The sequence below is a fragment of the Polyodon spathula genome, chromosome 3 (assembly GCF_017654505.1).
Source record: "Polyodon spathula isolate WHYD16114869_AA chromosome 3, ASM1765450v1, whole genome shotgun sequence".
NCBI classification, from domain to species: Eukaryota; Metazoa; Chordata; class Actinopteri; order Acipenseriformes; family Polyodontidae; genus Polyodon; species Polyodon spathula.
Genome location: NC_054536.1, coordinates 16,442,371 through 16,564,266, shown reverse-complemented (window position 1 = coordinate 16,564,266; position 121,896 = coordinate 16,442,371). Strand labels below are relative to the sequence as shown.

Sequence of the window (121,896 nt, the reverse complement as noted above, 5' to 3'; positions counted from 1 at the left end):
AGCATTAGAATATATAAACAAAGGACTTATATTTTGAATATATTTATTTATAGAGAGCTATTTTTCTATGTAGCCAGAGTCCTCTGATTATGGTGGAGCTTTAATAGGGTGGAGAGTAATGGAAAACTCATTGGATCAGTAATAGCTCTTCACTTGACTGCAGCCTGCAAAAAACAGCAGGAGCAGCCTCAAACTGAGATAAGGGGGAAGCGAGAGAGAGAGGGAGAGAGAGAGAGGGAGAGCGGATGAAAGCACACGCCAAAGCTAACTACATTTTACCTCGGTCTCTTGCTTATTCTAGGATCCAATGATTACTGGACAGTTCAGTAAGCCCTTGCTGTCTCTCCGGAGTGAGATGAACGCGGAGTTGAGAGGTGAGGACAAAGCGGACACTTCAGACAATGAGCTGAATGAGTCTCTGCTTGCGCCCGCAGAACCAAATGACAGCGAGGACACTCCCAGCAAGCTCTTTGGTAAGTCAGTGGAGATGTTTAATCTAAATGTATATTTTACTAGATTGATAGCAGTAGCTGTAGAAACCAGTTTAGGATTAAGGAAAAGTTATGGCGATCTGTAAAAAAAAAAAAAAAAAGAAATATATCAAACTGTAAAAATGTGTGTGTGGGGGTATCAAAGGTTTTCAAGCAAGTTTAATTTATATGGCTCCGTTAGAAGGTAAATTAATTATGTGAATAAGAAGCCTGCTTTTAAGAAAAGAAGCAGCTGTTTAAAACACTTTGCAATGTATTTGGCTTTTATTAGCACCAGACATTGATGGATGGTGACACCTCTACAATAAAAGACACAGCTTCAATTTACAAGAAATTATTTTATAGCCTTGCACTTGAACCTGAGTATGGACATCATCTACCTATAATTCCTTTAGCTTGTTAAAGTATCTGTGGCGATGGAGGAAGTTATTTGAAAGTTAATAGCAGACACTATTTCAAACTGAATGCACAAATTCTCTAGTACTGTAAATAAGACTGTTGTAATCTGATTCACTGTAATGCTGGAAGGCTGTTGATAAATGAGATTAACATGTGTAGTTAAATAAGGTATTTGTGTGTGTGTTTTATATATTGTGTTTTGTAAAATTATTTTCATACGTTGTTTATTAATTAGAACTTTTGGTAAAAATCATTTAGGCCTGGCAAATTCAAATGACTGAATTGATATTTTACTTAAACACAGGTGTTGTGTGATTGTTGACACAAATTGTGAAATTTTATTGTCATGGAGAGGAACCAGATTTAAAAACATAGGGTGAACGGTGGAATTATATGTTTTCAGACCAGATGGGCATGTGTATTTTGTTACTTTGTGAAACATGCTGAGAGAGTGCTGTAGAAACTAGGACATGTTGGTTTCATGGGATACACAGAACCATCCATCACTGAATATGACATTTCTGAACATCTCAGCCTTTCTTTTCAGTAAATATGTTTATATGTTATGTGGAGGTTTTTCATATGCACTTGCAAGTAAATAATGACTTGTATGCTGGTGTGTTCGCAGTACAAAAACGCTCACATGCAAAATGTTTTGTGAAAGACTAAAAAGGCACCGTGCCCTTATTGTACTGTATTTGGATGAATATAGGCCCTAGAAAATAAAGTTAGTTAAAAAGAATAACAATAATGAATTACAGTGAACATTTTCTTGACTAATAAACAGTGTTTTGTTTGAATTGATACTGGTTGCTTGCAGTACAATTATGAAATGCATTCACTAGCATTGAGAAAGAACTGTCATATAATGGATAATCAGGACAGCAGAAAAAGCTGTTTGATTTAGTTGTATTAATTGGTTGTGTACAGTTGAATCATTCTATCAAAAACTGTCTTCAAAAACAGAAAACAATTACCAGTACATTCTTTTTCAGTGTTTCATATGTACGGTGGAAGTGAAATTGTAACTTTTATGGAATGATCCTCCATGGGTAGCCCCAGCATACCTTACTTTCAGTAAACCACGCTTTTTATTACATTTTAAAGAGATCATTTTGTGATATTTTCCTATTTCTGAATTAGGTGAATTGTGATCGATCTGTATTTAAAAAAAAAATCCTTTACTTTTGCTTAGTCTTGTGGTGCAGCTTAAATTATATAATGTATTTAAGCCTCACAGGAATAGATGAGAAGAACCATGACCCCTAACAACACTGAAAGAGCTTGAAAAGAGACATACAATGCAACAATGTAATACCTTATAATGTGTGTATTGAGACTGGTCCTATCTATTAAAAAGAAAATGTGTATTATCTACGTATATATTAAAAAGAAAATGTGTATTACGTCACGTCTGTATATTTCCAGTGCTTTTTGTTATATTTCTGTGTTAATTTTGTAAATAATATTCATAATCTGACATTTTATTTTATGGTAGGAAGAGACCAAACAAAAAAAAAAAAAAGCCAGTGAAAAGATGAGAAACAAACTTTTTTTTTTTTTTTAAATAGATATTTGTTTAATTAAAGAGATTTTTCCCTGCCTTGCCAGAAATCTAATAGAAAAATGTGTAATAAGTTTTAAACACGGTCACACAAATGGGTACACATAGTTTTCTTCTGTTGGAGCACAGAAGTAGCACACAATTTAAGAGGAGTAGACTACAGTACCTACAGTGCAGGGCAGTGCTTGCTGCAGGTGGCGGAGTACTGTCAGGTAGGGCAGTAGCAAAGCAGACCGGTGATGTCGGATTCTGTTTTTAAAATAACAGTTTTGCACAGTTTGTAATTGTGTAAGAATAGTAAGAGAAACTGCTCACTGGTTAGCTTCGATTGTTTTTGTTTGTTTGTTTTTTGTTTATTTAAATTTGTAAAAACAGTACAAAAAAAAACATATTTTATATTCTTGTTAAGTTTAGCACACACTTGCAGCTGACCCAGTTAGTTTTAAAATAAGCTTCTATTTATTGTCTTAAGTTAAACTAAAAGTAAATCTCTACCAAATAATTGATATATGTCATGATATGTATGCATCTATGTACAGAGTGTATTCCAGTTACTTCTCATTGCTAATATTCAACACTCAAACACTAGTACCATTATACATAGTATTGTTTAAGTGTGCTGAGACAACTCTTAGTACATCTTTATAAACATACCTGTGTTTCTATTTGCATACGTCTATATCAGAATATATATATATATATATATATATATATTATATATATATATATGATATAATATATATATATATATATACGGTGTATCTCTTTACTAGAACATGACGATTTACAAAATATAAAATAGTGAAGGCACCCCCCCAACTACCAACTACGAGAAGACAGGCATTACTCACCATTTGGTGCTGATTTGATGGAGATCTACTGAAACTAATTGTGAAAAACAGACTGTGGACATTCATTTTCATCTCTCCAGAGACTTTTTTTCCTTTGATGGGGGGAGGAGGTATGCATCTCACAGTGCAGCTGCAAACCTTAGCAAATGACCCCTGTGTTTTTACTACAATGGACCTGCAGAGGCCATCACTGTAACTTCATAATTTCATTAACTGACACAGTGTCTATTGAGGAACTTTTGCCGATAGATTAATGGTGTCTAAGGACACCTTCCTGTCAGCAACCAGTAAACATAGTTAATTTGAAACTGTCAAAAACTAAAGCCGGCTTTGATTAAAAAACCCTGCTGGTTGGTGTTTTGAGATTAATAATACATCAGACAACCACACATAGAGCACAAATAGATGAGACTAACAAAGGCGAGCTGGGAACAAACGAGAACAAGAAAACCCCTTTTTAGGTTACAAATTTAACAAATTTACCTGTTTTTACTTGGAGATCGGAGTCAGCACAGAGTGTGAAGCCCTGTTACAGGTTTACATTGTGACTGTGTCTCCACTTGATGCTTCCCCACTGATTTGTATACAGGAAGAGACTGCCTCCGTCAGGGAGTGATCTGTGTAAAGTTTCCCACTGTCAGACTAATACATTTTTAAGAATGTCCCCAGGAAAGAATCACTAAAGAAAGCTCACAGTAACAGTTTTATATCAGCAGTGTAATAATTTTCTTTAATAACCATTGAGCATAGTTATTTTTTTATCTTTGTGTGTCAGATGTACAATTTCCCTTCTGATTATTTTTTGAATAATGTTTCTATAAGAATGCTGCTGTTTTCATCCGTGTTTCAGAACTCTCATCTTGTTTTGGTTCTTGAATCCTTCCATTTTTTTTTTTATTGGACCAACAAATAATGCATTACAATAGATTAATTTTATATCCATTGTCTTTGTGATATATTTAGTGGGGCTGTGCTTAGTTTATAAAATACATTTGAAACGTTATCACCAACGCACCTCCACTTTAACTTTATAATTACCGATCTCTCTGCTAGGTAGTTACATTGATACTAGTACCTCTACTATGTATGGAAATAATATGTTCTCTCTTTGATACATAACATGATTTTTGTAATACATAGAATCAACATTTTATAAGGTAAATGGTGTATATTAAAAAAAAAAAAAAAAAGAATAACTCTGGTTTTTTGTTTTTGTTTTTGTTTTTTTTTTTAAGCCACTGGCAGATTCAATGATTGATTGGCTGTATTCAGAGAGAGAGAGTTAAGGGCACCCTTTGATGCTGTATAAGAACTATCCCACTGGGTGACAACAGTCTTGGTGTCTCAGTTGTTTTATTGGTTTGACCCTGGGCTGGCACCTTGAATGAATGCATTGGTCACAACTAATTATATATAATAATTTTTTATTTATTTATTTATTTTTGGTATATAACAGTATGATCTTTACACATTCAAGATATTAAAATAACTTGATGGCAGAAGTCAGGCACACATCCTGACTTTTAAATATCGGTCTTTACAAAAGTACAGTTTCTTAGACATGCATATTATGGCTTAAACAGTAAACAAGCTTTTACTCATACATTTAAAAATAACAGGGTCTTAAAAAAAAACAGATTCCAAACAGCGCATATCTAACGGAATGTGTCTCTTCAGTATAATTCTGACAATAAAAATATTTAAGAAAAGCCAGAAGGGTCCCCTTTTAATTATCTGAAGTAAATGACAGTGGTATTAAAATGTACTATTTAGATCAATTCATAGTTTTAGAAATGTCTGTAAACATTTTACAATATTGTTGCAGAAGTCAAATATATGTATGTATTTTACTTTTTAAAGTGGCTGTAAAAAAAGATTAAAACATATAAACAGTAAATAAAAAGTTTAAATACTATTGATCCCCTGGTCCCCGGGGTTGCATTGCATCACTTTCCGGTTCCTGACTTGGGCGCAACGGAACCTGCTGTCCCTACGAGCGATGCTTCTTCCCGGAGTGGTGAGCTGGGCAGTTGGTGGAGCGCATTTGGGAACAGTTTGGGAAGGCACAGGTTGATCTCTTTGTCTCAGCGGAGACGGCACATTGCCCCCTGTAGTATTACCTCCATACGGACCCTAGGACAGCCCCTCTCGAGGCAGCGACTGTTGCATTGGAGAGGGGACAATGCTGGCTTACCCCCACCTGGGAGAGTAGCTGCACACTCTACTAGAGGGTTGGCTATATTTTGGGCCCTCTTCAGAGGGGCCTCACTGTCTGATATATGTATGTCAGCTAGCTGGGCTATGCCGCATACATCTCTAGGTTCTATCGCGTGGTAATGTGGTAGATCCTTCCTTGCCTTCAGTAGACACGAGGGTCCTTGAGGTTGCACGCTCGCATTGCTAACCTTGGGTTATACATTTATGATGTGTCTCTCGCATGCTGCCGTTCCTTCTCCCTTGAGGTGGCTCTGGTATATATTTCCCATATGTAATGTTGTTGGTGGTCGTCTTCGAATTGAAAGGGAACGTTAGGTTACTTACCGTAACCCTGGTTCAATGAAAGAGAAGACGACTACCAACCGCAGGACCGAGGGCATCATCCCAGGAAGGGGCCCATCAGACTATTGTACAGTTTCTACTTTTTCTTTCCAATGGACCACCTTTTTGCATCAGTAACCCTCATGGATTCCATGCAAAAAGAGAAATGGCTTCCACAGTGTGAAGGTTTTAATCCCTCGGTAGGCAGGTCCGAGGGCATCATCCCAGCTCAGAAAATACCTACCAATAGGCAGGCATATCCCATACGTAATGATTTTGGTGGTCGTCTTCTCTTTCAGGGAACCAGGGTTAAGGTAAGTAACCTAACTTTATAATTATACAGAACCCAGTGGAAAAGATACACCTAGCCATTATTGACAATGGCTAATAACAAGCCAGGTTGAGGACTTTCAGTAACACGTTTCCTAATCTACAGTATTGTGAGGCAAAGAACGCTCAATGACAGCCCCAGGCAGGCAATATTACAGCTTGGGGCTGTAGGAGCTGTGAGGGGATGCACTACCCAAATGGTGAAGAGTTTAAATTTTATTTCATCATTTCTTTTGAAGAATAATTAAAAAAATAAAAATAAAACATGTTTTAGAAAAGCCATTTTCACACATCTCTATTCATTTGTTTTAGAATTGTTGATTTGTGAATTGATTGCATAATGATGGTTTCCCTTTTCATAATGTAAAAGTTGTGTTTTAAAATGTACCTGCCCCTGTGTACTTTTAAAAAGAGAAACTGAGATAAAAAAGGTAGAGGTGGTAAAAAAATGGGTTCAGGAGTTTAGTAATGGTTTAATGGAGCTCTTGCTGGGCTCAGCAACTTCATTTAGCTAAGCTAATGCTTCATAGTCATTTGTGCTTTTAAAACAAACAGGAATGAACCAACAGTGTACATTCTGCACCTATTCGCTCTTTCATTTTTCAAAGTGGACGATTAGGACTCCAAATAGTTAATTATTGTGAATTGCTGAGTGCGTCAGTTTTTTCTTCAGTCAGATGGAATGATGCCTGCGCTACTGATGTCCTTTATATTCCAGAGACAATGCCTGTTCTCCTTCAATTTACAGAGAAGGTTCCATTGAAGTGGAAAGTTTACGTGTGTGTTTGTGTGTGCTTATGCGTAAGGCACCTGACAACAAGAACAGGTAATAACAGTAATTGTGTATAAGACACACACACACACACACCCACCACCACCACCACTACCACACACACACAACATTAAAAACATCTCTTATCGGTTGATGACATTTTATAAAAATTCTCATTTTGGGATATTTAAAATAATGTTCCACTTGAGCTACCAGAAACCATAAAGCTTGGCACATAAAGTAAATTGTTTGTCATCTCCTGCCGACCTGTCATATTTATTGTCAGGGAAAAATGGACATTAGTTGGAAAAGCACTTGTGAAAGGCCAAACAGTTTTTTTTAGATAGCGCGGATGTGTACAGTTTCTACTTTTTTTTTCCAATGGACCACCTCTTCAGACATCAAAAGACAAGATAATCAGACACATCAAGCACAATTCGGTATTATATTCAACATCTAAAGGCTCATCTCTTGTCAGTTTGCATTTACTCTCCCAAGGATGTGATGCTTCTATCATCATTCTGTCAAGGGGAGTCTGGCAGAAACGACAAGGGCACTTATTTCACACACTTAGCGTCTGCATTGAGTAGCCTGTACTTATTCTGATTCAGCCAATATGGAAGAATAATTTGAGAGAGGTCACAGGCAGTCACCAAAACGTTCATTGATTTGTCTGAAACCTGATGCCATTTGCAGCTTTATTTAAAAGTGTTTAGCTTATTTTGAGGTAAAAATATGTTTTCATTTTTTTCATGTGCAGGGTGTTGTGTGATGTCAAAATTGTTTGAATCGTTTCAGTGTTTTTTTTTTTTTCTTTCTTTCTATAATTGTGGTTTGTGTGATTTGCTCATCAAGTTTATCGCTGTGGTCTGGAATAATACAGTTAAATATTCAATTTATGAATTTCTGCTTTGGGTTTCTGTTTCTTCTAAAGAATCAGATATTTATTCCTCCAATACTTTGATGTAGTTCACAAAAAAAAAAAAAAAAAAAAAAGATTGTGACGTGTTTAGATGAAAAAGATGAAATGCTATACATATTTCATGTAAATATAAGACATTTAATATAAGTTTGTGTGAATAATAAAATAGAATACCCTTGAAACATGTTCAGACAGAAAACAACATGCCTGCAGTGTCACTTGCCTGCATCTCCAGCCCCTTATTAGAATTGCTTATTGTACTTGTATCTGAAAACATTTAATGCACTAGAAACAATGTGTGTTAGTTATTCCGTAATGCAATTTTGCCTGAGGCTACGTTTTTAAGTGGCTGTTAAAAATAAATATAACAAAAAAAAAAAAAAAAAAAACACATGAATATCTGAAGCCTTTGTTTGTTTTAAGAATAGCATAATGAATACATGGTGAGTATGATCAGTCCCAATACACCTTGTTTCATATATTTAGTATCTAAAATATCTATCATTAAACCATGTAACAATTTTTTTTTTTTTTGTTCCTGGGTAGTAAGTGTTATTTCCTAATTGCTTATGCCCAACATATGAATCCAAATTAACATGTATTTACAGTATAATCGTAAATCTCGAAAAACTACTCACTTCTAAATCTTTTGTAGTCATTTTTGTATTACTTTAGTATAAATACATGTTAATTTGGATTCATATGTTGTTTTTTTCTGACTTTATGTGAACGAGAAGACACACATTTGCCCATTTTCCCATTGGAAATAGTGATATTTTGAAATATCACTGTCCTGGTCACAAAAGCAAAGTTTGTGGGGAATAATAGCCATTTTCTATACTTTTGAGGCATAAGCAATTAGGAAATAACACTTACTACCCAGGAACAAAAATTTTGTTACATAGTGATTAATTATGTAGATTATATAGATACATTATTCAAGACCTGATTAGTTCTACATTCCAAGAGGTTGCATGTGCTGGGTTTTATGGAGACGCTAACCTAGTATTGTAATTAAAGTAATGTTGTTCAATATAAAGGTCGTGGCTGGGATTACTTTTGAATAATGGTTTTAAGGGCCAGAAAACAAAACTTGCAGCAATTGTGGTAGACGGTAGATGAGAAGCGGAAGTGTTATCCCGATTAGAAGTGGAAGTATTATCCAGCACCAAGAAGCTTCTGCATAGAAGGACTAAACTTGTGCTTTGTGGGCTGTCACAGAGAAAAAGCAAACGTGTAAACTTTTGAAAATGAAATATTGATGGCATACAGTATAGAGCAGCTAGTGCTTCCATGCAGTTTTCCATGACAGTACTCTTCTTTGGAGCTCTCATTCATGATTGCTGAAAGTCATTAATAAATGGGTGCCCAGCTGAGCTTGAAAATGTTCCCTGCAATCTGTTTTTCTGGGGAGAAACTTAATTACCCTGACCAAACCTGTTAAAGTGTTTCAGCATCAGCCCAGAGTCTCTGAGACTGAACAAACATAGATGAGTGAAATGTATGTTAAAAAGCTTGTGGAGAATGTTGTACAAAGAATGACGTTTAAGCCATTTGTCATTTGTTATGCTATCTGTAGGTGTTTTGGTTTGACCACAAGCAAAAGAAGCTGTGAAGTTGGTTTTAGTTTACAGCCACTTGTGCGCTATGGAGCATAGCCCTATCCACAGCATGGGCACCTGAGGAAATAATAATCCGCTAATGGACTTGTATTTGTCATGTACACATTTTCAGATATTCTGACCACTCTTTTTGACATGTTGAATTTTCATAGAATATTTGACATCTTTAATCTATTTCAAACAAACATGCTGTGGTATTTTGGATGAAGTATTTTTCAGTAACTGAAATTGTAACTTTGTTAGACTTAATATATACATTTTCCATAACCCTTAAAGTGCTCCTGAACAATACACTGAAAAGACCCGCCTCCTTCAGCACCTGCCTGGGCAGTCACCTCATGGAACTGCATCAAATCCTGGAAAGAGACTGGAATTGAAAATCAAAGTAGCTGTCTTCTTCAAAATATGGACTCTATCACAAAGGTGCTGCATAGCAGCACTGTTACTGGGTCTAGTTAAAGCCTATAAACAAAAACAGAATAGGATTTATTTGGTCTCCAATCTCAAACGTTGCCCAATTCAAGTGCAGTGGCAGACATGAGTTTGAAAGTGTAAGTGTAAAAAGATGCTGTATGTTTAGTTACAGTTCCCATTTCAATGTACATATATTCTCATGATGTGCTAGAATTAGAGAAAAACAATTACAAGAGTTTACTTTTCTTTTATAATATAATATAATATAAATACTATAATATGTACAAAAATGTCATATTGGTAGTTTTATTGAAATCCGTTGTATTTCATTGTGATAGAAATATAGTACTGTTGGACTTATGAAAATGCAGTCTTATTTTTTTTTTTTTCATTAGATGGTGCACTAGATTTGCGTTGATGAAAAAGATCAGGCCATACAGTAGATATGTTGGTATTGATGCAATGCACCAACGGACAGAGGCCTCAATCATGCACTGCGGCACCTGCTTCAGATGAAATCAGAAGCGGGTAGTTTGGGAAAACAATGGAAAGGTGTTATTAATACTTTTTATAGACGTGAGACTGGCTTTTTAATTCAGTCACCGGTTAGCCCTTTGAATCCAAAGACCTTCATAAATAGCAGTAGCAAGTAATAGGATCAACAGAAACGTTCTGTTTTTATAGCACTGGGGTCCCTTATGTTAAATTATTATTTGTGTATACAACTGATATCATAGTATAATAAACCTGTTTAGAAAATGGGTTAAAATAACTCCTCGGTGACATTATAGTATCATTTGGGTTTGGGTTTGGGTTTCTTAAAACATTCCAGACATCAAAATCAATGTAAGTGGTAAATAGTAATAAAAAAAAATAATACTGACTGACCTAAAAGCAGTGTGTGCAAACATTCAGTGTAATTATTGAAGAAAAGGAGAAAAGTCAATACTCACTTCTATTAATGTCCCTGAAAACCATTTTGGAGAAAATATGTACTGTGATTACAGTATTGTTGAGAGGAGTACAATGTAAACCTGCTCACCAAAGACACATTTCAATATGCCGGTAGAGTACTGGCAGAGGAAGCGCTGAATTAAACTTGAACCAGCCAGCTAATCATAGCAATAGCATAGTGGTGTTTTTGTTGAAATTAGATTCTCTTCTTTGATTGTTCTGCCGTGGTCCTGGAGTATATTTCAGTGCCCTCCATCCTCCTCTCTTTTATTATTTATAACACTCACTCTTTGAGCACTGACCAGTACTAATACATAACCTTTTGTCCTTCTGGCTGATTCACTTTCTTTTGAAACTGAAGATTGAACGAATAAAAAAAAAAAAAAAGAAAATGTGTGGAGTATCCAAGGAAGTTATTATGGCTTTCATATTTCAGAAGCTGAAATAAGATTGGGTTCTTTAATTCTTTTCCGGGAATAGAAATATTTGTTCAAAGCTTCACGGTATATCTTTAAGAAGACAGGCTCTCTCTATATATTCGTAGCTTTCATTGTATGATAACAACATTTTTTTTTGGTTTGTTTATTTATGTCCTCACATCAGAATGGTTCGCTTTTTTTTTTATTTAATTTTTTTTTTTTTTATTAGAGTGCCCATTGATTTTGTTTAACAATCTTCCTACAAAGATGAGTCTGGGAGAAATAATAAAACAAACTGTAAGAAAACTATTCACTGCTTTTTCAGTGCATCATAAAAAAAAGTGGGGCATGAAACTACATTAGTGGTAAATTCCCCTGAGGATAGGCCAGATTGACCGCATGGGGGTCTGGTCTTCTGAATGGTCTCTGTCACTTCCCAGTAGCTGATGACTGAAACACAATCCATAGCCACTGGGAGCTTTTTAATTTTTCTACATTGTACAGATTGTCTTGAAGCGATGCAAACTGACAGCTACCATTTGAACACATCTCATTAACAGCTTTGGGGACAAATGTTCTCATGTCTTGAAGCACAAATCCGCATTCACTAGCAATGCAACTTTTTTTCAGCCTTTAGACAGATAGGGTGCAGGCTGGGTTAGAAAAAGGATCACCCAACAGCCATGAAAACATTAAGTATGGTTAACTGGTTTGTTTTAAAAATGTGATTTTGATTTTTACTTATATAAAATCAATAAATCAAGACTATGAGATTATTTAATTATAAAGGAAGAGTTGAATATCAAATGACAGAGTTATATTAATAGACCATTAAGATGAAAAATAAGCAAAACTATACATGATCAGGAATACTGAATCAAGAATCACTGGTACTGTACATTACATTTTACAGATACAATAAAATAATTACACTAATTTAAGATTATACCAGGAATACACTACAGACAATTTGCTTTGTGTGTGTGTGTGTATATATATATATATATATATATATATATATATATATATATATATATATATATATATATATATATATATATATATATTTTTTTTTTTCAAACATGAATAAAAAGGTGCATCACTATTAAATGGGGTTACACTGAAAGGCTACTGTAGTCAACAACAATTAAAACTAGTTAAACTGAATTACTGTATGTGTAATGTTAGAAGTATTTGACCAATTATACAATTTATTGTCATGTAGCAACGACAGAACAAAATTACAAAAATTTAACAATTCACAAAATTAATTGATTCAATTCTTTTTTTTTTATAAAAGTGATTCTCCACCAAATTTAAGATAACTAATTATTAAATGTATTTAAAATGGATAAATGACAGCAAGAACCATACTGTAATTATATATTGCACTCTCGTGGAACTACATTCACAGTTTAGTTTGTGTGATTATTTGCCCTGTTCAATGTGGGTTGTTAAGACATGTTTTCATACATGTTCAGTAGTATACTTACATGTTTCTGTGTGTATTTATATCATGACTTTGTTTGATTTGTGCTGTTTTTGAACAAACTATTGGTTTTTCAAGCTTGGCGTTGAATAAATACATATATTTCTTATGTATAAATATAGATAGATTGATTTATTGAGTGAACCAAGTACTGTATCTGGTGCAGATTATTATTATTGTATATATATATATATATATATATATATATATATATATATATATATATATATATATATATATATATATATATATGAGACACACACACACACACACACACACAACATGTCTGGCTTCCACCGTTAACCAGAAACAATAAAGTATCTATTTCAATATGTGTAAAGTATAGGTTAAGTATATATTCTCTCACAGCACCTAGAACCGTTCCCCTGCCTCTCTTTGCATGAGCTGTAGATGCATGTGAACCAGGGGCTGTAGCACTTTCACAGTCCAGAAAGCATGACATTCCTTGTTACCAGTGGGAGGAAAGGTTAATTGAGAAGTGTGTTTAAAAGCTGTAATGAGTAGCATTTACATGTATTGACTAGATGCTGGGCCACCGGTTCTCATTTATCACCGCCAGCAGCTGTGACATTTTTCCCCACATCAATTGGCACAGCTCATATTCCCGCTTCCCTAGTTATTTATTGCTTTTTTTTCCTCCTTCTTCCAAACCAGAATTCTGATCCACCAGCTGGAATGGGCTGGTAATTGCTGCCACTACTTCAGCAGCTGCCTCAATCAGCAAACCGCTGGAGTGAAAAATTCCATCCTGCATTTCCAATCTTTTGCATTACGACTGCATAATCATATTTGACGAATAATTAACCTGGGTTAATACTTCAGGGAGCTGTTTGCAAGCAAATTGATAAGCCCTGCTGCTGCAAGACACTGACATGAGTCCAGAGCCTAAGGGGTGCCCACATACTCTGTTTGGAGAGACCTCTCTCTGTAGGCTGTATCCCTTGTTCCATTACAGTATACAGTAGTACAATTAATTATTAAGAGTGCTCTTAAACGGTCTCAAGTGATAGTGCAGATTAAGGTATATGAACCACTTGAATTGACTTGAGCTTAAAACTGAAATCAATGTTGACCGATAGCTAAGGAGAAATAAAAAAAATATGTGCGTTTCGGGTTATCCACCCGACTCTAAATATTTTTTGCTGATAACGGGCTAAACTTTGCTATCAATTTGAAAAAACCGTCCACTGTGCGCGGACACGTTTTCGCTCATGTGATTTTCCGGAAGCCGCGTAGCTAACAAGCTCTTCAGTTCATGTTTGGGTCTGAGCAGCACGGCTGCAGTGTATCGGGAAGTAGTTGTTTTGCACTATTGTTTGAAAAATGCGACCACATCCCAGAAAAAAATATATAACCAGTGTTAGACTCTGGGGTGAAATGCTGTTTTTCACACTCCATCTTCAATGTTATTTATCGTGAATAGTAGCCTGTTTTTATTTCTCACGAGTACTTCATTGTTTAATGTTCCCGAAGCATGTTTTCCTTGTACTGCGTCTGTGTGTGCTCGCTGGCAAAACAGTAGCCTACTGAAACTGACAAGCGGCATCGGGAACTGAATTGACGTGGCAACTGCTTTTTAAAGGGCAGTTTAGTTTTTTAAAAGAATGTTGTCACATTCCTTTTTTTTTATTGTATGTGTTTTATTGCTTGTTTTTTTATTTCTGTGAAGTCTATCGTTTTTATATATATATATATTTTTTTTATTGTAAAATAACTTTGGAATATTATATTGTATGTAAAAAGGGCACGTGTTAGGCTATTATTTTTTTATTTTTTTTAATGCTTTTGTTTTTGTTTGCGCTCTGCAGTTTCATGGTCCCTTTTTTTTTTTTTTTTTTTTTTTTACATCTTAGCATGCAGCAGTCATATTTATTCAATTGGACGCGTCCTATTAGTGTGTAGGCTATATTGTGGTCATTTTGAGGACTTGTCTTGTTTGACAGAACTGAAGTGGTTCCTTTTCTATTGTGAATGGCTGTGCTGCGTCAAAGGACAGTGTGTCATTTTGAGAGATGTCCTGCAGTGTTGATACCAAGCTTTTTCTATTTTGTGGATGGAGTATCCTCCAGTTTTTAAATAATCTAAACATTTTTAAAAATTATTCCAGACATTTAGTGTATTTAAAATGGCTGTTGTTTTTTTTTTTGTTTTTTTTTTCATTTTTGTAATGGTTTCAAGTTTGTACGTCCGGCATTAACATTTTTGAAAATCCAGTATTGCACAAAGTATAGCCTTGCAGCCAAGTAATATTTCTCAAGAACAGGCAAGGATAGCCCTGCTAGTAGTGAATCTCCTTTTCTTTATTCTGGGCTGGGAACCTTCCATAGAAAATCTGTCCTCATTCACTAAACAGTGGTAATTTGTTTTGCATGCATTAAGCCCCTAGGCAACCTAGCGCGTGAAAAAAAGCACATGGGGAAAAACTATCGCGTTGGAGTCATTTAAATATAATGAATGATGTTAATGTATGGAAAAGTATGCAAATCTCATCACAAAATATCATAAGTGAGATAGTTGATATGCAAACCATATTCACTTAAAGGGTAAATAAGGACCTTTTCATTTTATTGTGTTACATGTTCCCATGTGTTGCAACAACTGTTTTTTTTGGTTTTTTTGGTGGTGGCTATGGAGTCTACTGAAATTGGTTTTTACCTCAAGCTGGAACAGAACAAAAGTGTCCTTAATTAAAAAAAAAACAACACAAACTATACCGCAAATGAATAGGAATCACAGAGCTGATTTTGGGAATGTATCAAGTTAAAGCGGACGGACAATATAGCCTATAACCTATCGGAAGATTAAAAAAGAAAAATCTTGTGGTCTCACAAGGCATTTTTATTAAAGTGCTTGTGTTTATTCGACTTGTCAAATCCTTGTTCTTAAAAAGCTCCACATGGGGTGTGAGAATGCAGCGTTTGGAGCTTGGAACGACAAGTAAGAGAGTGAAACAGACCAATAAATGGAGCATCCTGACTAAGTATTGTGCTGGTATGCAAGTGCTGAATAATGAACGTGAGCGGCTTGAGTGCTTTTAGCCTGGCGATAGCCGACAGGAGTTTAGGAAGTGAAACAGAATAGGCTATACTGTGACGCTGGTTTCTCTCTCTCTGTCTCTATCTCAGTGTTCCCTGTGGTCCTGGATATATGAAGATTACGAGGCAGGTGTATATGCAACACTTTTGGCTGTGTTAATATATCACCATGATATAGTCACCATTTACTTGTGATATTTAAGAAGGCTCTGTTAAAATAGCTTTAAACTGTACAAAATAAACTGTAAATGTCCAATAAATAATTGTATACATAGTGTGAGCTGAGGTTCAGTTATACAGTAAATACAAGCAATCAAACAGCATCTAGTGGCAAAAAAGCAACATTTCGCCAAACACCTTTTAAAATATAAATAGTGAACTTTTAATTGACTGAGTGAGGGCTTTGCTGACTTTCAGTATTACAGAATAAATCAGAGGGAGATCAAGTTGAACAAACACATTTATTTGAGTTAAACATAAATGTATCAGGGGGCTCCCGAGTGACACATCCAGCAAAGCGCTCCACGTGAATGTGCCTTATAGCCTGGGGATCGCAGGTTCGAGTCAAGGCTATGTCACAGCCGACCATGACTGGGAGCTCCTACGGGGCAGCTCGGGTAGGGAGGGCTTAGGTCAGAAGGGGAATCCACGGCTCACCGCGCATCAGCGACCCCTGTGGCCAATAGGGCGCCTGTGTTTCTGCAGTGGAGTCTCCAGGTCTGTGTTGTCCTCCGGCACTGTATATCTGGTAGCCTCACTGTGGATCCGCAGTGCGAAAAATTAAAGCAAGAGAACAGATGGGTCTTGAGAGTTGATTTAAAGCGTGCGACAGTGGGAGCATCATGCACCAAAGCTGAGAGAGAGTTCCAAAGAGTTGGAGTCATGAAGCTAAACGAGCGTTCTCCAAGTGTGGTGCACTTTTGCAAGGACATAACAAGCAGGCCAGAGTCGGAGGACCTCCGCATGCGGACAAGGACATAGCGGATCAGCAAGTTGAGGAGGTACTCAGGACCTGTGTGATGAAGGGCATTGTAGGTGAGCAGGAGAGTTTTGAAAATAATGCTGAACTTTGCAGGTAGACAGTGCAAGTGGGCAAGGTGGGGGGGGGTTGGGGGGGGGTGGTGTGTGTGTGATTTTACATCTGGTAAGGATCTTGGCAGCGACATTCTGAACTAGCTGTTTATGGTGCGTGCCGGGAGACTACCATATAGAGAGTTGCAGTAGTCGAGTCGAGGAGATAAATGCATGACAAAGTATCTCAGCACCCGGGAAGGTAGGGACGAACTTTGGAGATGTTTTGACGTTGGTAGAAAGAAGCTTTGACAACGGAAGAGATGTGGGCATCAAAGGAGAGGTTGCTGTCAAGAAGTACACCAAGGCTTCGTACTGTGGGGGAAGGCAGCAGCAGACAGTTTCCGAGGTTCAGGGCAGCTATATTTAGAGTCTTAAGTTGAGTTTTAGATCCTACTAGAAGGAGTTCAGATTTGTTAGTGTTCAGTTGAAGAAAATTGGCTGACATCCAGGCCTCGATGTCTTGAATGCAAGACGAGAGCTGGACCATGACAGAGGGGCTTCCAGGGTCGAGTTTTAAACAGAGCTGAGTGTCGTCAGCGTAGGAGTGAAACATGTGTTGGCGGATGAAGTGACCCATGCAGATATTGAAGAGAAGGGTCCCAAGAACAGATAATTTGGGGACATCACAAGTGGCTGGGTTTGCAATGCCACTGCATCCAGCATAGAAAACAGACTGCATGCATCCAGATAGGTAAGAGGACACCCAGGAGAGACAGATTCCAGATATTCCAGCATACTTCTGAAGGCAGTCAAGAAGAATGCCATGATCTGTGGTGTCAAAAGAGGCTGTTAGGTCAAGGAGGACAAGCACAGCAGGAGCATCAGCATTGAACAGGAGATCATTCACAATCTGAAGCAGAGCAGTTTCAGTACTATTATGTGGCTGGAAACCAGACTAGAGACATTTTACAGCAGATGTAGAAAATAATTTATTGACAACCATTAAGCGCTGCAGTAATGTTGCTGCTATATTTTAGTCCCAGTGGTTTCACTCCGTAGAAATACCTGCCTATAGCATAAAACAAGGCAGAAGGACATTTTTTAATGAAGATGCACCCTCAAAATGAGACTGAGCCAGCTGTGAGGTTGCGAAAGAGGAGATGGTGGGAGAATGAAGCAAGATGACAAACTAATTAAAGTACAACAGGGGTTATTAACAATGTACTGTAAACTTGCGACTTTTACCATGCTCACATATTATTCTGGAAATAAAAAAATAAAATAAAATAAAGTCTTACCTACCTACCTACACACCCTGTTTATTTATTTTCAGGATAACCAGAACCATACATTTTTATTTGGCCTAATAGTCTGTCTTCCATTATCTTAAATGCTGCAATATTTTTCTACTGCAAAATTGGGTGAAGGGAATAGATTCCTTCTTTCTCCAACAGCACCCTGTATTATTGATGTTAAATACTAGTTTAGGCTTTTATTAAGGGCTTGGGTTGAATACAAAATAAGCAGGGTTTCACCAACAGGCTGCTGCCTTGACATTATTTGGTTTTACTAAACTTTCACTCCTCAGGAGACTGAAGCAGGCTAGCAAATAAATAAGTAAATAACATAAATTAACAACCTGTCTTTAGACTCTCTAGGAAAATTGATAGGTGCCTGGCTGAATGGATGGGGTGGTTAAAAAGGACGCAGAATGTGTGTGCTGTACACCTGCAACCTTTGCACATTTTGGTGTTGCATTGTATTTTCTTTCAATTTCAGTAGGGTTAACTGTTTCCTGCTTGGGTTCAACACTGAGCTGAAACCTCCTGGAAAATGCAGTAGCTTCCAGTATAATTATACATAGCTTTATATTTAATTACTAAGTGCCAGGTAATACCTTCAAAATAAACCAAGTAACACATTTAGACAAAATTATTTGATAAAACGTTTTTGTCAATATGATAACCTGAATAACATTGAGAAAGACATCATAAAAAAATGATCATCATCATATGCTTGGGATCTTTTGTCTAGAATACTATGTGTCAGGGTGACACCATACTGTACAATATTGACGTAGGGAATAGTCAGGTTAAAAAAAAAAAAAAAAAAACATTAGCATCTATCTGGAAGGTGGAAAACATAATATTGATATTCCAGTAGCAGAATCAGTTGCAGTAGTAGTAGTAATAAATAATAATAATATCGTACATGTACATTTTCATAGATATGAATATATGTTCAGGAAAAAAAATGCGGTGTGTTTGTGTGTGTATGTGTATGTTTAATATAAGGCATTAACAAAATACTTTATAAATACTTTAAAAAGGTATTTGTGTGAGGTTAAATTGAGTAAATGTACTGTGGGGATCCGCATTGTACAAACCCACACTAAAAAGTACCCTGGTCAACAGTTGTTGATGATGTTAATAAAAGTCATGCAGCAGTAGCTATCACTGAGCGAGCTCTACCTCTTTACTGGTAGTTTTTCTTTTTATTATGCATAAATAAGATGTACAGACCTGGTTCCAGTTAGTTTTGCCTCCCAGAGGAATCTTCAACATACTAAGTTGTAAACAGCAAACAAAAAATAATTACATAAATAAACAAAAACAAAACCTTCAATAAAATAAAAAACAAACCTGCTGTATTGAATGTTGAATTTATGTTAGAAGTATACAGTAAAAAAAAAAAAAAATCAATAATAATAATAACAATAATAATAATAATATTAAAGCAGCTTTTGTATATGTGGGCTACTTTTGTTCTAGTATGCATCTGTTCATGTTAAATTAACATTATACTAAAACAATCAACTTTCTATTTAATATGTGTTTGTACTGAATATGAGATGAAAGTGCAATAAATCCCATAACCATCAACTTATGCTAGCAATGTATAGTAATACAAACAGTTCTTCAATGTGAAATTTGTATTGCCTTCTTAGGATCATTGAGCGATTATTACAACATTGCTATAATGCTGTTACAGTGCAGAGCGAACTTACAATACCATTCCAGAGCATTTATATGGAAGAAAGAACACACACTCACTCACACACACACACACACACACACACACACACACACACACACACACACACACACACATATCTGTTTAGTTGAGAGCCTGACAGAATACTGTGTCTAGGCATTTGTCACTGTGTCTGGTAATTCCTTTCAGAGCTATACAGTAGCACTAAGTGAAATCAATGGCCAAACAATCTAACACAATTGGTCACATATTGATAGAATTAAACACTGCTGTTAACGTGACTTGTCATTGATCTGGCAAAAAATGGTTCATGTATACTATTGTACTGCCAGAGTTTAAAAAGGATTTCAGTGTTTACAGCAGTTTTACTTTATACTGAATATACAACATAAGAAAGAAAGGTTTATAGATTATTGCAGCACCCGTTTCAGCAAATGCTTCATTAACCCATTCATACCCCTTGCTGCACAGTTTCTGTCGAAAAGGACGCTGTCTTAGATTTGGCAATGAATAAACATCCCAGTACCTTCAGTCCTTAATGATCTTAACAGTGAACACGCCTCTACCTTCAGTGCTTCATGATCTTAACATATATTATGACATTTTTATGCCTTTGCTTTCCATTTAACAACCCTTTTTGGTAATTTCACAAACTTCTGTAGACATAAATCCTGTAATGTTTAATATTGCAACATTTCTGGTCTACATAATATCACCAGAGGGTCTGATTTGGTTATGCAAAAAAAAAAAAAAAAAAAAAACATTGGACACACAGTTCATCTGTGAAGAATGCTTAAAATACACAAGCAATGCTTTGGACTCGGTCAAAACAAAGATAAAATAAATACACCTAATGTGAAAGGAGCAACCTCAGATAATACCTTGGCTATCAAAGTGATTTAGATTGTGGCATGAACCTCTGTGATTTACATACTTTGTAATTGAAAAGGTGAACAAGTTGGTTGTAACCAAATGATGTGTTCTGGTTGTTGTTTGAACCCAATATAGATATGACATTTCTGTAGCACTAAGGGAAATTTCCCTGACCTTCGAATGGATAAACCTTTACTGGTGTCAAGCCTTGGTATCGAGTAATCCTTTCATTCTCTTTCATTTTCTGAAGCGTAGATATTTTGAAGCCATTATGATTGAAGGGTCCCCAGACTGCTGCATTATTAGTGTGGCTGAAAAAATGTCCAAATGGCTTAGTATTTGAACACCAGCTAACAAAACCAAATCTGCTTTCTTGATTCTTCTGATGATAATGCACGCTACCTTTTTACAGCAAGTTATTGTTCAGGAATCATCATAAATTGTGTTGTACATAGAACAGCCTTTCGCACTCAAGCAATATTATCTTTTCATAAACAAAATGCCTTCAACACTGGCCGTGGATGATACAGCAAACCCCTACACAGTACACATGAGTACACACGTTCTGCACCATTTGTAATTGTGAAACAGCTTGGAGCATTGGATCATTTTGATGCCAATAAAAGCCATTTGCTGTCATCAAATCGTTTTACGAATTGGCTAAAGTGTACAGAAATGGCACAAAACGGGACTCCCGTCACTGTACTGCCACTGTTGTGAGCCAGTAAATCCACTTTTAATAATGGAGAAAAAAAGCACAATGTGCCAGAATAGCACAGTTATAACCTATCTTTAGAAAGCTTTAGTGCTAACAGACAGTGTTGCATTGCTGACTCCTGTGGTGGGACAGGATAAGAGATACAAAGCTCTTAAACCACTCTTCCAAATAGATCTAATCCATGAGCACAGCTACCGCTCGCATAGCCTCCACCAGTTGCATGTGTAAATGTAACTGGATAAGACACAGAGATGAAGGTCCGAATTTATAAAGCACATTGAATTTACCAACGTGCCAACTCTCAGCTTTTCAGGGGTGTCCCAAGGCTGTCTGCTGAACACATTAAAACTGTATCAACTCTCCTATACAATACATTTTAAGTCCAAGCTTAATGATCCTGAAAATATCTCTCATGACATTACTTAATTGATTTGCACATTCGCACCGGCAGCGCACTTTTGTACTCCCAAAGCCGTCTGGTCCTGTAAGGTAGTCACAAATCAAATGCTTTTTTTCTGAGCAGCAGCAGGAACATTGGACACCATGTAAAAAATGCATAACTCAACTAGGAAAATAGAAGCCTTGAAAAGCTGATGCAAATAGCTTTCACATTACATTGCCTGTGTTATTGCAGAGAATGCTTATTGTGCCAGTCTTCAGGGACAACCCCTTTCAAAAGATTTCAATTTCAATAAACAGACTATGCACTTTCACATATACAATTAAGTCATATGTAATGAAATGAATGTAAACTCCCTGGACATTTCTTTGTTCTTTTTTAATTTTGTAAATAATATTAAGAGAGGTACTTGGGAAATGTGCTTATGCATTTATTTATTATTGATTTTTTTTTGGTTTGGTTTGTTTTTTATTTTACCTGTTATTGCAAAGCCAATCAAAGTGACTTTGAATTTCTTTCATAGTGATAAAGCACAGAGAGACTTTACTGCACACTCTCACATCCAGTTAGAAATATATTATTAATGGCACAGTTAAATAAAATATATTTACACATATTATTTCTAAAAGTTGTTGCTATGCATATAACAGAAAGGTATTAATTCCCTTATAAATATTTAGAAAGCATGTCTCTACAGAAGACAGCATAACGCACAGATTTTTGCAGTGCTGGCTTAGTTTTGACATTTCCTGACAATAAAATAAATAAATAAATAAAGCAATGTCCATGTCAACAGGGCACACGAAATATAAGCAATTACAGTGTTCTTTTTTATGTTTATAGGTGGCAGTCAAAATTTCAGACAGCCAATCGCAAGTGTTTCAAATTAAAGATATATGTTTCATTTATAGCATATACTGACTACAGACACAACAGTAAACTATTTTCTGTTTTGGCCGCTACTGTAGAACAGAATACTGTTGTATTTATATGCAGTCCTTGTGCAGTCTGGATGGTATGCAAATCCTACTTGGTTAAAAAATTATACTGGATAATAATACTAGTAAGATTACTACTACTACAACGCCATGCCCTCCACTGGTACAACCATATCAAGTCTCCCAGGAGTGAAGAAACCTCTTGGCATGTAGGGTCCCGCTGACATAGCGGACTCCACTGCAGTCTAAGGATGAAGATGATGATGATGATGACGACGACAATGTTGGTCTCTTTGGATGCAATGATGAAGAGGAGTCCACAGCTGCCAAAAGTTAAAGGAGGAGCGTGTGGCACAGTACGAAGCCAAGAAATCCAAAAAAAGCAGCTCCTATTGCGAAATCCTTCATCCTGCTTGACGTGAAGCCGTGGGACGACGAGACTGACATGGTGAAACTGGAAGCGCGTATCGGGACACGCAGATGGACAGCCTGCTCTGGGGGTCCTCCAAACTGATTTCAGTTGGCTGTGGCATCAAGAATCTGCAGATCCATTGTGTGCTTGAAGATGACAAAGGGTGTAGCCCAGCTGGAAGAACTGATCACTGCTTCCAAAGACCTTGTACAGTCCATAGATGCTGCTGCTTTCAACATGATCTAAACAAATTGAATGACATCATTGTCCGTTCAATAAAGTACTTTGAATTTGGGAAAAAAAAAATACTACTACTACTACTAATAATAATAATAATAATAATAATAATAATAATAATAATAATAATAATAAAAGAATATAGCTAGACTGTCACCAGAATCCCCAAATGTTAATATAGTCTTAAATCTACAGTATATTGTGTTGATGTTGAAAGCAGACAAATATTGCTATTAATAAATGTATTCATTTTCACCTTGGAAATTAGAGTTCATCGAATAAGGCCCTGCTGCCAAAAAGCCAACATCATTTATTGTAAATGAAAGGCCATGGTACAGCAGATGAAAGAAACATACAGTACTTTGGTTGTTAATAAAGGATGTTATGTCCGATCATGTCCTCTGAGGAATATGCAAAAAACATACTAAGCATGCTGTATAGCAGCAGTGTAACAACTTTCCACAATATTTAACAACAGGAAAAAGACAGTGAAAGAAAACCAGTAGATTAAGCTTTTAAATATATTGGAAGGAAATGTGAGTTACTGGTTTTATAGATCTGTTAGTGCCTGACATCACAATAAAGGCTTATTTATGTATATATAGAGGACGCAATTCCATTGAAACATCATTTTAACAGGGCTTTTATTTACTGCAAAATTATACATTCCAATATAAATCAGAGATAATCGATGAGGGGTGGTAAGTAAGAGTTACTTCTTATTTGCTCCAGGATTGCAGTGTCACCTGACAGAGAATGTTGAAAGAGCAGCAATGTGCTGTTAGTATTAATAACTTATATAAAGAGTTCACATAACTCTCCCATACACTAATTGTAATCCAATGGCTTTTAGCAAAAGCTTGAACACTCAAGACAGTTTTCATGTTATTCTGTTGGAGGAATATTCTGAAAGCCAAAGATTAGGATCCAGCTGGCTGTATTCAAGGTGTAATTGTTTTACATTTTTAGGAGTCAAATCATATTTAACCAGAAAGTGGACAAGGTCTGATCTGTTCATGGAACAAGCTAAGTCAAATATATTTTCTCAGACATTTTGTTTGAGGTATGACCCATTTCTTCCGAAGAATGTGTAACAAAAATTATAGGTCACATTCCCACTGGAATGTACTAGCAGCAACTACACTTATAATTTCGCTGAGAGTGTAGATTTCACACTCAGAATGTTAGTGACAAAGAATTTCAAACGTTTAAACCACAGCAGAATCTACATAAACAGATTAAATACGTGAGTATCGGGTTTTCGTCTGTTTTTTCATTTAAATTGAATTACTTATAATATGTTTATAAGTGTTCGGCAGCATCCTCTAATCAAGTTTAGAGTGTATTCTCTTGTGCACTCTTTTGTATGATAGACCCCCTGAAACAGCAAAAAGGGTTCAGGATAAACACACTCGATTAATCACTCACACTCGAAATCTTCTTGATTAAAGGTAGCCACTGAACACTTAGAAACTTGCTTGATATGTTCAATGAAAAGATATACTCCTGTTGCTAAGATGTAGCAACACAATCAAGGAACATGTTTATGCCTGTACCAATTACAATCCAATATTTCCTCCTTTTAACGTCAGGAATCAAAATAACAGCACCCTGACTTTATTATGTGCTTGTATTTGTAAGCTTTGGCTCTCTTGACCTCTATTGTCATATAAAAGTGCCTCATCTTAACTATCTGTCGCTATATGTTATGCGGTATAAGAGTTTGAACTTTCTAATGAAAATGTTTCTTTGTTGGGTGGAACTGATGTAACCCCTATAAAATTATACTTTACTTTGTGATGTTATTTTATTAACAAAAGATGTGAAATTATTGTGTCTTCTTAATGTAACATTATTTAGCGGGTTTCATTCGACTTTATGAAGCAGGATTAGTTAAGTATATAGGGTGATACAAAACTTTTGGCCATAGCTGTATATTTGAGTATACCCAAATCCCTCTCTTGGAACAGTAAAGACCAGGAAGAGACCATTACACTGGCATATGACTGTACCTCCAGTTCGCAAGTCTTTTGGAAGTGACATACCTCCTCAGGTGATACATATTTCACTGAACTTTTTTCTAGCTAGATAAATCTACTTTCCCTGGTGTTTCTAATAGACAGTGTTTATTTGGTCATGGCAGAACATTGCCACAAGGTGCTAATGGGAATGTAAGAAGCAAACAGCCATATTAAAGCATAGTTGGTACATTTATTCATAATAATCCTATTGTCTTTACCACTATCGGTATAGTCAATTTTAGAAACAAAGCATTTCTTTCAAAGGATCATTTATATTGGGACAGATACATTTTTTAAACTATTATTGTTCCTAGCTGAATTTTTCAAGCATATTTCGGTTTTATTATACTGTCAGACTCCAAGTAGAAGAGATGTATAATTTAGAGCAACCTTTGGCTCTGTGTAGCTAAGGGAGGGTTCAGCTGGTCAACATGTCATAATAATACTGTGGACAGTCCAGTTTTTAATAAGTGACCTTTATCACAGGGTTTTAAAGAGCTAACTGCAAACAAAGGGGATGAGATGTGTTATAAGAGATAGTGGTGCTGCTTGAGTGGATCCAGACACAAAGCAGTTTTGGATAGAGATGGAGAGGCACTTAAAGTAATAGTAGTTGTAACATAGTTAAGAAATTACATTTAAAAATTCAGTATTTTTAACATTGCTCTCAGACTCCAGATTTGTTTATATTACACAAATTCAAAGTAAGAGGCATACCTTTTCTTTTAATTTCCACATAGGTCTGCCTGATAAGTATTTGCTGATTTAAGTTTTACAGGTAATGTTTTTCAAGAGCAAAAAGTCCAATAGTCATTTGAAATGCTAACTTTATATTTTCAGTGTTTTGGAAAATCCTTGGACAACACCTAACAACAGAGGTTAAGACTGAAAATTTGGAGCCCTTGAAATCCTGTCTCTCAATCCCTAGATGTGTGTTGCTGTGCAACACCTTCAATGTGCTTTTCCATTGAAAGGCTATAAACAAACAGTATTAGTGGACAATTTTAATATTGTGAGAGAGATAAACTGTTCTGGATAAATCATATACAAATGCTGGCAACATTTCTTTTTTTCTTTTTATTCTTCCTTTTGGTCAATGCTGTTTGTAAGTTGGAATTGGAATGATAAACTATAAATAGAAAATTGTAGCTTTTCACAAGAATTTGAAGAAAATGAAATCTACCTTGTTTTAACTGGCATTTTCCTATTCAAGTAATGAAGTGAATAAAATGCTAGATAGAGACAAAATGGTGTTCCAAATACTTTCTCCCTTCAGCTCCATTCACTACAGCAGTTTCTGGATGTTTTAATTTTGATCGATCGTGGTTAATTTAAAATATTATGGTATTAGATTATTAATTTTGCCCCTAACGATTGTTTTATGCAGAGATGGTTCTAGTAAAATGCATGCGAACCATAACATGAGGTAAATCCCTTAGATTCTTAATTTGTTTTATGAAATGTCAGCAGGTTGAGCACTTTTATTAGTTGGCTTCAAATCAATTTACCTGTAGGCCTTTTGACAGAAAAAACAAACAAGCAAATATATTCCCAAAGCTGTGGCCACTGTCGAGTGCCTAAAGGGGACCATATTACAAATTAATCAGATTTCGTGATTTTCTGCATATCCACTCGGCAAATGTATTCTTTAATTGTTTTGTACAATGTTATTATGATTGACACCAGGCTACAAAAAGAGCAATGAAATGATTACTGTGTAGAAGTCAATCTTATTTGGACTTTTAATATGTGGAGATATTTTTATTTGTCCATTTGCATTATTTATAGTCCTTCCTCCACAGAGAGTTTATTTGGAATTGCCTTTTTTAACTAAGTAAAAACATGGCTTTCAAAATCATAACACAGTGGGTGAATTACAGTGTACAATATTTCAACCACTTGATGTGTCTAACTAGTGGATTTAGCGGGTTTAGTCCACTTGATTGGATTAAAATTAGAACACCTGCTAATCCCGATTACAGCGTACCAGAAGTTAATCATCACAAGTAGATCATCTGCTAAATCAGACTAAACAAGATCTTGATTGCAGCATCGTACCAAATCAGACTCGTGATGATCGTGTTCAACTGGATTAACTTAGTACTTGGAAGGATAAGACTAATTTAGTACGCTTGTTTGTCCTAACATTTATTGCTTAAAATGCCCTCTAAAATGACAAGTACATCTCAAAACTTTATTCTGTACATTTCTTATATCCGTCACGTTTGGGCAGTCAGATCCATGAGAATAAAGTCTCACACAGTCTATATAGGCCCTACATGTTAAATAAACTTTTTAATCCTGTACCTTTGATACCATTTCCAGTTTAACACAATACAATTTAAGTTACTGTGCTTTAACTATAAAGAACTAATGGTCCATTATCACGCAGCTAAACATTTCTGTGCTGTGCAGCAGTGTCGGCAGCTTACATGCAAGTACAGTCAGATCTGTTTGAAATGCGTATGAAAAAGACATGACATTTATTTTTACTTAAATATGTTTAATGTAAAAAAAAAGCATCTTTCTTTTTGTACAGGGATCCATTTATATATTTATCTGACACAGAATTACACATATCGGATTAGTAAAGAAGGGTTTATACAGCTATAATTCTAGAATTGAGATAAAAAAAAAAAATTCAACATCATGTAGTCAAAGAAACTGCAGAAGTCTATAACAGTGGTACAGAGTTTCATGTTAGATTTCGAAATGTCACATTTTTCATTTTGTCGGCTTTTTGTTAAGTATCTGGAAAACTACAAAGTGGTATGTAGTTTAATATACAGTATTAACATAGCATTATTTAACAGGTTTCATTTGACTTTATGAAGCAAAATGTGTTCATTCTATAAGGTGATGAAAAACTTTTGGCCATAGCAACAGTTAAACCAATTACCAGGATCATGTGTTTGGTACGCTGGAATCAGGATTAAGTTAGTACAGATATCTAGGATTTTCTAGTCTGCATTTTAGACAACTTGATATGGACACTAGTACACTGCAACTGACCCAGTAGGTTTACAGTAGGGCACTGTTGAAGCAGTGCTGTAACCAATTCAGTTGGACAGCTCGTTACTTCATCCACAAGTAGGGCATTATGAGCCATTCATTAGTTGGGCCATGAATCGCATACACCTGCCAGTTTCAATGAAACAAATCAAACCAAGCAAATAGTGGGCTGGACACAAGAGATGGAATTAATAGTAAAGCAATCGCCCTAGGCTATGACAGTTGGGCCTATGCTAATAGATTTTGAAACTTAGTATTTAAGTAAAGCATCCTGGATGTAACCAACTATCCAGATTATATGTAAAGAGATCACATAATAATACAAACCATTTGTCTGTATTGTCCTAGGGTCCATAGGGGCTTGGTCTACTGAGAATCGTTGGCGTGTGTAAATGCAAAATGTGTTTTGTTTGAGCAGTGCATTTGGGCAGTTTTAATACAAATTCAACACACATGAAACAGCAATTCTGGCTTGTGTTCTAAAAATCGCAGCCGAACACAAAAAGAACTGTTTTAAAATCAGCTTGCCTGGTATTAGTAACATAATTCCAAGACCTCTTATGTTTTTTAATACGCTGCTGTTGATTGCAGCAGCCGTACGGTTACAAAGGCAGTGTGTTTAGATTAAATATTAAAATGTAACTGTTTTACTGGTTTTATAACAGAGCCGTCCACTGTTTTTAAACTTTAATGTATAGACCTGATTGGATAAATGTTATTTGTTACATTTGTTTAAATAAATCATCCCTATAGAGCAGTGTCCTATGGAGGAGAGCAGCTGTAATTATTATTATTATTATTATTATTATTATTATTATTATTATTATTATTATTATTATTATTATTATTATTATTATTCATTTACACTGTGGTGGAAGTATATAGTAAACTATGTAGTATTACTTCCTCAAGTTTATACACTGATCAGTTAAGAAATACACTGTAATAGTATACCAAAATTACTAAATACTAAAGTGTAGTACTGTACACTGTTTACTCTTTGTATTTGTTTTAGACTTTCCCTCCTTTCCACTCATTTCAAGCCACTGTGTATTTATCTGTTCGTTGTGGTCTGTAAATTATGAAATCCTAGATATGCAGTTTGCTCATGTATTTTTGCTTTTAGCTTTTTTTTTTTGTTTTGTTTTTTTTTTAAATGAAATACATTTACACTTTAGCGCTGCACTGGGCTGTTTCTGTCAGTCCTGCTGAGTTCCAGGCTAGCCTGAAGTTCAGATGCATAACGTGCACTCCATTTAGAGCTCACTGGTCAAGTAGTAGTCTTATAATTATTATTATTATTATTATTATTATTATTATTATTATTATTATTATTATTATTATTATTTGAAAGTGCTAAGTAAATTGTGAACTGTGGTAGATTTAGCAAACAAGACTACTTTTTTACATCTCTAGCAAAGGATGGTTGCTATAACTGTATTTAGCCAGTTCAATACTTGCCAAACTGGATTTTTGTTGTCTTCCTGACCTATAGGCCCAGAAGTGTTGAATCAGCAAAGTACACATTCTGTTACACCAGCTATACATAAAAAAAAATCTATTTGTTTAAACACACATCATCAGTAAATTAACCTGCATATTCAAAACAAGGATTTACAGTGACCAGGACTCAGCTCATTCCTCATATCCTGCCAGCGACAGAAAAAAGTAAAGGACAAACTTTCAGGATCTTCATCTAATGCTGTTGGACACAGATATTGGTGAAGGTATACAAATGAACTGAAAAGTTAATTGGAACAGCACATTTTGTGTCCCTTCTTAATGTAGGTGCAGGTAGTGGAGGAACAGTGGCATCTCTTATACTTCATTTAAGGTTCAGGCATTTACAAAAGTGTAAATCCAATTTTAAGTATGAATCCCCAACACCATACAAAACTAGACATCCCAATTAAAAAACTACATCCCGCCAAATACAGAATAGAAAACATGTATGTACTTTAAAATGGGATAAATGCACACATTTAATCCACACAACATTATATATACACATACGTAAATGACCAGAGTGAAAAAGGTTACTTTGTCTGCATGTGAAATCTCCCAGGCGGATCCCTTGGGGCTGTGTTTTGTCGCACGCTCATTACTGTTTCAGTATTTAAGATATACGCTGTCATCCTTCACAGTATTGTAGGGTTAACAAATTTGAATAATTGTTGTTCATTATACCAGCCAGAGCTACTAGAGCCTTGCGCGCTGCGCACTCATGTATGTAAATTGATGTTTAATGTGCCCTGAATTTGTTCCGCTGATGTTATTCAGCTTTAGTTTCAGCTTTGTCACTTTGTCATATATCTCCCTCAATGAGCCGGACAGGCTGAATGAAGCAGTAATTTATGCATTTGATGAGTGATCTATGCGCTTGAGTTATTGATAAAGCACTTACGCATATCATTTGCAGCTTGATGTTATGTGACGTCACGCTGTGGTAATATGCTGGTTCCCCAGGCAGTGGTATTAAGCTGGAGCTTCCCTTTTCTTTCTCTTCAGGGGCCAGAGGGAACACAGTGCAGTTGGAAACTGGCAGCAGCGTAGCTGACCAGCATCAGCCAAGCCAATCACACCCAGCCTTTCCTGTCGGCCCACAGGTTGGTATACCTCACTTAAATAAGTAGAATAGGAGGGAGGTTAGTTGTTTTAATTGGGAATGTAGCTTGAGAACCCTGTCGTTGTTTAATTTTACTGAAGCTCATGCTCTACACCCTCTACAAGTTATACTTAGAATTATTTGAGCCTTTATTAATAGACTACATTATAGTAAAATTAATTGTGTCTACATAATTAACATATTTTGAAGTGCAAAGGCTAATTTTCTGAGAAGAATTAAACAATTTTAATTGTAAAGATTGTGAAAGATTGTGAAAGAAAAACTTACAGTAAGTAACAGATAAAGGATATATAAAAAAATATGAATTTAACTATAACTATAATCTGTTTAAAAGTTTTGTTTCCAGAAAGTAAAATAAACACAACACTACTTTCTTTTAATTAAATACAGTACTAAAAATAAGTATTTCAATTTTGAAAGATATGCTATTGTTAGAAATCTCTTTAAAAGTATAAATGCTGCTTGATATATTGTTTGTCTCAACAGTAAAATGCTGCAGAGAGAATGCCTTAATCTTTAAAGCTCATTGATTTTGAAGTTCAACACTCGAAGAATAAACATGTGGAAAACTGCATAATTAATTGGTCCTTTGTAGGCCTGAGAGAGTCATTTTGAACAAAATGTTAAACACAGTAGCACAAGTAATCTATATAACAGGCTAAGTTTAAGGGGAAAAGCTATTTATCAGCACAAGCTCGCCTTGAGTTTTGAAGGAAGCAAGTGACTCAGCATTGATGTTATTGGTAAACACCTAACTGGAGGAGGAGGCATGAGATAAAACTGCCGGGTTAGTGTAAATCCTGAAAATCAGAAGCTGTGGTTCTTCACACTGTGATTCAGGGACCACGTGATGTAAACATCTCTGCTATAAACTATTTCTACACACCCAAACCATGTATCTGTAGGACAGCAGTTAACACTGCATTTTAATAAACAAACTGCCTGTACCCCCTAGGAATATCCTGTTTGCAGTGTATCCCTTGAAGATTATGTAGGTGTTTTCTAAGATTGTAAGAGAGTAATATTTGTGTTAAGTTTGTATTATTTTGGGGGTCCCCCAGGTGGCTACCCTGGTATAAGCCTGACTGTGTGGTGTGCAGGGTGAGTCATACAATCAGGGGAGTGCAGGTTCGCATCCTGGCTGTGCAAAGTCATTAGTGAAGGGCCCATGCTGGTAATTTCTGCTAGAAAATACCCACTTTGGAAAATGTTTAGAACCACTGATCTAAAACATTTACCTACTGTAAATAAGATTATGTTTTTAAATAAATGCTTTCATTTAATGGTTAATAAATAGATCAAGTTTTTGTGCATTATTTGTCAAAAAAAGAAATTTTGGTTTTTGAAGGGCTCATCAAAACTTTTAAATCTGTAGTGCTCACCTTTTTTTATTTATTTATTATTATTATTATTATTATTATTATTATTATTATTATTATTATTATTATTATTATTATTATGTGGATTTATAAAGGATGATACAAATGGCACTTCACTAACAGCAAGTGTCTCTGGGCCACCTGGAAAGAGTGACAACAGCTGCTGGTTTGCAACATCTTTCCAAATGCAAAGCTGTGAACAATGTGTCACGTTACCAGGTCAATATAATTAGACACAGTTTGTAGTAGTCATAGCCTTCTACTCACATATTTATTAAAGACACATGAAACCTGATTTCAGCCAATCACTGGGGATATTTTCAAAGCTTTTCCTCCAGTCTCTATTTTTATATTTTGAAAGGAGGCAAATCCATAACAGTGTTACAGAACGAGAAGCAATAACTGAGAAAGTGCTTCAGAGACCTCTACAAAATAATTAGACTGGGGGAAACAGGGTAATATCAATCAATCACTATTTATTTTATATCGTGACTTTCATAGTGGACCACCATCACAAAGCGCTTTACAAGATAGTGAAGAAAAATGCATAATACATTAAATACAAGGTACATATTTAATAGAACATTAACTATAGTGAAATACAAGGTATATATCTAATAGCACATTAAATAAACTGTAAAAAGCGATGCAAATACATTAAATAAAGGCATTATACATTAAATACAAGGCTAGGATGTGAATTATAAACATTATGGATGCATTTGTCATACAGAATCATACAAATAAGAGTGAAAAACCTGAAATAGCAATTTAGGCAACAGCTAATAACAGATATCAGGCTTGAAGAGCATTGGAAGCAAGAGAGAACAAATGGTTCTTGAGAGTTGATTTGAAGCAAGCAACTGTGGGAGCTAAACACACTAAAGCTGAGAAAGAGTTCCACAGAGAGTCGGGGCCATGAAGCTAATAGAGCGCTCTACCAGTGTGGTGCACTTTTGCTTGGTTATAACAAGCAAGCCAGAGTCAGAGGACCTCTGCTTTTGCGTGCAGGGACATAGCGGGTCAGTAGGTTGGAGAGATACTCTGGACCTATGTAATGAAGGGCCTTGTAGGCAAGCAGGAGAATTTTGAAAGTAATCCTGAACTTTACAGGTAGCCAGTGCAGCTGGGCAAGATTGGGTAATGTGATCATGTTTTTTGCATCTGGTAAGGATCCTAGCAGTGACATTTTGAACCAACTGCAATTGATTTATGGTGCATGACTGAAGACCATCATCGAGAGAGTTGCAGTAGTCGAGAGGAGATGAATGCATGACAGAGTATTGAGAGCAATATTGAGATTCTTGAGTTGAGTTTTTGATCCTACTAGAAGTTGTTCAGATTTGTTAAACATGTACATACTGTGCAGCATGAATATGCATGTAGTTATGTACAGTATTGTTATGTTATAAACCTAGCGTACCATCATACAGCAATGAGGTTCCAAGTAGGTTTCAGTGTACAGTAGTTTGAAGCTGACTAATACAAACTGGTACAAAAAGACTTGTAAAATAGCATTAATACCCACTGCAGTAGACATTACCTTTCATTCGACTCAGAACACCTATTGGTACTGTCATCACTGTCTGATACAGTATCTACAAGGTAAGGTTCACTGCATTGGATTATTGTTTTGGTATATCACTGATGATTTTCATTATTAGTGTTTTTATGTGGTTGCCTGTTTCCATTAAGAGATCCATTAAGATCGTTAAGTTCCCAATTCTTTATCATTACTTGTCTGACTCTTAAACCAGTTTTAGAAATGCTGTTTCTTTTTTACAAGTTTTCCTGATTATGAATATCTGAAGGATATTGCAGCCCGGTAAAACTATGCTGTTCTCCGATATAGAAAGGTGTGTCTTGTTTTGAGAGTTTTGAATTTCAATGTATGCAGTAAGTGCCTTGTCAAGGTCAGCCACTTTATGCTGGTAAACCACTGAGCTTTTTATTTATCAAAGGCAATTGAGTTTTTTGTTTTTTTTTCCACCCCATAAATGCATTTGTCATACTGTGATAAGCAAATGTATTTTACATTCTAGTGTTCATGTGTTTTATTGTTTTCAACATTGCCCAAAACAATAGAATTTACTTTAGACATAAATGAATTCTAGACCATCTTTACCATATAGGCAACCTTTGTTATGCTATACAGTAGATGGCCAGTGATTCATTCCTCAGGCTTTTTATTAATAATAAAAAAAGAGTAAAAACAAATCCACTTACAGGGCTTATCACAAATATGTGGATTTATCTCTTGTAGGAAAGCTTAAACATCCCAAATAATCCCAGGCTGGTCACTTTATTGATGTCATGCAGCATTATGAGTGTATAGGATCTGTTTAATGAACAGGAAGCCTACTGAAAGATCTCCTGGGGTCTAAAGAGCAACTGGAGTTTCCAATCATCGCTGCCAGCTTGTATGCTGTGTACATGTATCGTGGCTGATTCTGCCAGAAATGTTGTGTTAGAAGAATAACAGAGATCCATCCAGCCACGAATGTGGGAAGCATTCTGGGGCTGGTTTATGTTTTGTTATTTCCATTTTTATCTGTTGCCATTTTCCATTTTGATGATGATCATTAAAATTCACATACTACAGTTCCAGAACTACAAAATGATATCACAAAAGTCAACCCGGATAATAGTAGTACTGTATTTCATGTTAGATTTCAAAATTGTGACATTTTTCAGTTGTCAGTTTTTTGTTATGTATATGGAAAACTACAAAACGGTATGTAATTCAATATGTTAACGGAACATTAATCAGCAGGTTTTATTCGACTTTATGAAGCAAAATTAGTTAATTACTTAATTCTTGATGCAAAACTTGTGGCCATAGCTGTAAATACCTGGAGTTGAAATAGAAAGTTTAGTTTGAGCTGACTTCAGTATTCCCCACTATGTATTTTCTATTGTTGACAATACACTAAACAAACAATTCTAAACAAACCTGTCTTCTTTTTCTAAAAGCATATCTTTGATCTGACATTTGTCTCAAATACCAATAAGTGAGTTAGGTAATATTAGAGCTTTAGTATTGTGATAAATAGTGGGAAATACTTTTCATCTCATGTGCAGTAACTGAAGGGATCAACACCTTTTTCATCCACTTGTACATCATTCATAAATATTCAAATGTTGTACAAAATTATTTGCATAACGTAGTGTAGCTTATAGAATTATTTGTAAAATGAATACCAATCACAATATACATCTGTCATTCATACATGTACAATATTTTAGTAAATTGTGTTCCTTCATTTATAGTGTTTTGATAGAAACAGCAGATCAGATTCATGCGTTTCCAATGTAAATATAGATTTGTGTAGTGCCAGGCAGCAGCAAATCACTAAAACTGCAACATCAGACGGCAGAAACATATACAACCAGAATGATTGCAAACATCTTAAAAAGGCAAGTAAACTGTAAATACTTATGTTTATACTGCTGTTTTTAATTAACATTATCACCAGTGAACAAGCTTGCCCTGTCACTTCCTGAATACATTAAAGCGAACACGGCTTCGACTTGCCATGCAAAATACAAGCAGATAGCTGACAAATGCAGTTAAAGACGTTTCAATTCCACTGCTATTCTGAGAAATTTCCAGCCGGTGCCCTGGGCCATGGGGCAGGCATGCACGAATGCACGGATAATAAAATGTCCTCATCTGCAAAGGTGACTAAAGAGTGCAGAAATGTAAAAGGAGGAAGACGCTGGGATTTATTTATCTATTTATTTATTTTTGGGAAAAATAATGAACACAACAGGCTATTAAGGTGCAATATATAGTCTAAAACTAGGACAATGGTAGTCAATATGAGTGCAATATATAGTCTGAAACTAGGTTGATGCAGGCCTTTCCAGCTCGCAAGAATTATTGTTGCACATAACAAAGTTATGGACTATTTCTTTCATCCCTAAGTTAGAACTCAGTGTATTCCCGTTCCATACAGCCTCACTAACACTGGCTCATTGTTTACAGATCTGCCCTATTTATTTGAATGGGCTTTCCCTGATGCCCCAGTGTGATTTATGATGAATGGTTTAACGTATACAGTTGTTAATAATTGCATAGGAATGCAGCCCTCCTTTTCCATAGGCGCAAATCTTGTTCTAAGGGTTGATCGGGTTCTGAGGCTGTCAGTCTATACCAGTTTAGGCAGCATTGTATGACTGACTTTGGATGGCGCTAATAGTGCTCAGCATCTGAACTGTGATCCCCGTGGCCTTTTTTTGTCAAGGTAGAGTGTGCCTATCAGACTGATGGGCCAATTTCATCCTCTTAATACAAATCACATGTTGTTATGGCTCTTTAAGTTATGTTTATGACTCTTTATGCTTTAAATGTCTGGCAAATTTAGCTTATTTTGAGTCTACTGAGACTTGAATTCAGGGACGTCCTAAATGTGAATAAATACGGAATATGTACCAAAAAGCAGAAAGCTAGGGAGCGGTATGCGTTGTGTTTTAAACCCTACAGCCCGTTCAATAATACCATACTGTGGTTTACTCAAATGTCAAGCTATTATTTTTGATCCTTTCCGTTCACAGTTTTTTGTTTTGATTTTCCTTGTAGTCGTTGTTGGCAGCACAACAGTTGGCATCAGCTGTGGCAGGGGTGATGCCCGGGGGAGCTCCAGGCCTCAATCAGCCAATCCTCATTCCCTTCAACATGGCCGGGCAGCTGGGCGGGCAGCAGGGGCTAGTGCTGACACTGCCCACCGCCAACCTGGCCAACATCCAAGGCCTGGTGGCAGCAGCAGCAGCTGGAGGCATTATGACGTTACCACTCCAAAACCTTCAAGGTAAGGCACAAACCCAGAACATCAAGGTTTGAACCAGCATGTCATCTTACAATGGGAGATTTTTGTTTTTAGATCATGGTGGAAGCCCAGATTACTTTCTGCCACATAAGTAATTAAAAGGGCTATGCTTATGATACATGAAAATTGGAATAACTTTCTACTTCAGCTTTGACTAGAACTTACTTCCATTAAGGACCTGACGCAAAAGCAGTGTTATGTTGGCACCGCTCAAATTATGTATGAAAGTTTAACAAAGATGTATGATCTGTTGCCTGTCATACCATTTTCTAAGCACAGCAGGCTACTTTAGCTCTATGGACAATTGAACATAATTTCTGTTAAACCTGTAATTACTGTGTATCTGACACTATACATTATACTGTACACTGTGTGTTTGCACTTCATTATCTTCACTGGTGCCCAGACCAGTCAAAATAGATTTATATTGTAAAGGTTTTTGCTTTCATGAGGTCAACTATCTGGATTGGAGGAACATTTTCCAAATATTCAATTGTAAGATATTTAAGATATTTGAACTCCAGACCTGCTTAGATGTCTATAATAGCTCAAGGGGCTTGCTTCTCCACCCGTAAATGAAGTCCTGTTATTATAGTTCAGTCTTTTACTTCAGCATGCTAAACAGATTCACATGTTTACTGCTGTTTTCTCTGTTTTAAAGTGTATTCTTCTTGTTTCCACCAGCTTGTCTGTCTCAATGGCTATTTTTTTAATTCCAGGTTTTTAATGCTGTATGTTTTCTTTTCATCACAGTTGTAAATGTTTTTCATTTTAATGTTTAAAATATTGTCTCTCTTATACCATTAGATTAAGCTGAAGGACCTGTCAGTCATAAATCTTAGATGAAGATGATAAACCAGTGCCAAAACATTTGCTTGTATGAGTTTGGAGAGTGCATGTAAAGCAGGAGATTGAAGATTAAAATAATGCCAGAACAGCATACAGTAAAAGAAAATATAACAAAGTTAGGAAAATAGACCTTTCAGAGCAGAAGGGTGAGAAAACTTTAATGGACAAGCATGCATAAATAAAATCTCCATTCTGAAGTCCAGTGAGTAATCACTAGCTTAATAAATACTATCATATATTCAGAGTCACTCTTTTCTGCACACAGAGCTGTATCTTCCCAGGCCTGGATAATGTGCCTCCTTGGCTTATGCTGTCAAAACTTTTTTGCGTGCAAAGGTATTTGAATGGCAGTGCCAGAGGAGAGGTTTCTTCTGTGGCTCTGTGCTTTTTAGCCATTGATTTTTTGTTTTAAACTGCTTTGGGAAAACTATTTTCTGTCCGTAACAGTGAAGTTACTTTTATATACCAGGACCATTTCTCTGGCAACATCTTGCTCAACCTTGGCCCACTGTGTATTTTTGTTCAACAACAGACTAACATTCTTCTTCAACAAAATAATTGTACTCACTGGTTAAGGTGCATCAAACCAAAAAATGAACATGCTGTTGTATTTTCAGCCATTTCATTTGCCAATGGAATTGAAATCTACTTAATCTATTAGTAATTACTATTACTGTCTGATTTCGACAGACAGTAATAATAAGGATTTGTATAATGATATGTAATTCGTGTAAGATTTAACGTTTTAAGAAGTACTTAATTATGCAAGGCTGTATGATTCCTACTGCAAAATGAGTTTGTCACATCCATAAGATATAAAAATACCTTTAAGGTGTATTTGGACCTCGCTGTGCTGTTTCCTGGATCACTTAAAAAAATCACTTTCAGGGCGTTTTCGGAAATATGAACTGCGTCGATGTGTCCTGACGCTTGGTGGCACTGTTACATCTCTGCATGCAGTCTCGGAATAAGCATCCTGATTTGTTCCAGTCAGGTAGAGCATGATGTACCCTAATAAAAGTCAATGGATGTAGCTATTCATTGTTTTCACTCGAGTTTCCTCAAGCTTACCTTTGCACACAGTAACTGTGGCTGCAGTCTGCCCAGAGTCACGAGCAGCAGATGTTTAACATAGATGTTTATCCTGATGACACCAATTGCAATATAAACTCTTGCTGGCAATATATGCAATCAGTGGTGCAATTTATGAATGAAATTAGTGGTCTGTCAGTTTTAGACATGTGTTATTTTTATATGTGTAAATACCATACAACATCATTTAACATTTTTTCATAAAATGTCTACTACTGCGGTGATTGCATACAGTAAATGAAATACCAAAAGCGCTCTGGTTGGGAGTTGAGTGTTCGGTTGTCATCTTCTGCCATGTTCCTAACCAGAAGCCTTGTCATTTTGAACTGTCATGCCAGTATTTTGCGTATATGCATTTTAGTCATTCATTCATTATTTATGTTACTGTAATGTAAATATAATGAGACATTTGTAAAATGGTACCACAGTGGTAACATTTGCATACAGTAAAACCACCAATTATCCACAGAGCAAAAATAGAGACAATAGTTCACCAAAAACCTGCCAAAACAAGTGCTAAAACACAGAAACAACAAATATGCCTTTTGAAATAAAGTGCAGTATATAACAATGGTTAAGTAATTTTCATTAATAAAATGTATTGTGATCTAATCAGAATCTCACCACCATTAACTCCATTCTGGTGTTTCAATGTGATGATGATAAGCAAGGAGACATTAACAAGAGTGATGTTAAGCGAGTTTGACTAGTGTGTTTATCAGTGTGAATATCTCATATAATATAAACTGTTGGTATTATAACAGGCCCCCAAGTGTATTTATAGTTTCTTTATAGTTTTGTCTTTGACAAGCATATATTCAAGACTTTCATTTTTCAAAGCTGCTCTTCTCCAATCTAGTGTGCATTTTTAAAGTAGGATTCTTTTATTGTCTCTAAAGTCCTAACATAAATAAATATACCTCAGTCCTTACTTCCTTACTTACATCTCAAAATCTGCATTCTGCCTAATCATATTTAATGTGGTGCAGATTATGTGTGTTCTTATTCTTTTTGTATTCCTCTTCAAGAGACATGAAATAGCTTTCAGAATCAACATAAAAGCAATGCCCCACTTATGTATTGTAATGAGTACCAATGTCAAGATGATGTTTCAGTTAAAGTGCACTTTTCTGAGTATTGTACTTCTGTAACGGGCTAAGGCATGACAAAGATTATGGAAATCATTCTCTTCATTACAGCACAGATAACCGATTCCCAGGGGAACATCAAAATATCTCCATGCTACCTAATAGATGTCTGGCTGAATCATTTTCATTCTACCATATCCTTCATAAAAAGTCAATTTAGCATCTGCTTTTAACAAATGCATGACCTTTTACAAATCATTAATTTAAAGTTACTCTGCATAATGTAGGTTTTTAAAAATACATTGTTTTATTTTTAATTTCATTGGCAAACCTACATGAACACCCCCACACACTCACTTCAGGTATTTGACAATTAACAATGATTAATTAAAGATGTATAATCTATTAAAATAAGTAGGAAATCTACACACTGTAATTGTGTGATATATCCACTATGTTATAATTAAGCAAGGTTGTGCTTTTCAGTCTATGTACAAACATCGCAAGCACAAACAAGAGAGGAAAAAAAAAAGATGCTTCGACAGAAGAACGAAAAAAAACTGTCAATCCACCAGGACATATTTAGGGTAATAACAGTCCTGTATTCTCCTAACAACCGTTTTAGTTTTATTTCAACACATTTAAAGCCCATTTGTTTGTGGTTTCATTCAAAATGGTTTCAGCAATATGTCTTCAGCATTAGAATTAAATTATTTAAGTTTGCTGCGCTTGTAAGATAACTCGCAGGGGAGAAAGTTGTATTAAATAAATAATAGAGATAAAATGTGTACCCTCATACATTTCAAAGCTAAAGCAACTCACTGTACAATGGAATAGCAGCACAGAGACGCAGAGCTGTAATTTGATTGATTTGTTTTGACAGCAGCCAAATAATTGAGAGTGAAAGGTGCCGGTGCAGATGAAATATTGTATGAACCAGATTTCTTAGGCAAACCCAGCAGCAACAGTCGCTAGGTTTTCATTTTCCTCTGATACCCCACCGACACGGAGTACCAGTTTATCATGTACTTTATGTGAACAGTACTTTACTAGCCAGACAGACATTTGGGAATACAGAGTGATTAACTATGACAGAATGTTAAAGGTGAAAATGTAATAACATCTAAATATATGTTAAGAAATGCAGACTTTTTTGTATTAAAATTTAGTTAGTCAGTAAGCGTACTGTAAGTAGGCAGAAAAGCCTTGTGGAAGTGTTCAGGCAAACGTGATTTAAATGAACATTGCAATTTGTTAAAACTCATAGGCCTATATAAACTCCACTGGTAGTCTCAGCCAGGTAGCGCCTCCAATTACTTGCAATAGAGGCCTCTAAATTGGGTTTTTAAATATTAAAACTATCATTGGAATTTTATACAAAAATGTGTACAAAAAACATATTTAACACATTTTGACAATGTATTAATACAGTATATGTTGCATTTACTCTGTCAAGCCAGGCATTTAACCAAACAACAATAAAAGACTCAAAGGCGTCAGTGTTCAGTTATCTGGACAACTGGCTCATTTGTGCCCAGACTCCAGCACAGGCAGAGGCCCACACAGAACCGCCACCTTCAACCGTTGGGCCTTGCGGTGAATCAAGAGCCAACTCATGCCTTCTCTGACAGCCTCCTATCTAGAAGTGTGCTTGGACTCCAGGTCCATGCTGTCCACTTTGTCGGACAGAAGTGCAGAGAATAGCCGCCTGTTGAGAGCTGTTTCAGCTCAAGAGCGCTGACAGTAGTGATATTCCAGAGGCTTCTGGCCTTGATGGCTGCAGCCTTCCATTTGGTCTCCTGTGCATGCGCCCTCTGCAGGTCTGGTTCAGGAGCAGGTTTTTTTACAGCCTGCGCTGAACCGCGGCTCCTATTGACTGTGTCTCGTCACTGTCTAAAGGCACTTTATTGGTGGAAACAGCCTGCCCATCTACACCTCGACATCACCAGAAGGGAGGTCATCATCACTGATGCATCGAGCCTCGGCTGGGACCCTGTGTGGAATGGCAGGGGTGTGAAAGGTGTGTGGAACCACCCTTGGCAGGGTCTCCACAACAATGCTTTAAGCCTGCAGGCAGTTTACCTGCCCTTGCACCCTTTTTGTGTGACACGCAACTGTCTATCAAATACTGTGAACCAATAGAAGGACCAACAAGGACTTGTTTACAATACAAGGGAACGTCTATACATAGTGTTTTTTTAAACTCAAAATAAGGATTTTCGCTCTTGCTGTCTGGATTCGCTCTTTCTTCAAAACATCTTATCGCTCTCAACTCATCAAACTCTGAAGTTCTTCAACAAAGACGCAATAATGTAATCTTCAAAGTTGTCCCGAAGAAGATGGGCTCCATCCGCAATGACTAAAGCTTTTGCCGACAGCGTTCACGGAGTTGTTGCGCTGTGCTGCTGCAACTAACTTCCACAAAGAGGACGACCATGTTAAGAAGACTTTGTTTTAAACATTGCACCAGCAGAATAAGTAGCAAGCTTATATTGTGTGTTTACAAGTAAATGAACTGGCAGTTGTACTGCACATTTTTGCAGGTCATTTTTGACGAGGGGAAATCCCCTCCGCATTCAAGGTCTATCTTGCCATGTCAAAATTGACTGGGTCTCCCCAGAAGCTTACTACCTGGCAGGACAGTTCTTGAAAGGGGCTCGCCGGCTTATGTGGCCTGTGAAGGATATTGTTTAAACGTGGTGCTTAATGCACTCATGAAACCTCAATTTGAGCCCATGCATTCAGCTGAGCTGAAATAGTTTTTGTCGCTCAAAGTGATTTTCATGCTTGCTATCAATCTGTAAAACGGGTGAGTGAGATGCGGGCATTCTCCATTTCAAAAGCCTGCTTAATTTTTACAACGGTTACTCTCCCTACCAATCCTGCCTTTTTGCTGAAAACGATTTCTACATTCCATGTCAACCAGTCTGTGGAATCGGAGGCTTTCCATCCATCTCCTTTACAGTCTGACAGAGAGTGACAGCTCCATACGGTCTGCCCAGTTTGGGCCTTGGCGTACTATGCACAAGAGAGGTGAAAATGTCTCTGTATGAGAGAACGTAGAGTGGACAAAAAGCCAGGATGAAGCCTGCTCTATAAAATAAAACACATATATTAAAGATACACAACAGAACATTCTCTCAAGATCAGTCTTCAAACTGAGATTAAAACAGATCTGTTGATAATGTAAAAATAGTTACATCTGTGCTTATGGTAAAATCCAAGCTAATAACCTTAACTGTTCTGTTGAAAGTACTAAATCAAAAGTCAGTGCAAGGGGAATTTTAGCCAAAAAGAAAGCCTGTATTCCACAGTGATCAGGTGGGCTTGAGTAGCATGTGTGGTGACGTCACGGGCCAGGAAGAAGTGCAACAATTGGCGCTCAGCATTTTATTAAATAAACTAAACAAACAGTTGAACAAAAAAAAACACACAAGTAAACAAAAAGGCACACTTGCCAAAGTAACAAACACAAACTAAACAATCACTGTCGTTCTTAATAACGAGTACCTTGTTGTACTTTTATTTCGGTAGCATTTGCTCTTGTTCAGTATCGCTCACTTATTCTCTCCTAACTCTTTCCCCTGAGTGCAGAGAGCTGCAGGTTTTTATACAGTTGACCATCTCCCGATTTGCAACAGTTAATCAGTGAATTAACTCGGGAGATGGTCATCTTCTGCACAGTGTCTTTAAATAAATAAAGAAAACACAAATCATGTCGGATGACTTTTGTCAATCCGCACATAAACACAATATTGTTATACAACAACAACAACAACATGAATTAATACGTACATAAATAAAATACACACACAAGTGGTGGGCACCCCGTTGCATCCTCTTGTAAAAGTAACAATAGGTTGTTGCTCACCGGCTCTGCATTTCTCTAACAACAACATGTAAGTGGGCACCTAAAGTTAAAACAACTCTGGAATTTGTACAGAACTCTGTTTTTCAGCATTTGTAATACTTTCTTTACGTATTCAGTATAAAACTCTTAATTCATTGAATAAATGTATCCCTTCTGCTTAAAAAAATAATTTCATGTCCATTAAACTTTAAAATTGCACACATTTTCTGGTTGTGAAACTGCGCTTACGAGCTATAGATTATTAACTGGAGCAGAATAAACCCCAGACTATCAATTATATAATTACAGTTGTGAGGATTTTTTTTAGTATTTTAGATTAGTAATTTGCTGGTAGCTGCTGTAATCTGTTTGGGTTTAACCGTCAGATATTCTTCTTTACCTGAAAGGTTTATGTAACAGATGTCTTGGATAAGGTGGATTTCAAATCCAGGTGTGATGAATGATAAACTTGTGTTTTGAGAGTGTTGCAGAATTCGCTGAAGCATATTATAAAAGCTTTCAGGACCAATCTGTAGTCAAGCATTTTAAATGAGAATTGATTTGTGATTTACATGGTCAGTGGAAAGAAAATTAACGAAATGTTGTAAATGAAATATTAGACAAGTAGAAAAAACCATAGATGCTGATCTGGTGGAACTGAAATTCCCATCTGGAAGAATTGTGTGACATTTTTACGTTTATCTGTGTTCTGCATGAGTTGTAATGTTAATGGTAGTTTTATGGGACTGAACTGAAATGAAAATGGTGTTATCGCAGATTGCCTACAATATAGGATTGTGTTCAATGGAGAGTCCTGGATCCTTTTCTCCATTTTCCTATAATATGACTCATTGCACTATTCAGCTTCTGTTGTTGAATGCATTCCGCCTTTTACTCCAGGTTATTAAAGGAAGAGCATCAAATTCTCTTACAAACAACCACCTTTCTTAAAGCAACATAGCAGATGGTTTACATCTACACTTCTTTGTCTTTGGCAGAAAACTACAGTAACTCTGTTTTAAAGGTGCCATTCTCATGTAGGTAAACACGTAAATATCTTACAGAGCTTCAACAAATGTCTTTAAAATGGTGTTCAGTTTGATTCTTTTTGCAATATTAGTTTAAGATATTTTAGTTTCTCATAGATAGAAGTTTTTTTGTTTTTGTACAATATTTAAATTCACGCAGTGCAGTATGTGTTTCTGTTGGCCCTCCCTATAACAAAGTGTATTTTAAACAGATACTGTAATTTTTTTAGGGAGCCATCATAATAGTGGTACACTCTGCATGGTACTGGAGAATATTCCTAACTGTTCATGGTGATTTCTTCTTGATTAAGTATTTTATTCATTCACTTGGTGAATTGGTATGTGTAAATTGCCCTATAATCAGCACGTGATGGATGTATTGATTGTACATAGCAAGAGCTGCTAATTCAGGGTTACATGATTTTAGCAGAGGCAGGGGTTCCATTTTTGTTGTGGTCAAGCTTTACAGCATGCTCAGGTTCTGCATGATGTTTACCCTAGCATTGAAATAAAGCCTGCTGTATCACACTGAATGTTAGCCTCATGAGCGCAATGTAGCTTTCTTTACATGTTAGAGCTCTTATGTGATAGAGTCCAAGAATTCAGTCAATAAAAGCAGCCATTTAGCTAAACAGTGAACAAGGACACGGTTAAGTTTGCTTTACTGTTTGTTCTGTTTCAGTGTATTTTGTGATCTCACATTCATAGAAAGGTTTCAGTTGGGCTCACCGATAACCACCCAAAGCAGTTAAAGCCTACTTTATTGTACTTGGAATTGTCTTTTTGTTGCATTAAATTTCAGGGGTTTGTGTGTGATATTTGCTATTTTTAAGGACCTGTAGAAAATTGACAATTTGGTGATTATTTCTATGTACCAACATAAAAAAATGGAGCCAAATGTTTAACGTGTGAGCAAGTGGCTACAATAAATTAAATCAAGGCTCTGCCTCTTTGACTCAATGGGAGACAAAATGATGAAGGTTAATATTAAAAGCACTTTACAAACTTAATTTATCAGTAATACTTGTAACACCAATGTGTGTTTTATTGCAGTTAAATATGGTTCTGTGAAAAAAAAAGAGCAACCCTCAGCTTGACCTCCTGCTATCAATCAACAGAGCGGGAGTGATCAAGATAACTTTGTTTTTGTTTGTTTATGCAGTGCAAACATTGAATAATTGAAGCAGAAAATAGGCCAGCACTAAAAACAGATATAATCCTTTACAAAGGAAGACTGTTTGTTCCAGCATGTATCTTTTGAACAAAAATAAGCCTCGAAAAGACAGTCATTGGTAACTGTACGGCAAGTTGGACATAATGGACACTTAGCACAGTTGTGTCCATTTGGTAAAAATAAAGTTACAGCTAGACTTAGAAAATGTGGCTAGTTATGCTTGCACTGTAATGCTTCATTACTACATTACAACAGCCACACTGCTATTTTCTGGGCTTGTTCGTCTCTGGAATATTGGAAGATTATTGTAACTAGAGAAGCAGATTTTAAGATGCAGTAGTTCACAGTGATAGAGATTTATAGCAAGTCAGTCCTGTTTTCCACTGTTCTGTAATAACAAGGTACAATGTATTTCATTTAGTGAGGCTAAAACATGATGTTATAATCACACTTTCTGTAATTATACTTGTTTCATATGTTCCTTTTAATCTGAATTTTTTCCATAACATCTTAATAAGGCAATGTAAAAAATACCCTTGGACCATTGTACCTGGTTTTTATGTAGCACACTAGCTCAGAGGTATAGTTGCAAAATCTGAAGGGACGTGGAAAACTTCAACCATGCATCAATACAACAACAACAAAAAGGAAGTCAATTGTTGCAAAGTGCTATTGCATAGCTAATAGATGAAGGGAGCATTTATTATCGCTGAATAGGTCAGTATTAAATTTTCGGTTCTTCCTGTATCCTTTTGAAACTGTAGACTGTGGGGAATTTAATCAGCAAAGGGTTTGAAAATGAACCTTTAAAAACATTAACATTGCAGAAGGGCAAGATTAGAGGGAAACTGGTAAATGGAGTCTGCGGTTTGTAATTGTAGGTTTGGGCATAATTATCCTAATTAATAGCCCCGCTCTTCGAGGCAGTCTCTAGTCTGTCTGTAGGTGGGATTCATGATTGCTGTTCTGCTGCTGTGTTTTTGGCAGGTTCAGAGTGAGTCAGCAGGGTAAAAAGGCCCCTGGGAGGAGTCTCTGGTTTTAATGATCCTTAGAGTCCCCCCATTTGACTAACCACAAGTACATCCCGCCTGGATTAGATAGCATCTCCACAGACCACAAAGCCTTTCACAGCGGTCACACATGTGAGGAAGGAGGAGATCCATTTCACTTTTAAGCTTTAAGTACATTTCATTTTAAAACTGATCTGCTTACACTAAATTGGAAATATGTTTTGTGTGTGCGTGTGTGTGCGTGCGTTCGTGAGTGTGTAAATGTCATAAACATTTTTTTTTATAGATTTGTTGCTTTAAATAATAATATACCATTATATTTCTTTAGTTCCCCATTTTTATTTTCATCAGAGTTCAAAAAGAAAATGTAAAACGTTCACGTCGATATCAGATTACTGGCAAGTACTTCTTAATATTCAAATGTAAATGTTGATGCATTATCAGCACAACAATCTAGGCTGTGCCATTAGTGATATGTTGATCATTCGTTAGTCTAAAAAATTGTACGTTTTTTTTTTTTTTATTATTGTTCCTGCACAACTGTATAACTGGATACTGTAATGTAACATACCTACAATGTGGGCTTTTTCAGTTATTTTCTTTTAAAGCATACTAATACAATGCATAAGAAGTTCTGTGATGTCCATTTAAATATGTCAGCTGTGACAATTGATTAGTCTCATCTTAGGAGACCACAGACATACTAGAATTTGGAATGGTAAGAAAGCAGCTTATACACATATACCAAAAGGGATATACATTTTAAGTATTTAGCTATTGCAGAATTTGTGAGCGCTTGTGTCTATTGGCCTTAGCATTAATTTGTTTTAGAACTAATTTAGATTTAATTTAGCCATTCATTTATAGCCTAATTTGGGGATCAAACCCACTCCCCTATTCTCAGTCTGGGCTCACTGCCAGCTTTACCAGTAAGCTCTGCTCAAAATTCCTTCACAGTTTTGTCAGATGTAATTAAGGATGGACTACAATTGTAAAACATGCTTGTGTTTTCTGCCAGGCAGATAGACAGTGTTGAGAAAGGTTGTTAACAGTTACTAAACTGTTCTCGCTCTCCTTCTTTTCTGATGGTTTTAAAATCAACATATGCATTTGAATAACCCTTCTGGTTTCGATAACCAAACAGCATGACGTTCAGTTAATATAGTTGGTAAAACATGCTATGCAGTCAGTGACCTGTTCTTTTATTTATTTATTTATTTTTAGCATCAGAGAACATTTCACGTTATTATTTCAGATTACATGGTTTAAAATAAGTATAGCCTGTGCTGTATGTTCTGAGGTAGTGTGATATTATTTTAAAAACATACAAATCAATCTATGCAGTATTTTAAACAAAAAAAAAACAAAAAAAAAACCAAGCATTTCCCATTTTATAAGCCATTTTAATCTTGTCATTAAAATTGACTAATGCACTTTTTTATATTAGTCTTTGAAATGAAGAATCTGTGATCTGAATTTTGTCCAGTAACTTGAAATGGTTATGTAAAGGCAAAGCTCAGCTAATATGAAAGTGAAGCAGTTTCTGAAATGTATGCGTTCCTTTCATGTTTTTTTTTTTTTTTGGCTACCATTTTGCACCTTGTCCTGAGAAAGCTTGTGCATTTCTAGTGCATACATTTCTTGTCATGATATATTGTCCTGGAGGAAAATTTCATTTACTGGCTGTGCCCTTTGCTGAACCTGTTGCTCGTCAGCGAACATGATAAGAGTATAAGTAGCATGCTTCTTCATTTATCATACATCATTTTAGACACCCAAATATCTCATATCCAATTCAGCAAACTGCAGCAGAGGAAACTGCTAAACTAGCAAAAACCATCTATACAGTATTTTTCTTTTCTTTATACTAGATCATCACAATAATAGAAATTATATCTGTGTTGTTTCCAATACAAGCTTAAATTTGTACAATTTAATAACAAAAAACCCCACAGATTAAACACCTTTTTATTCCCATTTAGAATGGCATTTAGAAACATGTTTGAGGTGTATTTACTGTGCTGTTATGATCTTAAAAAAAACATAATTGACATAACTATCCTTTTTATTATTGTTGTGACTGCTTTGCTACTGTGCTGATGTGAAAGAACATGCAAATTAAAATTCAGATAAATAAGGCTGTAATCATTAATGAGCATAATCAGCATATGGTTCTACTGTGCCATTAAAAGATAATAGTCAACATCTGAATTAATAACCATTTTCAAGGTTGGAGCAGCTTCTGTAACATAACACAATATTGTCTAATTCATTTGATACATCAACAGAAGTGAGACAGCATGACAAAGGGCATCTCAATATCCCAGTTAATCCACTTTTTTTTCTTTAACTTAAACTAATTATTGTTAAAAATGCCAAATTCCCTTCAGAGGGTTCAAAGCGTTATGAAAGATAGGGGAATATGTTTTGAGTCAAGGCTGTTTTTCTTTTCAACGTGCAACCTTGCAAAAATAATTGTATAAAGCAGCTGTGATGTGAAAAGATAACAACTTTACGAGACATAAAAAAGCCTCTTTTCTTTCTTTCTTTCTTTCTTTTGTTCTTTCCTTTTTCTTTGTAATGGCAAAATTGCTTTAAACCCCACAATCATAATTGTTATCAAAAATAATCCCAAGGAAAGTCTAATATAAGGTGAGCAGACTATTATAAGAGCTCTAATACACTCGATTTCTTGAGCAGCAAATGTAGCCTCTCAATCTCCTGGTGCTTTTAGTGTCAGTCAGAGAGCACTCAGTCATTTCTGTGCATCAAGCCTGCAGTATTGATTTTTCCACTGACTGAAACAGCCCTATAAGCATGCATTCTGCATGAGGCTTTCACTTTGTAGACTCTCCTTTGGTCCAGTGACACATGATGTGAACATGAAGACTGTATAATAACCATGCATGGTCAACCTACAGGCATTAAAGCATGGTCTTTCACAGGCTTGAAGGACAAAAGGCTGGATGCTGCTGAGAGTGACACATCAACCACATGAGGGAAGCAAATATCATTTCCATCTTGGCAGCCCACATCCATGTCTTTTCTTGTTCCAAAACCTTATCGCTGATATTGGGATAGATAGCAGCCAGCTTTGTTGAAGGAAAGCTGAGATAATCAATGGCCAAACATCAAACACGGTATGGCCCGCATATTTTTCCTGTTTATTTATTTATTTATTTTAACGCTTCTTTTTTTGTGTAGTGGTTGCATTTCTTTCAAGTCTGCCCCTAGGATCAACATTGTACAGCACTGTTTGATAACATCTAGTATCACACATTGGAAGCTTTATCCGAAGATCCCAGAGAGTGATAGGAGGTGTTTAAGCCTTTCCTTGATACTCTTCCCATCCTCTTTACTCCTAGGTTCCTCCTGTATTGAGGTTTCCAGCAATGTGCTTAATCTCAAAAATGATCTTGGTTTATTGTCATAAAAAAAAACATACTTGCACTTCAGTAATTATTTTAAATTACATTTCAGTCAAACTGACAATGCCAAGATTAAAAAAAAAAAACATGCTTCCCTTAGCAAACATTATATAGAGCCATGCTGGAAGTAAGCAACACTTTGCAAAGAAAAAAAAAAAGATTTACAAAAGAGCAAAAACATGGGGTGGGAACACAGCCATAAATGTAGAGTTCCAGAGCATTACACTGACAGCTGCAATTATTATTTAAGGACATTGCGCCAGAAGAAATTGGGGAAGGTTGGTGTGTGTTCAACACATTTTACAATTAGCATTTATGATAAAGTATTTTAATTAAGTATAATTCATGGACATCAATGATCCAATTTTGATCACAGGTCAAGCTACTAACAGTAAGGTGAAGGTGGTTAGTGCCTGACTGTAGAGTGCTAAGGGGAGGCGCAAAGGGGTTTGATAAGACATTGGCCTCTGGAGTAATTTTGGTACCTTGTTTTTCCAAGAGTTTTTATGCCTGCACTACCCAGGGTTGGGCAAATTAATGTGCACAGTTAATACAGTAAATGTAATTAACAGTTAATCATTTCTGTGGCATTAATAAATTAAGTTAACACTACCATAATTAACAATAACAATTAAGACATTTACTTTTGTTAACTTTATGTAAGTAAAAGAACAATTAAAAGAACCTCAGTAACAGTAGGCTTTGTTGCATTTAACAAACATGAGGTCTTCAAATGTCTCGTCAATTATGTTGTATTCAGTGAGCCAATACATTTTGCATCGACAACAACTGAATGCAGAATACCAGCGATTATGGTAATACATTAAATCATCATAAAGTTCAGTTATATGGAGTCCCGTTAACAATCAATTCACAATTACCTAGTCAACTTAATAACTAAATTAACATTAACATAAAACCTTCTCAATTAAATGAAGCATTAAATTAATAATTAACAATTAACCAACCCTGGCGCTAACACCAGGTATTGGCCAAAAAATCTGGGAATGGTCTTGTTATCAGTGATTATAAATGCAGGACCTCCCGGTATAAAGCCCTTTTCTTTTACCACTGGACCACCAAGCCTCCTATAAGTTTAAATTATGTTTGTAATTTTGTCATGCCTTTATCCAGCATTGGCCAACTGCTTAAGATTCTTATGCAACATAAATAAAGCAATTAATAATTGAAGTGCTTTTATTAGTTAGCTTGAATGCTTGCTGTGCATTAATTTTCTGAAAAAAAAGAAGACAGGACGATGAAGTATCAATTTCAGACAATAAAAAAGGGAAATTAGGTGTCCATTAATTTCTCATGAATTGAACTTATCATTTTAAATGTCATAGTTTAAGTAAAATTAAGATTAATAGCTTGCTGTTTCTAATAGCATTTGTGGGCTTTGTATAATTATTTCTTTGCAAGATGTCATTTGAATATCTAAATGACGATCAGACATTGTATCATGAGTAGCTATTTCTGAGATGTATTATTTGATTGGTGCAAGTGTAGTGTTGCAACATTCCGTTATGTAAAGTGTGATTGGATAGTCAGATTTTCATAACTGTTTAAACAACCCCCACCCCCACCGGTACAACATCATGAGGGCCCTGTGGCCTACAAGGTTTGGGCATTGGCTTACCTGGCCTGAATACCAGTATTGTAGCCCTTTTTTATAATGATGCAGTAAATGTTGGTTTTCAGGAGAGTGACAGTGAGACATAATGTACACAAGTTTTTAAAAGTCCTGGATAGGAATACATGACACATTCTAGAGACCCACTTTAATATTTCAGGTATATCCAGTATACATATACATGACATCTACCTGTACTGCTGTTTTGCATTTTCTTTATCTTGCTAAAAGTTTGCAACAATATAAAAAATATCTTCCACATATTTTCATTTTGAAAGAGCAGATCAAAATAACTGTGCTTTAAATGCCTAAATGCATAGCTACCAATGGGATCTGAGAAAGTCTCTGATTTTGATCTTACTATAAATCCATTACAGTAAGCTTTTGTAAACATTTATCAATTACAACCCCTTTTTAGGTTTTAGAATGTAAGCCTGCAGTGCTGTGTCTCTGAATGAACTTAGAGGACTGATCTCGAGTGAATTAATGAGGCAGTGTGCAAGTAGTGTTCACTGTGGATGGAAGTTAATGACTGAAAACAATCAAATGAATTATTGGTGCCTCTGAGAGTTGGAGAGAAGTACTCTTTTATTGACTCAACTTTGATTACTCATAAACATTAACCCTTCAGGAGCCAACTGGACAACTTCTAACTAAACCTTCATGTGATGCATTATCTTCAAGTCCAAGTTAAATTAATGCTTAGTTAACTCAGGTTAAATGTCATAAGAAGGGGGCTCCACAGTGGCACATCCATTAAAGATGCTCCGTGTGGAGTGCAGGATGCTCCCCATAGCCTGGATGTCACTGGTTCATGTCCAGATTATTCCACTGCCGACCATGGATGGGAGCTTCCCGGGGGTCATGCACAATCGGCTGAGTGCCACCCGAGGTGGGGGAGTTTAGATTGGTAAGGGTGTCCATGTCTCACCGCACACCATGGACCACTGTAGACTGACTCAGCGCCTGTGGACTTGCTTGTAAGCTGTGTTGTCCTCCAATACTGTAGCTCTGTGCTGCCTGCAAAGTGAAAAGAAGCGGTCGGCTGATGACACACACTTTGGAGGACAGCATGTGTTCATCCTCACCACTCCCAAGTCAGCACAAAAACACAATTGGGCATTTCAAATTGGGAGAAAAAATTAAAAGATTAATTTGGCAACTACTAAAAATATACAATAAAAAAATTATCTGAAGAACATTCTACTACTGTAAATCAACAACTGTCCCTTTCTACTGTAAATCAACAGCTGTCCCTTTCTATTGTCAAATCAAGCTTCTTGTCCCTTGAACCACTCAGTGACAATTTAAGCTTTATCATTTAGCTTTCTCTTTTTAAGCTTTATCATTTAGGGTTGGCTGTATATTATCACTGTTAACAAGGCAACCACTGTCAATTAGGCAACCTCTAATTGAAAAATGTAATCCAAACACATTTCTATTTATCTAATACATAAAATACCATTCAAGTTCTCTAGTATAAAAGAAGTCATGCATTTTTGTAACTTCAGACATCAACCAGTCTAATGTTTAAAAAAAAAAAGTTTATTTTGTTGTGTAAACCACTTGGATTTAAAAAAAAAATAAAAGTTCAAAGGGAAGTTGTACAGCACATTTGAGTCATTTTATTAAGTAACAGTAGACTTGACAGGCTATGCATGATAACAAGAAGAACTTCAGTAAGTACCGCTTGTGCAACTGTTCTATGGGAAACAGAGATGAAAGAAAAAAGATATTCTCTATCTACCCTCCAACCTTCAAGATTTCGCAAAGAACCAACTTATGACACCACCTAAATATGGGTGTACCAGAGTATGAGTACAAGCAAGTATTCGTAACGAGTATGGTAGTTTTTTTCCATCAGTAATACAAGGGTAATTTTGCTATTACTCATTATTCAAAGAAATAAAAATAGTTTTAAAATGCATTGAATGAGCTCCTGGCGCCAATAGAGCAGTTACGACTGTCGGTCTCGAGAGTCAATTCCAGAATCAATTCCTGGTCTGGGAATTGGTGGAATCAATTCTGAATCATTTTGATTCCGATTATTCAAAATATCTTGGCAGGCTGTATAATATACACTTACAAATTATTATTTTTTTTTTTTAATTGGGTTATGAAGGATTCATAACATAGGGCCTACCTGCGGATTAGATTTTCAGCAGGATGTTTTCTCTTCAGGGTGAAAAGTCGTCAGGTGTTTCCACATGGGAGAAGTTGTCTGATTGTGTGCAAGTATTTTTTTGCATATGATGCATTTTACTTCTGTGAATGAAAAGTAACTCAAAACAGCTGACTTCCTCTTTCCCTTTGTTTTGCTCCCTGCAACATTTTTAACAAACTAGTGATGATGTTGTTGCACCGATAATGCACAGTTTAGTCAATAGCCAAAGTATCATATGATTGAGATAAGAAACTAACAATTACATTAAAGCCACCATTATGTGGCACTGCTGAGCAAGAAGTCACTGTCACTGGTACTTACAGACTCATCAAACTAATCTGTATTATTATTATTATTAGTAGTAGTAGTAGTAATAAAATAAAAGCTCATGGTAATATATATATATATATATATAATTTCAGCTAATTATTATGTGTAGTATGCGATTCTGTGAGTTGGAATCAATCCTGGTTCTGGAGTTAATGATGCCAAAAATAGAATAGAATCCCATGCTTGAAAGAAACGGAATCGGGAATGGATTATTTTGGGATCGACTCCCCATCCTTATTGCACACACAAGCTATTGTCGGTTTTGCATTAGCTTTTAAGAGGACATATTTTGTTATGGCAAAGATATGTTCCACAAGTTGTCTGCGTTGCTTAAAAGGCTATACATTTTTTTCATTAGAGATATTCAAATATCACTTTCCCAAGTTTTTTGAAAACATGTGCTTGTGCATTTTTGAGGTTCGCAGATTAGATACGCAGCCAATAGCCTAATATTCTAAAATAATTTTTCTTTTTTTTTGTGCACAAACACCTCTCCATCACAATTTCTTAAATCCCCAAATAACACTCCAATAATAAATAGTATGTCTTGCAGATGTGTTGTCTTCTCTGATTAGACTCATCATATATAACTGATCTCATCATACTTTACTATGTACTGTACACAGGCACCCTCCATCACAACTATCCCAAAAAGAACTAGGTAATAAATAATAAATAAATAAATGCATCTCGCAGATTTGCAATGTGGTCTAAGTGGTCTCTATTTCACTATGCACGTTAATCACCACCCCATCACATGCAACACATCCTATGTATAAGTTAATGGAATAGCAGGTTTGACAAAATATGGAATCAAATACAGATAATCATATTTTACACTAACTGCTTTCACTTTTTCCCCAAAACTATCCTCCCATAAAGTAATTTTTTTGTCATAAGGATTGGTGATTTGGGGCAGCTAAAGTGACGATTTATTTCCAATTACAGGACTTCCTGGGGAAAAACTAGCAAACATATGGGAAGGAAAAGACAGGCATGAGGCAGGGTTTCATTAATACTGGATGGCAGGGAAGGAGCCAGGTCCTGGGTAATGAGGAAGGAGTTGCTATTTTTTTTTAAAGCTTTCTGGTTACAGAGAAAACTAAAATGACATTCATCTGACGAATGAGCCGAGATTGACCTAGCCTTTTGACCCCTGACAATCAATCTTACCTGCTACTTCATAAAGAATTATAGCTGTGCCATTCACATTTGACTCCAGGATTTTTACAATTCCTACATATTAATATAAGGGGGGTCAGGAAGATGAACGAGTAGACAAAGGTAACAGATGTAGTGTGTTTTCTGTGCTCTTACTATACGAAGGATGACATATAAGTAGCTTGGCAATTTATGAGTCTGACTCAGTTCTAGTTATGTCAGCAGAATCAATATTCATCACATTCTGACAATTGTTTTATTTATATTTTTTATAACGCATTGATTGGGGCAATATTCAATTAAGTATAAACAATTATTATTTATCCTTAAGTTATAGTTTTCTATCAAGATAACAATTGTTTTCAAAGTGGCTAATTTTCCCTAAACATATTTCATATTCCAAGGAAACTGCAGACCAACTAAATCAGCCGCAGCACAGTTAGGGCCCTATTCTGAAGCGTGCGCATTTCTGAGGAAAAAACTATTAGAATGATTAATGTGCTGTTGTGAGAAGTTTCTTGCTAGTTTTATTCTATTAAAATCATTGTATTTAGTTTTATTTCTCCTGAACATGCTTCAAAATAGGCCCCACAGGGTTAAGTAGATTATCTGTTGTTATTGCCTAAACAACTATAGTTCAGTTTCAGCCTGCTGCGCAGAACAGCTTAGACCTTATTCATTATGCCTTTGACTAACTCTATCTTCATCAGACCTATAACTCTGCATTAAACATGGCTTGTTGCCCACAGTTAATCTCCCTAGTGAGTGTTGAGTAATAACAAGGTAGATGCATAATGTGTTTTCCAGTACTGTTTTTTTTTTCCACTCACAGAATGCGAGAAAATAATTAATTTCGAGAGACACTGTTTTGCTATAGTGCGATCATTGGTCAAAGGAATATGTGTGATAAAGCTAGCTGCCTTGTTAGTGGGGAAAGTAAGGTCAGTGGTCTTGACAGTCTTAACAAGATGACAGAATTTATGAAGCACCACAGTTAAAGAATGTAGTTACCTGCAGTGCAGTCATATAATAAGCCCACTTGGGGCCTAGTTATTCCCCTTGAATTTGTTTTCCTTTCATATTGGCCTTGCTTTCAGGGCTGGAGGAAACACACAAATCAACTTTGATCTTTCTCTGGTTTAGATAATTTTCTGACAAAACTTTTTTTTTTTTTTTTGCCTTCTTTAACACTATTTGGTGTCTTCTTTTGGTCCACTCATAAAAAATTAGCTGCTGGTTATGTCAGAGCCTGTTAGGTGGCTAATCCTAGTATTTCAAGTCAGAATTGGACTCTTGCCTTTATAGCAAGGTATATATAATTCATAGTATGGTATAACAGTGGTGTCAAGTGTCAGGAGGCAGGAGAAATGTAAAAGTGTGGTGTTTACAGGCTAACAGGCTCCTTTTTCGAATACAGCTTAACTATTAGAAATTCGAAATGGTTTCTAGTGGGACCCTGGTATGCATTCCATGTGTTGTAAGGTACATCTGTGTTGTTTACAATACACTGTCTATAATGCATTGCTCTCGGGGCCTAATTCTCTGGTTCACATCAGTAGACCCTTCAGCTACACCATACTGTGTTTATGAAAATGCTTCATCTACAGTACTTAATCTAGGGGAATAAAATAAAACTTTTTTTATTTATTTTTTTCCATTTCAAGGTGTACATTATAATTTTTTTTTATTTTATTTGTTTATTATTTTATTCTATCAGTCACGTTTGTTGCATTGTGTGCCCGCTCCTAGTGCCGAGGGTACATTTGAGCTCACTAGTTTCCTGTAGGTATTGTTTTTGGCACAACTGAGATTTCGTGCATGCCGCCTTCTGGCTTTATATCCCTTCATTCTTAATTTATGTCTTTAGTTCTCCTTTGATTATACTCTTATCCCAGTCTGAACGATAGTTGCCTGCAGACATGAGGTGTGCTGCTGGGAGAAGGGACTGCAGAATAGCCATAGGCTGCCCTCTGGCCAGTGAGGGGAGGTACCTGTTTCTGATTGCTGCTAGGGGGGTGCTTTATAACTGGGGATGTGATTTTTGTCACGGTGGTCACTCAGCGAGGAAAAACAGCAGCTCACGTCTTTTGAACTGGTTTCAGTGCAAAGTTTAAGCAGTTAGCAAACGTCAAATAAAGGTGAATACTTACACAGAACTATAAAAAAGTGGCAAAATTAAGTTCTAAGCAATATCCAATTTCATGAAAGCAGAGGGAGCAGCTTTAATGAGAAACAAACTTAAAAGTAAGCAAAGCCTTTTGTGCAGAAAATATACCTCTGCATACACTTGATAATGCAAAGCCTAAAGGGAGGGCGGTTTACAGTTCACATGCGGTGCTTAACCCGTCAACAGTGTAAATGCAGAACAATCCTTCGAATCTTTTAATGTACATCTTCTAATACCAAAACCACAGCTGTGTTTAAATAGACATTAACGAAAAGGATCTTGTCAAATTCTCCATTTACAACCAGAACTTTTTATTTAAAAAACCAAAATTTCAGTGTTCAGATTTTATTTTTTTTTTTAAATCGGACACCAAGGTATACATTTTGAAATTAAAAGGTAAGCATATTCCTGTTATGGTTGTTTTTTAAAAGGTACTGTTAATAATAATAATAATAATAATAATAATAATAATAATAATAATTATAATAATAAATATTTACTTTTGATTAGAAGCGTGTGTTAAAGAAAACAAATTAAATAAATGTTAAATGGTAAAGGTAATTTAAACAATTAATTAATTTGAATAATTACAATACTTAAAATGAATGTGTGTTAATCAACTAGAATGAATACTATATAACCATTACCATATTAGATCACGACTAAATCTATTAGTTATCTATTAAATAATCTGAATATTCATTCACGTTAATTAAGACCTCATCATAATAATTTTATAAGATTGAGGAATTACAATGAACACACAAAACACCCTCAACCATAACAAGGCAGGTTAAAATATCATAGTAGTTTATTAGATAATAATACTAATGGTACAGAAAGGAAAAACTTAGAAAATCATCATGCGGGAACAGCTCACATACACACCAATGCACCACAAGTAAGCACTTATTCCTTGAATTTATATGCTTCTATATATGTTGTTTCTGACTAATGCATTTAAACTACAGTACAAGTGGAATCCTATTGCTTCCTAACATTCAGTATAGGTTCAGCATTTCATTCTAACACAGTACAGTCACTCCTCTGTCTCAATCTCAGTACAGGCTGTGCAGATCTGCTAGGTGATAACGTCACTCTGCTGACAGTTCCTTCAGCTCAACTACACAGACACTGCCCTGTGTCTATCGTTCACAGGCAATATAACGCTAGTTAAATCCAAGCATTTATCATTTAAATGCAAACCAAACCTTGTTCAATTACAATTCTTCTAATAACATCACAGCTAAGACTGGACTACTGTTGTTTAATAACAATTACACAAGTATACTTTCAAACAAGCGCTTCATATGACAATATGAGTTGAGCAGATTAGTTACTTTTTATCAAGATTCAAGCTATTTTATACACGCGTTAAAAGCGCAATTTAAGATAACTATTTTATTATAATTACAATGAATTATTCTAGTTCCACAAGGGAAAGGTCATGAAATTATACTCAACGGTTCCTTGAAGAAGACCCAACAGTCTGCAGAATAAGTCTTTCGTTGTAGTTAAATTTCCACTTCATTGTCACCAATCTTCAAACCCAAGTTGGGGCTCCTTTATCTTCAAAACCCAAGTGGGGGTTGCACACACAGCCTGTGTGTTTTCTTGTTTCCTTGAGTGTTTCTCCTCGAAGGCAGACACAGTCTCGTTACGCTGTGGTTACGACTGGAAACAGAGGCTTGTATCCAATTTGGGAATGGTTCTTTTGTTTGACGCATAGATAAACTGACTCGCAGATGTCTCTTTTTCCTATCTGCAGGCGTCTTGAACACTGAGCTTTCTTTGACATTTGTTTATTGCAGGGTACAGAATAGTCTTGCAGTCAAGAGGTATAAAGCTTAACGCTGTCTTCTCTTGTGGAGCCATGTTAGACTCAGAAACCAATTTGGGAACCAAATTGGAAACCAATTCAAAGTTCTGGCTGCAAGTTGTCAGTTCTTATAGGACTTTCACATAAAGCCCTATACATTACCCTACAGCTGTCTTCCATTGTGTTGACTTCATTCTGCTGTCTTCAGCTTTTGTTTTCTCCATAAATTCTGGTTGGATGCTCCGATCTATTTACGATCCTATAGAGATCCTTTGTGTCAGAGAGCTCACTACACTCTCCTTTGTGTTGAGTGCTCGGAAGTTGCTCCAGTCAATAGTTCACATGCTGCCCTGCATACTGTGTGCTCAAGAATGATATGTACTTGTATCAGAAATAGTTATTAATTCCAGGCAATTGTGCCTACAGTGGCTATAGACAGAACTCACTTTCACAGGTCTTGTGTAACCTTTTTGCTGTGCCCAGATACTTACTGAAACCAGGCCAACCTGGTACACAATGAATTTCAGACACCACTGTAGACGAAGGGTGTCGTTTAGTATATTATTAAGCTGGCTTGCTGTTATTGTTTCTGTGCAATTGTCCTAAAGCTCTGGATTTTCAATTATTTCTATTTCAGGTGCAATGTATTTCATAGAGCACCCGCAACTGATCATGATGTTTGGTGTGTTGTTTCCTTGCAGATAAGTGCTGTCAAGACCAGTGGTTTTGAATGTGTTTGTGTTCAGAGAAGACTCTGTAAACTTAGGATTGGTGACAGAATTGTTGATCAGTTTTTCCATAACTTAACCTTGAAATAGCATTCAGATGGTATACAGTTTATAGATTTTGTTCCAGCTCTAAGTTAAATCCAGTGTTATAGTGCAAATGCACTATAACAGCATTGTAGTAACATGTCTCAGCTGTTCTATTCTGTATAACTAATAGTATTGTATATGTGCTAATACAGCACCATACTGTGTTTTAAAATAAACATTTTCAATTATACTTACCATTGTTTTAAAATAAACATTTTCAATTTTACTTACCATTGTTTTATTAGCTTATGAAATAATAAAAAAATAATAATATTATGATTAGTATTAGTAGTGGTTGTCATCGTAAATGTGTTATGTTGATTAAAAGTAGAAAATATTGTGTTATTAAATTGATTTTATATTGTCTTTTAAAGCATGCTTTACACTGGTTCAAAAGCTAGAAAATGTATGCCTACCTTTTTGCAGCAAGTTAAATAAAAAAAAAAACCTATATGAAATAAAACTAAGAAGTTAACACAGTACTTTCAAGTATACTCAAGTAGTTTTTGTGGTGTATTTTTTATTTGTTTATTGTCTATGTAATTCACTGTACTGGCAGCACTGATGGCAGAGGCAGTGGAAAAAGAGACTCCTCTCAATAAGGCAGAGAACAAGCCAGCAAACCGTAGAGGAACCCCTCTCTAAGGGTGTGGCAGAGCAACAAACTCATTATTTTACACATAGATTCAAGAACATCCAAGTGAAATTATTGCATTCACCTACTGTAATACTAAAATGTATTATTTTTTGTGGCAGCTACCTCATCCCTGAACTCACAGCTCCAGCATCTGCAACAACTACAACAGCTACAGCAGCACCAACAGCAACACCAAGGGCAACAGCTACAGCAACACCAGCAGCAACACCAAGGACAACAGCAGCAGCAGCAGACAAACCAACAGTCGTGCCACAGTCAGCCTCAGTCTGCTGCAGCCTCCCCACAGCAGAAACAGAGCCAGTCACCAGGACAGGGGCTCCCGTCTCCTCTCACATCACCCAGTCCCCTCCAGGTAAGAGCTCACAGCAGGACACCGGCAAGCTGCTTTAAAAAAAGAAAAAAGAAAAAGAAAATGGTCAGGATAGTGGCCGCTCTACTCCGAACCTGAATGGATGAGACAATTCATTTAGACTTTTCAGGTCCTCTTAGTAAATAATCGTTACCTCATACGGAATACTGTACATATCTGGTTCATTGTCAATGTTCAAGGGACAGTCAAGCCAACAAGGGACTGTTCCACATTAAACAGACATCAATACAGATGCATCTAAAGATATAGAATATCAGAGAATTAGAATAGCAAGGCGATTCATCCATGACATAGAGACGACCACAGCTTTAGGTAAATTTAATTGAATTCACTGTACTCCAGGATATCAAGTGTGGGTTATGCCTCCAGTAAATAATATCATCATAATATGATTATGATAATAGAATAGTTGTAAGATCCATTTTAACCCTTTCATGCATGAAATATTGAAAATAGATGAAAAAAAGTCATTTTGGAAAAATATATTTTTCATTGAATTTCTTTTCCATTTTTTTCCATTGCTTATATAGGGGAAAATGTCATCCTCATATGAGGTCATTGTGCATTTGCATCTTCCATATGCCCCCAATAAAGACAAGAAGAGGATTTTAAAAGTGTTAAAATGATACTTCATAGGTGTCCTAACATAGTGAAATGAATCTTAGTATTCAGCATAGAAAGAATGTTTTTCATCTGTGTTTTTCTTTTTTTTTTACTCTTCCAGGTTCTTAGAATCTATATATTTGATAGCCACTTTCATACAAAGTATCATAGTTTTATTATCTCTGGAGGTAGGTAATTACCCCTATTAAGTGAATAATAATAATAATAATAATAATAATAATAATAATAATAATAATAATAATAACAACTGCCAGTGATTTTTACGGCTTCCAAGCTCAGTACCAGTTGGAAATGTTGGCAAGCTGTAGCAATGCAGCACAAGTGTCAACAGCAGTCAGCAACACCACAGTAGCCATCACTGTAAGGAGTTATAAAAGCTAGTTTTACATTTAGCTTTAAGGAGATGCCAAAGGTCACGATCAAGGTAATTTTTGAATAGTGCATATATGGGTTCCTATATGTGTTCTATTGTAACCATAAACCTATGTGCACTGTAAGGAGTTATAAGCTAGTTTTACATTTTAACTTATAGAGGTCAAAGGTCGCAACTGAAGTAGTTTTAAGAAGAAAATGTAGGTCTGGCAGCCATCTTGTTTTACAAAAGAACACCATTTTGCTGCATTTGAATTCCATTGTTCCCAGGGTGATGCCAGCCAAGTTAAGAGTTAAAGTTATGTCATATGTAATGTTTCAGATCAGTCAGTTCACTGGTTCCCAAGAAGAAGATTTTGAAAATGTTTGTTTTTAAAGAAATGCTTTAGGCGTGTGTTGTATTGACACAGGGGTGGCGCGTGTTAACTTTAGACTTAATCAAGTAAACCGTGTTCAACTAAAGCAGTTTTAAATTTAAAAACAAAACATAGGTCTGGCAGCCATCTTATTTTACAAAAGAACACCATTTTGCCATATTTAAATTCCATTGTCCCCAGGATGATGCCTACCAAGTTCAGAGTTCATTGGTTAAACGGTTTGCAAACAGAAGTGTTTTGGCGAATTTGGTGGCAGCCATTTTGATAGTAAAATTTTTCACAGCAACTTCTGCTTTGAACTTGAAGCGAGTTTGGTTGCTGGTGAGATATGCAAAGTTTCAGATCAATCGGTTCATCAGTTCCCAAAAAGAAGATTATGAAAGGTTTTTCCAAAAAATGCATCAGGCCTCCATCGTGGTTGACGCAGGAGTGTCACTTTTTTTGCATCTGAACTGTAATCTACACGGGATGATACCTGTCAAGTTTCATATTGATTGGTTACACAGCATGCGAACAGAAGCAGTTTCAAGTTTTAAGAAGAAAAAGTAAAAGTAAATAAATAAATAAATAAATAAAATTTAAATTAAAAATCTTTACAATAATAGTAGGCTTCCTACGCCAGCTTGGAAGCATAATAATAATAATAATAATAATAATAATAATAATAATAATAATAATAATAATAATACTCTTTAACCTTCACATTTCTGTGCCACTGCATAAATAAAATGAAGCTGTCCATAATTCAATGTCCCTAAAAAATTTGTAATACTTTGACTTTCATTCACCACACTCATTCATGCAGTCTCTTTGCTTTGACCCTATTTGGATGTTTGGTGGTGTTTAATGTGCAATAAAGAGACAAATAGGGCCTGCCTTTCCCAGCAGTGCATTACATAGTAGTCCAACAGTGATATCCCTAACATATTTGCTGTAGTGGTTATCAACACCTTAACACCAGGCAAAAACGTGTTGTAAACTGTTATATGCTGAGGGATTAAAAAGAATGCCACCCCTTTCTGAATAGCGGAGCAATGGAAGGTGAAACGGGTACAGTATTTAACTTATTTTGCTGACATGATTCCATCTGAGAAGCAAAACTGCATTAAAATCACTTGAATGCCGTAATAACCTTGTTTAAATTGCACAAGGCGGATTGAAAGGCGTGATAGCAAATTAAGTGTAATTGAATTTGAATCAGTAAACCAGCATAAAGTAGAAATACTTCTTGCCACAGTTCCTCAATAACAGCCTACTGGATATACACCGTAGAGTAGGTTGTCAGGGTCCTACCCTGAGGTAGTTCAAAGCTAGGTGCAAGATTTGTTTGGAATGCACCATCAGGAATGGGTGGTGTCCTGTTGGAATTGTGCATTGTGTACAGAGCCTTGAATTAAGCTTAGGCTTATGTTACTTTTGATAATTATTGCCCACTTTTGTGGAAAATACTGTGTTTAATCAATTTAGCCATTTTGTTCAGTATCTCATTTATTATCACACTTCATTTTAAAAACCACTCAATCATAGATTAAAAGGCTAAGCCTGTCAGCTAGTACTTTTGTCTGCTTGGCTTCTTATGACTACTGGAACTACCTAGGTAACATTACATACTCTAGGGGTAGTGCTTATCAGGATCTGTCAAACCAACCGTACAAGTTTGACGTTTTAGGATTTATAAGGATTGAAGGTGTTTTCCAATAAACACAATGAACAGTCAGACAAGACTTTGAATTAAAACAAAACAAATGTCTTTATTAACTAGTTGAAAATACCAAATTAAATCAGCTTCAGTACATTTAAATCCAAGAGTACCTGCAATAAATAGTCTTCACAGAGGTATAGGCCTTTCTTCAACGCCCAGTGCTCATTGTTTATTGCATTACTGAACTACAGCTTCCAGTATATAAACGGTACTGGCTCTAATTAATTACTACACAGAACTCTGAACAGACTACTGAATACACTTAGCTCAGCTCTATATAGTGTATTCCCTCTTAGTGGAAGGATTCTTACTGAAGGTTGCATCACAATGTAACCAAATAAGGAGATAGTTTAGGAACTTTTACCAATGTCTGAATCATCCAGTTCCTATAAATAGACAAAATACTAGGTCTATTTACCATTACAAGCATTGTCACTAGTTCCTCTTTGTGTTACGTATTTTTGTTCAGAACTTGTTTTAAAAAATATATATAATTCAGGCTGTATAGATTCTTCAAGTAATACACTGCAGTGCACTGCCAATAAAAAAATAAAATCAAACTGTTTGATTGTGAAATTTTCCTGTGTACTGGATCACATGGCCTTATTGCAAGTAGACCATTGGTGAGAAAAGCAGCAACATAGGAAGTTGTCTGATACCAACTGAAAAATAAAATACAAGAAACCAACCAACAGATTGTTAAGTTAAAAAAAAAAAAAGAAAGGCTCATCCTTTTACATTATTCACAATCTGTCTGGGTAATATTAATTTAGAACAATACACCCCTGAAATGCTTGTCAAAAAGGACAATAATTCAAAATGATTATTGCATTTGTTTAGAAATATCCAAAAGATGTTCTCTGAAAGAATTGAAATGAAAATAAGTAGCTTAGGTCTTCCCTTGCACAAGATTGGTTCAGTGGCAAAAGAAAATTAGTTGCAGCACACTATTGCATTGCAGATTATGATGCGCTGAATGCCTTTTTGTGCTCTAAAAGTTTGATCCGAAGTGGGAGAAACATAATTCTAATCTATTTTATAATAATTTCTGAAAGATGTTGCGCGTCTGGATAGTTTTGTCAGCACAGTAGATATTACACTGAAACTGTCAGACCCCATTATTGTGTATATGGGGAGGTTGACAGTCCTGGGGTTAATCTGCTTCAGGCGGGTACTGGTGATAAATCTAATTCAGTCTGTAAAGTTGTTTGGTTAAATGCTTTATGAGTGGGATGTAAACAATCCTTGTTGAAGATTTCTGACATTTTGGGGGAGGGGGATTCAATGCAATGATGGCATATAGAATTTGATAAGGAAAACACAACATCAGTCTGAATGTAGTTTTGCTATTGGCACCCAGGAGTGAAACCGTGCATTAATTTGAATTTGAAAATGGGCTTTTTATTTTCTGGCATCTAATTGGCTTATACCCTTATCAGAGGGGTACATTAATTTTCAATAGTTGGCCAGGAAATAAAAAGTGCCAGCATATGTGCCTTTTCACCTGGGCAGATATCCTTGAGCCACCTAATGTTCAAGTTTTAAACCACAAAACTTTTTTCAGTTTTTTTTTATATTTCATAACAGTTGCCCATTTTCTAAGTGCAATAAGACCCTCCAGGGTGGGTGGTATTGGATAATAAGGGACTTTCCAGGGGCTAGAAGGCCCTCCATCTGTGGCATCAGGCCTCATTACCACCGTCCAATATTGCCCATTACCACCCACCCTGTCTGGTCTTATTTCTTACATAACAACAAAGTGTATATGTTATACAACATTTATTAACAAGCATTTGTAAATTAATAAATGATCTTGTAATGGAATGTATTCATTAGATTGCTATTAATAGATAAAACCATTACGACACTTACCCTTTACACAAGCAGTACAGATTAAGGTAATATATTGTATTCTAATTTGAATTATTAGTATCATATTTTAAAGCAATTTATGCTTCAATATTTGCAAGAGGGTGCCCGCTCAGTGGTCATTTGAATTCTCTGTAGGTGAAAGTTGTTTGCCACAGTGAAAGTGTATACATCAAACTAGGATGTCACTACTTTTGTTACTTGGAATATAACTTCCTGAAAAAGACTGTCATGCAAGGTTGTATATTCATACAATAATTAAAGTACGAAAGCTTATACCCTTCACTGCACAAAAGCAGGTTGATCAAGCGATAAAATTATGAATATGTTGTTGGAAAATATCATATTCGTTATTCAGGAAATTGTTGTGGCATTTAAATTATTAATTAAAGACACAGATGGTGTCTTCTGCCTTTAACTTATGTTGTAAGATTTGCTGCAATACTGAAATGAGCAGATATTCTGTACAAGATCAATAATAATAATAATAATAACACTGTAACAAAATTTTTGTTCCTGGGTAGTAAGTGTTATTTCCTAATTGCTTATGCCTCAAAAGTATAGAAAATGGCTATTATTCCCCACAAACTTTGCTTTTGTGACCAGGACACAATTTGGATTCATATGTTGTTTTTTTCTGACTTTATGTGAACGAAAATACACATATTTGCCCATTTTCCCATTGGAAATAGTGATATTTTGAAATATCACTGTCCTGGTCACAAAAGCAAAGTTTGTGGGGAATAATAGCCATGTTCTATACTTCTGAGGCATAAGCAATTAGGAAATAACACTTACTACCCAGGAACAAAAATTATTATTTTTTTTGTTACACAGTGTAATAATAATACAAACTCCATTAGTTTCTAAGAATTTTGAAAATTATTCAAATTAATTATTTTATCATTTTAACAAGTACCAGTTTAAATTAAGTGTATCTTTTTTTTTTAAATAATCGCTCATAGCTTCCCTCTATCCTCCTGTAGTAGACAATTACAGGAATGGGGAAATTAAATTCATGCCTGTAAAAAGTGCAGTTTGTAAATTATCAGTTGACTAGAAAACGTGTGCAGACTGATTTTTCATTATTAACATTGTTTTATAGCTTGCCTCTCATTTTACACACCCTGAACTAGGTGTATCATAATTGGGCTCTTTCAGATTGAAAATTGGACCTCAGCAGCAGGTGGCACTGAGATAATAAGTAGCACAGGAGCAACATGGCCAGTGGAGCAAGTGATTGCTCTGATTTAAAAAGGACTTATGAAAATAGTATTTTGGAGCAAAGCTCTGAAAATTTTGCAAGACTCCACTTATCTCATTTTAATCGACCTCTACATTGTAGAAAGGCTTTGATTCACAGTTGAGATTCACACTGAATCTTTGTAATTTAACCAGTTATATCTGTGTGTATTATCAGACACAATTGAGATTACAGAAGTCTGATTATGTATTGTATAGCAGAAACCAGGTATGTGCTTCTAGCATGGCCGAGGAACTGAATTCAAACCTACACTTTGTAAACCAATTTAACAAAGCAGCTTCCCATGCTGGTTGCCTCACTGTCACGGGGGTGTAAGGTTGTAAGAGCACTATGTCTGTCTGTGACCGTTGGGAGTAAAGCCTCTGGGGAAGGAATAGTGTGATGGCTCAATGCTTGTGCACTGGTACTGGCCCTGGGAGGCTCCACCAAGACATGTCCACCAGCCGGTCAAGAAACTGTAAGCATCCAGTCTTCCACTGTTACAGTCCATCTTCAGCTGATTATCCCACTGCCGAGTCTAGTAAATCTGGTTGTGATACCTTCTGGGACTTTGCTTTTTTTTTTTTGGTGTAAAAAGCATAGTGGATTTAATGGATTGCTTAGTGAGGAAGCACTGTAGAGAGTATTGTGTTTTTGCAAGCGAGTAGAGTGCTGTAGAGTCCTATTGGTTTGGACGGAGGGGTGCTTTTACAGGAGCAAGATCAAAACAGGGGTGTAAAGCTGTGCTATTTATTATCAATAGTATCGATGCAGCAACTGGCTCTTTTTTTATTGCAGCAAGAAGTGTCTGTGTGCTCACTGCAAGGACAGATGCGACTAAGGGGATATTAGCAGTTGAAGGAAAATTGGAAGCTTAGTGAAGGAGACAGAAGCAGCTTTTCCAGTTTATGTTTTACTTTAGTAGGAAATGTTCCAGTTCGTTCACTTTTTGAAGAGCCAGCAAGAGGTCAACTTTTTTTTCCCCAGCCCCATCTATCATTGTCACATTCTAATTGGGCAGCAGTGGGTCATTCTTGATGGCTGGGAAGGGTTCATCGTTTTCTTTTGTTATTATCTCTACCCTTTTCCAGAATGGCAGTGCTTTGCGGTAAAAACTAAATATGATGTGTCCTGACTTAACAGTTTCATAAACAAAGACAACTTGATCTTACAGACTAGCACACTATCGTGCAAGGGCCTCTGCACTGGTGGGAGCTCTATTGCTCCCCTTCTGGTGATTTTTCAAGGTTCTAAAACTTAAACCCTGCAGAGAAAAGAAGGGAAGAGAGGAGGGTTTCTTTCCACATCAGTGGGTTTAAAATTTACTCACTGTGGAATAAAAGAAAAACTTATATTGTTCTTTTCTCTTTCCCTTTCCAGTCTGTCACTTAATTATTTGAAAAATACTCTACAAGGTTTACGACCTTCTGGACAAGTTCCAGTTGCCATAATAATTGCCCAATTTTCTTAACAAACCAGCACTCCTGAAATGACCCAGTTAATTGTTTTTTCAGCCAACCAGAGTGCACAATTCACCATCACAAATAAATCCTATTCATGACGTCTGTGCCATGGTGTATTCTCCATATCAATATGGTTGACGTCTCCTGCTTTAAAAAAATCATACCTGAGGCACCGCTCAGAATTCTGTTCAACTGCAGTCCATTCAAAATGATATTCCTTTCATCAACCTTTTCCCTTGTTTCAATGAATTGACAATGGACTTAATACAGGTTGGTAGTGATTAAAAAACAATTATAACTGGATTTTTAACATGTGTATTTATAATTAAGCAATATAATGGAATTATAGAGCTGCAAGCATCTGTGTAATGAGTTATAGCAACACTTTCAGAGCTTAAACAGACCTCGGCTTTCAGCCTCGGCCCATCCCCTTGCCAATATTTCACCATAGACAGATGTTCGCCTTCCTATAACCCTATATTCCATATTCTGGATAAGGCAGTGGATGTGCAGTTGTAGGCTCATCTCACGACAGTGATCTTCCTCAACTAAAATTGAAAACGTGCTGCTGTTTTGTGAGTGTTTTGCAAAGTTGCAATTGTTTCATTTTTCAGTGTTACACATCAAATCTTTTGCAGTCATCTCGTACATATATCACTCAATCAAACATGCTGTCACCCATCACTAAATTTAGTTTATATTCAGACCCACAAAAGCATGGCTGGCTTAATAGATTCCTGTTAGCCATTGCCATAGGACAGAGCAATGCGCGTTAAGCATCATCAAGAAATTGCTTTATCAAATTCAATAAAGAAAAGCATCAGGCGTGAGGTCTTTAAAAAGGTTGCAGGGTCTCTGAATTGCAAACATCATGGCAGTTTGTGTCTTGTGACTTTGCTTTAAACAAGCAGGCTGATCTGCAAGGGCAGATGGTGGTAGTGGAGGGATAAGAACATTTAGATTTGCACAGGTCTGAGAGGCTTGTAGGATCTGCAGTAGGATTTGAGCCTTTCACCTCTGGTGTCTCCTGATTTCATTCCCAGCCCTCTGAAAGTCACTTTATATCTAAAAGCTGTTTGAAGTTAGATATGTGACAGACATCCCATCTTAACAAACCACCACCATAGAGTAGTGGCCTCTAAAGACTGACCACCTTTCTGTGCTGGTGAACAAGCTTTTTTGAAATGTGTTCATATCCTTTGTGCACCAGTGCTCCAGTTGGAGGGCAGTGTTGTATTGAATGTACCTCCATTCCCAAGCCTGCTTTGTGTTTAATAGAAGACTTCAGTCTCCTTTCCTAGAGAGGAATTAAAATAATGTTTACATTAGCAAGGAGATACTCCGTACAACAATTTGACTACTGTTTCCAGCAAGTAAAGCGTTTTTTCTTGTTAGTTTTATACTGTTAGTCATATGGCCTCAAGTGTTTATATAACACTTTTTCCAAAACAATAAATGCGTCCCACTTTGCATAATTTGGAAGAATAAAAGGTCAGGATTTGTGAAGATAATTTTCTTTCAGATAAATTGCATGAGTAGGCTATACTTAGTTGAATGCCCCGAAGTTGGCATTAGTGTTCACTAACAGCAAATCTTGATTAATTTATTTGATTAACCCTTTCATGCCTCAATTGCAATCATACTGTATATGGTACAACTGACAGAATCGGATTGTTTGAGATTTGCATTTATGTATAGGTGTGTGTGTGGAAAAACAAATCAATACCATTGTGAATTGTAAATCTTCAAATGAAAGATTTCTGCAAGCTGGAGGGATGCTACTGGTAGCCTTGGAGATCTCCTGTGTAACTTACAGGAAATAGGAAGCACATTATTCTGGTCATATTTTTTTTATTATTAAACTCAGCATTTGAGTGGTGACTCTCAGAAGTTCTAGGAAAGATTGCAAAGACTAATTTGGGTTATTTGTGTTGTCTTTAAGAATATGTGCTTAGAGATCGGAGGGCAGATTCAGGTATCACTGGCTTACACACAACCCTTCTTTTTTAGCATGGTAGTTCAAACCAGCTGCCTTGCGGGACATGTGAACAAAGAATATAAGCTGGTGGGTTGCTCAAACAAGTTTCTGTTCCACATGGCACATCTGCTCACAGTTCCTCTGTTTTGTGACAACACTCAATTTAGAAACAGAAGGGGGGGGGGGGGGGGGCAGACAGGTTTGATAGCCTTCTGCAAGAGAATGACGAAACAGTTGAGATTATGAAATGTTTTAAGTGTGTTAATAGGTTTATTGCTGAGCTGGAGCCCAGTGGATTTTCTGAAAGTTGATTGATTAGAGCTGCAGGTCTTTGCGCTCAAAGAGCTGGGGGGATTTGAATTGAAAATGTTGCCAAGTCTGTTACACTGAAATTTATCTTAATTAGATCTGAAAGACCTGCCACAGCAGAATAGTCACACAGATTAAAATGAAAAACAGGAGAAATTACTGATCAAATTAATCATAATGTCGGGCTACAGCTGTAGGTCTGATGTAATTTGCCACTCCAGTGAGTTACATCGGCCCAGGCAGAAGAAGGAGAGCTACTACATGCTGATCCATAACACCAGCCAGCTTAGGGCAGCTCATCAGGACTCTCACTGTATTCGTTCTCCCGACAATGCCTGACCCTGGAGCCTCACAAAGTGCAAAAGAAGAAGGTGAAAACCACAACACTGGCCAAAGTCTGCTGCCTTTATCCTCTCAAAGCATTTTGAGGCATGTTGAATACTGTAATGGGTTTCCAAAACCTTTCCTCATTAGAAATCAGCTGTTCCTTTTATCAAAGCAGTTAAAGCCTAGCAACAGGCATCAATGAGAGATCTATTATAGTTTCTATGAGTTAATTTTGCAGGCACCACCTCCTTTCCAGCCATTTCAGCTATTTATTGCCCCTTTCCTAATTGTGATCAAAATTCAATGTATTGCCTATTGAAAAGAAGTTTTGTTTTCTGGTTTAGCAGCCACATGACCCGGGTTTTAAAAATCTGTCCTCAATGATTGTCATAAATAAAATTAACAAGATACAAAATGTATTCAAATTGAAACAGGTCTACTGAAGATTTCAATATATGCCAACAGTGTTTTTTCACTTGTACTAAATCCACAAAATGGGCTTAAGGCATTATAGAGAAGACTGTAATGTTGTAATACTTGTTAATTACTTTTTTATCTTTTGAAAATGAATTGGCATTCAACACAAACTTTTCTAACCACTTAGCTACGTGGTTGCAGCTGCCCCTCACGCCATATATTTAGCAGCTTGGGGTATGATGGACTGACAGCACCAATGTTTACAGACAGGTCTTGGACAGTTTTTCCTGTTTCTTTCTACAGCGTATTCTCAATTATTTTGTCTTAGGGACACAGTCATTCCTAATACAGAAATGAATGGGTAACAGCACCTGCAGACTCTCAGGTTAACTACTGCCAAAGGTTCTTAATCTTGTGCTCTTTAGAGTGAGGGAAAAACTGTGAGCTTCAAACTCAGCTGCCCAAGACGACTTCCATTCTGTACCACACACCAATTTATAACCAAGTTGACCAGAAGCATGCCTCCAGAGTTTACCAGAACTGGCACTAAACTCCCTACCTCTCACATCACAGAGCAGGTACTCCAATTGATGTACAGTTCTGCAAGATATTTGCAATATGTTAAATATGACTAGGCCTTCGTTGAGAGTTCTTGTTGAAAACCATCGCCACAGGGGTCTGTCACTTTCCTTTATTAGAACTTGACGTGTTTAACAGTTTACCTATAACTACAATTCCTTTTCTTTTACTATATATATATATATATATATATATATATATATATATATATATATATATATATATATATATATATATATATTATATAATATACATATTATGTATCCACAATTATAGTATCTTCACAGAGTATTTTTCGGGGTGAGCTTTAGAAATGTATTGGTGATTATTAAGTAATGTTAAACAATATAAAAATTGTTTAAAGCACCCACGTAAAAACTAATGCCCGCACTAAGGTACGTCCTGCATTCTCCATAGAGGTGGTCAATACGTGAAAAAAACAAGTCGTATTATTCAAAATGCAGTCTTTATGCTTATTGAAACGTTATGCTGATTTAAGGTAAGGGCTAAAGCAAAAGCTTTAGCCCTGAACCAGAAAATAAGTGTGTTGCCCATCAACATTATTATATTTCAAATGAGTAATTAAAAATGCAAAGCGCCAAAAATAATCTTAAAATAAAATAGCACTGGAAACATAGCTGTAGCAGAAAGCTATTATATTTTATTTTCCGAACCCTCGTTGTGTGCCCACTTTTAGTGCTTGACATAAAAAGGATTGGAGTTAATATCTCAAGCCCATATTAAAAGCACTACAGTTCAGCGGACTCTCCAACAAGTATTTCAAGCAGAGATTACTGTATATCAGCAGTAGAATTGAATGTGTGTCGAAATGCATTGTGTGGTGTACAGCCATCTGTTTATATGCTGGTTTAAGTCTGGAGAATGTGCTGGCCATTCCATGATTTGCAGCCTACCGTCTTGTTCTTTTCTTCTAAGGTAGTTCTGACATAGCCTGGAGGTATGTTTTGGGTCATTATCTTGCTGTAGGATGAACCCCTGATCAGCTAGACGTATACCAGAGGGTATTGCATGGCGCTGCAAAATGCTGTGGTAGCCGTTTTGATTCAGGGTGCCACTCACTCTGTGCAAGTTGCCAATTCTGGATCCAGCAAAAGAGCCCCAGACCATCACGCTTCCTCCTCCATGTTTGACAGTTGGTGTCACACACCGAGGAACCATCCTTTCGCCTACTCGACGGCATACAAAAACCCTGCGTGATGAACCGAAGATTTCAAATTTTGATTCATTTGTCCATAAGACCTTCTCCCAGTCTTCAGTAGTCCACTGGTGGTGCTTCATGGCCCAGGAAAGCCTCTTTTTCTTATTTTGCCATCTTAGCAATGGCTTTCTTACTACCACTCGACCTGGCAAACCTGCAGCTCAAAGTCTTCTCTTCACAGTTGAAACTGACACTTACTTAATTCGACCAGTGTTAAGCTTTGCTTGAAGCTGTTGTCCTGTGAGCCGCCTATCACGCAAGCTGTTGACTCTCAGAAACTTGTCTTCTGATTCTGTTGTGGCTTTGGGTCTGCCAGAGTTTCCTACATTTCCCAGGTGCCTTTTGATGGTGTAGGAAACTGTACTCACTGACACCTTGGCTTTTTTTGCAATTTCTCTAAAGGAAAGACCTACACTTTTAAGGGTTATAATGGTCTGTCTGTCTTCCTTTGTTAATTGCCTTTTTCTCTCCATTATGATAGCAAATTGGCAGTACAAATAATGCTTAAGATGGTGTAGTAACACAGTCTGTTCCAACACTGTTTTTATACAGTCAGAGGGTTTGTAAGTAATCAACAAAAGTTGGGACACCTGTAGGAATTGTTAGCATCAACTTTCAAGGCTTAATTTACTTCCATTGCTGCAGAACAGCTGTAAGTTGTTAACCCATTACTTGTTCCCTGAAAAAAGCCTTTTTGTATAACTCTGAACTGTACATTATTTTTCAGCTTTTGGTAACCTAAACTTTTTTTTTAACCTCTGGCAGTTTACTGCTTACCTTTGTACCATTTCAGGTTATTCACTGGACTTGAACTGCTTAAATTTTAATAAAAACTGGAACAATGGGGGTGTTCTAAAAGTGTGTGTGTGTGTGTGTGTGTGTATATATATATATATATATATATATATATATATATATATATATATATATATATATATATATATATATATATATATATATATATATATATATATATATATATATCCCCTTTCAAAATGTTCACCTTTTGTTGCCTTATAGCCTGGAATTAAAACGCATTATTTTTTTTTCCATTTATCTACACATCCTACCCCACAACTTCCAAGTGAAAAAAATATTCTAGAAATGTGTAGAAAATTAATTAAAAATAAAAACTGAAATAGCTTGGTTGGAGTGCTCCACCCCCCTTGTAATAGCAATCCTAAATTTAGCAACAATTGCCTTCAGAATCACACACCAAGTTAAGTTAAGGCCTGTGTTAAATTGTAGTGATTCACATGATTTCAGGATAAATTCAACAGTTCCTATAGGTTCCCTCTGCTGGGTAGTGCATTTCAAAGCAAAGACTCAACCATGAGCACCAAGGTGCTTTGAAAAGAACTCTGGGACAAAGTTGTTGAAAGACGCAGATCAGGGGATAGGTATAAAAAAATATTAAAGGCCTTGAATATCCCTTGGAGCATGGTCAAGATGATTATTAAGAAGTGGAAGGTGTATGGCACCACCAAGACCCTACCTAGATCAGGCCGTTCCTCCAAAGTGGATGACCGAGTAAGATGGAGACTGATCAGAGAGGCTATCAAGAGGCTAATGGCAACTTTGCAAGAGTTACAGGCTTTTATGGCCAAATCTGTCAAAGTGTGCATGTGACAACAATATCCCAAGCACTCCACAATTCTGGCCTGTATGGTAGGGTGCAAGAAAGAAGCCATTACCCAAGAATGCCCGACTTGAATCCTGTTTGAAGTATGCAAAAAAACACTCTGCAGATTATGTAGCCATGTGGTTAAAAGTTTTGTGGTTTGACGAAACTAAAATGGAACCTTTTGGCCTAAATGCAAAGCATTATGTTTGGCGTAAACCCAACACAGCTCATCACCAAAACAACACCATCCCTACTGTGACGCATGGTGGTGGCAACATCATGTTATGGGGATGTTTCTCATTGGCAGGGGCTGGGGCACTTGTCAGGATAGAAGGGAAAATGAATGGAGCAAAGTACAGAGAAGTCCTTGAGGAAAACCTGCTGCCCTCTGCAAGAAAGCTGAAACTGGGACGGAAGCTCACCTTTCAGCGTGACAACGAACCAAAGCACACAGCCAAAGCTACACTGGAGTGGCTAAGGAACAAAAAGGTAAATGTCCTCGAGTCCTAGTCAGAGACCTGACCAATCTAAAATTTGTGGCATGACTTGAAGATTGCTGTCCATCAACGCTCCCCAAGGAACTTGACAGAGCTTGAACAGTTTTGTAAAGAAGAATGATCAAATATTGCCAAATCTAGGTGTGCAAAGTTGGTAGAGACCTGTCCTAACAGACTAACCCCTGTAACTCAGGGGATGGAGACTTAACCAATTATGATCTTTTCAGTTTTGTATTTTTTGTTTTTATTTATTTTTTCTCAATAAAAACTTTTTCCCCTTAACAGTGTGGAATATGATGTGTAGATAAGTGGAAAAAAATCCTCATTTAAATGTATGAAACTCTGAGGCACTGACTCAACAAAATGTGAAAAAAGTTCAAGGGGATATAGACTTTCTATAGGCACAGTATATACAAACACAGTGCTGCACCTCAGTGCCTGGGTAAACAATTTCTAAAATAAGGAATAATGTAGATTATAAATCCTGTGATTATAAATAGTGGGAACCCCCTAGTTGACTCTAGACACAATTAATAAATGCTGATTTACTGTTGGGTTCATTTTTCCAAAGTGAATGGGTGTTACATGTAACGTGGACTTCAGTAGAGACTTTAATTCTTGTTAAGTGTTTCTCGCATTTAAAAAACAGGCCCTTAGGGGCTCCATATTCTGCAACCATGCAAATTTCTCAAGACCATTAACAGTCTCAAGCAGAAACATTTTCTCAGTGGTAACTCTCTTTTTTGTGATGTGTTTACTGATATTATTTTTCAAAGGGTCTGGGTTAACCATGCTAAGTACTAGTGCTATAGCGCTTGTATGGCACAGTAGCCACATGTGAGGGATTTGTAAAGTACTTTAAGTGTCTGTCAAGTTGTTGCAATTTATAAGGATTTCTTTCAGGTGTACTTGATTGCTAAATGTTCACATTTGTTTTAATTTTTTTACCTGGCCATTGGGAACTTTGCTAGATACTGCCAGAATCGGCGAGGCTGACCTGAACTGGAACTGAACCATAAACTGAAAACAGAAGACATAAGGGAATCATTCAATATGCGAGGATGATTGAGCCTGGAAAAACTCTGTTTCTACAAAGCATGACTATATACTATATTATTTAGAGTTCTGCTACAGCATGTAACTCACTATCTTCTTTCAATGTTGTTTTTTTTAAATATATTTGACAGATAAAAAGTAGGGATTTATTGAGCTGGAAGAGGTATTGTAACATTTTACCTGAGTACATTTTATAAACATGAATAATTAAAAAAATGTTAAGTTAACGAAGTTGACAAAAGGCTACCAATTGTCAGATTCAAACCCCAGTTCTCTTGAGGTATAGTAAAAGGCTTGTTAATTAACTTAGGCACTCCCATTACTTTGTTTATAGTAGTGTCTTGAGGCAACTGCATGTTAAAATGTAATGTTGCACTCCAGGGAGATTCTACTATACATCAGTTAGAAATATGGCTGCTGTTCAGCTGTCAGAGGGGCCAACAGAAACGATGGAAAGAAGCATGATAATGCATTTAGATTTTAATTTTAGATTTGTCTTTATTATAACCTGCTTTTTGACTGTAGGAATGAGGTAATGATTTTAGCCTTATTGTGTTTATAAAGCTTTGCCATCGATGACCCTTTAGATATTGAGTTTAGGTCATTGAAAGATCATTTCCCATTGATCAAATGGATATTAAAGTCAGTCAAATGCTAAATTTATATGTCAAACAATTGTAAAAGTTCTTCCACAGAACAGAACAACCTAAATAGATAATAAATATCGCTGGGGAGAATATCGGGTTAGTTTTCATCTTTGAAAAATAATAAAACTGTCGCAGAGGATTTCTTCATGCATCAGATATTTCTTACTGATGATTATTTTGCTGTTAGGTTTTTATTTTTTTATATACATTTTTATAATAGATTGCATGCTCTTGAAAGGTGATGGATTGATATTAGCATCTGCCCTTTGTTTATCCACACAACACAAGCAGCTGTTCGTATCACAACACGCTTTCATACAGTGAGCTGTCCTTTGTGGAGCGGGAGTTCTGACTTCTGACAAGCAATAGTGTGACTCACTTTGTAAGTTAATATTGTTTGATTGAAACCCTTTTACTGATCTAGTGATTTTTATCTGAATAAATGACACTTTGTACAGTGTACTGTACATGGTAGCACAAGCCACGTCACCTGACTTCCTCTCATAGTGTAGAAGCATACCCAGGGTACACATGTACTCTGTCACGCAATGCTGTAAGTTCATTAACAGCACCCAGCAAGAGAAAGTGTGCCCTGTCTATGCTGTCTAACTCGTGTTCATTATTTGTAATCAGTAAACATCCTATAGAATATATATTATCAGTTGAAATAAAAATAAATGCTGCTGTTAATCTTGCACAGTATCCCAGGGTTTAAAAAGTGGTTCATCTTTCAAGAAAATGGCAATTCAAAGACATGCATACTAGTGTCAACTGACCAGTGATATGAAAAAAAGGGATTGATCTTGTAGCACTCCTCACCATGGTTGTTTTAATGTTTACACCTCCTGTCTGAGAAGGCCCCCAGCAGAGTCACTGCTTGTTAGTTCATAATTTAGGATCCTCAGCATGTACTGGCTTTAATGGTGCAGAAAAAAGTCTCGTTTCAGTCAAGTTCCACCCCTTCTCGTCAAAATGCAGCCTGCAAGCAAGGTAGCTCCTCTGTCAGCCTAGATGAGCTTTTGCCTGAACCTCAGTACACCGAGGCAGTACCAAGACCCATTGCAAAAACAGATTGGAGTTTTTAAGTCGCTGTAGTTGAGTGGCTGGTGCTTGACTGCAATAAGTATCAGCTTTTTTTGTAATTAAGAGTAAAATAGATACTCATAAAATGCTTTTGGCTTTCCCTTTTGTTATGCCGCTCTACAGTATTTTGAGACACGCTCAATGTAAAGATTTTTTTTTTTTTTTTTTTTATTCTCCACTTTCCCTCCCCAAGACGCCTCTCCGCAGTCGAAAGCTTTTGAATGAGTAATCGAAAGAAACCTTTTACCAATCACTAGGGAGTCTTTAGAGGCAGCTTTCGATTGGAGCGCCTGTGTAGAGGGCCCCGCGAGCCGGAGGTGTTTGTGAGCATTTCTAATGGCATTTTGATGTACATGTGCAAAATTAATGTCGGAAGGATCATTGTAAAGTCCTAAACAGTGTAATATTGAGGACATTTTCAGCTGGCAAAAGGATTCTGACTTGGTGAGCCCAGTGTATTTTCTCATGTCACACTTGATTAAGTTCACAGGGAAGAGGAAAAGAGTAAAAAAATCAAATCCTATTACTACAGCACTGTATCATCCTGTTTTCCCTTTTAATGCCACATTAGTATCTTTTTCATTTTATGGATTCTGAAGTGTTTGCACAGTTCAAGGAATTATATGGTAAACATACAGTAAATCATTTAGAAATGACTTGATTATGTCTTCCTCTTACAATTTTTTTTCATAATCCATAAGAAATAATATCTAAGAGCAGTGTACTTGATAAGCTTTATAGAAATAACCTAAACATGCATGTCAAGAAAATGGGGGGAAAAAGTACTAAAATAAGTAATATCTGTGAGCATGAGACAAAACCAAAGATATCAAAATAGGGTTGCATCTGCATGGACTAAAAAAAATCTGTTTCATAGTTTGAGATCAAAGTTTAGGGACCCACTGTAAATCTTCTGTGGATTGATTGTAGGTGGTAGGACAGGCAAGTTAGTAAGTTGTTAAAGAAATGCAGTACTATAGTACAATAAAGTATCTCGTCATAAGCAAGCGTTTCTGTATCTAGTCTTTGCATTAACCTTCTAGGTGAGGTTTTTTCAAATTGGGATGACAGTTCATTACAGTGTCAAGAAGGTCGTTTTTAACTCCAGCAACAGAGTATTTTACTCAAGAGATAGACAATGGAAGAAAACGTGCTGCCCTTTTAGTATCTGCCGGGTCACCATGACAATAGAGTCTACTTTTAGTTTTCCATTCAGGAGATCGCACAGGCTATTGCACTTGCTGACATTAATGGTCAGATAGTAAGTATGTTGGATAATGGAGCAAATAGGGTTTAAATCTTTTCTTTTCCATGTTCTTGTTTTTTTGTGCTTTTCTTTTTGCAAGAGATGGAATTTTGAAGACTGATGATTCCCACTCTGTAAGCAGAGGTGAAACATTCTGACACAATGGTTACGCTTTTTTCATTTTTTTTTTTCATATTGCAATTTGTCTTTACTGACCCATGTTTATTCAATATTAACTGAAGAGTGTGAGGTGGGCAAGGGGAGATGTGACAGTGGATTAATGCAATTCTTTAATGTGCTTGTCTTCTACCTGTTCAACCTGATCAGGGTTAAATTGGTTCCAGGCTGAACGAAGAAACCAGAAAATGTTATGCAGAAACACTGCTCACTGTTGTTATTTTTTTTTGAAGAAACTAGTCCATGTAACCTCAAATACTACTGATCCCAGTACTTATTACTATTGTAGTGGAGGAGGGATGAATAGTACATTATGAAATTGCCTACTCTTTCTGTGAACTGAATTCCCCCTTCAGTTCTCATTTTTATGCAGAGAAAACCCATGATCAAATTTGAGTCCCCGGGGCCTGAGGGAAATATAGGTAGACATTACAATATATTTATAGATATTGGTATTTGTAGTTAGTTATAGAGAAATAATACAGGTTGTATACCATATGAATTCATCATGTCGACTACAAGGAACTTTTTAATCTGTGTTGTTGTGTTAATTTCTCCACATTAATAACTTGGGATGAGGACATTCATAGGCTCTCTGGAGATATTTTTGTAATTTCAATGTATATGTTTACCTTCAGAAACATTTGAGTATGGGGCACAGCTTCTATCAGTTAACTCTGAGAAACCATGTGCTTCATTCCTATGATCATTCATATCATTCGATCATTCATATTCTTTGTTTACCCATATTATTTTTTTTTTTTTCAATTTAACATTTGGTGTGGCTTCTAAAACACCAACTTACAAATTCTCAGTAAGCAGCTGTCATTGCTATTAAAATACTGCAATATGAGAACTGTACATTACTGAAGCTCTGGCCTCATGCTGAAATTCAGGTCTTGTGATTTGAACCTCCTTGTAATCTGAAAAGGCATTCAACACATGTGATGGGTAAAGGGTAAAATAGACAGTATGATGAGCAGTGTTCAAAACAGATAGCCTTTATATGAACAAGCAATGTGATGGTTACATTTGAAGACTAATATTACTAAAACTATATTCCCAGACATTCATGAGAAGAAAAAAAAAAAGCTGTAAACATCAAATTGTATTTCCAGTCACAAACAAAGAAATCATTACTTATTCTCCAGAAACACATAACAATCAGTTTAAATCATGGGGTAAGCGGTGATCATGCAGGTCTGTTATTTTCTGCTTGCCTTGGTAGCAGTGTGACAAATCATTGCTGTAGAAAATCGTCCATTTGGAAGTCAAACATGGCTATCCTCCCCTTATGTGTGTTTACAGCTCCGTGGTGTGGACCCTGCCATCAACATTATTGAAAAAGGCATTGCATTGATGGAGCACTTTTTATAGGCTTATTGGACAGTATTATCCCTGAATGGATGAATTACCCACACAATCATAAAGACTTTCCTACTGTGTAAAGGATGTTGTGAGTGCTTTGCGCCTTCCATTCCCTTCCAATGGATCATCATGCTATTGATGCTGTTTTTTATTTTAATTTTTTTGCTGTACTCACACACTGTCTTCTTCCAGAGCCTTTACACAGGCACCTGTGGAGATCTTTACAGAGTTGATCTTCAAAAGTCAGATGTTTTAAAGTGGGATAGCTTAGCTTGCTTCATGATAGGAAGGTTATTCAGGAGTCTTTTCCAGTTCAGTGCAGAATAATAGGGAAAGTGCTGTATTCTGTAGTTGCTTATTTTACACAAGGCAGGATACAATGGGCAGTATTATATCTGACTGGCAGCTTCTGAATTGTGAGGTAGATCACTTTGTGTGTGTCGCCATGGCTCAAACCGAAGGCCTTCCCTCTCTACTGCAGCCCTGTTAAGGACTGAAAGCCATTGATGTACATCACACTCCTGGCATGCTGGAGGTCCAGCTTTGATAAAAGATAACAAGTAACATTACGTAATCCAGGCTTTGCCAACATCCCATGGCTCCCACTGTTAACTTCATAGCGATACAGATATCGATATCCAGATGCCCCACAGGCTAGGAAAGACACCATGCAAATTCTTCTAAAGAAATACATTGGATAGTGTATTTGCATGCTAAACATATCTGTAAAAAACAGACCTGCTTATTGCACATCGAATGTTTAAACTCCACTGGCATAAGGGTCTATCAAGTAATACTTTTATATCATTTAATGCAATCGCCGAGCATATTGTGAAAAGCTCATGGATTTGCTATACGCTGGTAGCACTTCAACGGTTTCTGCATCGCTAACTTTCATAAAGCAGATTTATTTAATGGAAGATATTTATAAAAAATAGGGCCGCCAAGAAGCAAGAGCTCAGATCCAGGGAAATCATATTCTCCTGTTCAGAGGTTGAGAAAGATTTAATAAATGTAATTAGTCATGACGGAGAGTATACAGGATACCATTCTGAAAGATCGTGCAAAATAATTAATGGGTCCTATAAAAGTTTACTGCAGAAAAATCCATTGCAAAGCTAAGTAGCAGGGTTTCGAAAACTATAGCGTTATACACCCCTATGTGTTACTACAACTGTTAAATAACCCACCTGTAATTTTTCTTTTCATTGTTAACATTCTGGCACATTTTTACACTTCTAACTTTCAACTCTGTTTGAAAGCTCTTTTTAGAATGGACGCTCTCTTCACTGGACCAATTAAGCGTCTAATAAGCAGCATGGTTTTAGGAAAGGGAGATTGGGTCTAACGAACCTGCTTGATTTTTCTGAGGATGAAACATCAACAATGGATATTTGCAAAGCACATGGTTTATTTATTATTCTAGGTTTAAAAGGCATGTCATATGCAGAGAGGCTAAAATAACTGAATCTATTCAGTCTTGAACAAAGAAGACTATGCGACAATCTGATTCAAACATTCAGATTTCTAAAAGGTATTGACAATGTCGACCCAAGGGACTTTTTCGACCTGAAAAAAGAAACAAGCACCAGGGGTCACAAATGGCGATTAGATAAAGGGGCATTCAAAACAGAAAATAGGAGGCTCTTTTTTACACAGGGAATTGTGGGAGTCTGGAACCAACTCCCCAGTAATTTTGTTGAAGCTGACACTCTGGGATCTCAAGAAGCTGCTTGATACGATTCTGGGATCAATAAGCTACTAACAACCAAAGGAGCAAGATGGGCCGAATGGCCTCCTCTTGTTTGTAAACTTTCTTATGTTAAGCACTTAATTGGTCCAATTAAGTAATTTAGGTACAGTTGGAACAAAAACCAGGAGGGACACCGGCTCTCTAGGACCAGGATTGGAGACCACTGCTCTAACTCGGTGGTTTTCAACCCTGGTCCTGGGGACCCACTGTGTCTGCTGGTTTTCACTCCAACTGAGCTCTCTCTCAATTACTTAACTAGACCTTTAATTGAACTGATATTTGCTTTAATTAGACCTTTTGAAAGCCACTGCTCTAAATCACTGCAGGAAGAACTATTACAAAAAAACCCCCAAAAAACATAGCAAGTGCTCTTGCTTTTTTGTTCCGTACCACATCACAGATCGTTATTGCTGTGTTTCCTGTGTGACAGTGTGGGCAATAACCCTTACACTATCAGTGCACTAGAACAGCCATTTTGAAAAGAGCTTTGAAACAGAGTTATGAAAGTTATAGGTGTAAAAAGTTGTCAGATGTTAACAATGAAAAATGGCACGTACATTTTTTAAACAGTTGTAGCAACAAGTGGGGATGTATAATGCTATATTTTTCAGAACCTCACTACTTACTGTTTAAGGCATGGTAGTAAATGTACAATTTAAGCTTTGTAAACTGCAGTACTGTGCATATTAACCACAGTAAACCTATGAGGGAAGGCATAAAAGAACACATTTAGGCAAGCACTGTATGTCATGTAACCTTGGTAAATGTTTTTTTTTTTTTATCATTATATTTAGGTCACATTTTTAAGGGTTAGATTGTACTGTAGCTAGAAAATGGTTGTTTTTTTGTTTTTTTTTCCTCCTTCCTGAAAGGTTGTCATGAATCTCCATCGTTCTAACATGACCCTTTCAAAATAGCACACTGAACTGACATTCAAATTACACTCAAATGTGTTTTTTGTTCACAAAAATCCTAATACTGGTTGGGTTAAGTTGCAAAAGTTGAAGTTTCCTAATTAACTCTCTTGAACAAATGTTAAGCACTGCAAGATTATAATCTTACCTTGCATACCTTGAAGAAGAGTCATACATTTACATACAACCAGTCTGTCACTGATGTGTATGTACATTGATTTTAGTAAACAGACATGTTTTATATGGTGCAAACCTGTGCATTTACAAAAACAGGAATACATATCATATAATCAGTACTGACTCACTGCAGTACCAGAAATGCAATGTGCTTTCAGTCAATATGAGCCAATTACTTACAGACACACTTGATATCTTGTAAAACCTATTTCCCCTACTGTACAAATGAAGCTGTTGTTACTAATGCTAGAGTTACAATAGGATTTTACAAACATTTATTGCAGAATATGGATTTTGTTTTACAACATGACAATTTATCTGTAGCTTCAAATATTTTCCAAGACATTTTACATTAAACAATCTTTTTTTTTTTTTTTTTTTTTTTTTTTTTAAACAGACATAATTCATTATTCCCTTTTGGGCTACAAAACACAATTTTACATATTTCATATACAAGAATCAAACCTTTTATTAAAATAGTAAAATACCATAGGGTTTCTATGCATTTATTTATTTGTAAGTATTTATACAGACTTGGTCCACTGAGATTCAGTATTTTATTTACCAGGGTTTTCTGCTGGCAGGCATTGAATTTCTAGTATATAAATCCATTTAATACAAGTTTAGATATGATAACACATTTTAGACTGCATTACAACCATTCTGTACCTGCTTGTGCTGTGACATTTTCCTCCTGCATTGTGGTTCTGACAGTTCATATTGACTTTTCCACATAAATGAGATTAGTTTTACACACAATAATATATGTCTCAAATTGGTTTACAGTGCATTGACTGTGATTACCAGAATCCCTGTGCTCCCCTTCTACACTGCAAAGCACGAAAAACAAAGCAAGGCCCGCCCCCTTTGTGGTCCAACTCAATTACACCATATACACTCAACAATGCAAATAATTCTCTGATTGGACTACTAAGTTCTCAGTCAAGAAAACATAGGTTGTTAGCATTACAAAATCACTCTATAACTAAGTAGTGAGCCTTATATTATGGCACAAGTCAGAAGTAAGGCCATTTAAACTATAGCACTATTCAGTTTGCATTACAAGACAATGAATTAAAGGTGCAGTAACCTAAGAACTGTAACATTCATCACAGTAAGTGTAGTAATATAACAGTAACATTTGTTAAAATGCATTTATTACAATAAACCATTCTTACCATGGTAACATAAAATATTTAAAAAATAAATCATCTAAAATATAAAAACTTTTCATTTTATTTGTACTCTCCAAAGAATCATCAGATTATTGATTTGAAGCGATGCGCTTGACACACACACATTTTTATTATCTGGCTATTTAAAAAAATTGCTGTCAATGAAAAATTATTGATCATCCGTGGCCTTTCTTGAATTGCATTTCTGAGCCAGTAATAATGCAGTAATAAAATATGATCACAAGAAATCTGTCTCTTGTTTTAAGTCATAATAGATATTTATTCTTTACTTAATATAGGTGAAAATACATTTTTATTTAGTATAGGTAAAAGATTATTATGATTTGATGATTTTTTTTTTGTGTTGTGTTTCAAAGGTCCCTCAAAAAAATAATCAGAAGTGTATCCATCCGAATTCTCTGTGAACTTTCTTTTCAACTTTACAAACAGACCTGATCTGAAATTTCCAATGTACAATTTAAGACATGATGGTTTTCAAAAAGATGTTTTTTTGATAACTTAAACATTCCTCAGTGGTGTGATGGTTAAATACTCTCTGGTTTAGCTTTGGCTAGGAATCTGTAATAAGACAATTCATATTAATTTCTGGGTTTTTGATGAGTTTATTACAAAATAATGCTGTCTGTACTTTTGTGGAAAGATAAAAACGGTCATTTTTAAACCTGAGAAAGAAGCAGCGAATGGGCAGTAGTTCATAGAGTGGTTTGTGAGAGTGACAGGACAGGTTACTGTGATGTATTGCTGTGTTTGTTCTTCTGTTGTTAAAGCTACGGGGTCCAGACATGGTGAGTAAAATTCATGCCCAAAACGGGCCCAAAGTAGCCACTAGCGGCTGCCGAAACAGTTAGCACAATTCCCCATTCACTTCTCTTCAGCTTTGAAGCCAGTATTACTGTAGAGGTGACATTGTGTAATATAGGGAAAATACAGTTATATACAGGCACAGCTTGCTTGTAAATAACATTAGTGCATATTGCTCTTTTGTTCTTCAGCTCAATCCACTGGCCAGCCAGGCCGCAGCAGCAGCAGCAGCAGCAGCCTTGGGGTCTATAGCCGGCTCTCAGGCCTTCGGAAATGCACTGTCCAGTCTTCAGGGGGTCACAGGACAACTGGTCACTAATGCACAAGGACAGGTGAGTGTGAAATGGGTGATTGAAGTGGGCGGTGCATGTCTTTAGAAGTGTGCATAAAAAGAAAAAAAACTGGAACATTTCATGGTGTTGAGGCAGAATCACGTGGGTGATTGAAGACCCAATTTGACAAAGTTTTGAAATCAATCAGCTACTAGGAACAGGACGAGCTTAGATTGACTGACTGGCCTCCTTATGTTCTTATGTTTTAAGTGTCAGTAATTACAAGTACTAAGTAAGTTCATATGTAATGTTGTTATACCAACTTGTAATTACATAGCACTTAGTGTATTCATATATTTCTTGTCTGTACATTTTAGTAAGTCAATCAGAGACATATTTTATGGTATAGTAAAATTTCCCAAATATACCATCCTTTAAGAGCCATAAATATTCAGTTAACCATAAGAATTTAAACATATTTATCAGATACTCGTGTTTCAAATCGACACCTTCAGATTCAATTCAAATACAGAAAATTGTGCTTGTCTGGAGCTTATTATAACTTGAAGACAATAATAAGAGACATGTATTTTTAAGCATACAATATACAATATAGAGAGTGTATTTATTATCGACAAAGAATTGATTGGTAAAGAACCTGCTATTAGTTAAGGTCATAAACAAATTGAACTGGCTTGTGTGCTTTGTTGGCTAGGTTGGCTACTTCCTTAGGTCTTTTTTAGTTCAAGTTACTTATTAAATTCATGTATAATGTAAATTCTAACATTACCTTTTTTTAAATGGGAAGTACTTTATCCCAGTATCCTGATTTAACCTACAGTCTTAACTGCTGAAGCGAATTGTGGCAGTGATTGGTGGGTTCTGAGGAATAAATGGACACAGGATGCAGCGTGTGGTCCAAAGGCAGTTAAAACCAACATTTATTAGCTCTTAGAGGGAAACAGATAGCTCAGACGGGACACCACTGGACAGAGAGCCTGAAGCAAAACCCACACCTCCCTTTTATATTTCTGCCCCTGGCTCCCATTGGGAACCCTGGACACACAGACCTTTGCATACTGGGCTCCCAGTCACTCACACACGCGGTGACGTACTGCGCACGCTATGGGAGGGTGGTGGAGAGCAGGAGTGAGAAGCAGGCAAGGTTGCCACACACTAAGAAAGAGAGAGAGGAATCACGAGGATTGGGGCCGAGCACACTCACTCATATCACATGCACGCACACAGACACAACATTTACACTGAATATTCCCACCCCCGTCCCCAGTCCATAACACAGTCCATTTCAGTGGCGATAATCAGCATTGTGGCTGCCCTGCCGCTACAGTATTATCATTTATTGAGTCTGTCTGCTACATGCAGGGAATAATAATTCTCTTAATGTCAAAACATTGTTCCTTGAGGTTTGCTCTTTAACAGAGCCTGCTTCCACTTGCATTAATGTGTACTTAAATACAGCACAATGAGATTGTCATTGTCCTTTACTGCACATGCCATACAAATGAGTGTATGTTACAAGAAAAAAGGACCCCATTTTGAATCTTGTTGCTGCTTCTTGTTGGGAACCCCTTAGGTAGTCCAGTAAATAACACATTTTCCTGGGGCACAGTAGTTCATGTGTCACTTAACAGATTATTTACTTAAATATATGTTTCAACAGGAAGATGCAGCTATTTACACATACAGCTATTTTTAGATGGAACGTTCTTCAGGATACAGTATACTCAGCTTATAGCGTCAGCTCTGCCTGATTGAGCGAAGCACTGACACACACATTTTTATGTAATTTGCAAAAGAAGTTGCATTACAGGGAGCATTGCTGGTTTATTTGCAGTGTGTTAAACTCTGCAGGAATAAACAAAGCCTTACTTGCTCTCAACTCTGTGAGTATCAGTAAAATGCTGACCTTGTCGTATTTACTGGGTGGGTGCAGAATTGTTCCATCAGTACCCAGAGGCTTGAACGATGATGCTTGTCAAAGTGAGGCCTTATCTAATGAATCATCTTATCGCAGGTGCACACAACACATATTAAAGGAAGATTGTATGGACAATGTGCCCTCTAAGACAACCCCTGTGCTATTTACCTTAACCCTTGTTTCATCACAGTTTTCATCAAGAGACTATTTTTTATATAACAAGCTATATTAGTAGCAATGGTGTGAAAAATAAGTACAGCTGCTCTCTGTAGGGTAATGCGTGTGTGTGTGTATGTGTGCACTGTACTCATATAGAAGAAACAAGACAAACAGTAACCTGAAAAAACTGCATTTCAAAAATTGAAATAGAGGGGTTTTTTTGTTTTTTTTTAATCCGTAAGGATTGTCTTTTGGAAAACATGAAAATGCAAGAAACAACAACACTGCATTTGTATTGGTTGGAAGTGTCAAAATATTGCCTCCAAATCAATGGAATATTTGATCCTATCTTTCTAAATGAAACACCAAGGCACTTCCGAGAGTACATATGTATATTGTGAGTGTTTGTCTGCATACTGCACACATCTATATATTAAGTAATGTGTGGGTTTGTAATTGTAAGTAAGCACATCAGGAGAGAGAACACACATCATAATGTATTTGTAAGGATTAGATATGATTTTTGGTGACCATGAGTGTTTCTACACTACCAGTCTTATAGCCCCAGACTACCAGCTATTTGCTTATGTGCAATTAGCAGGGACTAAATTAAGACAGTGGAGTTGTAATATATGATACGTATGTGTGTATGTGTAGAGAGGTGCCTCTCTGCCTAATAATATGAAGAGTGTGTGATTGCTCTTTGAGCTTCTTGATGCTAAATGGTGCTAATGAGGCTTGATGGATCCTGTGTTTTTAACAAGCCTGCAGCAGTAAGAATGATTATGCTGGAGAGGGATTTGACGGGATGCTCTTGCTTTTGTAGTGTCTTGGCTGCTGATACTCTCCGACATAATCAGGTCACGGAAACGGTCAAAGCCTACAGCAAAAGCCTTACCTCATTACCTCATTATTATGGTGCATTATTCAGTCCTGAGTCTTCAGAAATACACATCACACCAAAAGGGAATTTTTCTTTTGTTCCCTAAAACTAAATCTTGTCAGCTAGACAGCTTATAGTGTTGCTTTCATATGTTATTTAAAAACGTAATGTAGTTAATTGATTGCATTTGTCTGTAAACAAGACTAAATGTCCACAGCTTTGACCCTTTCTTTTAAATGTCCTAGCTTTAACTATAAGCAATACATAAAACAAAGTAATGAAAAAAGCAACAGACTTAAAATAATATATTTTAAAAAACTGTAAACTTAGTGAAACCATGCAGTTGTTTTCTGTAAATTGATGAAATTACAGAGGAATTATATCTGAATGTGAGATTTCCAATTTAGTATGATTCATGAATTTTATTTTTATGAATCATGAGCCAGACTGAATTGCAACTTTTTTCATAAAAGATTATATTTGCCTTGTTCGGCTTTGTATGAATTACAGTAGTAATTATATTTAATTAATTTTTTTACAAAGATGCTAAACAATTTGTATTAAAAAAAAAAATGTAATATTTACTTCACAGTAGATATTTTATTGACAAATGCTTAAAGAGGATTCAGTTTTAAAATAGTGGGTTAGGGTGTTAAAATTATTCAAAACTGGTTGCTTTAAATATGTTTGCGTTTATTCAGTTTTTAAAAGGCTTTTAAAGGTTGAAAGTCATATTTATTTCCCTTAGAATCATATTGCAAGTGAAAATCTATTTGATGGCTCCAACTCAATATCCAGTTGACTATTGTCCACATCACAAAAGCGCCACACAGTTTGACTCAATTAACAGTCTTTGCCGAATGAAAGAGCTAGGATTTATGTTTATGGGAATAGAGACAATTATTCATTCACCTTTAGAAGGGTTTTTTCTACTGTTTGAGCCAGAGTTGATGAACAGTAAGAACAGCACTAACTTTGTACACAGAACTCCAGTAACACTGGATCTCAGTCTGTAGATTCCCAGGGTGCTCTATATTGAACCATTGTGAGTGGAAAGCACAGTCATAAAAAAAGAAGAAATCCCCAGCACCTCAATAGTTTAACCCCAGCGCCACAGCCAAATCATCCCCAAGGTGCTTCCTTACCCTTCCTTTATCCCTGCTATTTCCATGGCTGTGTACTTAGATATGACATAACCCTTCATCAGTCCATAGCACTAACAGAAACCAGAGAGCGGGGCAGCTGTAGTACAGTCAGATAAATGAAGGTACAGGTTGTGAACTAATCATACACTAATCACTAATTAGTGTGTTAAGTTGATCTTAGTCACTCAGGGATTGTTAGACACCCTGTACCTGATGTGATGTCACCAAAGTGAAGTGCATGTTTTGGCACATTTCTTGACAACGAATCTGGATGTACATTCAAATGCAATGGATCTCTTATTGAACCACACAAGCAGGATTGGTTTGGACTTTTGGCATTTAAATTTGCTTCACCAATAGTCTAAGCACTCTGCATTCCATAGAGGAAGTGAACGGTTTTCAAATCTTCACAATTTCCAAAAAAAATTAATTAAAAAATGGCCAGCATATATATATATATATATATATATATATATATATATATATATATATATATACTATATATATATATATATATATATATATATATAAGCAAACGCAAACCCACAGAAGAAGGATGGTTGTTCTTCAAAAATGTAGTACTAGAGGCGCAAAACAATTACATCCCTAAAGTAGACAAATCTAAATGTAAAACTAAATTGCCAAAATGGTTTAATAGATCAATTAAAAAAAATATTCAGCGAAAAAAGACACTTTACAGAGCATTAAAAAAGGACCAAAAAGAAAGTACGCAGAAAGAGTACACAGAACTGCAAACGCAAGTCAAAAAGGAAGTTAGAAAGGCCAAGAGAGAAATAGAAATGAACATTGCTAAGGGAGCTAAAACCAATTCCAAAATGTTTTTCCAATATTACAACAGCAAGCGAACATTCAAAGAGGAGATTAAATGTTTAAGAGATACAAATGGCAAAATCGTAGATGAAGAAAAAAAAATAGCAAATATATTAAATGATTACTTTTCACAAGTTTTTACAAAGGAAGATACTGACAACATGCCCCACATGTCATCCAGTTCCTATCCAGTTTTAAATAACTTTAGCATAACTGAGGCAGAAGTGTTAAAGGGACTAGGAGCTCTTAAAATAAACAAATCCCCTGGGCCGGATGAGATCCTCCCAGTAGTACTCAAAGAAATGAAAGAAGTAATTTACAAACCGCTAACCAAGATCATGCAGCAGTCTCTTGACACAGGGGTGGTACCGACAGACTGGAAAATTGCAAACGTAATACCGATCCACAAAAAGGGAAACAAAACTGAACCAGGTAACTACAGACCAGTAAGCCTGACTTCTATTATATGCAAACTTATGGAAACTATAATAAGATCCAAAATGGAAAATTACCTATATGGTAACAGGGTCCTGGGAGACAGTCAACATGGTTTTAGGAAAGGGAGATCGTGTCTAACTAACTTGCTTGATTTTTTTGAGGATGCAACATCGATAATGGATAATTGCAAAGCATATGACATGGTTTATTTAGATTTCCAGAAAGCTTTTGACAAAGTCCCGCATAAAAGATTAATTCTCAAACTGAACGCAGTTGGGATTCAAGGAAACACATGTACATGGATTAGGGAGTGGTTAACATGTAGAAAACAGAAAGTACTGATTAGAGGAAAAACCTCAGAATGGAGTGTGGTAACCAGTGGTGTACCACAGGGATCAGTATTAGGTCCTCTGCTATTCCTAATCTACATTAATGATTTAGATTCTGGTATAGTAAGCAAACTTGTTAAATTTGCAGACGACACAAAAGTAGGAGGAGTGGCAAACACTGTTGTAGCAGCAAAGGTCATTCAAAATGATCTAGACAAGATTCAGAACTGGGCAGACACATGGCAAATGACATTTAATAGAGAAAAGTGTAAGGTACTGCACGCAGGAAATAAAAATGTACATTATAAATATCATATGGGAGATACTGAAATTGGAGAAGGAATCTATGAAAAAGACCTAGGAGTTTTTGTTGACTCAGAAATGTCTTCATCTAGACAATGTGGGGAAGCTATAAAAAAGGCTAACAAGATGCTCGGATACATTGTGAAAAGTGTCGAATTTAAATCAAGGGAAGTAATGTTAAAACTGTACAATGCACTAGTAAGACCTCATCTTGAATATTGTGTGCAGTTCTGGTCACCTCGCTATAAAAAAGATATTGCTGCTCTAGAAAGAGTGCAAAGAAGAGCGGCCAGAATTATTCCGGGCTTAAAAGGCATGTCATATGCAGACAGGCTAAAAGAATTGAATCTGTTCAGTCTTGAACAAAGAAGACTATGTGGCAACCTAATTCAAGCATTCAAAATTCTAGAAGGTATTGACAGTGTCGACCCAAGGGACTTTTTCAGCCTGAAAAAAGAAACAAGGACCAGGGGTCACAAATGGAGATTAGACAAAGGGGCATTCAGAACAGAAAATAGGAGGCACTTTTTTACACAAAGAATTATCAGGGTCTGGAATCAACTCCCCAGTAATGTTATTGAAGCTGACACCCTGGGATCCTTCAAGAAGCTGCTTGATGAGATTCTGGGATCAGTAAGCTACTAACAACCAAACGAGCAAGATGGGCCGAATGGCCTCCTCTCGTTTGTAAACTTTCTTATGTTCTTATATAAAAGTACAGTTCTAAAGGATTTTTTTCTGTTACTGCTTTTTGTTTGTTCTCTCTTGCTGCCATCAGGCTGTCCCTGTGAAGTGCTTGCTTCTCAGTGGACTAATCGTGAATAAATAAATATAAAAGACGGTTTACCATTCTGATCATTCAGTGTGTTGATGACATATGTCGGTGTTCCTGGAACACTCATCAGCTCCTCTGTGCTTCACTACACTGCTTCTATTTCAGCAGACACACACCATTCTCATACAAATAGATAAGGGAGCCCATGTGCATTCTGGGATCTAAAGGGTTACGTTTTCACAGTTTCACTATTAGAGCATTATTCGTCACATCATTGTGCTGTGGAATTTTTTTACTTTCTTTTCAGAGTTGAGTCAAGCCCATAAGTTTTCTTTGGTTTAAAGAATGTCTGTAGTTTAAAGAGAAATGTCTTTGATGGTCTTTTCTTTCTCTACTCCCAATTTTTTTTATTTATTTAATTTTTTTTTAAATCAGCAGAGAAAATGGCTTGGCGACCATGGATAACTGGAGATTGTTCTGTTGTGAGAAACGTGATGACATTTTTACGGAAACAAACCAGCATAATTTTAATGAGTTACGGTCTGGGTAGTGGGAAATGAGAAATCCTTGGACCAGACTACAGCACATATAATAATACAGAGAATAGAATAACTACAAGAAAACCCTGAAAAACTGAGATTATCCCGGTACCAAGGGCACCTCTGGAGACGATACTTTTTTGGAATGCTTTTCGTTTTCTAGACATCCGTGCTAACAACCAAATAAATAATTAAGCACAAGTTTTTTTTTTTTGTTTTGTTTTTTTTCTCTGCATGCCCTGTATATGCAAAGACTATCCACGTCGGTCACTGTGATCTGCAGACACATACATTATGAAAACACTCAAAATGTTAAATGGTGAGGGAGCACAGAAGTACAAGAGGGGATGCAATGTGTTACCATAAATAATCTGTTGGGTAATGTGAAGTAACATAACCAAATGAGCCATAGTTGAGATGAATTACAAATTACAACCCTTCCTTTCTGAGTCATCTTTCTTCTTTATATCACAGAGCTGGGAGTAGTCTGGACATGCTGGAAGGGATTGAGATTAAATTAATAAAAGCTGAAATGTAATCAGCCAGGAATAACCTGCTGATCTACAGAATATGCATACAATATGTAAGTGATTGAGGCAATGCAGTTTACCAGGGGCTGGTGTTAACAGCATTTAACCTGCTACACAGTGATATGAATGCCTACCTTTTCATTCCATTCCTGTGGAATAATTACACGTATTTAAAATAAATAAACTACAACCTGGCAAGTGCTTGGGGGGTGGGTTAGGTCGGCCAGGGTGTCCTTGGCTCACCATGCACCAGCAACCCCTGTGGTCCTGCCAGGTGCATGTGGGTTTGCCTGTAAGATGCCCAGAGCTGTGTTGTCGTCCGACACTGTAGCTCTGAGGTGGCTGTATGGTGAGCCTGCAGTGTGTAAAGAAGTGGGCAGCTAACGGTACACACTTCGGAGGACAGCGTGCATTCGTCTTCTCCCCTTCCAAGTCAGTGCAGAGGTGGTAGCAGTGAGCTGATCCTAAAAATAATTGGACATTTTAAATTGCGAGAAAATAATTAATATAATTGCCGACAACTAAATAAAAAAATAAATAAAAATGTAAAAATCATACAGAACACACTTGGCTATTAAACAGTAAGAAATCAAATAATAAACCAATCAAGATGATACAAAGCAGCCTTGCAAATAGACATTCTAAGTTGCTTGTTAGTTTGGTAACAATATAGCAGCTTGATTTTTTTATACACAAAAATCATGCAAATTGACCTTTGGAGAAAAGGCATTGATGAAGCAATTCTTGTTTTTGTTTTGTTTTTTTGTTTTTTTCCTTGGATCAGGAAAGGATGGGGGGGAGGGTATATTCTAAGAATATAAATCACGTTGTCAGTCTCATGGGTGTTTGTATAAAGCTCCTGCAGCTAGGCATGTATGCTAGTTAGGATAAAAATATATTTGCTTTAAGCCACAACAGCAATCAGAAGCGTTTATGGAGTGTGAATTTAACGTCCCTTTTTGTTATGAGATGTTTCTACCTATTTTTCTGTTTTGGTTGTATTTTTTGGGCATAGAGATTTAGATGTGCATGCTGTTAGAGTACTTGGAGATACTGTACAGTATATCTAACATTTAAACCTCACACAATGTTCAAACAGCAGTTAATTATCTGTTTAAGCAATAATTTATTTGATTACTAGCAGTTAATGATAATTTTGGTGGTTACATTGTAATGGACCAATAAATCTTTTGCATATCATTATTCTTTCTTGTGCATTATGACTGGTGACAGCTCGTTTGCAATGTTCTGTTCCAGAGCATAGTGTGCAGAAAACAATGCAACATTTTTACTATTTAGTAAAACCTTTAAAAACTGTGTACAATTTGAATTGGTTTAATAATAATTTTGTATCTGTTTATTATTCCGTAATTTGTGTCCTTAATCATGTTGTAAAAACTTAAACAGGTAGTTTGTTTAAAAAAAAAAAAAAAAAAAACTCCCATGAAATACTGTCTAGGGGGGAAGAAATTACTGTTGCACATCCTAAATGCACCGCTAGTGGTCATTTTAATTCAGTAAGGTAAAAAAAATAAATACATACAAAACATGATTTGGAGGCAAATTCAGAGGTTTAAAGTAATTTAAATTTAAACTACATTCTAAACATACTGTATCAGAATAACACATGGTAGTTTAATTCTAGATAATTTAACATGTATATTATTACTTGTGAAGGAAGAACAATTTGATTGAGTACTTGGGTACTGCAAAGCACATATCGCTAACCTTGTAGCACCATCTAGCATATAAGCTGTGGAAAAGCCATGCTTGAGAATGTTTTAGTTGTATAATCAAAGCTTGTTGATTTAAAGTTCAGAGAGCTAAGAAAACAATTCCAGTAAATTGAATATGTACTGCCATCATATTGTAGGTTTGACAATTTCCTGTATAAAATATCGGTATGTACTTTAAATACTTTCGAACAATAATGTTTAGTCACAAAGAGGCACAATGTAGACTACAGTATAGATAGATAGATAGAAATTTAAAATACACCAGCTCTTTTTCTATAAATCAGATTGATTCATTACCAATTGGTTGCAAGTTTGCAGTTAGATATTTTACATATTTAGAATCAAATATTATAAAGATTTTTCCCCCTTTAATTCACATCTAGAAATATTGAACACACCGCCAAAATCATGATTCGCTCAGTAACCCACGATTCTCATGTTTTTAAGTTTCTAATGCACAATATATTTTGTGAAACGTCTAACACAGTTAGCTTTAACAACATTGTAAGTTCACTGCAGGAAAGGTGTCGGGTTGTTTTTAAGGCAGGATGCTACATATGCAGGCTGATGCATTGAGAGGGAAAAGGAAACCTGAACCAGCAGTACAAATCCCAGGTGGCACTTTCTGTCATGCCATCAGAGATCATATGTATGATCATGTTTTTATTTTTAAATTATTACTGTCATTATTAAGTTGGTTTCTGCAATGTTTACTTCAGCTAAACTTAAACTAACAAAACATTCATAAATCCCTGTTCTAAGTATTAATAAACGCTATTACTACATCTGTTCTCTCTACCACACTTGCCAGAAGATATTACAAATGTATAACGGCAGCCTTGTGTTGTTGTTGTGCATTAACCAAGCTTGCCTCACAGCCTTTGCATGCACTTGAGAGACATTTACATCCTCTTTCCTTTCTTGTCTTCAGGCAGAGCAGGTAGACGTGTAGTAATGTGCGGGCGAGAGAAGGAGTCACCTGTTTTTTAGTGATGACTAAAAGGCCAGAAACATTTTTCCAACACTATTGCTTGTGGCCATTTATAAAACTAAAAAGGATTGGTCAGGAATCCAATGAGTCAAATAGAAAGGCTTATAATCTAAGCAGAATCTAAATGTATCTGTGTTAAATTTCACATTTGGAGCTGTAGTGGATCAGCCATTTGTTGTAGTCTTGAAATACTTCAGATCCATTATTGTAAAATGTGCAAATGAGACCTTTGTGCTTTGTGAAGAGGATAGGCTCATAGTATTAATATGAAATGCTCCATGTTCTTACTTCAGTATTAACACTTCCAGTAAGACTGCTATCCTTGCTCCCTTTCAATCACTTGAATTACAAAGAATTATCAACTGCACTATATTTATGCTCGGTAAGATTTTTTTTGTTAAGACACTATGGGCAGGATTTTCAAAACCCAGTGTTATTTTATTGAACTCTGGTATAGTAACGAGAACTTTAGTAGCAAGTGATTTTCAAATGAAATGTGTTAATTAAATCAATCCATTAATGCTTTGAAATGAAGTTGATGAGGTTGTTAATGAATGCATTTCTCGTTAAAAAGCTTAATTGTCGCAGGTCACCTACATCACTTCCTGTCTCAAAGACTAGATAAGGGGAACTCGTTAATCAAAATGCATGTTAACAAGATCGAGAAAAATGAATGGAAGCATGAAATGCTGTTATGTAAACTACTAGCATACAGGGAGGCGGCTGTCCCACCAGCAAGCAGCAGACAAATGGAAATAAACAATAATGGCTATATCTATGTTGTGTATAATTTGTAAACTTCTGTATTACCCTTGATCAAACATGTTGAACATATACCGTTCTAGACCCAGAACCCAAGACCTGTCCACTGCCTGCCTTTTCCATTGTTACCATAATGGATTATGTTCTTTGTTCTAGATTATTGGAACAATTCCACTGATACCTAATCCAGCCATGCCATCAAGTCAGACAGGAGGTGTAACGCAGGGCCTTCAGATGCAGCCAATCACCCCTCAGCTGCTGACAAACGCCCAAGGCCAGATTATTGCCACGGTCATCGGGAACCAGATCCTACCCGTTATCAACACCCAGGGAATAACATTGTCGCCCATCAAGCCAGGCCAACAGGTACAGGATGACATGAGACTGAGGCTCTAGTGGTCATCACATGGACATATTTGGCCAATGCAAATTGAAGTTTGGCCAGGGCTAATCTTTAATTGGACCCACCTTTGATTTACAGAACTGTGTTTTATTTCTTTGGTTAACACAAGTAAGAAAATCAGGTTAATAATTTCAACTTAATAAAGTAATTGTTTAGTTTAGAATGAGCAGCAACAAAACAGCTGAATGCAGGTTTTCACTTGTTTGGGTTAAGGAATAGCTGAAAACAAATCAAATCTAATTTGTGAGATTACCTTCCACCTCCATGAGGACACAGAGGAACAACAAGACTGACCCGATGAGATTCTAGAATCTCACTCGTGTTTATTGGATAACTTTTTTTTGCAGTTTAGAGCCCACAATTCTAGAATAAGCAGAATGGTTCACCAGTTCTACAGTGACATATTTAGCATTCCTTTTAAACACCTCTCAAAACATGTTTCAGATGGAGCTAAAGGCACTTTCCTGATCCCCTGCAGTGCAATGTGGAAACATTCCTATTCATTAGTGCACTTAAAATAAGACATGCCATTTTGACTTACCCTCTAAAACAAAAAGCCATCTACAAAACTGCATCATACAGGCGTTGCTTCTTCAGCTTTGCATTGCAGGAAGTATAAAGGGCCATCTTATAAAGGGGGAGCATTGTAACATTAAACACATCATACCCCTTTATAGATGAACTGTAATAGTCTTTATTTGCTTCCAATCCAACAAACAAAACATACACTTTCAGTTTTATAGGTGGTGTAATCAATGTAAAGTTGATACATTTACTTGAGTCAATAAATCATCAGGTTCTAATACCAATATTATATAGATTTGTTTTTATATTAAACAATGTATTTACAAAGGTGTTAATATCAAATATCTCTCTCTTCATTTTATTCAATACACACTACACAAATATCAGCTTGCAACATTGTACAAAATATATACATTTAATTACTTTAAAATTATATTACCATCCATAATATTCCAATTAACATCTATTACATGATATCACAAAATATATTTTAGTAATATTAAGGATTTGGGGTTTGTTTTGCAAAGTATTCTATTGTATATAGTGCCATTTAGTATAATTTAGTTAAATTAGTAAAACTTTTAGATGAACTCAAACCATTTCAGTCATTTTTTTTGAATAGTTTGAGGCATTAAGAGTGAAAAATAATTAACACATACAGCATCTTGTACATTGTAATATATACATGTAATTATATTTTTTCTTTACAATTGTCAATTTATATCTATATAACTGAACAACTAAACACAAAGCACATTATACTACATTCATAAAGCGTCCAGTAACAATTTCAAACTATAGATAGCCACAATCTGCTGCAGCCAGTATGTATTTTCATCTTCCTGTTACCAGACAGCTGGTACCACACTTGTAACACCTGACAGCCTGTGTTAGCATCACTTCAGAACTTCGGAGGTATCCAGAGACATTCTGTCCGTAAAATCAATCAAACAAACAACCAAGCTGCATTTAAAAAAAACAGTCTTTAAAGAAGTATTTTTTTTTTATTATTATTTAGAAAAAATGGTACCTTCATAGTACTAGTCCTGTAGCTTGATATTTTGAATGCACACATGTAGTTTACAGTCTAAACATAATTCAACAGACTGGTGCAAAAAAACACTCTTTATGAAAAGGAGATCCATAAATGTTGTATTTACATGCATTTCTAAAGCACTACTGTAATGGGAGATTCAACTATCTAATAGCATACAGATGTAATAGAAGGTAGTTCACATTAATGAAAAAGAAAAGAAGACAGGCATTCTTGAACCTCCGTATGAAGTGAAAATATCTGTATTAGACAATAACAACCTGCATCTTTGCAGATATTACATCTATAACAAGCAAGCCCTGTCACTGCATGGTATTACTATGAGGCTTCTAAGAAGTGCATTAGGAAGACTATATATTTCAAGAGCATTACACTGGAATTAAATTGTCCTAAATAATGTAAGAAGGCATGTCTCTGTTGAAACACTTTAAGCCTTTTTAACATCAGTGAATTGGTCCTAAACGTTTCGGTGGGTGTACCTCCTGGTAAAAGCTTCTTGTGGCTGGATACTTCCCTCCCTCTTTCTAGAAAGACTTCCAGGCCGTGTTTTAATAGCAGCCCTAGTAAGGCGAGACCTTGCCCAGTCAGGCTAGTAAAGATATTGATTTTAGCTGAACTAAGCGTGTTTTTAATCTGGTCTGGATTTCTGTGATAAGACTAACCAGAGTCGTATGTGTGCTTTACTACCCAGTGAAGGATGAGTGAAACACTGCCCCTTGGCTGCAGACTGTGTCACTTCAAGGTTTAGTGGTCACCTTCTTCCCGAGATCCTATTTTAATCTTTTTTTTTTTTTTTCATTTTAGTAACAAAAGAGGATTACAAATGTCATGGTTCTTTTATTGTAATGACATTGATTGTTAAACCTTCAAGGAAGAAAAAATAGCAGATGTTTAATAATTATCTCACGAGCGGTGATTGCAAACCTCCATTTTACAGGTTATAAACACTCAAAAACAGTGAATATTAATTAAAGATTGGAAGCTATAAACAATTGCATACCCCCATTTCAACAGGCTTTTTATTTTGAGTTCAGTAACTGTGCAAATGTAACATTGTAAGCATTTACAGTATATATGTGAACGGATAAAAGATTCATAAAAAAAAAGCAGTGAACAAAATAGTAGTAATGTTATTTATAAATTACTTTCAAATTTTAACATAAAAAAAAAAATTGGTTCAGAGGAATGCAACATTGAAATAGAAACTGTGTTGTCTCCAGTCTCCACTTTTCACTTCTTGTGGTTCTGTGTCTTTGTTCCTGTAGCCCCAGCAGACACAGGTAGGTCCAGCATCGTCACAGGCCGGCCTTCTCCACTTGACACACAACCAGGCCTCCATGTCTCAGAGCCCAGTGCGCCAGGCCTCCTCCTCCTCCTCTTCCTCCTCCACATCGTCCTCTTCATCAGCTCTCAGTGTTGGACAACTGGTCAGCAGTGAGTACCCCTTAGGGAACTGGACCCATTAACATGTAGCTGTGACATTTACCACACACAGGCATGCTTGCATTCAAGGCTTCAGAAGTAACTGTCATAGCACTGTAAATAAGGTGCAGGGCTACTGGGATGGCACTGATTTGAAGTGATAAGTCTGCAAGGTGTTCAACTCTTTCAGCACAAGGATAAACACCTTATAAATACTTTATCAGTTATATTTCCTAGACGAGAATACAGGTCTTCAGTGCTGGAAAGAGAAAATAATGTTACATCTTACACTAAAAAGATACCTGGGATTCTATATTGTCTTGTTGTTTAGCCTTCTGTGCACTCTGCTTCATCAGTAACAAGGCATTGGTGGCTTACTGGTTTTAAGCTTTCCCTGAGGTAGCTTCAGCTGCAGGAACACAAGCATTCTCCCTCCTTGGTGCTCTCTAGACATGCGGCAGCAGCAGGGGATTCTGAATGTTATATGTAGCTCAGAGAAGCAAGTGTAAACAAAAGAAACTCATTTAATTCTTGAATCTTTGCAGTTTTTGTTTTTAACTAAATGGACCAGATTTTCTGTAATAATAATGGTACACCTATTGTTTTTATTTTTTTAGTTGAATGTAGTTACCAAAAACATCTACTATTAATGGCCAGAGAGTTTTAGACATCGTTTTCCACTTTTCACATTAAAAAAAAAAAACAATAATAATAACTTTAAGGTCAATTTTTCTTTATACATCTGAGGATCATTCTGTTTCTTTCAAACATGTTGCTGTATGTAGAATTATTTATTTCTACACTGAATTATTCTTGAATTGTGCAGACAGTTTTACTTCAATAAAATGCATTATTGTGTATTTTTTTCTGCTTAAGGCTGAAGCATGAATATGCACAATACATATCCAATCTCTATTCAAGTTAATTGTGTTTAATAAAGGTTTTGGATACTGCAGCCCCTTTCTAACACTGTCCTTGAGCAGCATCATATGAATAGATTGAATATAGGCAAGATTCTGAGATTCATAACATGCGCCAGGACAGGATAATACAAAGGAATTCAAAGCTAGATGCTGAAGCTGCTGTTACAACAAATTACCTTACATGTCAATCCAAACTATACTTAACCAGACAACTGAAAGAACATTAAACGAACATATGAAAAAAGGATCAGTTGTTCTGTTTCTTTTCAGATGATATTCACAGGCAATCAATAGAAATATAACTAGCCTACATTTTTGTCACTGCCACTTTATTATTACAGAGGAGTATTTCTTTTCAAATGTTGCATACACTCATTTACTCTGAGAGAGGAGACAAGCAAATAACACCTCTATAAAACACTACCACTGGACAGCTTCACTCATTGATTGAAGGCATTTGTCAAAAATGTTGTCCCCTTGATTTGCTTTTTTTGTAGCCTTACCTCAGAATTTATACTTAGTTTTGTGACAGTATGAAATCATCTACAGGTTAGCAATGCCTATTATAGTTTATTGAATAAAATCAAACTAAGTGAACACCATTATTTATTTCTTTGTTAAATGCTAAGTACAGCCCTCAGGGTCCATGTAATGATGTGTTTGGATTAACATGATTGGATTGTGTATTTATACTGTCTGGAATATTGGTTAACAATACACAGCACTAAATACAGAAAGAAAATGTCGTCTAAACGCCTATTCAAAACTGCAACATATTTAAAGCAGTTAGTGGCAGTGAGTTTCATTCTTCTTATTTTTTTCAGACCCTCAGACAGCCCCCAGTGAAGTTGACGGAGTAAATCTGGAAGAAATTCGAGAGTTTGCCAAAGCTTTTAAAATCCGCCGCCTGTCCCTTGGGCTGACACAGACACAAGTTGGGCAAGCTTTAAGTGCCACAGAAGGCCCAGCATACAGCCAGTCTGCCATCTGCAGGTAAACATATACCATAGTCCCACATGTTTCAGTCACCTACCTCTCACAGGTCATAAATAATCATTCTTGAAGAAGACGTCTTTTTTTTTCTTATGGATCTAGTTAATTGAATAGTCAAGTTATATTGTCTAAAAAGGCGAGTCAAGGCTAGGTTTGAACAATATTTTACATTGCAGTATTCATATGAACTTGACCAAAGGTACTGTATTTAAGTTATAATATTTGACTTAAAACATGTGATATATATATATATATATATATATATATATATATATATATATATATATATATATATATATAATATATATATATAATTTATCATATATATATATATATATATATATAAAATCACATTACAAGCCAAATAATCTATGTTTGAATTGCTGAGAGGTGATTTAAATTTAATCGTTAGATAGATAGATAGACAGATAGATGTTGTTTGCATTTTAAATAAAGGTATTTGGAAATGCATTTGCATTTCCACTGTGTTTTTAATATAAATCCAAATATGTTGATGTTGTTGCACAGCAATACTTCTTCTTCCACGGTATGATATAAATATTATGTTTACTTCTTGCTGATGGTGTCCTGTGGTTAGTTTATTCTAATTACAAACTAAATATTTGAGAATAATATACCTCATTATTCTGCAACCTTTTAATTTAAACCGTTAATCTTAAACTGTGCCACAAGGTGGTGCTTGTAAAATGATAGGGGAGACAAAACATGGGAACTTTTTACTTTTTAGGATGGGACTGAAGTTACAGTTTCTATGAATCAGACACACTTTTAGTGAAATGAAAGCAGGGGCTTTAACTGGCACGCTAGTGAAATAATGTTATCTTGGACCCATGGCTTTCTTTTATCATTTGAGAAATGTTGTCAAATTTAAGTTTGTGCTGGATGTGAGGGATGCAGTTGATTATATGCGTTTAGAACTTCTCATCTTGATTGTTGCAAAGCTTTGTTTGTTGGTATAGCTATCACTAAACTTAGAAGGCTTTAGTTCCACTGCTTAGGTCCTTACATTGCTGTAATAACTTCTGTCCTTCATGGATTAGGGCCATCCTATCCAAGAACTACTAACTCCGTTATTCCTACTCATTTGTTGAGATCAGAAAATGCAGCCCAGGATCGCCACATAAAGTCAGTTAATTCAGCTGTCGACCTCGGAGCTAACACGACAACACAGGTAACCCAACAGGGAGATAAGACCAATGTATATCCTTCCAACCTTTGAACCTAAACATTTAAAATTGAAATTGAAAACATACTTTTTGAATGTGCTTTGATATATCAACCAACATTGAGCTCGTTATATAGATATATATAATATATATCATATATATTATATATATATATATATATATATATATATATATCTATATAATAATCGATAATATTTGCTTTGTTTTAAACTTTGCTTTGTTTTAAACTTTGTACAGTGCTCTGGGATGCTATGGTGTGAAGGGCGCTACATAAAAATGCATTTGTATAGTATTATATTGTATTAATAGCACAGCAAACAGAAGGATCAGAAAACAGATTTTTTTTTTTTTTATAGAGTCATCACGCTGTAACTTAAGTACTGTAAAACAGGATTTTTTTGCGGCAACTTAATTTCGCTAATGGTCTTCAAGGTCCAATTTTCCTGCAACAAATGTTTGCGCATCTTTTTCTTTTAATGTACGGCACATGTATGAATAATATATTTCACAGCACATTCATTTTGTGGATTTTTAATAAACGCGAAATTAGCAAACATTGCTTGCTTGCAAAATGTTCTTGTTTTACAGTATTTAGAGTAATGTATTTTACTGGTTAACATCATTTGGAATGTCTGAGTACTTTCATTAGAATACGTAGATAAATGTAAAGTACTTTTGTGCTTCAGCCGTCTAACTGTTGGATATCCTTTGCAACCTTTACTTTATTGGACAATTTATTAAACAAAGTATTGCAAGTTTTATAAAAGCAAGTTTTTCAGTTTCCTTAACTGAAACACACACACACACACACACACACACACACGCACGCGCGCACATATAATATTCAGCTTAAAAATATAAATGTTAAGATGTAGTTGTTGCTAATTAGAGGACAGTCCATACCAACATCTACTAACTAAGATTCTGTCGACTCTGTGGATATTAAGAATCTCATTGACATCTTCAAGTCAGAGGTGTTGAACTGGTGTAATTGGTGTCACTGTAGTCAATACAATTCTGGCCTGTCTAAATTTCCCTCTGATTAATTCTCAACAAACAAAGCTTACATTCCTTAAAATGGGGCTGGACATCCCTGGATACTGGAAATGAGATGTTGCATCCCACTGGATCGGTCTTGAGGAAGATGAAGATGAAGAGGCAGACTTTTGTTAAATCTTTCACTGCCTTCCTGCTTTGGAACACTGTGCTGCCAGCCTGCCCAACCAAGATGGCTGCCAACATTCTAAAAGGCTGACCTGCAAAAAAAATAAAAAAATAAAATCACTCTCTTCCTTTCCTGTCTTCTCCCTTTCAAAATATTACACATTGTCACTAAATGTGCAGCTATAAGTATATTATAATCAGATCAGTATTGCTACATATGCAACTATAATTTATGTATGAATTGTTTTTTTTCCCCTCAAATGTCAGGTTTTCTTCACATAAATGCATCAAAAATGTTGTTTCTGCTTATTACTTTAACATTATAGAAATATCTGAAGTAAGAAAATAACATTTTATGCATATTGATTTTTTTTTTCATCTTTACTGTTTACTCATTAGGCAAATGTTTGTACAATGTATTTAATATTTAATATTGATGTATTTTTCTTTAGTATTAATGACTTCAGTGTAGGAATACATATTTTATAAACAAAAAACGTTAATGTTTAGCATTTGGAAATTCTTCTTCTTATTATTATTATTAATTATTTGGCTGACATTTCAGTGTAAACTTACTTGTCACTGTTTGTAGACTAACTTTGTGTGGTAAAGTTAAAAACAAGGGGCTGGGCATATCGCTGGTTCATCTGAGCAGGTTTTGCAGTAAAAGACTCTGCTTTCTCCCTGACTTTTTAGGTCCCTGATCTGAGCACCCTGTCTTTTTGTCAGAGAAGACTTTACAGTCAAGCTTAGATTTCTCATGCTGTCCCAGGAAATGTCTCCCTAACAGTCAAGCTGGCACTCCTGACATTTCCATCACTGGAGTTGGTATTGTAACCCTATTCAATAGCCCCCGCACTATCCTCTTTGAACTCGGCAGCCGTCATGTTTGCATTTGTGCACATTTGCATTCACTAACGCTACCTCCTTTGCATGGTGATATACGTGGTGGTACCATTTGCTGAAAGCTATAATAAGAGCAGTGTTGATCAGCTCTGTCTACACCTTCCATGTATCGATTATAATCCTCAACACTCTTTGGTTTTCGGATTACTCAAAACCCTTCTGGTCCCTTGCTGCTGATTCTCTTTGATATCACCAATGTGTCGTGCATGGTATAAAGCAAAATAACTGTTCCAGCAGCTTTTGAAAGTTGTAGCTAAAAGAGGCCCTTTCTCCAAAAACAGTGGGGGATCTCCCGGCTTCATTTTATTATTTTTGAATTCCTGTGGCATGCTTTTTCGATTTACTTTGACAATGCCACAAGCGCCGGTGGTTTTTTTCATGCAAGTATAAAAGTTGCCGGTGTACACTACATGGCCCTTTCCTAGCAGTTTTGCTGTGTTCAGGAGCTGCATGTCTACTGTAACCAATTCCCACATCTTTATTGTAGGAATATGCTCCTACGGTGTACATATCCCATGCATAAGTATAGTTTATGTACGAGTCAGTGAGGGCAAAATGTTTTATTATAAAACAGTGATGTTTCTTTGGAATGAACTGCTGATAAAAGAGTCATCCACGGAAAGATATCATCGACTCATCCACAGCCAAATCTCGGAAGGGGTAATACTCTCTTTCAAAATGATCAACTTGCCTGAGACCTCTCCTTTACTGGACAACACATTCGAAAAATTAGGTGTCCAGGTAACTAACTGAACATTAGTACTCCAGTTTACTTTTTACCTCGCAATGAGCATTTGATTGGACAGGAAATAAAAAAAAAGACCAATGCATTTCAGGCGAGTATAGTCGTCCCAGGCACTATAGAATGCTCAGTGGGTGCTAATACCAGCATGTCATCAAAGATAAGCATGACAGTCACCCAGCATTCTAGTCCCATTCAGCGGTTCAGTGCTTAAAAGTAGTTATAACTAAGGTCCATCAGCATAGGCAACACTAAACACATGTTTATGCATGAGCTGGCAAGTGCACTTTTAAGAATGCAGGGGAATTACATTTTGTTTTTGTTTTTCCTCTTGGTCACTGACTTGTAGCCTCTACACAATCATTGAAAAGCCAGGAAACCAACTCTTAACTCATTTCAGTGGATGTTGCTGTTGTTGATCCAAGAAATCTTTTTACCTACTCTTTATATTTTTTATGTATTCCCTCCAGAACAGCAGTGTACTTTTCCTACAGTTTAAGATAAGTAAATAAGTAATATCAATGTGTGTTGTGGAAATACAGAAAGGCGCTGTAGGATTCCTCGACTTGCTTACTCTTCCCCTCTGTTTTGTTTTACAATCATGTACACTTTCCAAAATGGTCCTAACCTTTTTATGCTGTTCCAACAGGGACTGTGCTGTGTTCAAATTGTTGTCTTTAATGCTTGTTAGATTCCATTAAAGACAACTTGACTCCTAATTCAGGCAAAAGGCAGACACAAGTCTGAAGCATTTCAACTACGTATACATAATGTTAAAGGTGTAAAAAATATAGTACCTTTATTTATCCACTGTCTGCTAAATTTTAAAACTTTAATATTCGAAAAAGAAATAGACAATCTTTAAATACAACAAATGGATGTTGGGCCTGCCAATAGATGTAAAACGGGATGTAGCACCAAAACTATTTTTTCTGATCATATTTTTAACAATTTTATTTTACTGTAAACAGAAAGCATTTCAATTAAGCGAAGCACTGAAGCTTGCCGTTTTTTATATTATTGTCACACTTTAGCTTTGGAAAATGTAATGGACCCCTTGTTTTTTACTTCATAATTTTAATGATCTGATCTTTTTAAACAAGTTATCATGTGGGTCACTCTTGAACACAAGATGGCTGTGCCAGCTTAATGAGGTCTTCCTGGTGTGTGTAATTTAATGCTAAAACCAAACCTAATTTTTATAATTACATGTAACAGGATAATATGTATGGTGACGTCAGACCCGGAAGAAACACTCAAAACTGCCAGGTGAAATGTGAATTGTGCTGTTGCACAGTTTAATCAATAAACAGAAAATAAAAGGTTGCAAGACAAACAAAACACAGGACACGGCACTGGTAGCCAAAACATAGAGATGAAACAAAACGGACTAACACTATACAAACAGTTTACTAACATACAAACAAACACGGTGAGTCAAGACAGTTCTAACTATTAACTATTATTATTATTATTATAACCTCCGTCTCCAATCCCGTTCTCCACTCACCGAACACACAACCCGGAGTGAGTGAAAACATGCTGTTTTTATGCAGCTGTACCGAGACTCGATTGCTAATCGATCATTCAATTGGAGTTGCGGGACAACTGCATGTGAATTAATAAAGTGCAATTCCACATACTCACATATTATTACATTTTACTTGCACGTGAAGTGCTGTGCAATCCTTGTGACTAAATACAAATATACATTTTAAACACCCGTGTTACACAGACCCGTTAATATCCCATGTACCGATGACTATACACCAACATTAACACACAACATACAACAGAAAATACACACAGGGGCGGGGCACTTTGCCACATTACCCCACTAAATTTAACCCTTTGCGGTCCATTTATTCAGCACCTGTCAGGCAAGTCAGGTCCAATTTATTTTCACACAGGCTGTTTATTTTCACACACGCTGTTTAAAATATTTTTTTTCCAAGTAAAACCAGTTTAAAAGGCATTGTAATGCTAAGCAACATCAGTACTGCATCTCCAGCCAAGCCCCACCCCATGTTCGCTGTATTTTTCACATACCTCTTTATAGACATGCATCCTCTCCTGATCAATCGTTTCATCACCAAACTCCTCATTAATGTGATCCAAGTCATTATTTTATTACTATAACATCTCAAAAAGCTCTGCAAGTGTCTGTGATATTCTTTGAGCTCTGGATGCGGAAGCAGCTACCTCCTTTGTTTATCTCTGTATGGCGCAGCTGCTAGGACTATTGCTCACACGCCCTTTTTTCGGTTTCAAAAAGCTGCGTGATGAGATTTCCTCTAGGGTGCTGTAATGGATATACTTTGTCTAAAACTATGCTTCTATTTTATTGATCTAAGGGTGGTCTAGATCAATATCTGTTGTCTATACATACCCACTGTTTAAAATAGGGCTATAAATAGTTTTCTGGTATTGATTTTAAAAGTGAATATCTAATGTTTATTTGTTTTTACTTCTTTATTGGCAATCCACTTTTCTTCTCCTCTGGATTGCTTATCTGTGCCTAGACTTGATATTAAAAGTCACCAGAACTCAGTTCTATGTAATTTTTATATTAAATATGTTACAAGTAGCAATTGAGTAATAGCAGTTTTACTTGTGTATTATTCATAATAAAATTGTTATAATCATAACAGCTGTCCGGGTGAACCAAGTACTCGGCATACCCCTTGTTCATCTTTACCTTTTCACACAATGTAACGCAACATGTTTCATATAGCATTAATAGTTAGGGCTTCTAATTTTTGGGTTTTATTTTCCATCTCTCTCCATCTCTTTAAACCTTAATTAATAGGTGTCAAGCCTTAACTGAATACCAGATTGTTTAAATTAGCGACGCACTACTAGAAACTAATGCTGTGGAAATTAATAAGCTGAATTTGGCGATTAGAGCCATAACAAAGTGCAGGTTCAAATAGAATCGGGTGAGATCAATGCATGTCGTTTGTTAACTCAATGAGTTTGGTAATTGGTGTTTGATTAAGAAAGTGAATCGGCTCAAAATATGTTTAACGGGACATGTGATAAAAAAAAAACCCCAAAAGCTAGAAGCCCTATTTATAGTGTATTCTAAATAATATACAGATAAAATATAGCTGATGCTACTAGAATATACAGTATTAATTCTCAATTCTTAACCTACATAGTTAAAGTAAGTATTAGTTGTGTATTCTGAAAAATAATACAAATGTAAATAAAAGATCACTCAATGTACTGTATTTAGTAAGTCTGTTATTTCTCAAAACCATTTTCTGTTCACATCAAAAAAAGACAAACAAAATAATTTCTTTAGATCATAAGTTTGCTTTAAAAAAATAAATAAATAAATAAATACCTGGTTCTCCAGAGTAAACAGCGGTCTTGAATCTTATAGATTGCATTATAGATGATTGATTGCCTTTATACATGATATAGCTTTTCATAGTTTTATATAAAGGTTGATTAACGTTGTAAACGTACTTTCTAATCACTGTGTGTGTGTGTATATATATATATATATATATATATATATATATATATATATATATATATATATATATATATATATATATATATAGTAAGGTAGCAGGGAGGGGGTTAAAATCCTTCCCTGCTAAAAGCATGTGGGAATGCACTTTTGGGTGAGTGGGCTAATTGTTTTAATTGTTTTATTGTTTAGATAGTCCCCTGCACCTGGTGCTAATTGTAAATTGGAGCCAGGTGCAGGGTATTTAAGAGAGGCAGCCAGACTGATCAAGGCTGCTGCTGCTGAGTGAACCGTGTGTGTGAGCAATTGTTACAAAAGGAAGTGCTGAGTGAAGCCCGTGTGAGTTTTGTGTTTGGGTCAGGTTAACGGCTTAGCCGTCCTGTGTGTTAGTCAGGGATCTGCTGGTGTATAGTGAGAGCTCCAAAACTGAGTTAGGTTTTTGTTTGTTGTGTTTAATTTTGATCTTTGTGTTTATTAAAAGTGCGTGTCAGCGCTGAAAAATCAATTTCTGTGTCCTGGTTCTATTTTAAAAGGGGCAACGAACCATGAAAAGTGGAAGAATATCTTATATATATATATATATATATATATATATATATATATATATATATATAAATGTTAGCTAATAAAATGCACTGCTTATTACATACAGTATCGTATTGATTAGAACCCCAGTAATGAAACCTGTAATATCAGAATGATTGCAAACACCTTAAAAGGCAAGGGAACAAAAACAATGTGAAGCTACGTTACATGCTTGGTATAGCTATGTCTAACACCACCAACACTCTGAATATAATAAGCACTGACTTACTTTTGTGTTTGTTTGTTTGTTTGAGAGGTATCTCAAAAACCTTACAGGACAAACAAAAAGAGTATAAGAAGATTTTTTTTTCATTAAGTATAATTTTCTAAAAGTCAACATTAATATTGCAAATTGAGAACAAACAACTTTAGGGTGTTTAAAAGATCTTGAATTATATTACTTTTTTTGCTTTGTTCTATTTTTTTTTTGTTGTATATTGCAAGTAGGAGTGTAATGATTCATCGCATGTTAAGGTCATAACAGAGGGATGAATACTTACTCTCCTGAACTCATTGCATTTTGGTCTTTTAATAAAATAGTCTCTCATTTAATCTTATTGTGCATTGTACAAAGACCTCATCACTGCCATCAGATGTATCGTTCTACATGTTGTATCACGACCAGGATATCGCAGTACCTATCGTATTGGGACAGTAGTGTATCATTACACCCCCTGAATTGTAAGGTGTTTTTCTCCTCTCAGAATATACAAGTGTATTAGATGAATGCAGTGCGTGCTTTATGAGATTCACCCCATTAAATCTCTTGTCCCTCCATAATTTACAAACTTGGTTGTTCTCAACTTTCAATATTTGCATTTTTCTGGTTCCACTCAGCTTGGTAGTCAAGCAATGTAAAATGCATCTGAGCTTTCAATTGTTCTCTTTTTTAATGTAATAGGCAGGAGTTTATTCATATTCCTCTAAAAACTGGCTTTCCATACCCTGTAGCATTGAGTTACACATGATTTTCATTTGTTAAATTTCCATTCCCACAGAAACTGGCTGGCTGTGTCAGCTTGTGTTGTTCTGTTCTTCCCCTCTTTGGAATGAGTTCTATTCATAAAACACTTTGGCCCACCAGGTTTAAATTTTTTCCAGAACAATACCAAGACTGCAATTAGTTTATGATTGTTAGAAATAAAGTTTTATTTTCAATAATAGTTTATAATTGTAGTAATTCCCTCAACCTCTAGACATTCATGGCAGTCAATGTCATTTTGTCTAACTTAGTCTAACTGACAAAGCAGTTATTCACTATGCTCACTCTCAGGGAACTTTACATTAAGATTAAGATGCTTCAAATTAAAAATGTTTTCCTTCAATTTTTTTCTTTTTTTTTTCTTTTTTTTACTATTCATATGTCAGCCAACATATCTTATACAAATAGTGCTCAGCAGGTTATTGCCATAATACCAAATCATATTGTATCCATGTTCCTGTGTTTCAGTGCACAGTTCCAACTGCCGAGTTGGAATTATGAATTATTCTGAATTGTTTTATAAGATAAAATATGCCTTGTAGTGACATGCAGACCATGGCATTATATTTTTAAGATAGCTTTTAAACCCCTGGTTAACTTTGGGGCTTTGCAGGGTCCAGGGGTTGTTTGTTGGGTGGTATAGTTAAGCAGCTACCTGTATCTTTATTTGAAAATGACAATGATATTTATGAAATGTGTCACTAAATAATCAATGCTCTTTTTTTTTAACAATTCAAAGGAATTTTGTGCGTGTTATACAAATACAATGCTGAAACCAGGAACAGCAAGCTCTTTCTTATTTTGTTTCATTGATTGTTCATATCAAATCTTGTATGGCAGAATTGTCTATTTGTGATTGATACAAGTATTTTAAATTGGTTATTTTGTATTTTGATAGGAGTAATGTTAAAGTTGAGTTCCTCCTTTCTGTTCCTGGGTTCTCTTAAATATCTCTGCCAGCCGATCAAGGGGGTTTCCTTAGAATACATGTTCTGCCTGTTGGGAAGCGGGCAGGCACCTGGTTTCTTCTAATTTATTACCATCCATGAAATGAGTATCTGGCAGCTTCTAAGGAAACCCTTTAACTTACCAAGGCAGGCAGGAAGTCCCAACCTGACAGAGCATCAGAGTAAGACTCTTCTTTCTCAATTTTCCCCAGACACACCATCCTGAGAAGCCACTTTTTCCTACCACAGGAAGCCCAAGAGAACACTATAGCTAGCAGTCTGACAGCCAAACTGAACCCTGGCCTTTTATATCCTGCCAGGTTCGAGAAGCTGGACATCACCCCTAAAAGCGCCCAGAAGATAAAGCCCGTTCTTGAGCGATGGATGGCTGAGGCAGAAGCCCGCCACCGCTCCGGAATGCAGAACCTCACCGAATTTATCGGCAGTGAGCCTTCTAAAAAGCGCAAGAGGCGGACATCGTTCACCCCGCAAGCTCTGGAGATTTTGAATTCCCACTTTGAGAAGAATACACACCCCTCGGGGCAGGAAATGACAGAAATAGCTGAAAAACTGAACTACGACCGGGAAGTGGTCCGTGTCTGGTTTTGCAACAAGAGGCAGGCGCTGAAAAACACAGTGAAGCGTTTGAAACAACACGAGCCAGGATCATTGGTGTCAATGGAGCCTTTGACAGACTCTTTGGAAGAGCATTCTTTAAACAATTGAGAACAAAAATCAAATAAAACAAAGATTCCCACCAAACTATAGAAAACACTCACTAGTAAATAAAGCCTGAAAACTGTGGACAGTAGGATTCATCACAGTAAACACGTTCTCCCTATCTTTAAACAAAAAAAGACACAGCACTCAGTGTGTCATAGTGTAGTAGTTGAAGCCAGTCTTTTAATGGCCCTAAACCAAACCAAATGAACAAAGAGTACTGTTTCTGTGAAAATGTAAAAACATGTTTGAAAACCTTCTGTTTTAAAGAGAATTCTTAGAAGTCTGTCATCTGGAGCTTGAACTGGGACTGAAAGCGTTCAGGTACCAAATACTGAAATTCAGTATGAAAGAAACAAAACACTACTTACCAAAGTCTGAAATGTTGCAGTGAAGCTAGATTGTTGTTCATTTTTGGAGTGTAAAATGTGTTATAACTTTTTACATTTGTACTGATAGAAAATCAAAGAACTATCTTTTTTTTTTAAATATATAAAGAGGTGGTTTCTTGTCAACACATCACTTGTCACCTCTGGGTAACACAGTTGTTACAGATTTGTGTTTTTTTATTTTATTTACTTTTGTAAGCTTGAACATGTTTGTGTGCTATAATGTCATGCAACACACTAATGAAATTATAATCTTAATCTGTCCTTTTCCTCGTTGTTGTTCATATATTTCTTTTTAATATGTTGTTGTTCTTTGAATTTGTAAAAAGGGTACAGCTATTTATTAATTTTTATAAGAGCTTCTAATAAGAAATAAGGCAGCAGAAGGAACCCAGTTGACAGTCAGAGCAAAACAACTGTCAAGAAAAAAACACTACTTCCCAATATGGAGAGTTTACATCAAGTCAGCCGATCATTGAGACTGTGCTTTATACTGGAAGAGACACCATTGGGGATGCGGCTCTGTGCAACCTGATAGCCAAAGAATTTCTGCAGGATTCTGGTCCAGAGGAATGCAGAAAAGATGAAGATCACGTCTGGGCCTGAACCACTTCAAATACTTTTTAATTTTGTACTGTCTCTTGTTAATTATTCCTTTTTTTTATTTATTGGTATTCCTTCTATGTAAATATTAGATTGCTAAGTGTGTGGACTTTAATAATTGGTTTCATACAAAAAGAAGTCACTAGAAAAAGCTGAAAAAAAAAGATTCATTCTAAAATAACACAGGTGAGGCTACACGTGGGGCTTTAGTAGGTTGTTTAGTTAATGCTCTATCTAGCTTTTTACCTCCAGAGGCTTGGGTTTGAATCAGACTTAGGACACAAGTACACTGAGTTTGGTGGACTCAATTTACCCTCATTGGCAAATATTTTTCAACACAAAAAATACACAGATGAGCTCTAGGCATCACTAGAGAGGTCAATGATTAGATGTACGGAGACTGAACTGTTCCTTTGCGCTCACAATACCACTGCTTGGCTTTCCCTGCTCTAATGATATGTAAAGAGTAGTTTGATCTCCAGTGCTGTCAAAGGGGGGCAAGGCCACACACATTTTTTTTGTTTTATATGACTGTTTAAATATGTCTTATTGTATACGTGTCATTTGTACTTGTTAAGGGTTCAGTATTTTGTGAATATTCAATGAGAAAAAACTTCTACACAAACCACTGGTCGCATTCACTGCCCTTTGTTTCACAGTAGTGTTGTCTTGAAGTTCTTTACAGGTTCACATGAGATCTAAAATGCTGTTGCCGTGTGCTCTGGAGTGGCGCATCCAGTAGAGGCTCTCCGTGTGGAGTGCAGGATGAGCCCTATAGCCTGGAGGTCACCAGTTCAAGTCCAGGCTATTGCACTGCCAACCATGGATGGGAGCTCCCAGGGGGCAGTGCACAATTGGCCAAGCACCACCCTGGTGGGAGGGCTTAGGTCAGCGAAGGCATCCTCAGCTCACTGTACACCAGTGGGCATCTGCGGCCTGTAAGCTGCCCAGAGCTGTGTTGACTTCCAACACTGTAGCTCTGGACTGCCAGACCTGCAGAGTGAAAAGAAGTGGTCAGCTGAAGGCACACAGTTTGGAGGACAGCGTGCGCTCCTCTTTGCCACTCCCGAGTCAGTTGGGAGAAAAACAGGGTAAAATCAATTGGCGACTGCTAACTAAACATACTTTTTGTACTGTAGCTTTTAGATTTAAAATGCACCCTTTCTAGCCTTCAAACCAATCTCCTAGCCCATGTTTTATTCTCCATGCTAAACAAGCCAATTTGGGTTATGAACTTCCTTAAAATATATTTATACTGGATAAATGAGGCCTGTTTTTTTTTTTTTTCAGTGCTGTGAGGCTTTTGTCAAACTCTTCTAATGTACAAGTAATTTCCTTAAGAATATCTTAATGTCTCTATGAAAATACTAGTATACTATTTGGATTTTCCTTTGTGGGAACTTAAGTATAAAACTTTACTTGCTAGAAAGACATGGTATGCTTTTTTTATTTATATATACCAGTTACTATTCAAATATATGCTGACCTCTTTGTTTAGAAAGACATCCATTTTCTTTCTCAGTGCTTTTATAATTTGAAGTTAGTCCATTGCAAGTCCATAAAATATATTGTACAATACTGACATATATTACTAATAACAACGTTCCCTTTTCTGAGCGATGCAAAGAAATGTTTCCCTTGTCTGGGTGATGAAAAGAAATGCCACCTAAAGCACTGTAAACAAATATTTATTTACTGCTGCCTAAACAGTAAGCGTCCAGAAACCACATTGATGGGTTGCTTTGTACAGCCACCTCTAAGGTCATCCATTCATTAATTTAGAAATCCAACCATTTTCAAAGTCAATAATTATTGATGGGGAAATGGAATAGTACATTTGTTGATAGTCTGACACTTTTCAAGGAAGAAAAACAGCTTAAAACATAAAGGAGTTTAGAAAAGTAAAATGTAATATTATCTGGGTTGATTACAATATAAATTGTTTAAATGTAATTATAAAGTTATGTGTGTTTGCTTAAGACATTTATATTAAAGCAATGCTAAAGGAAGGGAGCGACCTTTTTTCCTTTTGATAGTTACAGGTTTTAACAAGGGCTGTGCACAACCCCACACTCCAAAACAGTATCTTAAAATTGAGATTAACTAATTTTGCTATTAATACATTTTTGTTAACATATTTCTATAGGGTTCATGTAAGCTGGGAAAACATAAATTCAGCGTCAACAGTGTATGTAATCCAATAAACCTCTGTCTACATCCTAGAAACTGGTATTAACACATATTTAGGGCTTGAAGCTTTCAGTTTTAATTTTTGACCACATAACATCCCTTTAAACTTGTTTTGGAGCTCATTCTGTTTCCTAATTAAACTCATAAAAAGCTGTTCATTACAAAACAATGCCCCTTGTTATAACCTTCATATCTTGATGGAGCCTGATTCGCTTAATTTTTATCAGGCAGACGTGACAAATTACATGAATTGCTCACCGTTGATCCTAATTGCATTTCATTCTCGCGGTCGACTATTTATTGTTGTGCTTTTGTCATTTTGTTGTTTTTACTCCTTTAACAGAGTTGTCATGATAAATTTTCTTGTCAGCATAAGATACCCAGTATGGAGTGTACACTGATAGCAAGTCCATCATTTCAAATCCCCTTGATTTGTAGCAAAGAAAAAAACAAAAATCTTAAACTCAGTCTTTAATTGGTAGTTTTCTCTTTATTAGGATGCAGAGACAGCTTAACAACTATTAATTAACATTTAAACCCCCACATACTGTGCTGTATCTAGGTGTTACAGAGATTAAAATAGGTTTAAAACCCATTTATTATCTCTTATTAGTATAAAAAATATTATCACGTTGCTAGATTTCCAGACTTTCATTTATACAGGAAAAGAAATTGTGTCCTGCCGTTAAGCTCCAGCACATATTAGGTCCTCTCGTGCAGAACCTCACACTCACAGTCCAGGCTCTCTTCAGCTGGTTTCACAGACCCTGATTAGCACTGATCTTGGACTTCATTACTTAAGGTAACACAGTCTATTAAACCATATATTTATGTGACGTCATGTGTGTCCTCATACCTGTTGCCCAGTCAATGAATTTATATTGTGACAGTATGATAAACTGGCCAGAAACAAACCCAGTAGTCTGGTGAGATTCCATAACAAAACATTAAGTTGAGAATGTTGTGCTACAAAGCTAATAAGAGAGGAGAAAACATATTAACTACCACACAATGATGTTTCCACTCCCCACGTTAGAGTAAGAAGCTTCAAATGTAATTGAAATAGGTATTTTTTTTAACACTCCCCTTACTGTTTTATGGTGTTTGCATTCACTCTGAGTGTTTCTCCAATATTGAGTGATTTTCATTTTTGTCTAAATCTGAATACCTGATTTGAGCTTCTTTGAGCCTGTTTAGAGAATCTGAACAGCCTTCTTCACGCCATTCAAATCATGTGAAAAATCAGAGTTGAAAGGTCACATTGTGAACGGATTGAGGAAGACTGTCCAATTCTAGCAATTATGATGCTCCAGACAATTTCAAAGCAGCTCAAAGCCAAGTGAAGTTAGAGTTCGTGAAAAATATATAATAACTGAATAGTAGAGAAGGATTGCAAACAGCATAAAATAATTCTATCAAAAAAAATCTATCAAATTTGAACATACTCTTTAGATACCACTGTATATTACAGAAAATGGAGTTCTAAATTCCATCAAATGGTCTCAAAGGGTCAAAGTGTAACAGAGTTAGAATTACATTCCTAACTCTATATTGCTGTTCTGTGATATTATTGTTGCTTAAGCAAGAGCAAAGCAAAAATGAATTAACATACTGTTGAACCTTCAACATTTTTTTTTTGTTCAGCAAAAGCCTGTGCCCATTCCCTTTAGTAAAAATATATTGATAAACCCAAAATGAAGTGCCAGCAGTGAAAACCAATGCAATGTGTAATATACCTTCCGTTTTGTTTACCTCAGTTATGTATCACATGCATCACCAAAAGCAAATCCCACTGCATTATTCACGGTTTAGAGTCATTTAAAATACTGTTATGGTTTTTATATAAATACATTATTTCCAAGAGTTCTATCCTCTCCCCACTTACGTGGTTTGAAGATGAAGCGTGTGAATGTAAGTTAGAAAACTGCATTCAGCATTTTCTAAAACATTTTCTGACACAACTTTTTCTTGTATAAATGAGTAAAAAAAAAAGTTTGAAATAGAATGATAAAAAATGTTTTCCATAAAACCCCTCAGAAAAACACTTTGTAAATTGTGACCCTGGTTGTCTCCTTTCTTCTCTGCTCTGTTTTGGAAAAGTGTGGGGAAAGTATGTACCTCTAAACAACACTTTTTTGTCATAGTAAATATTCTCTCGTAGCGGCCATGGTTTTATGCAGCTTTCTTCAAAATCATTGCATTTTCAAATGTGCTGTTTTTTTGTTTCCTTTTTGTTACACTCTGTAGAAACAGATACACCTGTAGGGACTACATATGGAAGACAAGTAGAGGCTTAACAAATAACTCAAGCTGTAACCAAAAAAAACTATTAAAAAATGCCTTTGCTCATCTTATCAATGCTGGACCAAAGCTCAATGTATTGTAGGTATATACACATTGTACAGAGATATGGCTAAATGTCGCTGACAATCTTGCAATATTTAAACTGTAATTTAAAAATAAAATAAATTCATAAAGATTTTACCTCAGCACTCTACTTGTACCCAGTAAATAATGTCATCCAAAAAAAGTATCTATCACATTGTTGAAAAGACATGCGTGTGCATCTGTACCTTTTTGTAATATGCATTATGTCATTTCTGTTTTGAGCTTGTTACTGAATTGAGATTTTTGGTTCTCCTCACAAAGCTTTAACGCAAGTAATTTAAAGCCTGTTTTCATGAAAACTGTTGTTGTTTTCTTTAGCAACAGTAAAGGGAAGATTATTTTATTATTCTTTAAATAACTTATGAGTTAAAGCTTTGTGAATAGGGCCCTACATTATGTGTGGCACAAGGATCTTTTATGTCCAATGGTCGCCATGGTCACCCAGGAGCTGTTGGAGAGCTGTGCTGCTTTTTCACGCAGTGTGGAGTTTATAGGCTGAACTGGCAGCACCAACATTTTGTCTCACCTTAGTGGGGTGCAAGGAAAAGGTTTTGTGACCTGAAGGGATAAATAAAGACAACGAAACACACTTAAACACACAGACACAAACTGGTTCTAAAATAAAAACTACTTGTTATTACTCAAGCCATTGAAACCAAAGCTGATTTACCTGCACAGGTTGCTTTAAATTTTATAGACTGAAAACTGTACTTAATATCTAGAGCAATATCTGTATGGTCAGTAAAGCTGCACTTTGTGTATTTCTAAACAGCTTAAAATATGCCACTTTTATTTGTACCATATAAAATAAACAACTGTTTGACATTAAAGGATTCTTTCTTTCTTATTTGAAAAAAAAAAAAAAAAACATAAATAAGTATTATCTTTATGAACAGAACAAAACAAATTACATGGTGGTGGCTGTGGGTCCTCAGACCCACAGAGGGGGGGTCACTCCGATGTTCTTCAGCTTCACTGAAACCAGCATTGTAGAGTCAATCAGGTTTGACAGACAGCCAGGTGAGTCATTCAACTTATATAATAAACTAACACTCCACTGACATATTTGTGAATTATTTAGAACTTACTGAATGTACAAGTCCATATGTTTGGAAGAACTTATATCCAATTGTGATGTAACTTGGTTACAGCATTATTTAGCATACGTTGCTGAGAGTATTCAATTCAGGAGATACAGTATATGGGGGTATCTGCCTGTGCATCTGTATGTCATACTTAGATTTGTATATGTTTCTTAAGAACACAAGAAGGATGGATCTATTAATATGCTTCTTTAACCCTTCAATTTGAATCTGTAAAGGTTGAGATTAATAGCTATATTTGTAAAGCACAAGTGTGTCAGTAAAAACAAGATGCATTTGCTGCTGTTGGGTGCTTTACAGAACCTTTTAAGGGGCGGATGGTCAGACATCAAGCACTGCTGGCACATGTTGGGTTATTTTACATTTAAAAATAATGGATAACAACTGGGATTTTTAACAGACCAAGAATTGCACATAAATAATCTCCTCTTCATCTAATTTTATAGCAAGTCGTTTTATCATTATTACTGATAAAGGAGCACAGGTCCTAAAGAGAATGCAGTACAGAAAAGCCAGTGAAGAGAACAGTAATTCAATGGGTTAAAAGATAATGATCAAAGGGTGTTTGTGACATATTGACATTTCTGCTTGCATACACAAATTGACTT

At 36.1% G+C, this 121,896-nt stretch overlaps 1 protein-coding gene and 1 pseudogene across 1 annotated transcript; both read left to right on the top strand.

The window, feature by feature from the left end:
* The first annotated feature begins 307 nt into the window (after positions 1-307).
* LOC121307818 (POU domain, class 6, transcription factor 2-like) lies at positions 308-114,621 on the top strand. Its single transcript, XM_041240105.1, has 10 exons — positions 308-473; positions 30,949-31,046; positions 37,028-37,256; positions 61,639-61,892; positions 87,120-87,260; positions 98,717-98,926; positions 100,345-100,347; positions 101,808-101,976; positions 103,712-103,880; positions 114,108-114,621. The coding sequence occupies exons 1-10, from the start codon at positions 308-310 to the stop codon at positions 114,619-114,621; spliced, it is 1,953 nt and encodes a 650-aa protein (XP_041096039.1).
* On the top strand, positions 22,909-23,416 carry LOC121307596 (annotated as a pseudogene).
* Positions 114,622-121,896: the final 7,275 nt, after the last annotated feature.

What these genes read in the sequence shown, in the direction of transcription:
- LOC121307818 (XM_041240105.1), top strand. Translation starts at nt 308, where the DNA reads ATGATTACTGGACAGTTCAGTAAGCCCTTGCTGTCTCTCCGGAGTGAG. An exon ending in CCTTTCCTGTCGGCCCACAG is followed by an intron (nt 31,047 to 37,027) that starts GTTGGTATACCT and finishes TTTTCCTTGTAG; the next exon opens with TCGTTGTTGGCAGCACAACA. An exon ending in ACCACTCCAAAACCTTCAAG is followed by an intron (nt 37,257 to 61,638) that starts GTAAGGCACAAA and finishes TTTTTGTGGCAG; the next exon opens with CTACCTCATCCCTGAACTCA.